This window comes from Scyliorhinus torazame, chromosome 12 (assembly GCF_047496885.1).
Source record: "Scyliorhinus torazame isolate Kashiwa2021f chromosome 12, sScyTor2.1, whole genome shotgun sequence".
Lineage (NCBI taxonomy): Eukaryota > Metazoa > Chordata > Chondrichthyes > Carcharhiniformes > Scyliorhinidae > Scyliorhinus > Scyliorhinus torazame.
The window spans coordinates 29,885,814-30,029,992 of record NC_092718.1 but is presented as its reverse complement, the minus strand read 5'-3'; the positions used below and the strand labels follow the sequence as shown (position 1 = coordinate 30,029,992).

Below are 144,179 nucleotides of genomic sequence, written 5' to 3'. Positions count from 1 at the left end.
CCCCCCCCAGGGTTGCTGCTGCTGCTGACCGAACTTCCTCTAACGCTCCACGAGGTAGTCTAGGAATGGTTGCCACCGCCTGTAGAACCCCTGCGCAGAACCCCTTAAGGCAAACTTAATCCTTTCCAACTTTATGAACCCCGCCATGTCATTTGTCCAGGCCTCCACGCTAGGGGGCTTCGCCTCCTTCCACATTAGCAAGATCCTTCACCGGGCTACCAGGAACGCAAAGGCCAGAATGCCGGCCTCTTTCGCCTCCTGCACTCCCGGCTCGTCCACTACTCCAAATATTGCTAGCCCCCAGCTTGGCTTGACCCGGACTTTCACCACCTGAGATATTGCTCCCGCCACTCCCCTCCAGAACCCCTCCAGTGCCGGGCATGACCAAAACATATGGACATGGTTCGCCGGGCTCCCGGAGCACCTTCCACATCGGTCCTCTACCCCAAAGAACTTACTCAACCTCGCCCCCGTCAAGTGCGCTCTGTGAACCACCTTAAATTGTATCAGGCTGAGCCTGGCACATGAGGAGGAGGAATTGACCCTACCCAGGGCATCAGCCCACAAATCTTCCTCGATCTCCTCCCCCAGCTCCTCCTCCCATTTACCCTTCAACTCTTCTGCTAGCGCTTCCCCCTCTTCTTTCATCTCTTGGTGTATTGCCGAAACCTTGCCCTCCCCGAGCCATACACCCGAGATCACCCTGTCTTGAAGTTCCTGTGCCGGGAGCAACGGGAATTCCCTGACCTGTCGCCTCACAAAAGCCCTCACCTGCATATATCTGAATGCATTTCCCAGGGGTAGCTCAAACTTCTCCTCCATTGCCCCTAGGCTCGCAAATGTCCCGTCGATGAACAGGTCCCCCATTCTACTAATCCCCGCCCGGTGCCAGCCCTGGAACCCACCGTCCATCTTCCCCGGGACAAACCGGTGGTTACCCCTGATCGGGGACCACACCGAGGCTCCCACTGCACCCCTATGCCGTCTCCACTGGCCCCAGATCCTTAACGTTGCCGCCACCACCGGGCTCGTGGTGTACTTTGATGGCGAGAGCGGCAACGGTGCCGTCACCAGCGCCCCCAAGCTCGTTCCTTTGCAGGACGCCATCTCCATCCTCTTCCATGCCGCCCCCTCTCCCTCCATAACCCACTTACGGATCATCGCCACGTTTGCTGCCCAGTAGTAGCTCCCTAGGTTTGGCAGCGCCAGCCCTCCTCGGTCCCTACTGCGCTCCAGGAACCCTCTCCATACCCTCGGGGTTTTGTTCGCCCACACAAACCCCATAATACTCCTACCTACTCTCTTGAAAAAGCCTTTGGTGATCACGATGGGGAGGCACTGGAACACAAACAAAAACCTCGGAAGGACCACCATTTTGACCGACTGCACTCTACCCGCCAACGAGAGCGGCACCATGTCCCATCTTTTGAAGTCCACCTCCATTTGGTCCACCAACCTCGTCAGATTCAGTTTGTGTAAGCCCCCCCAGCTCCTGGCTATCTGGATCCCTAGATACCGAAAACTCCCCTCCGCCCTCCTCAGCGGTAGGTCCCCTATCCCTCTTTCTTGGTCCCCTGCCTGTAATACAAAGAGCTCACTCTTCCCTACAAGCAGCTTATAGCGCGAGAACTCCCCAAACTCCCTCAAAGTCTGCATGACCTCCACCATCCCCTCCATTGGGTCCGCCACGTACAGCAGCAGGTCGTCCGCGTATAGAGACACCCGATGCTCTTCCCCCCGCGGACCACCCCCCTTCATTTATTAGACTCCCTCAGTGATATGGCCAAGGGTTTGATCGCCAATGCAAACAACAGGGGGGACAGAGGGCACCCCTGCCTCGTTCCTCGGTACAGCCGAAAGTACTCCGACCTCCGCCGGTTCATCACCACACTTGCCACCGGGGCGCTGTAAAGGAGCTTAACCCAGCTAATAAACCCTCCCCCGAACCCAAACCTACGCAACACCTCCCAGGAGGTACTCCCACTCAACTCGGTCAAAGGCCTTTTCCGCGTCCATGGCTGCCATTATCTCCGCCTCTCCCTCCTCCGATGGCATCATTATCACGTTTAAGAGCCGCCGCACATTCGTATTTAATTGCCTGCCCTTTACAAATCCCGTCTGGTCCTCATGTATCACCCCCAGGACACAGTCCTCAATCCTCGTGGCCAGCACTTTTGCCAATAGCTTAGCGTCCACATTAAGGAGCGAAATCGGCCTGTACGATCCACATTGCAGTGGGTCCTTGTCTCGCTTCAGAATCAAGGAAATTGTCGCCTCCGACATTGTCGGGGGCAGGGACTCCTCCTCTCTTACCTCGTTAAAGGTCCTCACTAGTAGCGGGGCCAACAAGTCCACATACTTTCTATAGAACTCCAGGGCCTTCCCCGCCTGCATGCTCCCCAAACCCTTACTCAGCTCCTCCAACCTGATTGGTGCCCCCAAACCAGCCACCTCTTGCTCCTCCACCCTCGGGAACCGCAGTTGGTCCAGGAATCTTCCCATCCCCTCTTCCCCCCCTGGGGGCTGGGATCTGTACAGCTCTTCATAGAAGGCCTTGAATACCTTGTTTATTTCCGTTGCACTCTGGGCCATGGCTCCCCCACCATCTTTGACTCCCCCTATTTCCCTCGCTGCCGCCCTCTTACGGAGCTGGTGTGCCAGCATCCGACTGGCCTTTGCCCCGTACTCGTAGGTTGCCCCCTGCGCCTTCCTCCACTGTGCCTCCGCCTTCCCCGTGGTCAACAGGTCAAACTCCGTCTGGAGCCGTCGCCTTTCCCCAAGTAATCTTTCCTCCGGGGCCTCTGCGTATCTCCTGTCCACTCTCAAAATCTCCCCCTTTCCATACCCTCTGTCTTCTCCCTATGAGCCCTGATGGAGATTAGCTCTCCCCTGATCACCGCCTTCAACGCCTCCCATACCACCCCCACTCGCACCTCCCCGTTGTCGTTGGCCTCCAAGTACCTTTCAATACACCCCCTTACCTTACCACATACCACCTCATCTGCCAACAGTCCTACATCCAACCGCCACAGCGGGCATTGGTCCCTCTCCTCTCCCAGCCCCACTTCCACCCAGTGCGGGGCATGGTCCGAAACGGCTATGGCCGAATACTCCGTCCCCTCCACCCTCGGGATGAGCGCCCTGCCCAGCCAAAAAAGAAGTCTATCCGGGAGTATGCCTTGTGCACGTGGGAGAAGAAAGAAAATTCCCTGGCCTGCGGTCTTGCAAACCTCCATGGGTCCACTCCCCCCATCTGGTCCATAAACCCCCTGAGCACCCTGGCCTCTTTCCCGTCCTTGATCTGGAGCGGTCCAGTGCTGGGTCCAGCACTGTGTTAAAGTCCCCTCCCATTATCAGTCCTCCTACCTCCAGGTCCGGGATGCGCCCCAACATGCGCTTCATAAACCCAGCATCATCTCAGTTCGGGGCAGATACATTTACCAACACCACCCACGTCCCTTGCAACCTACCACTCACCATCACGTATCTCCCTCCATTGTCCACTACGATAGTCTTGGCCTCAAATGACACATGATTTCCCACCAGAAATGCCACCCCTCTGTTTTTTGCGTCCAGTCCCAAGTGAAATACCTGTCCTACCCATCCTCTTCTTAACCTAACCTGGTCCGCCACCTTCAGGTGTGTCTCTTGGAGCATAGCCACGTCTGCCTTCAGTCCCTTCAAGTGCGCGAACACTCGAGCCCTCTTCACCGGTCCTTTCAGGCCCCTCACATTCCACGTTATCTGCCGGATTGGACGGGCTCTCACACCCCCACACACCCCCACACACCCCCACACACCCCCACACACCCCCACACACCCCCACACACCCCCACACACCCCCACACACCCCCACACCCCCACCCCGGCCGACTAGCCATCTCCTTTTCTGGTCCAGTCCCGTGTCCGCGTCTCCCTCACCTCCGTCCCGGCCACCTCTTCTGTGTCCCATTCCCTTTCGGCCAGTGCAGCAGCAACCCTGTTTCCCCCCCTCCCCTACCCCCGCTAGATCCGTCTAGCTTTTTTGCTCCCCCATATCACTCCCGTAAGTCAGCTGACGCCTGCTGACCCCGGCTTCCCCCGCCATCCCTTTGACCCCCCCCCCGTGTGGGAATCACCCCATCAGTAGACGTCCCTACGCTCCCCCTACCACCTTTCTTCCCGTGCGCGGGAGAAAAACCCCGCGCTTTCCAGAGCCTGCCCCGCCCCCCCCGACTTAGCTTCTGTTGCGGCCTTGTCTCTCGTCCCCAGCCCATATAACATTCCCTGCGCGTGCTTGCCCCCCTATATATAACTGCCATCATACTTCAACCCTCAAATACCCCCCACCCTCACAAAACCTCAATTAGAGTCCAACTTTTCAGTTAATATAAAGGTCCACGCCTCTTCGGGCGTTTTGAAGTAGTGGTGTTGGCCGTTATATGTGACCCACAGTCGCGCTGGCTGCAACATTCCAAATTTCGCTCCTTTCCGATGCAGCACCGCTTTGGCCCGGTTGAAACCCGCTCTCCGCCTAGCGACCTCCGTGCTCCAGTCCGGGTATATTCTAATCTCAGCATTGTCCCACTTGCTGCTCCGCTCCTTCTTGGCCCATTTCAGGACCCTCTCGCTGTCTGTGAACCGGTGAAATCTCACCACCATCGCCCTTGGCGACTCGTTCGCTTTGGGCTTCCTCGCCAGCACCCGGTGCACCCCTTCCAGCTCCAGCAACCCCAGGGGGGCCTCCGCGCCCATCAGCGCCCCGATCATTGTGCCCGCACGTGCCGCGGCGTCGGCCCCCTCCACTCCTTCTGGGAGACCCAGGATCCTCAAATTGTTTCTCCTCGACCTGTTCTCCAGGTCTTCGAGTCTTCCCGCCCACGTCTTGTGTAGCGCCACGTGCCACTCCACTTTCACCACCAGGCCCAAGAGCTCGTCCTCATTCTCACTCACTTTGTCCTGGATCTCCTGCTGGATCTTCACCTAGTGGGCTTTCTGGGTTGCCCCAAGTCCTTCAATTATTGCCAGCACGGCGCCACCATCTCATTGCGCAGCTCCTCGAAGCAGCGCTTGATGAATTCTTGCATCTCTTCTTTGTCCCCAGCCGCCGCCATTTTGCTTATTTTACCCTTCTTCTCCCGCTGCTCCAGTGCCGTTTTTTTGGCCGTTTCGCTGCAGGTCCGGTCCATACAGGTTAGCGGGGGACCTCTCTCCTCTCTTCCCCACGGGTTGGCTGTGTGAAAAGTCCCGTTGGGGTTCTTCTATCGAGCCTGAAAGTCAGTCTTCGCGGGAGCTGCCGATTCGTTCGGCTTAGCTCCGCATAGCCGCAACCGGAAGTCGAAATAATTATTCCTAATAATCAATTATATAATTATCAATTATTCCTCAATTTTGTGATTGTGCCTTTATTTATTTGTCCATCATTAGGAGGCAGATTTTGAAATGGCCCCAGATCATTAGACAGACTATTGTTTAAGTTGCTGCCAAACTTGCACACTGCTGATAGGAGTTATTATGTTTACCCTCTAACGTAGGGAGTGAGTCTTCAAGTCCTGCCCACATGTCTGCTGCAAATCGCACCTCAGCTAGATTGTGTTCCACAGGGTGTCGGTGTTCACGCTTTAAAAGACGGGAGCATTTTCCATTCCTCGCCACTGCATAAAACATGGACAGAAAATGAAGAAACTGGAAAGGAATAGTAAATGTAAAATCGTCAGCCAGGCGCAATTTGTGCTGGGGCATTTGTTTTAAGTAGAAAAGTGACATTAGCTGTCATGATATTCCGGTAAACATCATAGCACAAACATACATACATACTGATGGACAGATCAACGGACCAATTAACACACACACACAACACCACAGCCAATCACAGGCAAGAGTATACACAGTACAAAACAGGGAACACGACACTTCCTGGGCATTCCAGCAGGAGACAGCTCAGGGCACAGAGCTCATAGCAAGCCACTCAGACATCCACCATGTGCTGAGTGCCACTACAAGATAGTATTAGGAATAGGACCACAGATTTTAGGGTTATGATCAAACCTCAGTTACCAGTTTACCACTGTAAATATATGTTAATAATAAAACTGAGTTGCACCATTCGCAACCGTGTTGGTTCGGCTGTGTAGCAGAGTACCCAACACATCATTGGCCAAATGCCATCGCTTTTGGCTCCGGAGTGGCAAAACAAATGCCGCTTTCATCTCTGAATCATGAAGCTATTTCCACAACAACTTCTACTACATGTTCGATAACACAGATTGCACCTGTTTATGAATGAGGGGCTGGTTTAGCACACTGGGTTAAATCGCTGGCTTTTAAAGCAGACCAAAGCAGGCCAGCAGCACGGTTCAATTCCCATACCAGCCTCTCCGAACAGGTGCCGGAATGTGGCGACTAGGGGCTTTTCACAGTAACTTCATTTGAAGCCTACTTGTGACAATAAGCGATTTTCATTTCATTTCACACTCCATTCTCCATGCTATTTTTCCAAAAAAGAGACAGCTACAACAGACCATCTATAACTTCCCAAGAAACAATTTCAGTGCTGTACAGTTGTGTAAATATCTCTGATACATAGAATAGAAGATAGGATCTGGAGGAGGCCTTCGAGCCTGCTCCGCCATTCATCACGATCACAGCTGATCATCCAACTCGATAGCCTAATCTTGCTTTCCCCCCATAACCTTTGACCCCATTCGCCCCAAGTGCTATATCTAGCTGCCTCTTGAATATATTCAATGTTTTTGCATCAACTACTTCCTGTGGTAGTGAATTCCACAGGCTCACCACTCTTTGGGTAAAGAAATGTCTCCTTACGTCTGTCTGAAACGGTTTACCCTGAATCCTCAGACTGTGACCCCTGGTTCTGGACACACCCATCATTGGGAACATCTTCCCTGCATCTACCCTGTTAGAATTTTATATGCCCTATGAGATCCCCCTTCATTCTTCTGAACTCCACGAGAACAATTCTAACCTAGTCAATCTCTCCTCTTACGACAGTCCCGCCAACCCTGGAATCAGTCTGGTAAACCTTCGCTGCACTCCCTCGAGAGCAAGAACATCCTTCCTCAGAAAAGGAGATCAAAATTGCACACAATACTCCAGGTGTGGCCTCACCAAGGCCCTGCATAATTGCAACAACACTCAAAATAATTGCTCCTGTACTCGAAAACACATCCCTGCTCCTGTACTCGAAACCTCTCGCAATGATCACAATGCTTTGTCTAGCTTGGCATAAAACAAGCCAAATAGCAATACTTAAAATTAAATATTTATGTCATTTATTTTATTTTTATTTTTTAAACGGCCAATCGGCAACAATTATATCTGTATCAACTACATTCATCTTCTGATCTTATACTATCCACCCGCCCGGTTCAGCAATGCCTCCAGTTTAAAATTCTTATTGTGGTTTTCAAATCGCTACATGGTCAGGCCCTCTGTAATCCCAACATACACGGAAACATACTTAGAAAATAGCAGCAGGGGTGGCCATTCGGCCCTTCGAGCCAGCTCTGCCATTCATTATGATCATGGCTGATCATCAAGTTCAATACCCTGATCCCGCCTTCCCCCCCATAATCGCTCGATCCCTTTAGCCCCAAGAACTCGATCTAATTCCTTCTTGAAATTACACAATGTTTTGGCCTCATCTACTTTCTGTGGTAGTGAATTCCTCAGATTCACCTCTCCCTGGGTGAAGAAATTTCTCCTCACCTCAGTCCTATCCTCAAACTATGACCCCTAGTTCTTGGTTCCCTCACCATTGGTTGTATTCTTTCTGAATCTACCCTGTCTAATCCGTTTAGAATTTAATAAGTTTCTATGAGATCTCCTCTCACTCTTCTAAACTCCAATGAATATAATCCTAACCGACTTAGTCACCCGTCCCCCCACACCAACCTGGTAAACCTTCGTTGCACTCCCTCCATAGCAAGAATGCCTTTCCTCAGATAAGGACACCGAATCTGCACACACTACCCCAGGTGTGGCCTCACCAACACCCTATAGAATTGCAATAACACATTCCTAGACTCAAATCCTCTCACTATGAAGGCCTTCTTTACTGCCTGCTGTACCTGCGCGCTTACTATCAGTGACTGATGCAGGAGGGCACCAAGGTCTCGCTGAGTATCCACCTCTCTCAATTTACACCCATTCAAATAACAATCTGCCTTCCCATTTTTGCTACTGAAGCGGATAACCTCACATTCCACATTATACTGCATCTGCCATACATATGCCCACTCACTCAGCCTGTCCAAATCCCATGGGAACATCTCTACATCCTCCTCCTCACAGCTCACCCTCCCACCCAACTTTATATCATCCAGCCCAGTAACCCTCCGAGATTATTAGACAGGCACTTCCAGTGAGTGCCAACAGGGGACAGAAGGACATAGGAAATAGTAGAAGTGGGCAATTCAGCCCTTTGAGCCTGCTCTGCCATTCAATCAGATCATCGGTGGTCTCTTCCTCACCTCAAATCCACCTCCCTGCCAATTCCCAATTTCCCTATAACCTGTTTTTACCAGAAATATATCTATCTCCTTCTTGAAAGACTCTACCACACTATGGAGCAGCGACTTCCACAAATTCGCCACCCTCTACGAGAACTAGTTCCTCCTCATCTCAGTTTTAAATCTACCACCTCTCAAATCTCTATCTGTTATCTCTCATTCTATATTTCACCACAATTTGGAACATTTGGACTACGTTTACTTTGCCAATCCATCTTAATATTTTATATACCTCAAACAGATCCCCTCTCATTCTTCTAAACTGCAGTGAGTACAAGTCCAAACCATTTAATCTCTCCTCATGCGTCCACCCTTTCCTCCCTGGAATCAATCTGGTGAACCTCCTCTGAACTGCCTCCAATGCCACAGCATTCCTTTGTCAAATAAAGGAGACCAAAACTGGACCAAAAGCGGCACCCCGCTAGTCACGGTTCGCCAACCAGAGAAAGCCCCATTTATCCCGACACTCTGCTTTCTGTCGGTCAGCCAATCCTCAATCCAATCTAGTATTCCACCCCCCCCCCCCCCACAAATCCCCTGCGATCTCACCTTCTGTATCAGTGTTTTACGCAGCATCTTGTCAAAGTCTAGATATACCACATCCACAGGTTCCCCATTATCCACCTTACTGGCTACGTCTTCAAAGAACTCAAGCAAGTTTGTCAAGCATGACTTACCCCTTATAAAACCATGCAGACAATGGTGGATTGAGCTTTGTCTTTCCAAATGTTCAGTCATCTCCTCTTCAGTGATTGATTCCAGCAACTTCCCCACCACAGAGGTCAAGTTAACTGGTCTATAGTTTCCTACTTTTTGCCTCTCTCCCTTTTTGAATAGGGGAATCACATTAGCGTGTTTCCAATCCACCAGGATCCATCCAGAATCCAAAGAATGTTGAAATATAACCAATGCATCCATTATCTCTGCTGCCACCCCTTCAGTACCTTATGGTTCAGTTCAACAGCTCAGGAGCCTTTAATCCCATTATTTTATTCAATATATTCTCCCTAGTGATGATTATTGCACCACGTTCCTCTGCATTAACTGCACTTCTTTGAAAAAAAATATCCTCTACCCTGAAGACAGGAAAAATGTTGGTTCACCGCCTCGGCCATGTCAGTGTTCCCCATTATTACCTCACCAGTATCATCCACCAAAGGGCCAACATTTACTTTTCCTCTTTTATATACTTATAGAAGCTCTTGGTATCAGTGTTTATGCTTTCTGCTAGTTTCCTTTTGCAGTTCATCTTAGCTCTTTTGATTTGATTTTTAGTAGCCTTTTGCTGAACATTAAAGTTCTCCCAATCCAACAGCCAAGTGATATTGCGGCCCGGCGCACAGTGATTAGCATTGTTGCTTCACAAGGCCAGGGACCCGGTTTCGATTCCAGGCTTGGGTCCCTGTCTGTGTGGGTTACCTACGGGTGCTCACCGCGGTTTCCTCCCACGAATCCAGTGTTGTTGAAAACTCACCATTATTCTTAGACTTCCCCTATACCAAGGGCCGACATTCTAAATGGTGAACAGGGATTCTCACTCCGATGCAGGCTTCAGTGGGTGCTATTCAGGCAAACTATGTTTTCAAGTTATCCCCCGGTATAACCCATACCTTCACCGAAGATTTCATCTACTTACCACTTAGAAGTATCGATCCTGGGTCCCGCATTGCTAAGTAAGTAAAGTAGACTTTGGAATAACCACTATTTCAGGTTAAATTATTTTATTATTATATCCTTTTCTTTTAAAAGCTGCAATTACTTTCTTTACAGAAAGGAAAAAGATCTTGCCTCTGGATCCTTCTGGTTGGTTGAAGGGACTTTCAGGCCCAACTTGACAATCAATCTTCTTTTTAAAATCTGGTCTTCTTTAGATGTATAGCTCGGTTGCTGTGTCCTATCTTTCCCATGTACCGAGCTGTGAGAGCTGGCTGTCTCTGAGCTGACTCTGCCTCCTCTTTAAATTCTAGTCTTCCTTAGATGTATTAGCTATTTTAGCTCGGCTGCTTTGCCCTGTCCCTTTCCCATGGCCGAGCTGACTGTAATCTGACTCTGAGCTGCTTGTTCCGTCTCTGCTTCTCCGCCTCTCTCTGAGTTCTGGTTCTGCTGGGTTTCTTCGGGTTTATATATTTTTCGAACAGTTATTTAGTTTTTATGACTTTATTGTAAAGTATTTTTTATCACTTTGATTGTAAAAAGTATCTTTGATCTAAACATTCTAATACAACTAAGTATTCATTTTGACACAACCTCGCCTCTCGGGTCTCCGATTACATTGTTTCCTTTGTGATGTTCAAAGTTCCTTTGTGATATTCAAAAATGCTTTGGTTTCAAGAGGTGGGAATTTTGATTTGGTTCCTGTCATTTCTATCGTTTTATTTTCCAATTGAGTCCTCAGCTCATAATTTTGACTTTGATTTTAGCTTTAAATTATATTTCTCGTAGACAGATAGTCTCCAGTTTTCTTTAATTTACCTGGTATTAGTAAAATTCCACACCTAGAATTGTCACCAAATTCAACTGAACCTCATCCTTTCTTTTCCAGCTGCTTATTAAGATAGTTACTTTCAATGAATGTGTGAGCCATTGTTTTTGGCTTCATTCAAAATCCTGTGCGTTTGCTAAGCCTGCTTGACCAAGGATATCTGCATTTTACAATCCTGCTCTTTGCAGCTGCTGTTAACCCTTTGTGGGATCTTTCCCTGTATCCTCTCATGTTTCTCTCAGGCCAGATATTGCCAGACTTCCATGTTTCAAATGACACATCTTTCCATATTATCAATTACACCCAGTCTTGACATTTGAAACATAACTATATCATTGTCAATTATCCCCCCATCTAATTGTACTGACTAACATTTATCCCCGATCTTTCTCATTTGTATGTCCATGTTTTGTGATTTTAAATTGTGCACCGAAATCAAATCGTAAATGTATCCATATCACAGACCAGTGTCTTTTTTCATTCTTTCCTCAAGTCCAATTACCGTGAACCATAGTAGCAGCCACTCAGGAAATTAACACAATAGCTAGATCCGTGTGTTCCACTACCTCCAAAGCATTTGACTTCCTTGGGGTGGCAGCACCTTAGAAGCGTCCTCATGTCCCTTAGAAACAGCACACGACTCAGTCCATCAGTAACCAAAAAGGTCTTTTGTTCATCACTGGCTGTTTCCTGTCCCATTTTTCCGTCATCCAAATTGCTTTCATGTCTCATTGGAATAGTAAATTATGATATCATGTACCACCTACTGATTCCCTTGCTTCATTAATTTAAAAGGTTCAATTGATCCTGCTTCCATCCCTGACTTCCCCACATTAATGTCAAATATTGTCCTGAACCATGTATGTCTGCCAGCCCCTGGTGTACATGAGAGAATATCTTTCTGACAAATTTCCTTCAAATCCCTTTCATCTGTTATCATTTCCCTTACCAAGTGAAAGTGTATATTTTCCATTACAACATTTGCAATGTAATATGCCAACAGTATTCGCAAAACCAAATCGAACTGTCACTTTTCTCAAATAAATTCTCCCTATTGTTAAATACACAGTAAAAAAAAAATTAAGTCTTATCTTAATACATTATTCATTACCTAGCTACACAAATAGACTGTGTTACAACTGTACATATTTGCAACTGTTATCACAATTTCAATACTAAAAATAAAGTACAATATCGACACATCCCTTCATGGCTTTGGGACCAATAGTCATTACATACTAAATATGGCGTGTAAACAACATCAATATTATTTGTGATGTTCTATGCAGTTAAATCAAGAAAACACACTAAACTACCACTATTCTCCCTCTATTAAAACATTCACACATCTTAGAAATGCTGCTCAAGTTCTTGAACGGCACACATACCCCCATTATCATAACATAACAGTCCCTACCAATTTACATGACATTTCTTCCTTAATAATGTTTACAGCTCTTCAATGCAATATTGTTTGCTGCATTGGTAATAATTTTCCGGCCGTGGCATCAAGCTATAAAAATTCTTAAACTATTGTCATTTATCACGTTGGGGTTCCTCGTCAGTCACTGCTGTCTGCCGAGACCCTTAATAACTCCACTGTGTAGTACATACCCCGTGGAAACCGCAGATCATCCACCAGCTGATATCCAGTTAGAAATGACAAATCCCAAATTTCTTTACCCGTCAGTCTGGCCTCAATAAAAGTCGAGATGGATTTGCAGGTACAGCATTAGTTATTTTATTTGGCTTGCAAGCTTGACTCAGTTCACAGCGGTACAAAACACATCTTGCTTCGTACACCTCTGGAATCAAGTGAGTCTGTAGAACAAAGAAGTCTCTCCTGATACATTCAAATGGCATCAAGTTTCACATACATGATTCCCATAGGTCATCCTATACCCCTCCTGACCTGGCCATACATCCTAATTGGCTCACTTCCAATACCTTCCTCTGGCCCCCTATTACCCAGCATCCTTTTCTCCTGCTTTGGTGGACACACCTCTTCCTTTGCTTTGCCATGCGGTCTGAAATCCTTTGTCTGTGATCTCACCAGGATTAGACTGGCCTATCTCTACATTACATTAACTAATATCTCTAAAGTAACTATTTTATATCACATTCGTCAGAGATGTCCGACCGGAGGTTTCACTGTTCAGTAATAATTTGATATTTTGATTTGTTTCTAAACCGTAAACTTTTCCTCCGGGCTCTGTCATTCAATTCCCTCAAATATGTAGCAAATTGTATCATTAGTTTCCCCCCAATCCTGTCTAAAAGATTCCTCTCTGGAGTGCAGTTCTCTTCCTTCGTGTGAACTGGTTTGTCTGTTATTTCTTTTCTTCTTTTTTTTCCCATCTGAAAAATCAAATGAACAGGTCAAGGGTGGAGAGGGCCCTATTCTTTAATTTGTACTTTCGATCTTTGTTTGAACACTCCAGAAGTGCCCTCTCCAGGACTTCCGGATTTCTTTTGCTACCATTTCTTTCCTTTTTCTTTTTGAACTGGTTTATTTTCCTTATCATTGATCTACATCATACAATTAAGGCCTGTTAAGCCTCCTCCTTCTATCATTGCACCCCTGAATGAGATTCGAAGAATCTCAATCTCCTCCTCTTTTGCTCACTCAGTGATCCAATCTGGTCGAAACCTTACCCTGATACATTCCTGATATTGCTACTGCATTTACTTTAATTACTTATTTTGATTACGACCGGATTTTTATGAAGGTAAGTTCCGAACATGACATTTTAACTTGATCACCTGTCCAATCAATACTGCTAACAGGTTTCAATTCACTGTCTTCCCACCAATTGGGGCATGTGTTTCAATGTGATACAATTTATTTTGCTCCAGACACCATGCTTCTCTAATTCAACTGTATGTTTACCAAGATTCTGAACAATCTTGGCTTTACATTTTACAGCTTCACTGATTACTTTGCCTGCAGTCTTAGTTGGTAGCTTCACCCACACTTCCCTCTGTGTTATCAATTGGTTTTAATATCTTAATTTTACTACCTGCATCTATTTTCATCAAATCTTTTCCTGCCATCAGATTCTCATTTCCTTATACTGCAAGTAATTCTCTTAATTTAACTGTTGGTCCAATATCTTTATTCTCCAAAGCTCCTTCTTCAATGTATTTAACATTCTAAACACCATTATTTTTTTTGCTAGTGACATTCTTGTGAACGTCGGGCACGAGGACCCTGCGGAGCTATGCAGTGTCAATTTCAACTCAGCAGTTTCAAAGTGATTTCCTGCACACAGCTGATTGCTGCCCAGTACAAACTCTTTATACGTTTATTCTGAGACTAATTTAGTTCTGAACATACTGATCTACTACCTCATAATACTGATCACATTTCTGCCTGCCATTTATAACCTCTAATTAATGTGAAACTCGGTTTTGCAAAATACAACATTTTTTAAAATACAAACACCAAAGGAAATTCACAACTCCTTATTAAACATACACACACTCATTCATCCACTCAGATCTTGGATCTCTACTTTGTAGGGTTTCACAAATTCTTATTAAACACAGACACACATTTATCCACTGAGATCTTGGACCTCTATTCAGTCGGGTTTTAGTCACTCCTAACAAGATCGAGACCCCTCCGTGCTGATAAGTCTCACTTATGCAGGAGTTTTCTGCCTCTGTTAATCTTTTCCACTCTTGTTTCATTGCTTCAACTCTCTTGACCATGTTTTAGAGCAAGAGGATTATTCTAATTGCCATTTTTCAGAATTCTAAGTTCTGTTCCTGGTTGTCCCTTTCAGTTGCAATCTGAAATTAAGGATAAGTACCCTTTCTGGGCCCTATCCAAGGCTGGCGAAGGCACTATCTTCCTGTTTTAGTTAAGGGTCGATTGGTTATTGGTCTCTAAAGATTCTAGGCGTCCCTATTTCTCTAGGATGTCTCCTCACAATCTGCCTTACTTTTATTTATTTTTTGGCATCTTTTTACCAGTAATGGATGCAAGATTTTTAGTGCTGTCACCAAGATGTCTTGCAGACTTTTTCTCAGGGTCAGCATCTTCTAGTCTGCTGATTTAACACCCAACCTGAGTTTTAGTCCCCTCGATCCACAGAATATCCTTACAAAAGTCAATCACACATGACTTTCCTGACTAAACTCGGCAGGTAAAGTCTGACTCACTCATAGACTAGAGACTTCTAATATTCTGGCCTTTGTGCCGGTTAGAAACTTCTAATATTCGAACCGTTTCTTGGGAACTAGAAACTTCCCCATACCAAAAAGGGCCGCCATTCTAAATGGTGAACATGGATTCTCATTCCCTGACTCTTGATGCAGGCTTCAGTGGGTGCTATTCAGGTCAAACTATGTTTTCAAGTTATCCCCCGGTATAACCCATACCGTCACCGAAGATTTCATCTACCTACCACTTAGTAGCATCAATCCTGGGGCCCGCATTGCTAAGTAAATAAAGTAGACTTTGGAATAACCACTATTTCAGGTTAAATTATTTTATTATTATATCTTTTTCTTTTAAAAGCTGCAATTACTTTCTTTACAGAAAGGAAAAAGATCTCGCTTCTGGATCCTTCTGGTTGGTTGAAGGGACCTTCAGGCCCAACTTGACAATCAATCTTCTTTTTAAAATCTGGTCGTCTTTGGTTGTACCGAGCTGTGAGAGCTAGCTCTGCAGGCTGTCTCTGAGCTGACTCTGCCTCCTCTTTAAATTCTAGTCTTCCTTAGATGTATTAGCTATTTTAGCTCGGCTGCTTTGTCCTGTCCCTTTCCCATGGCCGAGCTGACTGTAATCTGACTCTTAGCTGCTTGTTCCTTCTCTGCTTCTCCGCCTCTCTCTGAGTTCTGGTTCTGCTGGCTGTCACCTTTCTTCGGGTTTACATATTTTTCTAACAGTCATTTAATTTTTATGACTTTATTGTAAAGTAACTTTTATCACTTGGATTGTAAAAAGTATCTTTGATCTAAACATTCTAATACAACTAAGTATTCATTTTGACATAACCTCACCTCTCAGGTCTCTGATTACATTGTTTCCTTTGTGATGTTCAAAAATGCTTTGGTTTCAAGAGGTGCGAATTTTGGTTTGGTTCCTGTCATTTCTATAGTTTTATTTTCCAATTGTGTCCAAAGCTCATAATTTTGACTTTGATTTTAGCTTTAAATTATATTTCTCGTAGACAGATAGTCTCCAGTTTTCTCCAGTTTTCTTTAATTTACCTGGTATTAGTAAAATTCCACACCTAGAATTGTCACCAAATTCAACTGAACCTCATCCTTTCTTTTCCAGCTGCTTACTAAGATAGTTACTTTCAATGAAGGTATGAGCCATTGTTTTTGGCATCATTCAAAATCCTGTGTGTTTGCTAAGCCTGCTTGACCAGGATATCTGCATTTTACAATCCTGCTGCTGTTAACCCTTTGTGGGATCTTTCCCCGTATCCTCTAATGTTTCTCTCAGACCAGATATTGCCAGACTTCCATGTTTCAAATTACACATCTTTCCATATTATCAATTACACCCAAAAGATGTGCTCGTTAGGTGATTTGGACATTCTGAATTCTACCTTAGTACCTGAACAGGTGCCGGAGTGTAACAACTAGAGGTTTTCTCAGTAACTTCATTGCAGTGTTAATGTAAGCCTACTTGTGACAATAATAAAAATTATTAGATTATTATTGTCATTGGCAAAAATGCAAAAGCTGACCCCATCGATTTTGATTTTGGGGGATTTACACTTGACATTGTCGTAGGTTCAGTAACATTGACCATTTCAACTGAAGCATACCTTGATCTGCCCCCAAGCGGGTCCCAGGATGTTATGGGACACCTTTAAGAGGAGTTCTACGTTACCAATGTACAGCAGTGTAAGGGATGTGATATAACATACCATGTGACTTCGGAATGCTGCCGGCCTAGTTGTTCAGGTCTGCCTGTTCATGGCTGAGTCATCCTTGAATAAAGAATCCAAGTTATTGTGATACTGATCCTGTTATGACTGGTCAGTATGCATAGTAAAGCTATCACAGAGGTTAACAGAACACAACAGAGGGGACCACCCTCACACTACATTCCCGTTTTCTCATTGGAAGTATATATGCTCCGTCACATCCTACCTTAGGCAACAAATCTGGAGACAAATTATTGAACATAAGCAAATAATAAATCTACAAATCACAACTTCACTAACACTCCCAAAATATCAAAAATAACAAAGAACACTTCTGCCCTAATGCTTAACATTGAGATGACATATGAAAACCAACTTATTTTATCGCGCTATGCACTCTACCTCTGTCCCTGTGCCTCTGCATTAATAAAAGGATTTATGTAATGCCATTCAAGATATAGATTCAAAATTGTTTTAAGCGTGTCCTCAGAAAAATAACTTAAAACAGTGCTACTCATAACTAGGGCAGCATGGTGGCACAGTGGTTATCACTGCTGCCTCACAGTGCCAGGGACCCAGATTTCAATTCCCTCGGATGACTGTCTGCGAGGAGTTTGTACGTTCAGTCTTTCTTCCCTCTTCCCCCCCCCCCCCCCCCCCCCCCCCAGTGTCTGTATGTGTTTCCTCCGGGTGCTCCAGTTTCCTCCCATAGTCCAAAGATGTGCGGGTTAGGTGGATTGGCCATGCTAAATTGCCCGAGGGTCCAAAGGTTAGGTGGGGTTATGGGGTCACAGGTTAGGGAAGTGAGCCTAGTTAGGGTGCTCTTTCAGAGGGTTGGTGTAGGCTGAATGGGTCAAATGGCCCCTTTCTGCACTGTAGGGAGTCCGTGATTCTATATTTAAGATGTGGCGATGCCAGCGTTGGACTGGAGTGGGCACAGTAAGAAGTCTTACAACATCGGTTAAAGTTCAACAGGTTTGTGACTCACCTGAGGAAGGAGCTATGCTCCGAAAGCTAGTGATTCCAAACAAACCTGTTGGACTTTAACGTGGTGTTGTAAGACTTCTATATTTAAGGATTCAGAGATTCACAAAACACTCGAAAATGTTTGTCAAGCAAATATACCATGGATGCTTACAATTGAATAGCTTGACTCCTTCTTGGAAAACTCATCGATCTGTAATTCACCTGGACTGTATCCAAGGATAATGGCCATCTTCATTACAGAGGTAATCCAACTGGTGTCCGTTACCTGACAATAGCCACAGTCAGCAAGTAAACAATATTGAAGAGGGCATAGCCAAAGATGTACCCTGAGTGATTAGAAGCCATTCGCAGCAAAGTAATTCCTGCATCAAGTGGAAACAGGAGAGATAGCAGTGCCCTGGAGTTGGACTAAAAGTAAATAGCTTTGCAGGGAGATAAAGCAACTTATTGCAAAGATAGTACAAGAAATGGAGGAACACGAGGGGGGGTAATAAGCCATGTTACATTCACACACAATGTAATTTATGACTTTGGCCAGTGCAGTTTCAGCAATGTAATTGGAGCAGAAGCCCAATTAGAGAGTGTTGAAGAAGAAATGAAGGGAGATAGAAGCACCATTGTGTTCCAGGATTGAGGAGTAAAGAAAGACTTGAGATAGTTAGCACATAGTTGCATAGGGGTGGAAGAGGTTTAAAGTGGGGCTCCTAAGAAAAGGGGTGATGGCAGCAGTTTTGAAGGAACTGTGGACAGTGTTAAACCAGAGACTGAATTATGATATCATCAAGATCGTAGAAATCAGGAAGGTGATGGCCCCAGGTGTTGAATAGCACACAGAAGTTCTCAGATGAACAAACTAATTGGAAGAGATATTGGGGAAATCTCAACATCTGTGGATTGATAACTGGAAAGCTGTATTCAGGAAAGGGGGAAGAGGAAACAAAAAACCTTTGCATTGTATAATTAAATGAAGTTACTAAATGGCACCAGTAAATGTTATTTGCCTATTCAGAAAAGCAGATTTACAACAACTTAAATCAACATTGAACATAAAGTATATCTGAAAATGCTTTAAGATTCATGCATAACCTTTCTTAACATAAAACATGACACTTTACATAAATAAGGTGTTAGTTTCAATCACCTCAGACCAAGCAGACGTTAACACCATGCTTGTAGTGTTCATATCAGAAGGATAGTGGGTAGCATGGTGGCATGGGGATTAACACTGCTGCCAGGGACCCGGGTTCGATTCCAGCCTCGGGTCACTGTCTATGTGGATTTTGCATTTTCTTCCCGTGTCTGCGTGGATTTCTTCCGGGTGCTTCGGTTTTCTCCCACAGTCCAAAGATGTGCAGGTTAGGTGGATTGGCCATGATAAATTGTCCCTTTGTGTCCAGAAAGGTTATGTGGGGGCAAGGATGGGGTGGCAGCATGTGTCTAGGTAAGGCGTCCCTTCAGAGGGTCGGTGCAGATTCGATGGGACAAATTGCCTCCTTCTGTACTGTAGGCATTCTTCTATGATTCTAATTTCATACACTGCTTCCAGGAAGTGCTGTAGGCCTCCAAGACAACCAAATGCTAGTTACCCATGTTTGTGGACATGGATGGCGCAGACAGAATGAAGGAAAATATGTAATCTACACTGCTGACATATAACCGTATTATTTTTTTGTAACATTTAATAGATTCGGCTGTTCAGAAATATGATGGAAGTAGAAGAAAATGTAACTATCCCATGGAAGTAGAGAGCACAAGATGTCCAATAGGAGTCATTGCTGATCGAAGAAGAGGGCTGAAAATCAGAATCCTAAAATAGTCTATAGCACGAGGGCACTGAAAGAACCACCCAAATGTCATTTGTTTGGAAGTAAGCTGTCACGTCTCAGTAACAACATAATCAGGTAGATATGCTGAAGTTTCATTTAATTACCATGGAAGGTCAGGCAAAGCTTTGATAGAAATGTCCCTCAGGAAATGATGTGAGTTGAATAGGAACTATAGCTGGTCACAGTGTATGTTCGCCTGAATTGTAGAGGGAGCGGTTTTGATGCCTTTCCATCGTTTAATCATATGTAAACCACAGAATCAAACAGCATCAATACTATCATGATTTTTTTAGTTAAAGCTCGATAGGAAAAGATCATACAAGATCCTTATTTTAATCTCAACTTCCTAAAAGTTTAATATGCAGAATATGTTTCTCACAGCACATGATGCTGAAAATCACTGGGAAGGTGATGTGAAATAAAACTTGCTGTTTTTGCCGAGGCTCACGGTCAAGTAATAACAGAAAGAATCAAAACAGTGAGCATTCATTTACTCATGACCTGATAAAAAATTAACTCTGAAGCTGCGATTAACGAGGGGTGGTTCCTTGGTGCTTTGAGGGAGATTTCTCATTGCTTATAAAGCCAGACCCAAGCCATGCAGATCAGGAAAGGCCTGGCAAGAAGAGGAGAAAAAATGTTCTTTAAAACCGGATACCCACGCTTCAGCTGAGGCCAGAAGACAGAAGCTAAAAATTGTTAGACAAATGACAATTTTACAAAAATCCAAAGGCATTTTGGCTTACGTCACACGTGTCTGCTGAAAGAGGTCTAAAGTTTGAAATGTTAGAGTAACTGCAGGCTGTTTATCGAATGTTAAAAGTGTGCATCATGGGCAGCACGGCGGCACAGTGGTTTGCACTGCTACGTCACTGCGCTGAGGACCCAGGTTCGATACCGGCCCTGGTTCACTGTGTTCGCGTGGAGTTCTCCCCATGTCTGCGTGGGTTTCACCCCCACAACCCAAAGGTGTGCAGTTAGGTGGATTGGTCACGCTAAATTGCCCCTTAATTGAAAAAAAAAAATTGGGTACTCTTAAATTTATTTTTTAAAAGTGTGTATCAGATGGAACTGTATTTACCTAGTACTTTTGATAATTACTTAAGTGTAAATACATTTAGTCAGAGGTTTTAGTCTATACCAATATAATTTTCTTCAAGAGTCAGGAAATATCAGGGGGGGGGGGGTTGGTGTTTTTTCCTGGGGTGTAGGATTATGCTCCTAGATACACTTTGACAAAATAAGACCCAATTTTAATTGATTTTACAGTTGCAATGACACCAAGCATTAACCGCAGTGTGGGCTTGGAGTCATAGTTAACATACAACAGTTAGGGGACGACAGACTCCCTTCTCTGAATATGGTTAGTGAGTCTGTTGGGCTTTTAAAACAATGATCTGGAAGATTTTTTTTTTTAATAAACTGGTACCAGTCATCAAACTGCCAGATTCATTCATTCCAATTTCACAACTTAAAAATCGCAATAGAATTTATATTCTAGGTTACTAGTTCACCTCAGTACACTAATGTGAATGCACCCCACATATTCTTGTGTACACTACCAAGGTAATTGTTAGCTCGGAACTACCCAAACTCAGGCAATCTACCAAATCACACGGGGCATGATTTACAGACGAGCTTTCTGACACTATGGCTAAAGAAATTTTTTTTCAAACGCCTTAAATATATCACAGGTTGTAAGCAGTATGAGCTTTTGACACAAGCATGCTGAGAGCTTTTAGTGTATGTCCGATGTATAAAAAAAAATATAGGGAGGGCATCACATACTGTAAAAGTCTTTATGCACAAATCATAGTCAAACATCTTAAATGATACATAAAAAGTTGAAGATTCTGCAATAAGTCTCCTACCTCAACCTCTTTTAAAAAAAAATCATTTGTCACAAGTAGGCATACATTGTCGCCACATTCCGGTGCCTGTTTGGGTACACAGAGGGAGAATTTGTCCAAATGACCTAATAGCACGTCTTTCAGGACTGTGGGAGGAAACCAGAGCACCGGAAACCCACGCAGACACGGGGAGAACGTGCAGACTCCGCATAGACAGTGGCCCAAGCCAGGAATTGAACCAGGGACCCTGGCGCTGTGAAGCAACAGTGCTAACCACTGTGCTACCGTGCTGCCCACCCCATTCATATTATTCAGTAATTAGCTGCAGGAAAATACAAATATTATATTCCCCTGTTGAAATATATTGTCTGGTGTTAAATCATCTATGTAGAAGCAACGAGGGATGCTAGAAATAGCAGGTTTCTATCACATACTACTGGCCATGGTCATTGTTGGAAGGGAAGATGTCTGAATACTGGATTCCTTTGTATTCTCTCGCTCACCCGTGACAGTCACTTTCCAGCCTGCAGTGAATAACAGTATCTTGGGCAAGGTGATGACCAACCAGTGTGCGTAGGACCACAGCCCAGGGAAAAGGTCAACCCCTCCAGAGTACAGTTGTTTCTTTCTACTTGAATTTGTGTCTCTCAAAGCCCCATTATCTCCACAGTCACGAGAAAATAGCTGTGATTCCAGAAAAACAGATGATCCCAGAAAAAAAATGATGAGACTAGAGGGCAATAAATGCAATCACTGAGGAAATAGGCGCAAAATCGTCTGTATACAAAATGTACTTACGCTGGTCTTTACACAAGTTCCAAACTTCCATTCTAATTGCAATCCTTCAATGCAAAAAAAACTACTTTTTTTTCCCCCCCTGTTTTGTTGAAAGTTGTAAGTACAATACACGACTAATAAAAATTGCAATGTCTCCCTCCCTTTAACAACCACTCCCATTCTGAGCTGAGGGCTTCTGTCCCTGATCAAGAAGTTAATTGGTCCTCCCGGGAAGGCTCTTTGATGATTAGTTAGCAAAACTCGTGATCCAAGTCATCTGAGCTGCCAGACAGTCGAATTAAAAGGGTATTTTTGTGATGAGCGTTTCAATCTCCCCTATGCAACTGCAGATCAAAACTGGACTACGCTGATGATCTCCCATCAAACTGCGGTGACACTTCGAGGTTTCCGAGCACGACTTGCTATCAGAAAGAGCAGCTTTAAGAAGAAACCGTGTGGGAGGCTTGCGATCAAGGATGAGTACGACAGTCAGAAAAGGACAAGTGACTTTTCTTGCGGTGGGGATAAGCCTGGTCCTGTACGGAATTGCTCATTCCATTCACAAAACTGCCTCCTCCAGCTTGACCAGCGCTGAGCGAGTTCGTCGAGATACAACGGGTTGGTTTTTCTTAACTACCGAGATCAACACGGGTTGTTTAAGGGCGTGCTCTGTGATATGACTGGTCGTTTAGCAAATTTTTGGTTGTGTCAATGTTTTAATTACCAGTAAATTTGCATGCCTGATGTGCAGACATTTATATTCTCATTCGAATGCAATTATTTCTCTCTCACCAGATAATGTAACCAAGTGTGTGGATTCTCCTTCATCTGAATTCCCTGAAGGATTTTTTACACTGGAAGAGAGAAAGGAGGGAGGGATAATTATTCACTTTATCATCATCCTCTACATGCTCCTGGCTATTGATATAGTTTGTGAAGATTATTTCTTGCCTTCCTTAGAAGTTATCAGTGAATGTAAGTATAAATGTTAACTAGCGTGTATTAATAATCTAGTGCATGTATGCACTAGATTACAAAGCTTCATTTGCTGTTATCACGTAAATGCTCACGTTTTCCTATTCTGTAAACATGGCCCTGTCTAACACCCGTTTGACCAGTACCTCTACCATTGCAACTCCAACGCCTACATTCTATCTCTTTCATGCTCCTTTAAATTTGTTACTTAGCCATATGAGATCAAAACTGGGAGATGTCCATCAAAGACGGGAGGGAAGGAAAAGGTGGTGGGATAGTACTGTTAATAAGCGATGAAATGAGGACAGTCTAGACTCTGATGATGTAGCCCATTTAGGTGGAGGTAAAAACAAAACAGCAAGGGAAAGAAGACCATTGGAGGAGTAGTATATAGACCCCCAAGCAGTAGCCACACTGTAGAAAATATATTGTAATAAGTTTAGAGGCAGTGCAGTCCCTTCACCAGAATTCCTTTTATTTACAAAACTAACAACCAGGCGCATTCAGCTTGCTGTCTACACTGGGAGTGCAGAGGATCTGACACTCTGTTATATACAGAGAAAGGGGTTCCCTGATTTGGCCACTAATCAGGGAATTCATATTCTAATTGGCCAATCTCAAAGCCCTGGCCTAAGTCATTACAGATATAAATCAATAAATAATAGGAGCACATAATAGAATAGAGCAATAATTATTGGTGACATTTTAATCTTCATGTTGATTGGGTTAATTAAGTTGGTTAGGTTAGCTATGACCTCAAATTCATAGAGTGCATTAGGGATAGTTTCCTGGAGCAATATGTCATGGAGCCAACCAGGGAACAGGCTATTTTGGATCTGGTAATGGGTAATAAATAGGTTTAATAAATGACTCGGAGTAAAAGATTCTCCAGGAAGTAGTGATCATAACATGACCAAATTTAATATTCAGTTTGATAGTGATAAACAGGAGACAGAAACAACGGTGTTTAACATAATAAAGGGAATTACAGTGAAATGAGGATAGAGTTAGCTAAAATGGAATAGGCAGATAGATGAGCAGAAAACTGCAAACAGAAGACATTTTAAGGAGGTCATTCATGACTTAGCCACGGTTAACCAAGGAATTTAAGGAGCGTATTAAGTTTTTTATAATATAAATTTAGAATACCCAATTTTCTTTTCCAATTATGGGGCAATTTAGCATAGCCAATCCAACTACTCTGCACATCTTTGGGTTGTGGGGGTGAGACCCACGCAGACACAGGGAGAATGTGCAAACTGCACAGTGACCCGGGGCCAGGATCGTACCTGGCTCTTAAAAGCCATAAAGTAGCAATCCTAACTACTGTGCCACCATGCCACCCCAGGAGAGTATTAAGTTGAAAGAAAAAGTATTATAAGGAGGCAAAAGTCAGTGATAGCTCCGAAGACTGAAATAAATTCTGAATCCAGCAAAGGAGGACTAAAAGAGAGAGAGAAAATAAACTACAAGGCCCGTGTCTGCGTGGATTTTACCCCCACAACCCAAAGATGTGCAGCTTAGGTGGATTGGCCACACTAAATTGCCCCTTAATTGGAAAAAAATAATTGGGCACTCTAAATTTATAAAAATAAATAAATAAACTACAAGGACAAACTAGCGAGGAATATTTAAAAACTGACAAGAGCTTCTTTAGATTTATAAAAAGGAAGAGAGCGGTCAAAGTGAAGCCCCTTAGAAAATGAATCTGCGGAGACAGATATGGAGGACAAGGAAATGGCAGAGGAGTTAAACAGATATTTTGCATCAGTCTTTACGTGAAAGATACTTTGAACATCCCATTAATACAAAAGAATACAGGGGAGGAATTAAACCCCATCACAAGAAAAGTAGTCTTCGACAAACTAATGGGGCTAAAGGTAGGTCCCCCTAGCCTTGATGGCTTGCATGCTAGGATCTTAAAAGAAGTAATTACAGAGATAGTGGATGCATTGGTTGTAATTTTCCAAAAATCCTTGGATTCTGAAGAGGTACGGGAGGATTGTAAAACTGCCGGTGTGACACCGCTACTCAAAAGGGGAGGGAGGCAAAAAGTGGCTAACTATAGGCCAATTAGCCTAATATCTACTGATGGAAAAATGTTGGAATCAGTTATTAAGGAAGTAATAGCAGCACATTTCAAAAATCATTATCTAATCAAGCTAAGTCAGCATAGGTTCATGAAAGGAAAATCGTGTCTGACTAATGTCTTCGAGTTTTTCGATGAAGTCTCAACCAGAGTGGATAGAGGGGTACCAGTAGATGTGTTGTATTTGGACTCCCAGGAGGCATTCAGTAAGGTACCTCACAAAAGGTTAACTCTTAAGATTAAGAGCTCATGGTGTTGGAGGCAGTATTTTGGCGTGGATAGAGAACTGGCTAATAGGCAGGAAACAGTGAGTGGGGTTGTTCTTTTTCAGGTTGGCAACCTGTAACCAGCAGGTTCCACAGGGGCTGGTGATGGGACCACAACTGTTTACAATATATACTAATGGAGGACGGAAGTGAATATACTGTAGCCACATTTGCAGATGACTCAAAACTAGTTGGACAGGTAAGTTGTGAGAGGGATACAAACAGTTTGAAAAGTGATATTGATAGGTTAAGAAAGTTGGCAAATGGATTATAATGTGGCAAAGTGTGAAGTTGTTCACTTTGGAAGGGAGAATAAAAAAACAGAGCTATCATTTAAATGGAGAAAATCTGCTGAAAGCTACAACACAAAGGGACTGGGGGGGGGGGGGGGGGGGGGGGGGTACTTGTGCACAAAACACAGAAAGCGAGCACACAGGTGCAGCAGGTAATCTGGAAGGCTAACAAAATGTTGGCCCTATTTCAAGGGGGTTGGAGTATAAGAGTAAGGAAATCTTGCTGCAACTGTACAAGGTACTGGTGAGACCATATCTGGAGTACTGAGAGGTTTTGCTCCCTTTTTATTAAATAAAATATATTATTTCATTGGAGGTGGTTCAGGAAAGGTTCACTAGGATGATCCCTGGTATGGAGGTTTTTTTTTCAATATTCATTTACGGGATATGGGCATCGCTGGTTAGGCCAGCATTTATTGCCCATCTCTAGTTGCCCTTCAGAAGGTGGTGGTGAGCTGCCTTGAATCACTGCAGTGCCTGAGGTGTAGGTATACCACTGTGCTGTTATGGAGGGAGTTCCAGGATTTTGACCTAGCGACAGTGCAGGAACGGCAATATATTTCCGAGTTGTGATGGTGAGTGACTTGGAGGGGAGCTTCTAGGTGGGTTTCCTACGCATCTCCTGCTCTTGTCCTTCTAGATGGTAGTAGTCGTGGGTTTGGAAGGTGCTGCTTAAGGAACCTTGGCAAGTTACTGCAGTGCATTTTGTAGATGGTACACAAGACTGCCACTGTTCATCGGTAGTGGAGGGTTAACTGTTTGTGGAAGGGGTAGCAATAAAGCGGGCTGCTTTGTCCTGGATGGTGTCCATCTTCTTGAGTGCTGTTGGAGCTGCACTCATCTAGGTATGTGGAGAGTATTCCATTACGCTCCTGACTTGTGCCTTGTAGATGGTGGACAGGCTTTGGAGGGGTCAGGATGTGAGTTACTTGCCATAGGATTCCTAGCATTTGACCTGCTCTGATAGACACAGTATTAATATGGCTAGTCCAGTTCAGTGTCTGATCAATGTCGATTGTGGGGGATTCAGCGATGGTAATGCCATTGAATGTCATGGGGCGATGGTTAGTTCCTCTCTTTTAGGAGATGGTCATTGCCTGGCACTGCTGTGGTGCAAAAGTAACTTGCCACTTGTCAGCCCAAGCCTGGCTATTGGCCAGGCCTTGCTTCATTTGGACACAAATTGCTTCATTATCTAAGGAGCCACGAATGGTGCTGAACATTATGCAGTCATCCACAAACATTCCCACTTCTGACATTATGATGGAAGGGAGGTTGTTGATGAAGCAGCTGAAGATGGTTGGGCCTAGGACACTACCCTGAGGAATTTCTGCAGTGATGTCCTGGAGCTGAAATGATTGACCTCCAACCACCACAACCATCTTCCTTTGTGCCAGGTATGGCTCCAACCAGCAGAGAGTTTTCCCTCTGATTGACTCCAATTTAGCTAGGACTCCTTGATGCCATGCTCGTCAAATCCTGCCCTGATGTCAAGGGCAGTCACTCTCACCTCACCTCTGGCATTCAGGTCATTTGTCCATGTTTGCATCAAAGCTGTAATGAGGTCAGGATATGAGTGACCCTGGCGGAACCCGAACCGAGCGTCTGTGAGCAGGTTATTATTGCTGAGTAAGCGCCACTTGATAGCATTGTTGATGACTCTTTCCATCACTTTATTGACGATGGAGACTAGACTGATAGGGCAGTAATTGGCCCGATTGGATTTGTCCTGTTTCTTGTGTACAGGACAAAGGTTAAACAAGTTGGGTCTCTACTTATTAGAATTTAGAAGGATTTTATGGGTGCCAATTTAAGACTGAAAATAGGAAGAATTTTGTCTCCCGGATGGTTGAGAGTCTTTTGAACTCCTTGCCACAAAGAGCTGTGGGGACAGTTTTATGAAGTCACGGATAGTCCACACCGAGTTATAACAACAAAAGGCTTATTTACAAGGCTATAATACACAGCTCCCGGTAGTTCCCCGACCGGGTCTTCACGGTCAGTGCCAAACTGCCCGACCTAGTATAAAATATAGATTGAGTTTCCCCTGTCCCCTTAACGGGGGAGCTTGTACTTTCAAGGGACATGGGGAAGACAATCATTTCCACCCCTTACACTCGTGCAGCGGATTATGACTGGCAGACTCCTTGTACATATTTAAGGCCGAGATAGATTCTTGATCATTAAGGGAATCAAGGGTTGACTTCCAGTTGCGGCCATGCCTGGCTAGGTCGCACGTTTGGCAGCTCCCGCCGGGAACGGACTTTTGGGCTCTCTAGAGGGGCCCCAACGGCACTTGTTTGATGGCTTCCAGTGTGGGAAGGTGACAGCAGGGTCCCCCTGACAGTATATGGGTTGGACCAGGAGTGGAGCGGTGAAAAAAGGGATCTTGGAGCAGCAAAAAGTGAGAGGGAGAAAAAGCAAGCTGGTGGCGGGTGGAGACCAAGCAGCGTGGTCGCAGGAGCAGCAGGGGTTCCTTAAACTCTGCTTTGAGGAGCTGAAAACCCAAATGCTGGCGCCAATGAAGGCGGCGATCGAGAAGCTAGTGGAGACCCAGAAGGCCCAAGGGGCGGCGATCCGAGAGGTGCGGCAAAAAGCCTCGGAGAACGAGGATGAGATCTTGGGCCTGGCGGTGAAGGTGGAGGCGCACAAGGCGCTGCACAAGAGGTGGGCGGAAAGATTTGAGGACCTGGAGAATAGGTCGAGGAGGAAGAATCTTCGGATTCTGGGTCTCCCTGAAGGAGTGGAGGGGCTCATGCCAGGGCATATGTGAGCACGATGCTCAATTCGCTGATGGGTGCGGGAGCCTTCCCGAGGCCCCTGGAGCTAGATGGGGCTCATCGGGTCCTGGCAAGGAGACCCAAAGCCAACGAGCCGCCAAGGGCTGTAGTGGTGAGGTTCCACTGCTTTTAGAGAATGTGTCTTGAGATGGGCCAAGAAAGAGCGGAGCAGCAGGTGGGAGAACACTGAGGTCCGAATCTACCAGGACTGAAGTGCAGAGGTGGCCAAGAAGAGAGCTGGCTTTAATCAGGCTAAGGCGGTGCTCCATCGGAAGGGGGTGAAGTTCGGTATGCTGCAGCCAGCGTGATTATGGGTCACATTCCAGGATCGGCACCACTATTTCGAAATTCCTGAGGAGGCTTGGAGTTTTATACAGACTGACTCAAATTGAGGGTTTGTTGTTGTGGGGTGGATATTTGCTGTATATATGGTTTTAACTAAGTGTAGGGAATGTTCCCTTGGTTGGGTGCTGGATGGGGATGGGTGAAGGGATTTGATGGGGAGAGTGTGGGCATCAGTGTTGGAGGGAGGGGAGGCCCGGAGAGGGGGAACTGAGATAAGGCCGCAAAAGGAGCTGCGCCAGAGTGGGCAGGGCCGGCGCAGGAAAGCGCGGGCATTTTCCCGCGCTAGGGAAGGACGGAGGAGGGGGTCGGGGGGGGGGTACTGGAGAGGAGCGTACACTGACTGCTGGGGAGGAGGGGGAGGGGGGTTTCCCACGCTGGGGGGGTCGATGGGAAGGCGGGAGAGGCCGGGGTCAGCAGGAGTCAGCTGACTTACGGGAGTGTTTTGGGGGGAGCAAAAGAGCTAGATATCGATCTGGGGGGGGGGGGGGGAGAGGGTGGGTATAGGGTTGCTGCTGCATTGGCCAAAGGGGAACTGGAAATAGGAGCGGGGGTCTGGGGGACTGGAGGGTGCGGGAGGCGCGGGCACGTGACTGGCCTAGAATAGGAGATGGCAGAGGAGGGGGGGGGATGGGTAGGACAGATATTCCATTCTGGGCTGGATGCGAAGAACAGGGGGGTTGCGATACTGGTGGGGAAGTGGGTGTCGTTTGAGGCCAAAAATATTGTGGTGGATAATGGAGGTCGATACGTGATGGTGAGCGGTGGGTTGCGGGTGGTGCTGGTAGACGTGTACGCCCCAAACTGGGATGATGCCGGATTTGTGGGGCGCATGCTGGGTCGGATTCTGGACCTGGAGGTGGGAGGCTTGGTGGTGGGGGGGGGGGGGGGGGGGGGGTGGTATTTCGGCACGGTGCTGGATCCAGCTTTGGATCGCTCTAGGTCCAGGACTGGGAGGAGGCCGGCTGCGGCCAGGGTGCTTGGGGGGGGTTTATGGACCAGATTGGGGAGTGGATCCATGGAGGTTTGCCTGGCCCCAGGCCAGGGAATTCTCATTCTTTTCCCATGTACATCGAACCTACTCCCGGATAGATTTTTTTTTTTTTTTTTGATTTGAGTAGGGCGCTAATCCCGAAAATGGAGGGAATGTAGTGTTCGGCCATAGCCATCTCGGACCGCGCCCCTCACTGGGTGGAGCTGGGGTTGGGGGAGGAGAGGGATCAGCGCCCGCTGTGGCATCTTGATGTGGGATTATTGGCGGATGAGGTGTGCGGGGGGGGGGTGCGGGGGTGTATTGAGAGACGCGTGGAGGCCAATGACAACTGAGAGGTGCAGGTGGGGGTAGTCTGGGAGGCGTTGAGGGCAGTGGTCAGGGGAGAGTTGGTCTCCATCAGGGCCCACAGGGAGAAGAGCGAGGGCAGGGAGGGGGAGAGGTTGGTGGGGAGATCTTGGGGGTGGTCGGGAGGTGTGCAGAGGCCCCCGAGGAGGGACTACTTAGGGAGCGGCGAAGTCTCCGGACGGAGTTTGACCTGTTGGCCACGGGGAGGGTGGGGGAGGGCACAGGGGGCGACGTACGAGTGTGGGGGGAGGGCGAGCCGGATGCTGGCGCATCGGCTTCGTAGGAGGGGGGCAGCGGGGGAGATGGGTGGAGATAAGGATAGCAGGGGGAATACGGTGCGGAGTGCCGTGAGAGTAAATGAGGTATTCAAGGACTTCAAGAGGAGCTGTGCGGATCTGAGCCCCCAGCGGGGGAAGAGGGGATGCGACGTTTTTTGATCAACTGGGGTCCCCGAGGGTGGAGGAGCAGGAGGTGGCTGGTTTGGGGGCGCCAATTGGGTTGGAGGAGTTGGTTAAAGGATTGGGGAACATGCGGGTGGGGAGGGCCCCGGGACCAGATGGGTTCCCGGTCGGGTTTTATGGGAAGTGTGTGGACCTGTGGGGCCCATTGTTGGTGGGGCAGGGGAGGGGGGGGGGGACCCTGCCCCCCGACGGTGTCCGGGGTGCTGATCTCTCTGGTCCTGAAGCGGGACAGGGACCCACTGCTGTGTGGGTCGTACAGACCGATCTCGCTCCTCAATGTGGATGCTAAGTTGCTGGCGGAGGTGCTGGCTACGAGAAATTGAGGACTGTGTCCCGGGAGTGATCCATGGGGACCAGACGGGATTTGTAGAGGGCAGGCGGCTGGGCGGTAATGTGCGGAGGCTCCTCAGCATGATTGTGGTGCCGTCGGTGGAGGGAGAGGCGGAGGTAGTGGCGGCTATGGACGCGGAGAGGGCCTTCGACTGGGTGGAGTGGGAGTATCTTTGGGAAGTGTTGCGGCGGTTTGGGTTCGGGGAGGGGTTTGTCAGCTGGGTTAGGCTGCTATGTAGAGCCCCAGTGGCGAGTGTGGCTACGAATCTGCGGAGGTCAGAGTGCTTTCGGCTGTACCGAGGGACGAGGCAGGGGTGCCCCCTGTCCCACTTGTTGTTTGCATTGGCAATTGAGCCTTTGGCCATGGCACTAAGGGAGTCCAGGAAATGGAGGGGATTGGTCAGAGGAGGAGAGGAACATCGAGTGTCGCTGTACGCAGACGACCTGTTGCTGTATGTGGCAGATCCAGTGGAGGGGATGGTGGAGGTCATGCGGATCCTAAGGGAGTTTGGGGACTTCTCGGGCTATAAGCTCAACGTAGGGAAAAGTGAGCTTTTTGTGGTGCATCCAGGGGACCAGATTAGGGAGATAGACGACCTACCATTGAAGAGGGCCCTGCACAAGCTCAATTTGACGCGGTTGGTGGAGCAGATGGAGGAGGATTTCAAAAGATGGGATGTGCTGCCACTTGCTAGCGGGCAGGGTGCAGTTGGTTAAAATGATGGTCCTCCCGAGGTTTCTCTGTGTTCCAGTGCCTTCCCATTATGATCACCAAGGCCTTTTTTAAACGGGTAGGTAGGAGCATCATGGGTTTCGTGTGGGCAAATAAGACCCCGAGGGTAAAGAGGGTGTTTCTGGAGCGTAGCAGGGACAGGGAGGGCTGGCGCTGCCGAATCTGTGCGGCTATTATTGGTCAGCCAATGTGGCGATGATCCGTAAGTGGGTAATAGAGGGAGAGGGGGCGGTGTGGAAGAGGTTGGAGATGGCGACCTGCAGGGGCACGAGCCTGAGGGCGCTGGTGACGGCACCACTGCCGCTCTCGCCGACAAGGTACACCACGAGTCCGGTGGTGGCGGCAACGTTGAAGATCTGGGGCAGTGGAGACGGCATAGGGGTGAGATGGGAGCCTCGGTTTGGTCCCCAATTCGGGGGAACCATCGGTTCGTCCCGGGAAGGATGGATGGGGGGTTTCGGAGCTGGCATCGGGCAGGGATCAGAAGAATGGGGGACCTGTTTATAGATGGGACGTTTGCGAGCCTAGGGGCGCTGGAGGAGAAGTTTGGGCTACCCCCAGGAAATGCATCAGGTATATGCATGTGAGGGCGTTTGTGAGGCGGCAGGTGGGGGAATTCCCGTTGCTCCCAGCACAGGGGATTCAGGACAGGGTGATTTCGGGTGTATGGGTCGGAGAAGGCAAGGTTTCGGCGATCTATCAGGAGATGAAAGAAGAGGAGGAGGCTTCGGTAGAGGAGTTAAAGGGCAAGTGGGAGGAGGAGCTTGGGGAGGAGATTGATGAGTGTCTGTGGGCTGATGCCCTGAGTAGGGTTAATTCCTCTTCCTCTTGCGCCAGGCTCAGCCTAATACAATTTAAGGTTACTCACTGAGCGCATATGACGGGGGCGAGGTTGAGTAGGTTCTTTGGGATGGAGGACAGGTGTGGGAGGTGCTCGGGAAGCCCGGCGAATCATGTCCACATGTTCTGGTCATGCCCGGCACTGGATGGGTTCTGGAGGGGTTTCGCGAGGACTATGTCCAAGGTGGTGACAGTCCAGGTCAAGCCGAGCTGGGGGTTGGCACTATTTGGGGTAACGGATGAGCCGGGCGTGCAGGAGGCGAAAGAGGCCGGTATCCTGGCCTTTGCGTCCCTGGTAGCCCGGCGGAGGATCTTGCTATTATGGAAGGACGCGAAGCCCCCCAGTGTGGAAGCCTGGATAAATGACATGGCAGGGTTCATTAAGCTGAAGAGGATAAAGTTTGCCTTGAGAGTGTCTGTGCAAGGGTTCTTCGGGTGGTGGCAACCGTTCCTAGACTATCTCGCGGAGCGTTAGGAGGAGGTCAGCAGCAGCAGCAACCCAAGGGTGGGGGGAGGGGCTTCCCCAAGGGTACCTTTGAATGTCATATGGGGGGGGTTACTATATACGGCGGAAACCCAATATATAAGTTTTGGATTGTTGTGTTTGTGTTCTTTTTTTTTCTTTTTTTCTTTATGGGGGGGACGTTTGATTGTTAAAAATTTTGTTGGAAAAATTTGAATAAACATATATATTTTTTAAACGGGAATCAAGGGTTACATGGCAAGGGCAGGAAGGAAAGTGGACTTAGGGAATGTCGGACCAACCATGATCCGATTGAATGGCGAAGCATGTTCGAGGGGCCGAATGACCTACTCCTGTTTCTATTTCTCATGGTCTTATTATAAGGTCAAATCAAAGTATTGTTTAAAAATAAAGAATGTATGACTTCACCAATGCCCCACTCCACACCCCTTTAGTTTGGGTGCACACCTCGTATACAATGCCACAGGGGATGAGTTAACTAACATGTGCTCATTTCAAATCAATATTTAAAGTACCATTGCAACAATTTTATGAATAAGACAACAATTGAGGGTGGCACGGTTGCACACTGGTTAGCACTGTTGACTCAGGGCACCCCGAGGACTGGGTTCGATCCCAGCCCCCGATCACTCTGCGTGTGGAGTTTGCATATTCTCCCTGTGACTCTGTGGGTCTCATCCCCACAACCCAAAAAGATGTGCAGGGTAGGTGAATTGGCTGCGCTAAATTGCCCCTTAATTGGGGAAAAAAAGAATTGGGTACTCTAAATTTATATTTAAAAAAAGAATACGGCAACAATTAAAAGTTTGGCAGATGTTACAGTTTCTACTAGTTCATGTGTTTAACAGAAAATTGGAGAATACGGGTAGTTCTCACTAAGTTTGGCATTAGGTATTTTTTCCACTGTAGGATAATGGATATCTGGAGCCGAAAGTTAAATATCGGGAAGACAATCCGTTCTATTGAGTTGCCACTTCAAACTCTGTTCCCAAGCGGCCACTCAATGTGTTGATTTTCAAATTTCTCCATGGCCTTGCCCCTCCCTATCTCTGGAATCTCCTCCAGCCCCACAACCTTCCAAGATATCTTATTCCTCTAATTCTGACCTCATCTGTACTCTCAATTTCAATTACTCCACCATTAATGGCTCTAAAAGTCTGGGCCCTAAATTCTAGAACATGTCGTTGCAGCTTTCGACCTCCGCACCTCAGTTTCCCCCTTTTTAAGACGCCCCTTAAAATTATTTCTTAATTAAAATTATTAACCAGTCATCTGACCTAACATCTCCATATGTGACTTGGAATCAAAAACAATGCTATTGTGAAGTGTCTTAGGACTCTCTCTCTCTCGCTCTCTCTTTTTCTCTCTCTCGCCCTAGGGTACCATACCCAAAGAGAGTATTGGTGACTATGGACCTGCACAGTTACGCTTGTCTTGGTACTGCAGCAGTTTGCCTTTGCTTTCTGCAGGCTCTGGCTGATCAGGAAACGTTCCTGCTCCTAACCTCTGACTTAATATATTGGAGTGAATCTGCGGGTTGATGCTCAACCAGCTTGGTTACGTTATGAAAGCCCTTCCTTAACCATCAAGTCCTGCGGTGGGACTTGAACCCAGAGCTTCCAGCTTAGCCGCAGGGGCACTATCCATTACTCCACAAAACCTTGGGCCATTGTACATTAAAGTCGCTATTAAAGTTGTTGTTGGATGAACCGTTCTCACTCCGGACTTTATGTTTTTGCGTCATGAAGATTGTGTACTTGGGATCTCTTTTATCAGCAGTTTAATTATTCGAGTAAAAGATCAGGCATCCCATTCAATTTGGTGTGTGCATTCTACTTTTTTTAATTCTCCGGCCCCACACCCGTGTGTTTCTCGGCAGCGCGCCGTTCGCTGGCAGCGGGATTTTCCACTCCCGCCGCTTGTCAGTGGGATTTCCCATCAAAACCACCCCGCACCGTCGGGATACCCGAGGATGGGGATGTACTGCCAGCGGGAAAGGTGAATCGCAACAGTCGGAGAATTCCGGCCACTTTTTCACATCATTAAATGGGGTTGAATAGGTGTGTTTGTTTTATCATGTAATGCATGTTGACTTCAGGAGCTGGGAAGCTTTGCTGGTACAGAAGAAATTCACCTGTACTGTGGACCAGTGCACTCAAATCTGCCGTGCAACATTCCCTTTTGGGCTGAATTTTCTTTAGGGTTTTTGATTTCTCTGTCTGAGCTCCTAAATGTTGCAACTGGAGATTCAGAAATTTAACTTGTGTATTTTCTATTTTGTAATTGCAATGTACCTTTTGGCAAGTATCTGTGGGGCCTGACTGAAGGGTTCGGCTGGACGGCCACAGTTATATTCCTGCACAGTGTAACTGCAGAGCTCTGTTGTCAGCTCACATGGAATGCATTGGAGTCAAGCCATGTGAGTCTCCTCAAGCTGACCATCTCCTGTTATTTGGACTTGGCATCCTGTGGAGCACGTAACTCCGCCACAGTCTGAAGTCCAAGTTTAAAACAAATTGAGGGTTTGATAAATTTCACAAATATTCTGTCAAGTTATTCCAGACAATTTTTTTTGTTGTTGTGGGGTTTTTTTGGTTTTTTTTGTTAGCTGCCTTCGTTTAAATGCATATTTAGTTACCCCATAGAATTTCAGCCGTGGAATAATCATATTTGTAATTGATTGTTAGGTCTTGGTCTAACCCCAGATGTTGCAGGAGCAACATTTATGGCAGCTGGAAGTTCTGCACCCGAGCTGGTCACAGCTTTCCTAGGTAACCTGTATTATATTTTAATAGGGTGGCGCAAGTGGATAGCACGTTGCCTCACAGCGCCGAGGTCCCAGGTTCGATCCCGGCTCTTTGTCACTGTCCGTATGGAGTTTGCACATTCTCCCCGTGTTTGCGTGGGTATCGCCCCCACAACCCAAAGATGTGCAGGGTAGGTGGATTGGCCATGCTAAATTGCGCCTTAATTGGAAAAAATGAATTGGATACTCTAAATTTATTTAAAAATATATATTATATTTTAATGTGAACACACACATAATATTATCGCACAGCACATTCCAACTAATGTTCAGTGATCACTTTCACTTGTGTAGCAGTTCAGCATTAACATCTTTCCTTAATTTATTACATTAATGTCAAGATTGTTTTTAATGTTTATCCATAAGGAATTTTGGGGAATACATTTAAAATGTTTTTCGATCGCATTGTTTAAAAGTGCCTGAGGAAAAGAGTTGGTCATTATTCATAAAAGCACTCCACAGTGTGTAACTGTACAAAATTCATGCATTTTAGAAGTTCCAATCGAAGTGTGATCTTTAAAGCAATCCAGGATACTCGCATTTGGCCATGTAAGAATATGAAAGCAAATCACTGCAGATGCAGAATCTGAAACAGAAAATGCTCGGCAATCTCAGCAGGTCTGACAGCATCTGTGGAGAGAGAACGGAGCTAATGTTTCAAGTCTGGATGACTCTTCATCAAAGCTTGACAAAGGGCGGGATTCTTCGGCCGCGCCCACCCGGCGACCGGAAACTCCTGCCCGAGGTCAATAGACCTTTACATGGTTCGCGTCGTGTCCATGGCAATCTTGTGGCGTCACGGCCGAAGAATCCAGCCCAAAGCTTTGACAAAGAGTCACCCAGACTCTCAACATTAGTTCCCTTCTCTCTCCACAGATGCTTGTCATTCCTGCTGAGATTGTCCAGTGTTTTCTGTTTTTGTTGTGGCCGTGTAAGAATTTGTATTAAACACACACACGAATAATTTTGGATATAGTTAATCAACGCATATTTGTAGGCGGCTAAATTCCAGAATTGCACTATCTGATCTTTCTTTTTGTACACAGGAGTCTTTGTGACAAAGGGAGATATTGGAGTCAGTACAATAGTTGGGTCAGCAGTTTACAATTTGCTTGCCATCTGTGCCGCGTGTGGATTATTAACTACCATGGTACGTAAACAGAATCTCCATACTGACACAATTTAAGGAGGTGAGTAAAGGTCCCACCAGTTTGGCGCATGGGAGGACAATTTGAAGATCATTGCACTAGTAGTGCAGGAAAAGCGAACTACCTCATTAAATTATGGATGAACGATCCCAAATCTCATAAATGATCCAAATCTAACCAGTTCAAGGTTGCTTTAAGCTCTTGCATTTGGAATTTATTGAAGTACAGCCCAGCCTCACGAGAGGCGCTGAAACAGATACTATTGTCATATGGTGTTTCGGGTATAAAATTTCTCTTTGAAGTCTTGGATTATTTTGATGAAGACCTTTCAAGGTTGGGCGGGCGTGCTGGGAATGGAGAAAATAGGTTAAATTGTTGTAATGAGGTGATTTTATCAACTTTTCCAGGCTTGCCAATTGACTTGCTGGCCACTGTTTAGAGATTGTGCCGCTTATGCGATCAGTGTTGCAGCCCTTGTTGTTATTATCTTCGACAATACGATTTACTGGTAAGAATTCTCTGTCTATTAATATGATACAGTTTTAAACATCTAGTTATTTTCCCCCACCAAATAATCCAGTCAGTAAGTGAACAAAGAAAAGTACAGACTTTGGCCCGCCAAGCCTGCACCGACCATGCTGCCCATCTAACCTAAACCCTTCTACAGTTCCGGGGTCCATATCCCTCTATTCCCATCCTACTCCTGTATTTGTCAAGATGCCCCTTAAAAGTCATTATGGTACCTGCTTCCACCACCTCCTCCAGCAATGAATTCCAGGTACCCACTACCCTCTGTGTAAAGAAAAAACACTTCCCTCGCACATCTCCTCTAAACGTTGCCCTTCGCGTTTTAAACCTATGTCCCCTAGTAATTGACTCTTCCACCTGAGGAAAAAGCTTCTGACTAACCATTCTGTCCATACCCCTCATAATTTTGTAGACATCTATCAGGTCGCCCCTCAACCTCCGGGGTTCCAGTGAGAACAAACAAGAGTTTATCCAACCTCTCCTCATAGCTATATAATGCCCTCAGGCAACATCCTGGCAAATCGCGTGTAACACATGGAAGTGATATGAACTGTATGATTTTTGGAATAATCAGTGATTTAGCTTACTCTTGCTTACTGACTTCCCAATTTCAGCCACCATACTATGAGGGCAATTTGCATCCCTGGGTTACCCGTGCATACATCACGTTAGCTAGCTTAGAATGTTAAAGACTTTTGGGTAGTTTCTTCTATTCAAAGCTATAGCTGTTGCCTCATCCGAGGAATCGAGGGCTTCCATACATCAAGATCCTCGGTGCATCTTTTTAGGGCTGCACTACGTTTCGAGATATTATACAAGTTTTAATTTAATTTAGAGTGCCCAATTCTTTTTTTTTTCCCCAATTAAGGCGCAATTCAGCGGGCCCAATCCACCTACCCTGCACACCTTTGGGTTGTGGGGGTGAGACCCAACACACAAACACAGAGAGCATGTGCAAACTCCACACGGACAGTGACCCGGGGCCGGAATCGAAACTGGGTCCTCAGCGCTGTGGGGCTGCAGTGCTAACCACTGCACCAGCGTGCTACCCCGACCTTATACAAATTGATGTTGGATGAAATGTATTTATAGAAACTTTGAAAGAATGACTGTTTGGATCAGGTGGTGCGGTGGGTCGGTAGACTAATCCTTCACCTCCCAGAACTTAGTTTCAAAATCTAGCTCGATTGGCAGTCGGATCTGTCTCAGGACTTTGTGAAATTAGATTACAACCGCTTCAATCATCTTGTAAGCTCAAAATCTATGTAAATTCCCTTGGCAGCCATAGCATGATTAATGTGGGGAAAATCGCAGTGGTGAAGTTTTAGAAACTCTTGGGGCTGTGTGGAAGGCGCATTAATCTGCATGGAGAAATGGGCTGCATTGGAAAGAATAGCAGTGTTCTGTTCCTCAACACTGATTTTCCTTGCCTTTTTCAAGTTCTAACAATGCATCTGTACCAAGAAAAAACTTTGGTTGTAATTAAGCAATTTCATATCTGCGTGACTAAATATTTTAATATGCAAACATTAATTGCCTCTCTTTCATCTTGTTTGTAAGCCCATCCATAAATTCTGTCCACATTGCTCTATTGAGTGGACTGATTTTAATAGTATACAAGATCATATTCTCGCACCCTCCCTCACAATCTAGCCAGGAATGGTGAAAACTATCCTTCTGGACAAAGTTGATAGCGAATCTGAATTGAGGCTGAGATTGAACGTTGAATCTCTTGGACTCTGGTCCATTACTGCATTATTACTGGAGCCCTCTAATCCATGATTAATACCTTTTTATCTTGTAATCCAAGGAAAGAAATGATACTTTGGTTTTAAGAAAACTTTTTTAAAAAATATACAAATGTTATCACACCACTGGTCCCTGTAGTAATAATATGTTACATACTCCGTATGTGGGTAGAATCAACATTTCATATTACAATGTTGAGTGCAACGTTTAATGACCACAATGCATGAATTAATTGATAGTTGTACAAAATTGGTATTTACATGAGTGGCCTGTTCTGACTTTTAGGTATGAGTCTGCTTTGATGTTACTGATCTACGCATTATACGTTGTGGTTCTGTGCTTTGACATTCGAATAAATCAATACCTAATGGAGAAATTTAGCCCATGCTGCACTTGTCTAACACGAGGAATGGAAGAAGGCAATGAGCAGCAACCACTCATTGATTGGCAAGAGAAAAATGGGCCATTGGTGCATCGACGTTCTCGATCAGACAGTGGGATCTTTCAAGAGGATTCTGATTATTCCCAACTCTCTCTTAGTTTACACGGGCTCTCTGACATTATTGAAGGTAACACACGGATTATCCATTTGCCTAACACAGAAACCCTTACATGTGTGTGCAAACATGAGGAAATTATCCATATAATCTTTTTATATGTCAATATAAAATCATTCCGGGATTGCCTGAATAAGTAATAATCCACTAAATGTGGATCAAGACATCGATTCAAAACAATTTGTTTTAACCCCTGCCTCCAATGTGATAATTTTCTTCATACCTTGGGTGGCATGTCTGCATGAAACATCACTTTGTATTGAATTTGTGCTGTGGACAAGACCATTAGAAACTATATTTGAGATTAGGAAAGCATTGTACTAATTTGCCACAGGCCACCTGCACACGTATCAACATATGAAGAAAGACTGGATTGACTGGGCTTGTACTCACTAGTGGTTTAGAAGCATGAGAGGGGATCTCATAGAAACATAAAATCCTGATGGGACTGGACAGGCTAGATGAGGGAAGAATGTTCCCGATGTTCGGGGCGTCCAGAACTGGGGGTCACAGCCTAAGCATAAGGGTGAGCCATTCAGGACTAAGATGAGGAAGAACTTCTTCTCGCAGAGAGTTGTGGAGTTCTCTACCACAGAAAGCTGTTAATAAGATGTGAGCATCGCTGGCCAACATTCATTGTTGTTGTTTCACTTCTCGCACCTAGTCATTCGCAAGGCAGACTTTCATCTGTTTCCATCGGAAGATTTCCCTGGAACAGGTGGCTACTCTGTCGCCAGGGGCTTATAGATTGAGGGGCATCACTCCGCATCCAGCATGGCTGACCAGGAGTCTCAATCGCTCGTGCCGGGTGCCAATAGCATTTGTTGGCAGGATTTTGCAGGTTGATACTGTTGGTTAACTGCATTATTTAGTTAACTGCGTTCTGAACACTCCTTCCATGGCTGCAAGTCCCGGAGTGGAGATTGAACCCAGAGCCTTTGGTTTGGAGGCAGGGCCGTTACCCACTGTGCCACAAGACATCCCCAGAATGTATTGCCCATCCCTCATTGCCCTTGAGAAGGTGGTGGTGGGTGAGCTGCCTTCCTGAACCACTGCAGCCATGTGTTGGAGCAACACCCACAAGAATGGAGTTCCAGGATTCGGACCCAGTGACCCTAAAGGAACGGCGATTATGGTTCCAAGTCAAGATGGTGAGGGGAACTTGCAGATTGTTGCCATGTATCTGTTGTCCTAGGTGGCAGAGGATTGAAGGGTGTTGTTGAAGGAGTTATGGAGAGTTGCTGTGGCAAGTCTTGCAGATGGCTGCCACTGTGCATCGGTTGTGATTTTTGGAAATCCATGAACACCACATCTACAGGTTCACCTTGATCCCCCATTCTTGTTATTCCTCAAGTAACTCTCAATCTTATCGACTGCCTGATCTTAGAAAGATTTTCTAAGTATTCTACCTCCTTAATAATGAATTCTAGCAATTTCCTTTTGGCAGATGTTAGATGGTTTCTAGTATCCTGCTTTGTCTACTTCCTTGTATAAATGTTTTATGAAATGAAAATCGCTTATTGTCACAAGTTGGCTTCAAATGAAGTTACTGTGAAAAGCCCCTAGACGCCACATTCCCGTGCCTGTTCGGGGAGGCTGGTACAGGAATTGAACCCATGCTGCTGGTCTTGGTCTGCTTTACAAGCCAGCTATTTAGCCCACTGTGCTAAACCAGCCCTTTATGTTTGGTATTTTCCAATCTGCTGGGATGCTTCCAGAATAATTTTCGAATACTTTAGTCAATGCCTCTATTTTTGCAGCCCTTGTAAGACTTCAAAATGAAGGCCATCTCGTTCCGATGTTGAATTTTTAAAAGTAAATTTAGAGTACCCAATTATTATTATTTTATTTTCCAATTAAGGGGCAATTTAGCATGGCCAATCCACCTAACCTGCCATCTTTGGGTTGTGGGGGTGAAACTCACACAGACATGGAGAGAATGTGCAAACTCCACACGGACAGTGACCCCGGATCGGGATTCGAACCGGGGTCCTCAGCGCCGCAGTGCCAGTGCTATCCACTGCGCCACATGCCGCCCCATGTTGCATTTTCAGCCATTGGGTCTAGTAATTTACCCTTTTCTCTGGTTGTTTTAAATTTCTCCCTCTCGCTTCTCAAAGCTTTCCAACTCTTCTGCAGTGAAGAGATATAAAATACCCATTCAATGTCTCCGCCATTTCCTGGGTTTCCATTATTAATTCCCCAGACTCACTTTTGAGGACCAACAATAGCTTTAGTCACTCTTTTCCTATTTTAAATACTGATCTGTTTTTATATGACTAGTTTGCTTTCTTTCATCCCCCTACTTTTCTCCCTCTTCATTTTTTATTCAATCAGTCTGTGTGGAGTTTGCACATTCTCCCTGTGTCTGCGTGGGTTTCCGCTGGGTACTCCGGTTTCTTCTCACAGACAAGGATGTCAGGTTAGGTGGATTGGCCATGCTAAATTGCCCCTTAGTGTCCCAAAGTTAGGTGGGGTTACAGGGAGAGGGTGGGGAATGGGTCTGGGTAAGGTACTCTTTTGGAAGGTCAGTGCAGACTCTTTTATGAGTTTAATGGCCTGCATTGTAGGGATTCTACTTTAAAATACTAGTCTTATACCACACCTTTCTCTCCTTCAAACTGAACAGAAAATTCTATCATGTTATGATCATTATTGCCTATAATCCTCTTTACCATGAGATTATTGATTAATTCTGGCGTGTTGCACATTGCCAGATTTAGAATAGCTTGCTCCCTTTTGGATCCAGCATTCACTATTCTTAAGAAATTGTCCCAAATACATCAATAAACTAATTTTACAGGCTACCTTTGCCATGTGTTTTACCCAATCTACATGTAGATTAAAGTCATCAATGATTTATTGTGGTATCTTTCTTACACACCCGATTTCTTCCTGTACACTCTGTCCTACAGTGTTGACTACTGTCAGGGGCCTACAAACCTTTGTATAGGTTTTGAAATGATGGTCACCATCTGTAGTTTAAAAATGTTGAGCTGTTACTTCTACAAGCTGCATCATTTCGAACAATTGATTTGGAAATGTTAGATAACGTTACTATTCTGCTGAAACAAACGTGAATAATGCTGAAAATTAAGCTATTGTTCACGATTTTTGTTTAAATTAGAGACCGCAAAAAGGCTAAACTAACTTGTCCTCATTCTTCAAAAATAAAAAAAAACAGAACTTTGCATTTCACAGGATGATTCTGGTGATCACTATTCATACATCCAGAGTCATCTTTTCAGCTTATCTTTGCCAATGACGGGTAGCAGAGTGGCGCAGTGGTTGGCACTGCTGCCTATGGCGCTGAGGACCCGGGTTCGATCCTGGCCCCGGGTCATTGTCCGTGTGGAGTTTGCACATTCTCCCAGTGTCTGCGTGGGTCTCACCCACACAACCCAAAGATGTGCAGGGTTAAGTGGATTGGCCATGCTAAATTACCAGTTAATTTGGAGGGAAAAAAAATAATTATTTTTAAAAATGTTTTTTAAACCTGTGTCCACTTGTCCTACTCTTTTCCAAATTTGCCTTTTTTTTTTGGATAAATTTAGAGTACCCAATTTTTTTTTTTCCCCTAATTATAGGGTCAATTTAGCGTTGCCAATCCACCTAACCTGCACATCTTTGGGTTGTGGGGTGAAACCTGCGCAGACACGGAGAGAATGAGCAAACTCCACACGGACAGTGACCCAGGGCCGGGATTGAGCCCGGGTCCTCAGCGCTGTAGGCAGCAGAGCTAACCACTGCGTCATGTGCCGCCCTTCCCAATTTGTCTTTTGGTATTCATCCTGAATTTATATTGAGGCTAACGACCCGAAATGGACCCTGACATCAGCCAAAATTCAGAGTTTTCAAGACTCTGAATACTTCAGATGGTGTCCTGATTTGAAAATGATTGGGGAAAGAAGCAGAAAGGACATGAAGGAAAAGCTTTTTTTAATGCAGCAAGTGGTTAAGAACTAGAATTCACTGCCTGAGTGTACGGCCGTGGCAGACGCAAACATGTGTTGGGATTTGCACCCCCCTCCGCTGACCCCGCAGCTGAGGTGGCACACCATTGGTCAGCGGCAGGTTCGTCTGGTCACACCACTGATAACAGGGTATCCTGTTGTATATGCCCTCGGCTGGGGAGGGGGGTGGGATGGGGGGCTGCCTTCAGCGGGAACGAAAGACCCTGCCGGCTGAACGGTTGGAATAATTATCTGGCTAAATATTTTTGCAGTGTTCGGGGAAAATGACGGAGTGGGACTAGCTGAGCTGCTCCTCGAGAGCCAACGGGGACCCAACAGACCAAATGCCTCCTCCTGTGCTCTAACCATCCTGATTCTAGGTCCAAGTCTTCCGTGTGCACTTTGGGGCTGGTTTAGCACAGGGCTAAAGAGCTGGCTTTTAAAGCAGACCAAGACAGGCCAGCAGCACGGTTCAATTCCCGTACCAGCCTCCCCGAACAGGCGCCGGAATGTGGCAACTAGAGGCTTTTCACAGTAACTTCATTTGAAGCCTTCTTGTGACAAGCGATATTTCATTTCATTTCTAAAGCATGTGACGCTGCACTAGAATGACATTCCACATAGTGTTTGTACTCTGCAGGGACTTTAATGCTTCCAACCAACCTATGACCAACCAACCAAGTCCAGGAGTCCAGCCAGACCTCCGAGTTGAATTATAGCCTAGTGCTGTTGCAGTAAAAAGAAAAACAATGAATTAAGTGGCATAATTGTAGAATTTGTGCTTCGAAAACATCGTCAATCACTGTTCAAATGAAAGTCAAAGATTTTGCTAATGCTGAAACATAAACCTGGATCAGTGGGCCTGGTATCTGTTGATGTTTTTGAGCTTGCTTTCCTTCAATTCTGAAACTGAGATAAACAAGTCTATTAATAGAATTGGGAAAGGGGAGGGGTAAAACAAAATTGCTGAAGCATTTGTAGAACATCTGCCCATCTTGGTGCCGGTAACCCTAAACTGGAAGGCTTGCTGGCTGAGTTGTGATAATAGATCTTCTCAGTCAAGTAATAGAACAAAGTATTTGAGAAATTTAAGCACTAAATTGATGTAAATAACCATGGAAGGGGGAGGCCTAATTTTTTTTTTAACGGTAGAAAAATGGGGAGGGGTGCAAAAAAACCCGCAAAATAATGTAGATGCTAGAAACCTGAAGCCAAAACGGAACATTCCGGAAACACTCAGCAGCTCAGACAGCATGGGCGGGATTCTCCGACGCCCCCCCCCCCCCCCCCCCCCCCCCCCCCAACCGGGTCGGAGAATACGCGAATCCTGCCCCGATGCCGGCTGCCGTATTCTCCGACGCCATTTTTCGGGCAGGGGCAGGATTCACGCCATGCCGATCGGGGCCGTTGGCAGCGCCACCCCCTCCGGCAATTCTCTGGGCCCTGATGGGCCAAGCGGCCGTCCGTCTTTGGCCAGTCCCGCCGGCGAGGGTTACGCATGGTCCCACACGGCGGGACCTGGCAGGTAATTCGTGGGGGGGGGGGATCCGAACCAGGGGGGCCCCCACGGTGGCCTGACCCGCAATCGGGGCCTACCGATCTGCGGGTGGGCCTGTGCCGTTGGGGCAGTTCTTCCTTCCGCGCCGGCCCCTGTAGGGCTCCGCCATGGCCGGCGGGGAGAAGAGAACCCCCCGCGCATGCGGCAAAATACGCTGGTCGGTCTGCACATGCGCGGAACCACGCCGGCGGTTCCGCGCATGCGCGAGATCATGCCGGCCCTTCGGCTGGAGCGGTGCCAACCCCTCCTGTTGACGCCGGAGTGGTTGGCGCGGGTTCTCCCGCCGGTGTGGGGGTCTTAATCCCCCAGAAGGGAGAATCCCGCTGCATGTGTGAACGGATGCAAGCTCTTTTTCAAAACCAAATGATCAGCAGGTTCAAAATCAAAGGACAAGATGCTGCCAGAGGACATATAGCATGTCCATAAAGATGGAGAGTAGCTTAGCAAAGAGAGCACAGCACCCGACCAGTGCCATACTTTCCCAGCACTTTGCTGTTTCAATTACGAACCTGGTCCCTGGAGCACCGTGACTTGGTGCCATTCTCCTGCCTTTTCCCCGTACCCCTGCGCATTGTTTCTAATCGAACAATCATCAAATGCCCTCTTGAATGCCTCAATTGAAACTGGTCCCACCACACTTCCGGCCAGTGCATTTCAGACCCGAACCACTCGCTGAATGACGAAGGTTTTCTCTCTCATTTGCGTCTTTTGCAAATCACTTTAAATCTGTGCCCTCTCCTTCTCGATCATTTTACGAGCAGGGAACAGTTTTTCCTGAGCCACTCTGTCCAACGCCCAAATGATTTTGAATGCCTCTATCTGATCTCGGCTTGGCTTTTTTCTCTCCGAGGAGAACAGTCCCAATCTATCCTCCGTTTCTCGTGGCCAGAACCATTCATCTCCCCTTTTACTCAGTTTTCCCATTACCCAAGTTATTCCCGTATCCACTGTTTCTTTCATCTGCTGAATTTCTTTTATTACCTTCCTGTTGCTTCGTCTGAGATGTTTTGCCAAACCATTAAACGAGTATTCCACTCCCATTTCTTGTTTCCTTCCCGCGATATGTTCTCATTTTTAACCATATTCAATTTAGATTTCTGCTCCATGTCAACTGTATACACTGGCCTACCCTGTCTTGTTTCCAGCATTTTTAGATCTGTTGCTAACTTTGCCTTAGTTTAATTGCTCTGTTTTATCACCTTTTGCTCTTGAGTCACCAGGTATCCTTATGATACTGCCACGTGGTTCAAGTCCGAGTAATGATCAATAATCCAATACGCCGCTTAGTAAGATTTAAATCAAAACACATTTATTATACACAGTAATCACTACTCATGTACAAATTCTATGTCTAAGCTACTTGTACAGCTAACAGACCAATACTTAACTTGGAACTGGCCCACCACGTCAGGGAAACGAATGGCCTTTCGTTCTGGTTCTGAGCCTGCGGGATTCAAAGTTGGTACAGATTGGTAGTAGGAGCGCCTATCTCGTAGCAAGTGTTGAAGTAAGACTTACAGTTTTGCGCGGCTGTTGAAGAGTGAAGAGAGAGTGCCTTGAACTTGGGGCTCAATTCTTATAGTCCCCAGGGGCTTCCTGCCTTTCGGGGCGGATCCTGTACCTGGTTCCAAGTGATTGGACTTTGTCCCAATCACTTGGTTCGATTTTCTCCAATGCTGGAGCGGTTCCCTGATCGATGGGCGATCTTGAGGTGGTCGTTCACCTCCCTTTGTGTAGGCTTCTGCTGGCGCCGAAGAGTCTGGTTTTGCTTTGTGTGTCTAAATGTTGCTCATTGTTCCCGGGGTTGCTCATTAGTATGCAGATGGCTGTTGTTTTGTTATGCTGATGGTTGCTGGCATGGATCTTGTCTGGCTTTTCCAGAGGTAAATACACAGCCAACCTGCAGCTGCTCGGTTTTGTCCTGTTGGCTGACTTTCCCATCAGCCTTTGCCGTTCGCTATTTTAAATCGGGAGTTGGCCATTTTAAGTGGTTACAGATCCTTGTCTTTTTGTGAAATAAATGTATCCTTTATGAGCCTGTTTACTATTTAATGATATCTTAACGTTTTTCATCCAAAATGTTTGATCTGTATCTTCTCTAAATAAACCAGTCACAACTGAATTGAATGGCAGGATGTGAAGCAACAGGCTGACCACTATGCTACTATGCTGCCCATCATGATCTGTATGTTCTTTTAATGTTTGAATTATTTGACCAGGTTATTTTTTAAACACATACAGATGAATCTCCTGTTTTCGTGATGCCTGAATCAGATACAAAGCGAATCATGTGGGTACTATCTCTTCCCATCGCTGTATTGCTGTACGTCACAATTCCGGATTGTCGCAGGCATCAATGGAGAAAGTGGTTCATTCTAACGTTTTTAATGAGTGCTGTGTGGATTTCTGGGTTTACGTATATTTTAGTTTGGATGGTATCCATAGTAGGTAAGTACAATCTCCGTTGTACCTAATTCAGTATGGTTCTCTTGGTGCAAAGAACATTTCAACGCTTTGCCTCTTGGTACTGTTTGTAAAAGGTTCATTTTCCCCACTATTTTTATTACCCCTATGTAAGCCTGGCTGACACTTATTCACTGGTCAAGTGTCCATTCCTGTTTCAAATTTTTCTGACCATTTCGGTTTTACAAAACCATTATGGAAACTAAAATTTGCAGTGATAGTTATCAGGCCCGGGATTCTCCCCTACCCGGTGAGGCAGGGGAATCCAGCGTAATGGAGTGGCGTGAACCACTCTGGCGTCGGGCCGTCCCAAAGGTGTGGAATTCTCCGCACCTTTAGGGGCCAAGCCCTCCCCTTGAGGGGCTAGGCCCGCGCCAGAGTGATTTCCGCCCCGCCGGCTGGCGGGAAAGGCCTTTGGCGCCACACCAGCTGGCGGCAAAAGGATTTCGCCGGGCGACGCATGCGCGGAGGCGTCAGCAGCCGCTCACTGCATCCCCGCGCATGCGCAGTGGAGGGTGTCTCTTCCGCTTCCGCCATAGTGAACACCATGATGAAGGCGGAAGAAAAAGAGTGCCCCCATGGCACAGGCCCGCCTGCCGATCGGTGGGCCCCGATCGTGGGCCAGGCCACCGTGGGGGCACCCCCCCGGGGCCAGATCGCCCGCGCCCCCCCCCCCCCCCCAACGATCCCGGAGCCCGCCCGCGCCGTCTGATCCCGCTGGTAAGGTAGGTGGTTCAATCCACGCCGGCTGGCGAGGGTTGACAGCGGTGGGACTTCTGCCCATCGTGGTCCAGAGAATCGCTGGGGGGAGCCCGCCGACCGGCGCGGCGCGATTCCCGCCCCCGCCGATTCTCTGGTAGCGGAATATTCGGGACACGGCGGGGGCGAGATTCACGCCAGGCCCCATTGATTCTCCGACCCGGCGGGGGGGGGGGGGGGGGGGGGGGTAGGAGAATCGCGCCCCCAGTTATTAACTTTGCCATTCATACCAATGATCTTAAACCCTATTCTAGAAAATTTTAGATAATGGAAAACGTGGCTGGGTTTCTTAACCACTAAGAGAAGGCACTAAACATCTGACCGTATCCAATTGCCTTTGAGTGCTATGGGGCGGCAGCAAGGAGATCTGGCTGTAAAACCGCTTGCCGAATTATGGGTGATAGGAAGGTGATCAACCAGTATTGTGACAACCCCATATAACAAAGAACAATACAGCACAGGAACAGGCCCTACGACCCTCTAAGCCTGCGCCAATCACGTGTCCTATCCAGACCAACCGCCTACATCCTTCCATACCCCGTCTGTTCATGTGCCTATCCAGATAAGTTTTAAAGGTCGCTAACGCATCTGCCTCAACCACCTCACTTGGCAGTGCATTCCAGGCCACCACCACCCTCTGTGTAAAAAAAAAAAAAAAAAAAAAAAAAAAAAAAAAAAAAACTTCCCACGCACATCTCCTCTGAAACTCCCCACCCCTCACCTTGAACTTGTGCCCCGTTGTAATTTTCAATTCCACCCTGGGAAAAAGCCTCCCAACTGTTCACCTTATCTATACCCCTAACAATTTTATAAACTTCTGTTAGGTTGCTCCTCAGCTTCCATCTCTCTCGGGAGAACAATCCCAGTTTATTTAATCTCCTCATAGCTGATACCCTCCATACCAGGCAACATCCTGGTAAACCTTTTCTGTACTTTCTCCAAAGCCTCCACATCCTTCTGGTAGTGCGGTGATCAGAATTGGACACAATATTCCAAATGTGGCCTAACCAAGTTCTATATAACTAACATAATTTTTGAGCAATTTATACTCGATACCCCGTCCGATGAAGGCAAGCATGTCATATGCTTTCTTTACCACCATTTCCACCTGTGCTGCCACTTTTGAGGATCTGTGGACCTGCACGCCCAGATCTCTGTGTCTCTATGCTCCTGATGGTTCTGCCACTTATTTTATAGCTCCCACCTAAATTGGATCTGCCAAAACGCATCACCTCTCATTTGTCCGGGTTAAATTCCATCTGCCATTTATCTGCCCAATTTTGCAGCCTATCTATATCCTGCTGTATTCTCTGACAATCTTCATCACTATCCGCAACTCCTGCAATCTTAATATCATCCACAAACTTGCTAATCAGACCCGCTACGTTTTCTTCCAAGTCATTTATATTTATACTTCAAACAGCAAAGGTCCCAGTACTGATCCCTGTGACACCACTAGTTACAGACCTCCATTCGGAAAAACACCCTTTCACTGCTACCCCCTGTCTTCTATGGCTAAGCAAGTTCAGAATCCATCCAGCTAGTTCACCCCTGACCCCATGTGATCTAAGCTTTTGCACCAGCCTGCCATGAGGGACCTTATCAAATGCTTTACTAAAGTCCATGTAGACAACATCCACAGCCCTTCCCTCGTCAATCACTTTTGTCACCTACTCAAAGAACTCAATTAAATTAGTGAGACATGACCTCCCTCGTACAAAGCCATGCTGTCTGTCGCTAATAAGACTATTCACTTCCAAATGTGCATAGATCCTATCTCTGAGAATCTTTTCCAACATTTTCACTATCACTGACGTCAAGCTCACTGGCTTATAATTAACCGGATTATCCTTGCAACCCTTTTTTTTTTTTGAGAAAATATTTTATTGAAGCATTTGTAATTTTCATAGTTTGACACATTAACATCTCTTAAACAACCGCGCGGGCCGACTCACTTAAGGAAAGAAAAAAAAACCTACAGAACAACGTCCCCTGTTCCCCGCACTCTATTCCTAGCTACCCGTAAACTATATTCTCTGTCCCATTGTAACATTGCCATGCCTCCTGTTTTCCTTTTTTTTTTCCCCCCCCTTACTGCTGACGTTCAATTCTCCTTGAAGTAGTCTATGAACGGCTGCTCAGGACGGACCCTTGAATTGATCCCCTCAAAGCGAATTTAATTTTCTCCAGACTGAGAAACCCTGCCATATCGCTGACCCACTGTCCTGACTTCGGGGGCTCAGAGTCCCTCCATCCCAGCAAAATCATGGACAGTTTTTATCATGGACATATTTAAGAACTCAGCGACCAACTTAAATGAGTATGCCACCATCAGCAAATGTGTGGACGACTGCGTGCCAAAGAAAGCAGTACGTATGTTCCCCAACTAGAAACCATGGCTCAATCGCGAGGCTGACTCCCGACTGAAGGACAGATCTGAGGCGTTCAAGTCAGACGACCCTGACCATGACCTATACAAGAAATCCAGGTACGACCTCCACAAAGCCATCCGAGATGCCAAGAGAGAATATCAAACCAAGCTGGAGTCACAGACAGACTCTCGGCGGTTGTGGCAAGGACTAAACAACATAACAGGCTACAAAGCAAAGCCGAGCAGTATCTCCGGCAGCAGCGCACCCCTCCCCAATGAACTCAATGAATTCTATGCTCGGTTCGAGCAGGTAACCAACAATCCGCTGTCGAGTGCCCCAGCAGCCCATACTCGTCCATACCCACCATCACAGCTTCCGAAGTCAGATCGGCCTTGCTGAATGTGAACCCTCGGAAGGCGATGGGCTGGACGGGATCCCTGGTCGTGCACTCGGAGCCTGCGCGGACCAGCTGGCAGAGGTGTTCGCGGACATCGTTGACCTGTCCCTTCTCCACTCAGAGGTCCCCACCTGCTTCAAGAGGACCACCGTCATACCGGTGCCAAAGAAGAACCAGGCAATGTACCGCAATGACTACTGTCCAGTGGCCCTGACTTCAGTCGTAATGAAGTGTTTTGAGAGGTTGATCATGACGCACATCACCTCCATACTCCCAGAACGCCTTGATCCACTGCAATTTGCATACCGTCGCAACCGGTCCACAGCAGACGCCATTTCCCTGGCCCTACACCCATCCCTGGAGCATCTCAACAACAAGGTCTCCTACATCAGACTCCTATTTATTGACTACAGTTCCGCCTTCAACACCATAATCCCAGCCAAGCTCCTATCAAAGCTCCAATTCCTAGGACTTGGCACCCCACTCTGCAACTGGATCCTTGATTTTCTGACCAACAGACCACAATCAGTAAGAATAAACAACAACACTGTCGTGTTGGGTGTCCTGGTTCACAAACAAGCCAACAATGCTGGAAGTGGTGTAACGCTATTTTATTAACTGTTCACCTGTGCTAACATACTGTAAACTTGGGTATAAGCAATACCAGCTTAACTGTGGACCATTTCCTATCACTAGCTATAGTGAGGCACTCAGCACATGGTGAATGTCTGTGATGCAGGCTGTGAGCTCTGTGCTCTGAGCTGGCTGCTGCTAGAATGAGCGGGAACTCTCCTGTCCCCTGTCTTTATAGTGCTTGTGCTCTCACTGGTGATTGGCTGCGGTGTTATGTATGCTGGTTGGTCCTACTGCATGTCCATCAGTGTGTGTATGTGATTGTACCATAATGTACTGATGTATATTATGACAAACACCTCCTCCACAATAGTCCTCAATACCGGGGCCCCGCAAGGCTGCATACTTAGCCCCCTACTCTACTCCCTGTACACACATGACTGCTTGGCAAAATTTGGTTCCAACTCCATCTACGTGTTTGCTGACGATGCGACCATAGTGGGCCGGATCTCAAATAACGACGAATCAGAATACAGGAGGGATATAGAGAACCTAGTGGAGTGGTGTAGCGACAACAATCTCTCCCTCAATGCCAGCAAAACTAAAGAGCTGGTCATTGACTTCAGGAAGCAAAGTACTGTACACAGCCCTGTCAGCATCAATGAAGCTGAGGTGGAGATGGTTAACATTTTCAAATTCCTAGGGGTGCACATCTCCAAAAACCTGTCCTGGTCCACCCACGTCGACGCTACCACCAAGAAAGCGCACAGCGCCTATACTTCCTCAGGAAACTAAGGAAATTCGGCATGTCCACATTAACCCGAACCAACTTTTACAGATGCACCATAGAAAGCATCCTGTCTGGCTGCATCACAACCTGGTATGGCAACTGCTCGGCCCAGAACCGCAAGAAACTTCAGAGAGTTGTGAACACAGCCCTGTCCGTCACACGAACCTGCCTCCCATCCATTGACTCCATCTACTCCACCCGCTGCCTGGGGAAAGCGGGCAGCATAATCAAAGACCACTCCCACCCGGCTTACTCACTCTTCCAACTTCTTCCATCGGACAGGAGAAACAGAAGTCTGAGAACACGCACGAACAGACTCAAAAAACGCTTTTTCCCCGATGTTACCAGACACTTACATGACCCTCTTGTGGACTGACCTCATTAACACTACACTCTGCATGCTTCATCCAATGCCGGTGCTTATGTAGTTACATTGTATACCTTGTGTTGCCCTATTATGTATTTTCTTTTATTCCCTTTTCTTCTCATGTACTTAATGATCTGTTGAGCTGCTCGCTGAAAAATACTTTTCACTGTACCTCGGTACACGTGACAATAAACAAATCCAATCCAAATCCATCGCTGGGCCACCAGGGAGGAGAAGGCCAGGACATCGGCCTCCCTCCACCCCTTGGCCCCCGGATCCTCCGATACCCCAAATATTGCCAATTCTGGACTCTGAGTTACCTGTCCTTCCAGGACCTCTGATATAACATCCGCAAATCCCTGCCAGAATCCCCTCAATTTCGGACATGCCCAAAACACATGTACATGGTTTGCCGGGCTACCCCCACACCGCCCACATCTGTCCTCCACCTCCTCAAAGAACCTGCTCATCCAGGCTATCGTTATGTGGGCCCGGTGGACCACCTTGAACTGGATCAAGCTAAGTCTTGCACACGACGAGGATGAATTGACTCTTCAGGGCTTTTTCTCACAGCTCTAATTATAACTCCCCATCCAGCTCTTCCCACTTCCTCTTCACCTCCCTGATAGGGGCCCCTTCCCACTCCCTCAACACCTTGTATATTTCCGAGACCTTCCTCTCTCCAACCGCTGTTTTTGACATCCCCTTATCTTGTAACCCCCTCAGGAGGAGGCGAGGGAAGCCTGGAACCTGCCTCCGGACAAAATCCCGTACCTAGAGGTACCGAAACTCGTTCCCACTTGGCAACTTAAACTCCTCCTCTAATGCCTCCACGGTAGGGAAACCCTCCTGAATGAATAGGTCCCCAAATCTCTCAATCCCGCCGCCATCCCCTATAGCTCCCAGCCAACACCCCCCCCCCCCCCCCCCCGGGGCAAACCGGTGATTGTTACAAATCGGTGACCACACTGACACCCCCTCCAATCTCATGTTTTGCCTCCATTGGCCCCCACACTGTAATGGCTGCCACCACCACAGGGCTCATAGAGTACCGAGCCGGCGAAAACGGCAGGGGCGCCGACAGTAACGTCTCCAAACTCGTACCCTTACAGGATGCCGCTTTCACTCGCTCCCACACCGACCCCTTCCCCACTACCCACTTCCTGACCATCGATATGTTGGCCGTCCTGTAATAGTTAATAAAGCTCAGGAGGGCCAAGCTCCCTCTCCGTGACCCTGTTCCAGGAGTGCCTTCTTTACTCTTGAGTTTTACTCGCGCAACCCTTCTTAAATAACAGTACAACATTGGTTATCCTCCAATCCTCTGGGATCTCACCTGTGGCCAATGAGGACACAAAGATTTCTGTCAGCGGCCCAGCGATTTCATCTCTTGTCTCCCTCAGTAATTTGGGAAAGATGCCATCTGGCCCTGGGGATTTGACTACCTTAATGCTTTTTCACACACCTAACACTTCCCCCCTCATAATAACGACCTGTTCTAAAATGTTTACACATCCCTCTGAGACACCACCAAATAACATGTCCATTTCCTTTGTGTGAATACCGATGCAAAATACTCATTAAGGACCTCACCTGCTTCCTTTGGTTCTACACATAATTTCCCTCCTTTTGTCCTTGAGTGGACCAATTTTTTCTCTAGCTGCCCTCTTGCACCTAATATACATATAAAATGCTTTGGGATTCTCCTTAATCCTGTCTGCCAAGGACATTTCATGACCCCTTTATGCTCTCCTAACTCCCTGCTTGATCTCTTTTCTACTTTCCTTGTATTCCTCAAGTGCTTCATCATCTGTTTTTAGTTGCTATATTTCACGTATGCATCTTTTTTTCTTTTTGACAAGATTTGCAGTTTCCCTGGTCATCGTTCTTCATCCTTTTTACTGGCACATGCCTGACCTGCACTCCCATCAACTGCTCCTCAAAAGACTCCCACATGCCAAATGTGGATTTACCCTCAAACAGCCTCTCCAAAAGAACAGCCTCCAAATCCTGCCTAATCTGGTTGTAGTTAGCCTTCCCCCAATTTAGCACCTTAACCCTAGGACAGCACTCTCCCTTTTCCATGAGTACCCGAAAGCTTAGGGAATTGCAGTCACTGCTCGCCACATGTTCCCCCACTGCAACTTTGATGACCTAGCCGGGCTCATTCCTTAGTACTCGGTCCAATATAGCCCCTTCTCTAGTTGGACTATCCACATTTGTTCCAAAAAACCTTCTTGGACACCCTTAACAAATTCCTCACAATCCAGACCCCTAGCCCTCAGGGAACATGGAATAAACTGCCAAGAGGAAGGGAAGGAGAGCTCACAGGACACTGGCACTTGCACAGTTTGGAAATCTACAGGCTTAAAATGTCAGTGATTGTATTTCACTGAATTACGCTTGCAAGTAAAAACCTATTGGAATATCTTTACTCTGGACCTTGTACAAATGGAAATACGTAACCTTTCCACAATTTGCTTTATTGTCCCCAATATTCATTGGCACAGCAAGAGGTGAATAAAAGGATAAGTGACTCTGTTGTAGTTGCTATTGTTGTGTTTGGTCCCTTGTACTTTTAAGATGAACTCATCAAACACTCCGATCTGTCCAACCAAGATCCTTTTATTATATCTCGCACAGTAGGATGGCAATCTGATACAGAGTATGTTATCATAAGAGTCTGCTACTCCTCTGGAACATACAATTCTGCTGACCTGTTTTATGTCTTATTACCCTCTATCTTGTGTTCTTCTCAAGATGGCCGGATGAACCTCTCTTTATATACAGGTCCCCGGTCACATGACCTTGGTCTTGAAACCGCATGGTGTGTCTGTACTGCCACCTGCTGGTTGGAGGTCTCACACAATCCAACTATGATATGGCCCGTAGGCATATCACCACATCCCCCTTCCTCACAATACATCAATTTAAATTCCCTTTACAGGAAACATTACATTTTACATATTATGCAGACAAGGCATATCACTGATAGAGTAAGCAAGTTTGACAAAGTTTTCATTTGCATTCTGTGCAGAAATCAATGTTTCAAATCGGTTTCCACTTCTGCAGAGTCGGGCACACATGCCGGCTTATTGCTTGCCTTGCGCTTCCCCCGGTGCTGTTGAAAGGCCTTTGTCCAAGACCGCCACATCTGCGTCAGCAGTCGCTTTCGCTTTCGTTTTCTGGCACGTTGTTGCTTGTAATCTGCAAGTGCATTCGATATTGGCTGGCTGGCGGGATTTGGTGGTTCTCCTAGCCTTTTCTTCTTCCTCTTTGTTTTCTGGACACGTTGAAGTGCTCTAGTGTGTCTCTTGGTTTCTTCTCTATCGCCGCCTCTTTTGTGGCGCTGGTCGTTTTTGTGTGGTGAGGTGTCCGAAGAAGTCTAGGCATCTGCTCGTCCCTGGACAGTGTGAGCGCGCCCATTTCTACGGCCTCATCAGCATGCTGGATCACCCTGGTTTCTGGTGCCAGCAGGGAGGATGGAAACATGCTTGGTGGTCTCACCTCATCTTGGCTTGGTCGTCATCACTAGAGATGGCTACGGCTTATGGTTGAGCTGATCCAAGCCCTGGGTCTTCCGGACAAAACTCATGGTGAGTGGAGCTGCATAATGATGTGGTCATTAGGTCGCCTTCAGGATCAGTGTCAGAGTCGCCTAATAATCCTACTTCCGCATCACCTCTCTCAGCCTCTTCATCAATGTCCTCCCATTCGTCTTCTATATCGCCGCCTGCTTGGGAGTGCGTCATTGGAACCGTTTCCAGAACTTGGGGTGGGACATGTATCTCCGAGGCCAGTTTCTCTAAAATAGGTACGATATCTTGTGCTTCTTGTTCCCTCAATGGCCGATCGTCAGTAGCATAGGCAGCCTTCAATTCTGTCTGCGCCATCTCTAAATTCCCACTCTCCACAGAATCCAGCATGTTCCGGGCGTCCCCCGTGACCACCTTGTCATTGCTTGCAGACCACCGGAGGCTTGTCTCTGGAGCCTCGTGTGCTGCTGGCGAAGAGATGGACAAGCAGTTCATTGTGTTTAGCATCTGTCTCACCTTCATCATCGTCAGTAACGTCAAACAGTTTCTCATGATATTCGGCCCCGGATTCGGCACGACCGTCCGTCTTTGCACCTGTAACTGTGCACACGGAATTACATGCTTTTGAAATGGGGCGCCAATTTCAAAACCAGCCTTTCGCTTGGCCGCCATTGCTGGGCTTAAGCTTTCACTTTGTGGAACGTGAGTGGGCCTGAAAAGGTTGTAAAAAGATTCCTTGGATGTGGTTCTTTTCACTGTTGTGTGTGATTGCTCGGGCCCCTGTGGTTTGGTTTTGTTCGACTTTCTTGGACTGTAACATTTTGCCGTCCCTCCAGTTGACTGTGGATCCGATGATCTGCGGCTCATCCATGCACGATTTCAGCGGCTGTGAATCCACCTGTTGCACTTTACTTATCACCTCATTTGTAAAGTACTCATTAGGCTGAATGCAAACTCCAGAGTGAAGCTCCATGGCTTTTTAGTCTCTGTCCATTTAACACTCCTATCACGCAGGTGCTCTAATACGGGTTCACCATCTCCTCGTATCATGCCATTGAGTCGAAGCACGTTCTTCAAGGCTGTTAGCCAGAATTGTGGAATGCTCGCCGGCAATTCTGTCCCTATGCCTGGTTTGTCGTCTCCCAATAGGATTTCTTCTAAATCCTCATACACCGTGCATACCTTAATGCCTTGCAGTGATTCACTGTGTACAGGCGACCAGCTATCTCCTTGGAGATTTAACCGCTCGACTAGATTTAATGATTTCCACGATTTTAAACCAATCACTGAGTCTACATCCAAACCAACGATATGAAAAAGTACTGTGTGCTTTACAGCTGCCACTGAGAGCTGTACACAAACATCAAAAGTCTCTAGCATTCTGTTGCCGAAGTCTATCATGATTCCTGGCCGATTCGCAAAGTCTCGCTTCACATTTAGCTGCTGCAAAATATGCTGATTTTACTAGGTTCATTAACGTTTTACGGTCAAAGTCACACTGAATGAAATTATCATTGAGCAATACCTTTTGATTTGAGTATGGACGTGAAATTGTTCAGAACCTTCTGGTTGGCTTCATGCTTTGTTCTGATTGCGCTTCCATCTTGTTTCTGTTCACCACATGGTTTCTCGGCGCGATGAAATCAATGTAAAATTACTCTTCTGTGTCAATTTCATCTACGGCATGCACGGCTCATGCATGATCAATGGTGGAATTTTGCAAAGTGCCCAACACAGCCACACCTGGAACAGGCTTTTCCATATGCCGGCCATTGCCGTGGGAGATGTTGAGTGCCACATTTTTGGCACAAGGTGGCGCAAACTCCTGACGGCCGCTTAAAATGGCCGCCTGCACTGGGACCACGTTTCTTTTTTTAAAAAAATATTTTATTGAAAATTTTTGGTCAACCAACACAGTACATTGTGCATCCTTTACACAATATTATAACAACACAAATAACTATGACCTATTTTATAAACAGAAAATTAATAAATAATAAATAACAAAAATGAAAACTAACCCTAATTGGCAACTGCCTTATCACAAGTAACACTCTCCAAAAATATACTTTAACAGTCCAATATATAATTATCTGTAGAAACGACCTATACATATTATACAGTATATATTAACAACCCTGAGAGTCCTTCTGGTTCCTCCTATCTTCCCCCTCCCCCCCCCCCCCCCCCCGATCCTGGGCTGCTGCTGCTGCCTTCTTTTTTCCATTCCATCTATCTTTCTGCGAGGTATTCGACGAACGGTTGCCACCGCCTGGTGAACCCTTGAGCCGACCCCCTTAGGACGAACTTAATCCGCTCTAGCTTTATAAACCCTGCCATGTCATTTATCCAGGTCTCCACCCCCGGGGGCTTGGCTTCTTTCCACATTAGCAATATCCTACGCCGGGCTACTAGGGACGCAAAGGCCAAAACATCGGCCTCTCTCGCCTCCTGCACTCCCGGCTCTTGTGCAACCCCAAATATAGCCAACCCCCAGCTTGGTTCGACCCGGACCCCCACTACTTTTGAAAGCACCTTTGTCACCCCCATCCAAAACCCCTTTAGTGCCGGGCATGACCAAAACATATGGGTATGATTCGCTGGGCTTCTCGAGCACCTCGCACAACTATCCTCCACCCCAAAAAATTTACTGAGCCGTGCTCCAGTCATATGCGCCCTGTGTAATACCTTAAACTGAATCAGGCTTAGCCTGGCACACGAGGATGACGAGTTTACCCTGCTTAGGGCATCTGCCCACAGCCCCTCCTCGATCTCCTCCCCCAGCTCTTCTTCCCATTTCCCTTTTAGTTCATCTACCATAGTCTCCCCTTCGTCCCTCATTTCCCTATATATATCTGACACCTTACCATCCCCCACCCATGTCTTTGAGATCACTCTGTCCTGCACCTCTTGTGTCGGGAGCTGCGGGAATTCCCTCACCTGTTGCCTCGCAAAAGCCCTCAGTTGCATATACCTGAATGCATTCCCTTGGGGCAACCCATATTTCTCGGCCAGCGCTCCCAGACTCGCGAACTTCCCATCCATAAACACATCTTTCAGTTGCGTTATTCCTGCTCTTCGCCACATTCCATATCCCCCATCCATTCCCCCCGGGGCAAACCTATGGTTGTTTCTTATCGGGGACCCCCCCAAGGCTCCAGTCTTTCCCCTATGCCGTCTCCACTGTCCCCAAATCTTCAGTGTAGCCACCACCACCGGGCTTGTGGTGTAGTTCCTCGGTGAGAACGGCAATGGGGCTGTCACCATAGCCTGTAGGCTAGTCCCCCTACAGGACGCCCTCTCTAATCTCTTCCACGCCGCTCCCTCCTCCTCTCCCATCCACTTACTCACCATTGAAATATTAGCGGCCCAATAATACTCACTTAGGCTCGGTAGTGCCAGCCCCCCCCCCTATCCCTGCTACGCTGTAAGAATCCCTTCCTCACTCTCGGGGTCTTCCCGGCCCACACAAAACCCATGATGCTCTTTTCGATCCTTTTAAAAAAATAAAAAAAAGCCTTCGTGATCACCACCGGGAGGCACTGAAACACAAAGAGGAATCTCGGGAGGACCACCATCTTAACCGCCTGCACCCTCCCTGCCAGTGACAGGGATACCATATCCCATCTCTTGAAATCCTCCTCCATTTGTTCCACCAACCGCGTTAAATTTAACCTATGCAATGTGCCCCAATTCTTGGCTATCTGGATCCCCAGGTAACGAAAGTCCCTTGTTACCTCCCTCAATGGTAGGTCCTCTATTTCTCTACTCTGCTCCCCTGGATGCACCACAAACAACTCACTTTTCCCCATGTTCAATTTATACCCTGAAAAATCCCCAAACTCCCCAAGTATCCGCATTATTTCTGGCATCCCCTCCGCCGGGTCTGCCACATATAGTAACAAATCGTCCGCATACAAAGATACCCGGTGTTCTTCTCCTCCTCTAAGTACTCCCCTCCACTTCTTGGAACCCCTCAACGCTATCGCCAGGGGCTCAATCGCCAGTGCAAACAATAATGGGGACAGAGGGCATCCCTGCCTTGTCCCTCTATGGAGCCGAAAATATGCAGATCCCCGTCCATTCGTGACCACGCTCGCCATCGGGGCCCTATACAACAGCTGCACCCATCTAACATAACCCCTCTCCAAAACCAAATCTCCTCAACACCTCCCACAAATAATCCCACTCCACTCTATCAAATGCTTTCTCGGCATCCATCGCCACTACTATCTCCGTTTCCCCCTCTGGTGGGGGCATCATCATTACCCCTAACAGCCTCCGTATATTCGTGTTCAGCTGTCTCCCCTTCACAAACCCAGTTTGGTCCTCGTGGACCACCCCCGGGACACATTCCTCTATTCTCATTGCCATTACCTTGGCCAGAATCTTGGCATCTACATTTAGGAGGGAAATAGGTCTATAGGACCCGCATTGTAGCGGGTCCTTTTCCTTCTTTAAGAGAAGCGATATCGTTGCTTCAGACATAGTCGGGGGCAGTTGTCCCCTTTCCTTTGCCTCATTAAAGGTCCTCGTCAATACCGGGGCGAGCAAGTCCACATATTTTCTATAGAATTCGACTGGGAATCCATCCGGTCCCGGGGCCTTTCCCGCCTGCATGCTCCTAATTCCTTTCACCACTTCTTCTACCTCGATCTGTGCTCCCAGTCCCATCCTTTCCTGCTCTTCCACCTTGGGAAATTCCAGCCGATCCAAAAAGCCCATCATTCTCTCCCTCCCATCCGGGGGTTGAGCTTCATATAATTTTTTATAAAATGTCTTGAACACTCCATTCACTCTCTCCGCTCCCCGCTCCATCTCTCCTTCCTCATCCCTCACTCCCCCTATTTCCCTCACTGCTCCCCTTTTCCTCAATTGGTGTGCCAGCAACCTGCTCGCCTTCTCCCCATATTCGTACTGTACACCCTGTGCCTTCCTCCATTGTGCCTCTGCAGTGCCCGTAGTCAGCAAGTCAAATTCTACATGTAGCCTTTGCCTTTCCCTGTACAGTCCCTCCTCCGGTGCTTCCGCATAGTGTCTGTCCACCCTCAAAAGTTCTTGCAGCAACCGCTCCCGTTCCTTACTCTCCTGCTTCCCTTTATGTGCCCTTATTGATATCAGCTCCCCTCTAACCACCGCCTTCAGCGCCTCCCAGACCACTCCCACCTGGACCTCCCCATTATCATTGAGTTCCAAGTACTTTTCAATGCACCCCCTCACCCTTAGACACACCCCCTCATCTGCCATTAGTCCCATGTCCATTCTCCAGGGTGGGCGCTCTCCTGTTTCCTCCCCTATCTCCAAGTCTACCCAGTGTGGGGCGTGATCCGAAATGGCTATAGCCGTATATTCCGTTCCCCTCACCTTCGGGATCAACGCCCTTCCCAGCACAAAAAAGTCTATTCACGAGTAGACTTTATGGACATAGGAGAAAAACGAGAACTCCTTACTCTTAGGTCTGCTAAATCTCCACGGGTCTACACCTCCCATCTGCTCCATAAAATCTTTAAGTACCTTGGCTGCTGCCGGCCTCCTTCCAGTCCTGGACTTCGACCTATCCAGCCCTGGTTCCAACACCGTATTAAAATCTCCCCCCATTATCAGCTTTCCCATCTCTAGGTCCGGAATGCGTCCTAGCAACCGCCTCATAAAATTGGCATCATCCCAGTTCGGGGCATATACGTTTACCAAAACCACCGTCTCCCCCTGTAGTTTGCCACTCACCATCACGTATCTGCCCCCGTTATCCGCCACTATAGTCTTTGCCTCGAACATTACCCGCTTCCCCACTAATATAGCCCCCCCCTGTTTTTCGCATCTAGCCCCGAATGGAACACCTGCCCCACCCATCCTTTGCGTAGCCTAACCTGGTCTATCGGTTTCAGGTGCGTTTCCTGTAACATAACCACATCTGCCTTAAGTTTCTTAAGGTGTGCGAGTACCCGTGCCCTCTTTATCGGCCCGTTCAGCCCTCTCACGTTCCACGTGATCAGCCGGGTTGGGGGGCTTCCTACCCCCCCCCCCCCCCCCCCCCCCCTTGTCGATTAGCCATCCCCTTTTTCCAGCTCCTCACCCGGTTCCCACGCAGCTGTATCTCCCCCAGGCGGTGCCCCCCCGCCCATCCTCTCCCATACCAGCTCCCCCCTCTCCCCAGCAGCAGCAACCCAGTAATTCCCCCCCTCCCACGCCCCCCCCGCTAGATCCCCCGCTAGCGTAATTACTCCCCCCATGTTGCTCCCAGAAGTCAGCAAACTCTGGCCGACCTCGGCTCGTACCGTGCGACGCCCCCTCCTTCCTGCTTCTCTATTCCCGCCATGATTATCATAGCGCGGGAACCAAGCCCGCGCTTCTCCCTTGGCCCCGCCCCCAATGGCCAACGCCCCATCTCCTCCACCTCCCCTCCTCCCCCCATCACCACCAGTGGAAGAGAGAAAAGTTACCACATCGCAGGATTAGTACATAAAACTCCTCTTTCCCCCCTTTTTAACCCCCCTCTTCGCCCCCCACATTCGCCCCACCACTTTGTTCAAACGTTCTTTTTAATAACCCGCTCATTCCAGTTTTTCTTCCACAATAAAAGTCCACGCTTCATCCGCCGTCTCAAAGTAGTGGTGCCTGCCTCGATATGTGACCCACAGTCTTGCCGGTTTCAGCATTCCAAATTTTATCATCTTTTTATGAAGCACCGCCTTGGCCCAATTAAAGCTCGCCCTCCTTCTCGCCACCTCCGCACTCCAGTCTTGATAAACGCGGATCACCGCGTTCTCCCATTTACTGCTCCGAGTTTTCTTTGCCCATCTAAGGACCATTTCTCTATCCTTAAAACGGAGGAATCTCACCACTATGGCTCTGGGAATTTCTCCTGCTCTCGGTCCTCGCGCCATCACTCGGTATGCTCCCTCCACCTCCAACGGACCTGCCGGGGCCTCCGCTCCCATTAACGAGTGCAGCATCGTGCTCACATATGCCCCGACGTCCGCTCCCTCCACACCTTCAGGAAGACCAAGAATCCTCAGGTTGTTCCTCCTTGCATTGTTCTCCAGTGCATCCAACCTTTCCACACATCGTTTCTGATGTGCCTCATGCATCTCCGTCTTCACCACCAGGCCCTGTATGTCGTCCTCATTCTCGGCTGCCTTTGCCTTCACGACCCGAAGCTCCCGCTCCTGGGTCTTTTGTTCCTCCTTTAGCCCTTCGATCGCCTGTAGTATCGGGGCCAACAGCTCTTTCTTCATTTCCTTTTTGAGCTCTTCCACACAGCATTTCAAGAACTCTTGTTGTTCAGGGCCCCATGTGAAACTGCCACCTTCCGACGCCATCTTGGATTTTGCTTGCCTTCCTTGCCGCTGTTCTAAAGGATCCACTGCAATCCGGCCACTTTCTCCTCCTTTTTTCATCCGTATCCAGGGGGGATTCCCTTCTGGTTTACCGCACAGTGTTTTTAGCCGTCAAAATTGCCGTTGCGGCTCCTATCAAGAGCCCAAAAGTCCGTTTCACCGGGAGCTGCCGAAACGTGCGACTCAGCTGGTCATCGCCGCACCCGGAAGCCGGGACCACGTTTCTTTATGACGTGAGTCACAGCACTAATGGCGCTGGCTTCTTCATCCACTGGCAAATCTTCACTTTTTTCCAGTACTAGATCTTCCTCCCGCAATAGTATCGCCTGAAGGTTATCATCAAGCACACCATATTCAATTTGGTCGTGAATTAACGAGGATTTTAAGTCACCGAAGTTATATGACTGGGCCTTCAGCCTCAGGTCTGTGACAAAATCATCAAATGATTCGCCAGGTCTCTGGATATACATATGAAACATATAACGCTCAAATGTTTCATTCTTCTTGGGGGAGCAGTGTTTATCTAAGCACTTTCAAAAGACAAATGAGTTATATATTTGAGTGCTTGTGAACCTGCGAGTGCTTGTGAACCTGCCAATGTTAGGAGCAACGCGATTCGCCTTTCATCAGGCTGGGCCTGCAGGCCCACGGCCAAAACATAAAGTTCAAACGGCCGTTTGAATAGCCGCCATTTCTCACCTACGTAGCCGGATGTCCGAAGCTGGGGTGGGGGCCCTCAGTCCGTCCATCTGAACTTCAACATTTTTACGTGTTGGGTCGCCTCAGGTTGCAGTTCACCAGGGCAATCTTCCAGCCGAATGCCTAACGTTGTCACTGCCGTTGCCAACCTCAAATCTTCATGCCTGGTACCATGTTGTGTTGGTCCCTTGTACTTTAAAGATGAACTCACCCAACACTTTGATCTGTCCAACCAAGTTCCTCTTATTGTGTCTTATTCAGTAGGATGGCAATCTGATGCAGAGCACGTTATCATGGAGTCTTGCTACTCCTCTGGAACTCACAACTTCTGCTGACTTGCCACATGTACATTTTATTACCCTCTCTCCTGTGTTCTTCTCGAGATGGCCGGATGAGCCCCTCTTTATATGCAGGTCCCCGGTCACATGGCCGTGATCTTGAAACCGCATGGTGTGTCTGTACTGCCACCTGCTGGTTGGAGGTCTCTCACCATCCAGCTATGATCTGGCCCATAGGCATATCGCCACAGCTGTGCAGAATGTCTATGGTTTCCGACATCCTGATGCATGAGGAACAGGCATTAAACAAACTGAAGTCTGAATTTGAGCATAATGGTGACAATGCTGCACTACTCTTTAGATTAGATGTTTTTGGTGGTGTTTGAAGGATCAGGTTGGCCTGGGTATAGGAAGAACACCCTTTCAAATAGCAGCATGCGATATTATCTAGCCACCTGAAAAGTCATTTATCTGACGGCGCCTCCTGAACTTCCAGCACTCATGCAGTGGAGCAGTACAATTAGAAAACCAGTGACCCATTTCATGAAGCCTTTTGTGCAGTTCGATTGTGTGGTGCATAAGGACTGCATCAATGCACCCAACTCTCTAACATATAGTTAAAAGCGGCAGTGCTGGATATACTGCAAGGATTGCCATACTGTGCAAGTAGATGGAGGAGGCCCTTCATTTGAAGATTTAAATGTAAAGTTAACCAGTCTTGTAAGATTTTAATCTGCGGTACATTGCCAGTGTTTTTGTTTTTCTTGCAAGTTACATAAACTGGCTATTCTGTTGTAAATTAGTTGGGAACAAACATTGATAAAAGTTTATACATTCAAGTAAGGGCCCAACGTGAAACATTAGCAAGTCTCGAATTCTGGCAATTGGTGATGCAGTTCCCAGCACGGAAAATCGTTATTGTAAAGCTTGAATGAGCACTCAATTGTGGACATTATTTCATGGTCTTCCTCTTGAGAAATATCAGAGGGAGTGTGGACCGCCGAAGCTGTGAAGGTTGGTATGCTGTATCAAAACATGTGACATCAACTGACTTGGAATCGGAAAATAAGGTTATTGTCCTGAGATTATAGTCATGTGACAGCCGATCAAAACTTGAAAAGATAACTTGTAAAGAACGTATTTACTTGATATAAGATCTGTATAAAATCCCCACAGCACAGAAGGAGGCCATTAGGCCCTTCCAGTCTGCACTAATCCTCTGAAAGGGTACCCTACTGAACAAAGAACAAAGAAGTACAGCACAGGAACAGGCCCTTCGGCCCTCCAAGCCTGCGCCGACCATTCTAAACTAAAATCGTCTGCACTTCCGGGGTCCGTATCCCTCTATTCCCATCCTATTCATTCATTTGTCAAGATGGCCCTTAAACGTCACTATCGTCCCTGCTTCCATCGCCTCCTCTGGCAGCGAGTTCCAGGCATCCACTATCCTCTGTGTGTAAAGAAAAAAAAACGTGCCTCATACATCTCCTCTAAACCTTGCCCCTCGCACCTTAAACCTATGACCCCTAGTAATTGACCCCTCTACCCTGGGAAAAAGTCTCTGACTATCCACGCTGTCTATGCCCCTCATAATTTTGTAGACCTCTATCAGGTTGCCCCTCAACCTCATTCGTTCCAGTGAGATCAAACCAAGTTTATTAAACCTCTCCTCATAGCTAATGCCCTCCATACCAGGCAACATCTTGGTAAATCTCATCTGCACCCTCTCTAAAGCCGCCACATCCTTCTGGTAGTGTGGCGACCAGAATTGAACACTATACTCCCAAGTGTGGCCTAACTAAGGTTCTATACAGCTGCAACATGACTTACCTATTTTTATACTCAATGCCCCGGCCAATGAAGGCAATCATGCTGTATGCCTTCTTGACTACTTTCTCCACCTATGTTGCCCCTTTCAGTGACCTGTGGACCTGTACTCCTAGATCTCTCTGACTGTCAATACTCTTGAGGATTCTACCATTCACTGTATATTCCCTTCCTGCATTAGACCTTCCAAAATGCATTACATCACATTTGTCCGGATTAAACTCCATCTGCCATCTATCCGCCCAAATCTCCAAACAATCTAAATCCTGCTGTATCCTCTGACAGTCCTCATCGCCATCCGCAATTCCACCAACCTTTGTGTCGTCCGCAAACTTACGAATCAGACCAGTTACATTTTCCCCCAAATCATTGGTATATACTATGAACAGCAAAGGTCCCAGCATTGATCCCTGCGGAACACCACTAGTCACAGCCCTCCAATTAGAAAAGCACCCTTCCATTGCTACTCTCTGCCTTCTGTGACCTACCCAATTCTGTATCCATTTTGCCAGCTCACCTCTGATTCCCTATGACTTCACCTTCTGTGCCAGTCTGCCATGAGGGACCTTGTCAAAGGCCTTACTGAAGTTCATATAGACAACATCCACTGCCCTACCTGCATCAATCATCTTTGTGACCTCCTCGAAAACTCTATCAAATTAGTGAGACACAACCTCCCCTTCACAAAACTGTACTGCCTCTCACTAATACGACCCCTTTCTTCCAAATGGGAGTAGATCCTGTCTCAAAGAATTCTCTCCAGTAATTTCCCTACCACTGACGTAAGGCTCACCAGCCAGTAGTTCCCTGGATTATCCTTGCTACCCTTCTTAAACAAAGGAACAACATTGGCTATTCTCCAGTCCTCCGGGACATCACCTGAAGACAGAGGATCCAAAGATTTCTGTCAAGGCCTCAGCAATTTCCTCTCTTGCCTCCTTCAGTATTCTGGGGTAGATCCCATCAGGCCCTGGGGACTTATCCACCTTAATATTTTTCAAGACGAGAATGGAGTTGTGGTTTGTACTATGCATTATTTGCTTTTCTTTTCTGTACAGTACTATACAATGACATTGTTTTATATGCCAAAAATACCTCAATAAAATTGTTTATTAAAAAATATATATATTTTTCAAGACGTCCAACACCCTTTTTGGATCTCAATGTGACCCAGGCTATCTACACACCCTTCTCCAGACTCAACATCCACCAATTCCTTCTCTTTGGTGAATACTGATGCAAAGTATTCATTTAGTACCTCGCCCATTTCCCCTGGCTCCACACATAGATTCCCTACCCTGTCCTTCAGTGGGCCAACCCTTTCCCTGGCTACCCTCTTGCTTTTTATGTACGTGTAAAAAGCCTTGGGATTTTCCTTAACCCTATTTGCCAATGACTTTTCATGACCCCTTTTAGTCCTCCTGACTCCTTGCTTAAGTTCCTTCCTACTTTCCTTATATTCCACACAGGCTTTGTCTGTTCCCAGCCTTCTAGCCCTGACAAATGCCTCCTTTTTCTTTTTGACATGTCCTACAATATCTCTCGTTATCCAAGGTTCCTGAAATTTGCCATATTTATCCTTCTTCCTCACAGGAACATGCCAGTCCTGAATTCCTATCAACTGATATTTGAAAGCCTCCCACATGTCAGATGTTGATTTACCCTCAAACATCCGCCCCCAATCTATGTTCTTCAGTTCCCACCTAATATTGTTATAATTAGCCTTCCCCTAATTTAGCACATTCACCCTAGGACCACTCTTATCCTTATCCACCAGCACTTTAAAACTGACTCAATTGTGGTCACTGGTCCCGAAATGCTCCCCTACTGAAACTTCTACCACCTGGCCGGGCTCATTCCCCAATACCAGGTCCAGTACAGCCCCTCCCCTAGTTGGACTATCCACATATTGTTTTAAGAAGCTCTCCTGGATGTTCCTTACAAACTCTGCCCCGTCCAAGCCCCTAGCACTAAGTGAGTCCCAGACAATATTGGCGAAGTTAAAGTCTCCCATCACAACAACCTTGTTGCTTTTACTCTTTTCCAAAATCTGTCTACCTATCTGCTCCTCTATCTCCCACTGACTGTTGGGAGGCCTGTAGTAAACCCCCAACATTGCGACTGCACCCTTCTTATTCCTAATCTCTATCCATATCGCCTCACTGCCCTCTAAGGTGTCCTCCCGCAGTACAGGTGTGATATTCTCCCTAACCAGTAGCACAACTCCTCCATCCCTTTTACCTCTTCCCGGCTGAAACATCTAAATCCTGGAATGTTTAGCTGCCAATCAACTGTGTCCAGTGCCGCCACCACGGACCGGGTTTCACATCTATTAGGGCACATATTTGTCCAGCGATGATTACTGCATAGGGTCCCTCCCATCAAACCCCTGGTCCCATTTTACCTATCATGAGTTTGACCATGACCCTACCCCCTGGTGTCGGCAGTTCTGGGGTATCCTTTCCAGTAAGTTTGGTCCAATCTCTATGTTGTTGCTGTGCAATTACTTGACCCTTAAGGGCATGCAGGCGGTTCACCAGATCTTGCATGCATTGGAGTACAGTGGCTTTGCTTATCTCAAGTTCCGCTCCTCCAGTTATCACCTCCTCCGGGAGGTGCATTGTTCTTCCTGGCATTAACTCAAAAGGGGTTAGACCCGTACCCCGGATGGGAATTGCTCTTTGTCGCAACAATATTGCATGCGGGGTCCGTACCCAATTATTCCCTTCCTGCAATATAGCTTTGGCTAGGCTATTTTCAAGGATTGGTTCATCCACTCTACCATTCCCAAGCTTGGAGGATGGTGTGGGATGTAGAATCTTTGCTGAATGCCAAAAACCCCACAAGCCTCCCTCATGATTTTCCCCGTGAAATGGATCCGTTGGTCAGAATCCAGTTGAAGTGGGACCCCTTGGTATTATTTCATTAGCCAATATCAAAGCCACGGTACTAGCAGTGGCATCCTTACACCCACCGGGTGAATTGATCTACAACCACCAAACAGTATGTTCTACCCTGTACCTGAGGCAAAGGCCCAGTAAAATCTAATTGCAAATTTCCCCCTGTTGCCCCTGACTTCCCATTTATCTTGCAGGGACGGCCTGGTTCCACCAGGGTGCACTGTATGCATCGCTAGCAGAATTTGGCCACATCCCTGTCCATTCCCTTCCACCACCAACATTCCTTTAATGGTTTGATCATATTGTCTCGCCCTGTGTGCGCTTGTCCATGGCATATGTCCCACAGGGATTGTTGCACAGCCTCGGAGGCTATTATCTTTCCCTCTCTCCTCCATATTCCATCATGGCCTATCTGTCTCCCGTTATTTCTCCACCCCCCCCTCCCCTTTTCCTCCACGAGTGCTTGTTCTTGTACCTGCCTTACATCAATATCAGCATTGCCTGCGGCCTTCACAGCTACTATTCCTGGAGTCTACATCCCCACCCGTTCCTGCTCTAATAGGTCTCTCGCAGCCTGATCGGATAAAACTGTTACCTTGCTGTGCATAATTCTCATTTCTCCGATGGGCCTAGACCTTAATCACGGCTACTTCTAAGGGCTGTCGGACGGCCAGGATCAAGTCCCTGATCAAATTCTCATGCCGTATGTGTCCTCCACCGGAGGTCACAAACCCTCGCCTACTCCAAGCTGTCATATAGGCATGAACTACGCCAGAAGTGTCCGACTGTCAGTGTATACATTGATTAGCTTTCCCTTGCCCCATTCCAGGGCCTTTGTTAGATCTATTAATCCAGCTATTCGTGCTGAGTGGTTCGCGGGGATCTGTTCTCCTGCAATCAACTCACCTTCAGTATCCACTGCGGTCCATGTCGTCCGGGGCTCCCCTCCTATATACTTCCTAGCTCCATCCACATATAATTTGCTCACTCCCTCTCCCACCAGTGGCTCTTCTGCCAAGCCTCCACTTGGCCTCATTCTTACATGTGTGAATTTATATCCGGATTAAAATTCCCACATGTGGTTCAGAATAATCCTGGAATCATGCCTCTGGCCAGAAAACATGACTTCAGGTTTCTGTCAACTGTTTGGACTTGAAGCACTTAAATGATTAAAGATCAAAAAAACGCAACTTCAGGGTCATTCCTCCGAAAGATAACTCTAAATAATAACATGACTCCACAAATCTCCTCCAAACAAACAAAACATGATACTGCTGCTTGTAAAGTTCACAGCAGCCTTTGTCTTGGCTGTGCTGCAAGCTCACACTCTTTGAACCTTCGTTCCCTCACAGGGGTGATGCATGCTTAGAATTTCTACTTTTAACTTGCGTTATTGAATTCCCATACATCCACAATTTAATCGTGTATCACGTAATTTACACACATGTTTCGGGGCAATTTAAAAACCAATCAACAGCATGCTAAAACAGTTAGCTTTTGTGCTCCAATTCATGTATCTTTGTCATTTCTTTGTACTTCCTCTTTTATCCACAGCTGCTCTAAGCAGTGGGGTTTCAAATCTGTGGTGGTATGTGTTAGGGGTAGTATGGTACCTGTGAAAGAAACAAGAACACAACAATCAAAAATTATACAAAAATTATACATTGGATTTCCCCCATATACAATAACCCCCCATATGACATTTAAAAACAACAATAGGGAAACCACCCCCACCCACCCAAACGCCCCCCCCAAAAGAACCCCCTCCCTCTACCCCCCCCCCCCCCCACCCCCTGCCCCTGCGCTGCTGCTGCCCACCTAACGCTCCGCGAGATAGTCTAGGAACGGTTGCCACCGCCTGAGGAACCCCTGCACAGACCCTCGCAAGGCAAACTTTATCCTCTCCAGCTTGATGAACCCTGCCATATCATTGATCCAAGCTTCCACACTAGGGGGCTTTGCATCTTTCCATAATAGCAAAATCCTCCGCCGGGCTACCAGGGACGCAAAGGCCAGAATACCAGCCTCTTTCGCCTCCTACACTCCCGGCTCGTCCATTACCCCAAATAATGCCAACCCCCAGCTTGGCTTGACCCAGGCTTTCACCACCTATTTTTAAAAATATATTTTATTGAAAATTTTTCGATCACAATTTTTTCCCCTTACACATCAAACATATGAAAAAAAATTTAACAGTACATGTAACATAATAACCACAGTCTAATAACAAGTAACTAACCAACATGGTAAACTAAGCAATTAACATAAAATAAAACGTTCTCCTCCCCCCCCCCCCTCCCCCCTGGGTTGCTGCTGCTGGTCATCTATCTTCCCTCTAACGTTCCCCTAGGTAGTCGAGGAATGGCTGCCACCGCCTGGTGAACCCTTGAGCCGATCCTCTCAGCGCAAACTTCATCTGCTCCAGTTTTATGAACTCCAAATAAAGCTAACCCCCAGCCTGGTTTGACCCGGACCTTCACCACCTTCGAAATCACTCCCGTCACTCCCCTCCAATACCCCTCCAGTGCCGGGCACAACCAAAACATATGTGTGTGGTTTGCCGGGCTTCCGCCGCACCTCCCACACTTGTCCTCCACTCCGAAGAACCTGCTCAACCTTTCTCCCGTTATGTGTGCTCTATGTAGCACCTTAAATTGAATCAGGCTAAGCCTGGCGCACGAGGAAGAGGAATTTACCCTGCTTAGGGCATCAGCCCACATACCCTCCTCTATCTCCTCCCCGAGCTCTTCTTGCCACTTTCTTTTTAGTTCGCCCACCAGCTCCTCCCCCTCTTCTCTCATCTCTCGGTATATCTCTGACACCTTGCCCTCCCCGACCCACACCCCCGAGAGCATTCTATCCTGGATCCCCTGTGTCGGGAGCAATGGAAATTCCCTCACCTGTTGTCTTGTGAACGCCCTCACCTGCATATACCTAAAAAAGTTTCCCCGGGGCAGCTTATACTTTTCCTCCAACGCTCCCAAGTTCGCAAACGTCCCGTCTATAAATAAATCTCCCACCCTCCTAATTCCCAACTGGTGCCAACTCCGGAATCCTCCATCCATTCTTCCTGGGGCAAACCTATGGTTGTTCCTGATTGGGGACCCCACCAGGGCTCCCAGCACACCTCTCTGTCGCCTCCATTGTCCCCAGATATGTAATGTTGCCGCCACCACTGGGTTCGTGGTAAATTGTTTTGGTGAGAGCGGTAGCGGCGCCATCACCAGCGCCTCTAGACTCGTCCCTTTACAGGACTTTCTCTCCAGTCTTTTCCACGCCGCTCCCTCTCCCTCTATCATCCATTTACGGATCATCGCCACATTGGCGGCCCACTAATAGTCGCCCAAATTCGGTAGCGCCAGTCCCCCTCTGTCTCTGCTACGTTGTAAGAACTCCCTCCTTACCCTCGGGACTTTCCCTGCCCACACAAAGCTCGTGATGCTCCTGTCTATTTTTTTAAAGAAGGCCTTAGTAATTAGTATAGGGAGACATTGGAATCCAAATAGGAACCTCGGGAGGACCATCATCTTAATTGCCTGCACTCTGCCCGCCAATGACAGTGGCTGCATGTCCCACCTCTTGAAGTCCTCTTCCTATGAGTTCTACCAATCGTGTCAGATTAAGTCTGTGCAAGGTTCCCCAGCTCTTGCCGATCTGAATCCCCAGGTATCGGAAGTTTCTTTCCACTTTCCTTAGAGGCAGGCCTTCTATCCCTCTACTCTGGTCCCCAGGGTGTATCACGAAAAGTTCACTCTTCCCCATGTTTAGCCTATATCCCGAGAAATCTCCGAACTCCCTCAATATCTGCATGACCTCTGTCATCCCCCCCACTGGGTCCGTCACATACAACAGTAGGTCATTCGCGTAGAGCGACACTCGGTGTTCTTCTCCCCCTCTAATCACCCCTCTCCATTTCCTGGAGTCTCTCAGCGCCATGGCCAGTGGTTCAATTGCCAACGCGAACAGTAATGGAGATAGCGGGCATCCCTGTCTTGTTCCCCTGTATAGTCGGAAATACTCCAATCTTTGCCGACCCGTGACCACACTTGCCGTTGGGGCCCCATAAAGGAGTTTGACCCAGCTAATAAACCCGTTCCCGAACCCGAACCTCCTTAGCACCTCCCATAGGTACTCCCACTCCACCCTGTCAAATGCCTTCTCCGCATCCATTGCCGCCACTATCTCTGCCTCCCCCTCTACTGGGGGCATCATTATCACCCCTAATAGCCGTCGCACGTTGACATTTAGTTGTCTCCCCTTTACGAACCCTGTCTGGTCTTCGTGCACCACCCCCAGGACACAGTCCTCTATCCTCGATGCCAGCACCTTTGCTAGCAATTTGGCGTCCACATTTAATAGTGAAATAGGCCTATAGGACCCGCACTGCAGCGGATCTTTATCCCGCTTCAAAATTAGCGATATCGTCGCCTCCGACATTGTCGGGGGTAGAGTCCCTCCTTCCCTGGCCTCGTTAAAAGTCCTCACCAACAGCGGGGCCAGCAGGTCCACATATTTTCTATAAAATTCCACCGGGAACCCATCTGGTCCCGGAGCCTTCCCTGCCTGCATGTTCCCCAGCCCCTTGGTAACCTCGTCAACCCCAATTGGTGCCCACAGGCCTTCCGCCTCCTGCTCCTCCACCCTCGGGAACCTTAATTGGTCCAGGAACTGCCGCATCTCCTCTTTTCCCTCCGGGGGTTGGGACCTATAAAGTCTTTCGTAAAAGGTCTTAAACACCCCGTTTATCTTCCCTGCTCTCCGCACCGTAGCTCCCTTTTTGTCTCTAATTCCCCCTATCTCCCTCGCCGCTGTCCTCTTTCGCAGCTGATGGGCCAACAGGCGACTAGCCTTTACCCCATACTCATACCTCACCCCCTGTGCCTTCCTCCACAGCACCTCCGCCCTCCTGGTGGTCAGAAGGACGACCTCCGTCGTCTCTCCCTGTACAGTCCCTCCTCCAGGGTCTCCGCAAATTCCCTGTCCACCCTTAAGATCTCCCCCAGTAGTCTTTCCCTTTCCTTGGCCTCTGTTTTCCCTTTGTGGGCCCTGATGGAGATCAGCTCTCCTTTGACCACCACCTTTAGTGCTTCCCATACCACTCCCACTCGGACCTCCCCGTCGTCATTGGCCTCCAGGTACCTCTCGATACATCCCCGCACTCTTCCACAGACTCCCTCATCCGCCAACAATCCCACATCTAATCGCCAGAGTGCTCGCTGCTCCCTCTCCTCTCCTAGTTCCAGGTCCACCCAATGTGGGGCATGATCCGAAATAGCTATGGCTGAATACTCAGCTTCTTCCACCCTCGAGATCAATGACCTTCCCAAAACAAAAAAATCTATCCGGGAGTACACTTTATGAACATGGGAGAAGAAGGAGAACTCCCTGGCCCTCGGTCTAAGAAATCGCCATGGATCCACTCCCCCCATTTGGTCCATAAACCCCTTAAGCACCTTGGCCGCTGCCGGCCTTCTTCCGGTCTTAGATCTGGATCTACCTAACCCTGGGTCCAGCACGGTGTTGAAGTCCCCTCCCAATATCAAGTTTCCTACCTCCAGGTCCGGTATACGTCCCAGCATCCGCCTCATAAATCCCGCATCGTCCCAATTCGGGGCATATACGTTAACCAACACAACCTCCATTCCCTCCAGCCTGCCACTCACCATTACATATCTGCCTCCACTATCTGCTACAATGCTCCTTGCTTCAAATGCTACCCGTTTCCCCACCAGTATGGCCACCCCTCTATTCTTTGCATCTAGCCCTGAATGGAACACCTGTCCCACGCATCCTTTCCTTAACCTAACTTGGTCCGCCACCTTCAGGTGCGTCTCCTGGAGCATAGCCACGTCTGCCCTCAGTCCTTTCAAGTGCGCGAGCACTCGGGCCCTTTTAATCGGTCCATTTAGGCCTCTCACGTTCCACGTGATCAGCCTCACTAGGGGGCTACCTGCCCCCTTCCCGTGTCGACTAGCCATCACCCTCTCTAGGCCAGTCCCACGTCCCGATTCCGCGCTCCCACTCGTTCCCCAGGTATCGCATTCCAGCCCCGACCACCCTTTCTTTAGCCAGTTCCTCTTTGATTTCTGCAGCAGCAACCCAGTTATCCTCCCACCCCCCCCACCCCCCCCGCTAGATCCCCCTCTAGCGTGATTGCTCCCCCCATGTTACTTCCGCAAGTCAGCTGACTTCAACTGACCCCGGCTTCTCCTGCTCACTCCTTGACCCCCCCGTGTGGGGAACTCCCATCTTGCGCCTATCTTCCCGCCATTATCTTTCTGGCGCGGGAACATCTCTGTAGCTGACCCGCCTCTTGTGGCGCAGCTCCCTCTGCCACCCCACTCCAATTCCTCATCCTCCGCCTATGTCTCTTCTTTCCCCCCCCACCGGCGCCCACATTTCTTAGTGTCTCCCCCCTTCCCAATTTACTTCTCTATGTACATCAACAGTAACATTTCCCTGTAATATCAGTCCCTCAGTTCCGATCCAATTTCTCATCTTTAATAAAGGTCCATGCTTCTTCCGCCGTTTCGAAGTAGTGATGTCTCTCCTGGTACGTGACCCATAGTCGTGCCGGCTGCAGCATCCCGAACTTCACCTTCTTGTGTAACACCTCCTTGGCTCGATTAAAACTCGCCCTCCTTCTCGCCACCTCCGCACTCCAATCCTGGTACACCCATACCACTGCATTCTCCCATCTACTACTCCGTACTTTTTTGGCCCATCTGAGAACCACTTCTCTATCATTAAAGCGGTGAAATCGCACGATTGTTGCCCTAGGTGGTTCTCCCGCGTTTGGTCTCCTCGCCGGGACCCAATGAGCCCCCTCCACCTCTAAGGGGCCCAAAGGGGCCTCAGCTCCCATCAGCGAGCTTAGCATCGTGCTCACGTAAGCCCCGCAGTCCGCTCCTTCCACTCCCTCAGGGAGACCCAGAATCCGAAGGTTCTTCCTTCGTACTCTGTTTTCTAGGGCCTCAATCCTTTCAATGCACTTTTTGTGGAGCGCCTCGTGCGTCTGTGTTTTGACCGCCAGGCCCAGGATCTCGTCTTCATTATCCGTCACCTTCTGCTCCACCACGCGGAGCTCTGTCTCCTGGGTCCTTTGTGCCTCCTTAAGCCCCTCAATTGCCTGTAGCATCGGAGTCAGCACCTCCTTTAGTAGCTCCACACACCGTCTTAAAAATTTGTCTTGATCGGGCCCCCATGTCGCCTGGGCTTTCTCCGCCACCATCTTGTTTCTTTTTCCTTTCTGTCCCTATCGTCGAGGATTCCTCGCGCTGCAGCCGCCGCCGCCGATATTTTCCTCTTTCGTTGGGGGGGACTCCCTATTAACTCACCCCACACCGGGTTTCGTCGCGCGAAAATTTCCCGTTGGGGCTCTTAAAAGAGCCCGAAGGTCCGTTGGAGCTGGAGCCGCCGAAACGTGCGGCTTAGCTGGTCATCGCCGCAACCGGAAGTCGGCTTTCACCGCCTTGGACATAGCTCTCGCGAAACCCCTCCAAAACCCCTCCAGTGCCGGGCACGACCAGAACATATGGACGTGATTTGCCGGGCTTCCCGAGCACCTCCCACATCTGTCCTCCACCCCAAAGAACCTACTCAACCTCGCCTCTGTCATATGCGCTCTGTGAGTAACTTTGAACTGTATTAGGCTGAGCCTGGCACAAGAGGAGTAAGAATTAACCCTACTCAGGGCATCAGCCCACAGACCCTCATCTATCTCCTCCCCCAGCTCCTCCTCCCACTTGCCCTTTAACTCCTCCACCGAGGCCTCCTCCTCTTCCTTCAGCTCCTGGTAAATCGCCAAAACTTTGCCTTCTCCAACCCATACACCCGAAATCACCCTGTGCTGGGAGCAGCGGAAATGCCCTCACCTGCCGCCTCACAAACGCCCTCACTTGCATGTATCTGAAAGTGTTTCCCGGGGGTAGCCCAAACTTCTCCTCCAGCGCCCCTAAGCTCGCAAACGTCCCATCCCCCATTCTTCTAATCCCTGCCCGATGCCAGCTCCGAAACCCCCCATCCATCCTTCCCGGGACGAACCGATGATTCTCCCAAATCGGGGACCAAACCTGTGTCGCCTCCACTGCCCCCAGATCTTCAGCATCGCCGCCACCACCGGACTCGTGGTGTACCTTGCCGGTGAGAGCGGCAACGGTGCCGTCGCCAATGCCCTCAGGCTCGTGCCCACACAGGACGCCATCTCTAGCCTCTTCCACGCCGCCCCTTCTCCCTCCATTACCCACTTACGGATCATCGCCACATTGGCTGCCCAATAATAGCCGCACAAATTCGGCAGCGCCAGCCCCCCCCCTGTCCCTGCTACGCTCGAGAATCCGACCCAGCATGCGTTTCATAAATCCGGCATCATCCCAAATCGGGCCATATATGTTCACCAGTACCACCCGCACCCCCTGCAACCTACCACTCACCATCACATACCGACCTCCATTATCCACTACAATATTTATTGCCTCAAACGACACCCGCTTTCCCACCAGTATTGCAACCCCTCTGTTCTTCGCATCCAGCCCTGAATGAAAGACCTGCCCTACCCATCCCTTTCTCAGCCTAACCTGATCTGCCACCTTCAGATGTCTCTCCTGGAGCATAACCACATCTGCCTTCAGTCACTTTAAGTGCGCGAACACCCGGGCCCTCTTGACCGGCCCGTTCAGGCCCCTCACATTTCACATTATCAGCCGGATTGGGGGGCTACTCACCTCCCCCCTCCACCCCCCCCCCCCCCCCCCCCCTGCCGACTAGCCATCTCCTTTTCTATCCCAGCCACGTGCCCACGCCTCCCGCATCCTCCAGTCCCCCAGGCGGTGGACCCCCGCCCCGACTACCTCTCCTACTTCCAGCTCCCCTTTAGCCAATGCAGCAGCAACCCTGTTCCCCCCCCAGCCTCTCCCCCCTCCCCCCCGCTAGATCCACATCTAGCCATTTTGCTCCCCCCATGACACTCCCGTAAGTGACCCCGGCCTCTTTCGCCATTCTATCGACCCCCCCAGTGTGAGAATCCCCCCACCCCTTGGCAGTCAGTGTGCGCTCCTCTCCAGCACTGCCCTTCCCCCCCTGGCCCCACCCCCATCCTTCCCTACCGCGGGAAAAAGCCCGCGCTTTCCCTAGCCGGCCCCGCCACCTCTGGCGCAGCTCCTTTTTGCTGCCCACCCCAACTCCCCATCCCCGCGCCTCCACTCCCCCTCTTCCTCCGTGGGGCCCTGCCCCTCCAACACCGATGCCCACACTCTCCCACAGCCCCCACATCAAATCCATTCACCCATCCCCACCCAGCACTCAAACCAAGAGAACATTCCCCAAACGCAATAAACACAGTAAACATCCCCCCACGACCAACCCTCAATTTGAGTCCAACTTTTCAGTTTGTATAAAGTTTGTATAAAGTTCCATGCCTTATCGGGCGTTTCAAAATAGTGGTGCCGATCCTGGAACGTGACCCACAATCGCACTGGCTGCAGCATCCCGAACTTCACCCCCTTTCGATGGAGCACCGCCTTAGCCCGGTTAAAACCAGCCCTCTTCTTAGCCACTTCCGCACTCCAGTCCTGGTAAATTCGGATCTCCGTGTTTTCCCACCTGCTGCTCCGCTCTTTTTTGGCCCATCTCAGGACACACTCTCTGTCCATAAAGCGGTGGAACCGCACCACTACAGCCCTTGGCGGCTCGTTAGCTTTGGGTCTCCTTGCCAGGACCCGATGAGCCCCATCCAGCTCCAGGGGCCTCGGGAAAGCTCCCGCGCCCATCAGCGAATTGAGCATCGTGCTCATATATGCCCCGGCATCGGGCCCCTCCACTCCTTCAGGGAGAGCCAGAATCCGAAGATTCTTCCTCCTCGACCTATCCTCCAGGTCCTCGAATTTTTCCGCACACCTCTTGTGCAGCGCCTCGTGCGCCTCCGCCTTCACCGCCAGGCCCACGATCTCATCCTCGTTCTCCGAGGCTTTTTGCCGCACCTCCCGGATCGCCGCCCCTTGGGCCTACTGGGTCTCCACAAGCTTCTCAATCGCCGCCTTCATTGACGCTAGCATTTCTGTCTTCAGATCCTCAAAGCAGCGTTTGAGGAACTCCTGCTGCTCCTGCGACCACTGCGCCCATGCTGCTTGGTCTCCACCCGCAGCCATCTTGCTTTTCCTCCCTCGCACTTTTCGCTGCCCCAGGATCACTTTCTTAACCGCTCCACTCCTGGTCCAATCCATATAATGTCGGGGGGACCTTGCTGTCACCTTTCCACACTGGAAGCCGTCGAACAATTGCCATTGGGGCCCCTCTAGAGAGCCCAAAAGTCCGTTCCCGGCGGGAGCTGCCGAACGTGCGACCAATCTCGGCATAGCCGCAACCGGAAGTCCTTTCCAATCTTTTTCATGCGCGCCGGTTTATTCTGCTCTGCTCATCGGCGTGGCACAACGGTCCATCTTTGCCCACCCAACATTACCGCGTTCTCAGTGTTGTGTGCGCCCACCGCTACCTACTCGCAACTTTCGCACAACTTATGGATCTGACCGCCTGATCCGTAACTCCCCTATCTACTGGGTGGTAAATTGAAATGTACTCACCAGTGTTTAGGAGGCGGATCATTCTGCCAGAATCCTGTGCACACCGTGCTCGCAGTGCGCCAAATAATGTAGGAGCGGTTTCAAGACCCGTGTATTGAGTTCTTCCACGTGGGGCTATTCCCTGTGGCTCAGCTCAGTACAGAGACAAACAAAAACACCACAACCTGGACAAGATGGCTATTTAATCAAGCTTGTTAAGTGTACACGGAGAACAGACAGGATATCGGCCAAGACCTGTTCTTCCGAACAAAGAGCCGAGCACAGTAATTATACAACGTTCAGACATCAATAGCCCACCCCAGTTGAACGCGATCCAATCCCTGAAGCTGTTTCTTTTAATCTTATCCAATAGAATTGCAAGCAATATTTAAACTTCACCCAATTGAGTCGCAAGCAGCGTATGATTGATCATCATCCTGACAGCTGCTTACAATTCCAGCAGCTTGCTGACTGTTTGTGAGAAACAGAACAACAGAAAGACAATGTAGTACCCTCAATAATGACACGAGAGTGTGGAATGGTAAGTGAAGGCTTTAATAAGCAGAGAACTAGCCAGTTACCGAGACGTGTGCTTACTGAGTGCCGCCTACAGGGCGCCACCTTATATACAGCTCCCTGGTGGGCGGAGCCGGAGGCAGAGACCCCCAGGGTTCCAAACACGTTCCAAACAAGCCTAGGTAGTGGCGGGCCACTTCCAAGAGATGGCAATTCTTAAAGGGGCATCACCTACATGGTGTTAAGGGTACAGTAACCATTCATCACATTCACCCCCTGTTTGAAGAAAAGCGCAAAGTCCATCAGGGGTGAAGTGGAATCACATGTCTATTCTTTTTGGCAGCCTGATCGTCCTCGACGACCTTCTCAGCTCGGGCGGTGGTGCGGCGGACACGGATGTCCTTGTTGAGGGTACATCCGGGACCATGGTGGTCGGAGTTTTCGTCCGGGTCGGGGTAGGGGGTCAGGGGGAATAGCTGGGGGTATTGCTGGGGCTGGGGCTAGCGGTGCCGGTGCTGGCGCGGAGTGTGGAGGGGGGGGGGGGGGGGGCTAGGGTGGGGCACGGTCGGTGTCTACCGACGGAGTGGGGGTCCCGGGGGGGCATCAGTGGGGGAACCAGCGGGTGCCAGATCCAATAGGGAAACCGCGAGGGGGGGTGGCGTCAGTAGTGGGGGGACCAGCGGGTGCCAGATCCCGGAAGGAAACCGTGTCTTGCCTGCCGTCGGGGTGCTCGACGTAGGCGTATCGGGGGTTGGCATGTAGCAGTTGGACCCTCTCGACCAGGGGGTCCATTTTATGGCTCCTCGCGTGCCTCCGGAGAAGCACACGTCCCGGAGTCGTCAGCCAAGGTGAAAGCGCGACCCTGCAGGTGGACTTCCTGGGAAGATGAACAAGCGGTTGTGAGGGGTCTCATTCGTGGCCGTGCAGAGGAGCGACCTAATGGGGTGTAGGGCATCGGGTAGGACCTCCTGCCAGCGGGTGGTTGGGAGACTTCTCGACCGTAGGGCCAGAAGGACAGCCTTCCAAATTGTCGCGTTCTCCCTCTCCACCTGCCTGTTTCCCCGTGGGTTATAACTGGTCATCTGCTCGAGGCGATGCCCTTGCTGCTGAGCAGATGCTGACGCAGCTCATCGCTCATAAACGATGTACCCCAGTCGTTGTGGATATAAGCGGGGAAACCAAACAGGGTGAAGATGCTGTGCAGTGCCTTTATCACGGTGGCCGAGGTCAGGTCGGGACAGGGAACGGCGAATGGGAAGCGGGAGAACTCGTCGATGACGGTTAGGAAGTAGGTATTGCGGTTGGTGGATGGGAGGGGAGTCTACGCTTAGTCGCTCAAAGGGCCCCGAGGCCTTTACAAGGCGAGCCTTGTCTGGCCGATAGAAGTGCGGTTTGCACTCCGCGCAGATCTGGAAAGCCCTGGTCATGGCCTTGACCTCCTTGGTGGAGTAAGGTAGGTTGCGGGACTTGATAAAGTGGGCGAGCCAGGTAACCCCCGGGTGACAGAGGTCATTGTGGATAGCCCGCAGGCGATCCTCCTGCGCGTTGGCGCACATGTCGCAGGACCGGGCCTCAGCCTTCAGGGGAAATGTTGTGGTCTTTATGAGTGGGCGGGCTTTGTCCGCATGTCTGGGGACCCACTGGGCGTAATAGGAGAAAAGCCCCAAGCACCGTTTGAGGGCCTTGAGGCTACGGGGAAGGGGAAGTTCCTTAAGGGGCCGCATGTGGTCGGGGTTGGGACCTAGGACCCCGTTTTCCATGACGTAGCCGAGGATGGCTAGTCGGGTTGTGTGGAAAATGCATTTTTCCTTGTTGTAGGTCAGGTTGAGGGCCCGGGCAGACTAGAGGAACTTGTCAAGATTCGCGTCATGGTCCTGCTGATCATGGCCGCAGATGGTGGCATTGTCCAAGTACGGGTAAGTAGCCCGTACTGGTCCACCATTTGGTCCATCGCTCTCTGGAAGACGGAGACCCCATTTGTGACACCGAAGGGGACGCTGAGGAAGTGGAAGAGCCGGCCGGCTGCTTCGAAAGCAGTATAGAGACGGTCTTTCGGATAGAGAGCTGGCGGTAGGCAGATTTGTGGTCGACCGTGGAGAATACACGGTATTGAGCGATCCGATTGACCATTTCTGCTATGCGGGGAAGGGGGTACGCATCGAGCTGCGTGAAGTGGTTTATGGTCTGGCTGTAGTCCACGACCATCCGTTTCTTTTCCCACCACTTGTGCTCTCCAGGGGCTGTTGCTAGCCTCGATGACCCCCTCTTCCAGTAAACGCTGGACCTCTGACTTGATAAAAGTCATATCTTGGGCACTGTACCGCCGGCTCCTGGTGGCGACAGGCTTACAGTCGGGAGTGAGATTCGCCAATAGTGAGGGGGATGCAACTTTCAGTGTTACAAGGCTGCATACCGTGAGGGGGGACAAAGGTCTGCCGAACTTCAGGGTCGGGCTTCGGAGGCTGAATTGGAAATCTAGACCGAGCAGCAGGGGGGGCGCAGAGGTGAGGGAGGATATAGAGCTTGAAACAAGCGTATTCGGTGCCCTGGATCACGAGATCCGCAATACAATACCCCTTGATTTGGACTGAGTGGGACCCGGAGGCGAGGGTTATGGTTTGGGAAGTGGGATAGGTGCGCAAGGAGCAGCACCTTACCATTTCTGGGTGGATAAAGCTCTACGTGCTCCCAGAGACGAAGAGTCAGGGAGTGTCGCGCCCATTGATCTGGACATGCATCATGGAATTCTGTAGGTGCTTTGGCCGCGATTGGTCGAGGGTGATCGCTCTCAGTTGCGGGTAGTCCAAGTCCTCAGCCGAGTCGGATTCACAAAATGGCCACCGCTGTCGGTCGCACGTGTCGGGTCTAGAAGATGGCCGCCGCCAAGGTGGCCACCCCCATGACTCGCACGGGGCCGATGACGCATCAGAAAAGGGCATGTCCGGCCGGTGCGCAGACACGTTGCCGGGCCTGTGAGCTCGATTTTTGGGCCTGGTGAGCTTTTTGTTTCTGGGCCTTGGGCCTGGCCAGGCAGACCCTCGCAAAATGCCCCTTTCCGCTGCAGATGGCAGAGCGGGCTGGGCAATGTTGATGCGGATGCTGGCCCTGCCCACAGAAATAGCACGGTGTGCACCCGGTCTGGGCGGGTCGCCGCGCAGTGCAGACCCGTAGCATAGCCGAGTCTGGGGAAGTCCGAGGCGGGCTCACACGGTCCGCGGGGTATGTGCCTAGGTTGTGGCGGGCCACTTCCAGGAGATGGCAAGCGTTACCATGTCCTGAAGGTCTTTAGCTCCATTTTTGAGGAGTCACTGCCTGATATAGGTCTAACGGATGCCGGACACGAATGCGTCTCGGATGTGCAGGTTCATGTGGACTTCCCCTGTCATATCCTGGTGGTTGCAGTTCCTGCCGGGTGCGGTGAGCCTTTCCACGTACTCGTCTAGCGTTTCCCCTGAGAGCTGCTGGCAGGTAGAGAGCAGGTGCCGTGCATGTACCTCATTTATGGGTTTGACGAAACGCTTCCGCAGGATCTCGATTGCCTCGTCGTAAGTGTTCACCTTCTCGATCATGGCGGAGATTCTATGGCTCACCCGGATGTGGAGTAAGCGGAGCTTGCGAGGCCCTAGGACAGGAGTTTCTGAGGATTCCAGGTAGGCTTCGAAGCAGCGGAGCCAGTACTTAAAAATGTCTTTGGCGTCTGGTGTCCGTGCTTCCAGGTTGAGCTTTTCTGGCTCGAGACCGGCGTCCATCCTAACGTAGTCTGCTTATTAAATTGTAGTACCCTCAATAACGACACGCATGTGTGGAATGATAAATGAAGGCTTTAATAAGCAGAGAACTAGCCAGTTACCGAGACGTGTGCTTACTGAGTGCCACCTACAGGGCACCACCTTATATACAGCTCCCTGGTGGGCGGAGCTGGAGGCGGAATCCCCAAGGGTTCCAAACCCGGTCTTAAAGGGGCATCACCTACATGGTGTTAAGGGTACAGTAACTATTCATCACAGACAAGATGTCAGAAGTAATGTCCTTTTTGGTCAAGTGAGCTATCCTAAATCCCATTTGAGTACTTATTACTGCTCTGTCCTAAAAATACATGTTTAATGGTTAATAATGATTACTCAGTCCTATAATTCATCTCAATCCTTAATAAAACAACTTATGTAAAACTACTCATGCTAACAATTCAGTTTTAAGATATATCATCGCTGAACCCCCCCCCCCCTTCACCTTGAATGTTTCATTTTCAAATAATGTGACTTTATACAGCTGTTACGAAGTGCAGGCTGTGTGTCGGGGTGGGGGACAGTGGGATGTGAATTCTCTTGGACAACGAGAACACTAAACTCAAACTCTTACAATTCAGGAGAAACGCTGGAAATACCTGAGACAGTAATGGGTCTCACGCTGTTGGCAGCAGGCACCAGTATTCCGGACACAGTGGCCAGTGTACTTGTTGCCAGAGAAGGTATGAATACATTTTTATTCTGAAACAAAGTAACTGACTTTTATGAATGGGCGGAAAGGCAACTACACAAAAAAGGAGGTAATCGATACTGTTAATCAGCAGCATATTGAAAGTAACTAACCTAATAATTCTGTTACAGTATGAAATTATCTTAAGATGTTTTTGGTGTGAAACTGAAACAAAAGATTTTCAAGAATGTAAAACCTTAAAAGCTATGGTGCAAGAGATATGAAGGGTCTCATGGCTAACTGGGTTTTATTAATGAAACTCTTCAGTTATAGGGCAGCTTTTGATGCCGCCATTCTTCGGTCCTCATTTGGGGAAGCAATTGCGCAGTGGTATTGTCACTGGACTAGGAATCCAGAGACCCAGGGTTAGATCCTACAAGAGAAGATCTAACCATCGTCCCAGCTCATTCAATGGCATTACCATCGCTGAATCCCCCACAATCAACATCCTGGGGGTTACATTGGTCAGAAACTGAACTGGACTAGCGAGATGGTCTAGGAACGGTTGCCACCACCTGTAGAACCCCTGCGCAGACCCTCTCAAGGCAAACTTTATCCTTTCCAACTTTATAAACCCAGCCATGTCATTTATCCAGGCCTCCACGCTGGGGGGGCTTCGCCTCCTTCCACATTAGCAAGATCCTTCGTCGGGCTACTAGGGACGCAAAGGCCAGAATGCTGGCCTCTTTCGCCTCCTGCATTCCCGGCTCGTCTACTACTCCAAATAGTACGAGCCCCCAGCTTGGCTTGACCCGAACTTTCACCACCTTAGATATTGTTCCCGCCACTTCCCTCCAGAACCCCTCCAGTGCCGTGCATGACCAAAACATATGGACATGGTTCGCCGGACTTCCTGAGCACCTCCCACATCTGTCCTCCACCCCAAAGAACCTACGCAGCCTCGCCCCCGTCATATGCGCTCTATGAACCACCTTAAATTGTATCAGGCTAAGCCTGGCACACGAGGAAGAGGAATTAACCCTACTTAGGGCATCAGCCCATAGCCCCTCCTCAATCTCCTCCCCCAACTCCTCCTCCCATTTACCCTTCAGCTCCTCTACCAAAGCCTCCCCCTCTTTCATCTCCTGGTATATCGCCGACACCTTGCCCTCTCCGACTCATATACCTGAAATCACCCGGTCTTGAATCCCCTGTGCCGGGAGTAGCAGAAATTCCCTCACCTTCCACCTCACAAACGCCCTCACTTGCATGTACCTGAAAGCGTTTCCCGGGGGTAGCCCAAACTTCTCCTCTAGCGCCCCTAAGCTTGCAAATGTCCCGTCAATGAACAGGTCCCCCATTCTTCTAATCCCTACCCGATGCCAGCTCTGAAACCCCCCGTCCATCCTTCCTGGGACAAACCGATGGTTGTCTCTGATTGGGGACAACACCGAGGCTCCCGTCGCACCCCTGTGCCGTCTCCACTGCCCCCAGATCTTTAGCGTTGCCACCACCACTGGGCTCGTGGTGTACCTTGTCGGCGAGAGCGGCAGCGGTGCTGTCACCAGCGCCCCCAGGCTCGTACCCTTGCAGGACGCCATCTCCAACCTCTTCCACGCCGCCCCCTCTCCCTCCATCACCCACTTACGGATCATTGCCACGTTGGCTGCCCAATAGTAACCAGCCAAATTCAGCAACGCCAACCCTCCTCTATCTCTGCTACGCTCCAGGAACCCCCTCCTTACCCGCGGGGTCTTGCTCGCCCACACAAATCCCATAATGCTCCTGCTTACCCTCTTAAAGAAGGCCTTAGTAATCACCATTGGGAGGCATTGGAATACAAAAAGAAATCTCGGGAGGACCACCATTTTAACCAACTGTACCCTACCCGCCAATGAGAGTGGCAACATGTCCCACCTTTTAAAATCCTCCTCCATCTGTTCCACCAACCGCGTCAAATTAAGTTTGTGCAGTGCCCCCCAGCTCCTAGCTACCTGAATCCCCAAGTATCAAAAGCTCCTTTCCGCCCTCCTCAACGGTAGGTCGTCTATCCCTCTTCCCTGGTCCCCCGGATGGATCACAAAGAGCTCACTCTTTCCCACATTGAGCTTATAGCCCGAAAAATCGCCAAACTCCCGTAGGATCTGCATTACCTCCACCATCCCCTCCACTGGACCCGTCACATACAGCAACAGGTCGTCTGCGTACAGCGACACTCGATGTTCCTCTCCCCCTCGAACCACCCCCTTCCGTTTCCCCGACTCCCTTAACGCCATGGCCAAAGGTTCAATTGCTAATGCAAACAGCAGAGGGGACAGGGGGCACCCCTGCCTCGTCCCTCGATACAGCCGGAAATACTCCGACCTCCGCCGGTTCGTGACCACACTCGCACCGGGGCTTTATACAGGAGCTTAACCCAACTAATAAACCCTCCCCCAAACCCAAACCTCCTCAACGCTTCCCAGAGATACTACCCGATCAAAGGCCTTCTCCGCGTCCATGGCTGTCACTATCTCCGCTTCTCCCTCCACCGATGGCATCATTTTCACATTTAGGAGCCTTCGCACATTAGTATTTCACTGCCTACCCTTTACGAATCCCGTCTGGTCCTCGTGAATCACCCCCGGGACACAGTCCTCAATCTTCGTGGCCAACATTTTTGCCAGCAACTTAGCATCCACATTGAGGAGCGAGATCGGTCTATACGACCCACATTGCAGTGGGTCCTTATCCCGCTTCAAGATCAAAGAGATCGTCGCCTCTGACATTGTCGGGGGCAGGGTCCCCCCCTCCCTTGCTTCATTGAAGGTCCTTACCAGCAACGGGGCTAACAGGTCTACATACTTCCTATAAAACTCCACCGGGAATCCATCCAGCCCCGGGGCCTTCCCTGCCTGCATGCTCCCCAGTCCTTTAACCAGTTCCTCCACCTCAATTGGCACCCCAAACCAGCCACCTCCTGCTCCTCCATCCTTGGGAACCTCAATTGGTCCAAGAATCGCCGCATCCCCTCTTCTTCCCCTGGGGGCTGGGACCTATACAGTTCCTCGTAAAAGGCCTTAAAAGCCTCATTTACTTTCCCCGCACTCCGCACCGTAGTTCCCCTGCCATCTTTGACTCCGCCTATTTCCCTCGCTGCCATCCTCTTACGGAGCTGATGTGCCAGCATCCGGCTCGCCTTCTCCCCATATTCATATATCGCCCCCTGTGCCTTCCTCCACTGTGCCTCTGCCTTCCCTGTGGTCAACAGGTCGAACTCCGTCTGGAGACTTTGTCTCTCCCTGAGTAGTCCCTCATCAGGAGCCTCTGCATAGCTCCGGTCCACCATTAAAATCTCCCCCACTAACCTCTCCCTTTCCCTGCCCTCTCTCTTCACCCTTTGAGCCCTGATGGAGATTAACTCTCCCCTGATCACCGCCTTCAGCGCCTCCCATACTACTCCCACCTGCATCTCCCCGTTGTCGTTGGCCTCCAGATACCTTTCAATACACCCCCGCACCCTCCCGCACACTTCCTCGTCTGCCAGCAGTCCCACATCCAACCTCCACAACGGGCGTTGGTCCCTCTCCTCCCCCAGCTCTAACTCCACCCAATGCGGGGCATGGTCTGAAATGGCTATGGCCGAATACTCCGTTCCCTCCACTTTCGGGATCAATGCCCTGCCCAGAACAAAAAAATCTATCCGGGAGTAGGCCTTATGTAATTTAGCTCTTTTGCTCCCCCCATATTACTTCCGAGAGTCAGCTGACTTCTGCTGACCCAAGCTTCCCCCGCTTCCCCGCTGATCTCCCCGTGTGGGAGTCTCTCCTCCTCCTTGCCTTCCTCCATCCCCCCCCTTTTGGCGCGGGAAAAAGCCCGCGCTTTCCTGAACCAGCCCCGCCCCCTGTGGCGCAGCTCCTGTTGCAGCCATTATCCCAGCTCCCTTATCCCCGAGTCTCACTTCCCTCCAGCACCAACGCCCACATTCCCCATCATCATCATCTCATCTACAGAAAAGAAAAAAAAGGGACATTTTAGGAATTTGAACCAGAACGCTACCCACATCCCCATCCATCATCCCACCCATGAATTATTCTTTACCCATATTTACAACCCCATATACAACCAACATCTCCCCCCACAACCACATCCCCTCAGTTCGAGTCCAGTTTTTCCATCTGAATAAAGGTCCAAGCCTCTTCTGGCGTTTCAAAATAATGGTGTCGGTCCTGATAAGTGACCCACAGTCGTGCAGGCTGCAGCATGCCGAACCTGACTTTTTTTATGCAGCACTGCCTTGGCCCGATTGAAGCCAGCTCTCCTCCTTGCCACCTCCGCTCTCCAATCCTGGTAAACTCAGATCACCTCGTTCTCCCATCTACTGCTCCGCACCTTCTTGGCCCATCTCAGCACACTTTCTTTGTCCGCGAAGCGATGGAACCTTGCCACTATTGCCCTTGGCGGCTCATCAGCCTTGGGTCTCCTCGCCAGGACCCGGTGAGCCCTTCCAGCTCCAGGGGGGTCGGAGAGGCCTCCACTCCCATCAGCGCTTGGAGCATCGTACTCACATACGCCCCGGCATCAGCTCCCTCCACTCCTTCAGGAAGACCAAGAATCCGGAGGTTCTTCCTCCTCGACCTGTTCTCCAGGACCTCAATTCTCTCGGCCCACCTCCTGTGCACCGCCTCGTGTGCCTCCATTTTTACTGCCAGGCCCAGGATCTTGTCCTCGTTGTCATTAATTTTATCTTTCACCTCACGAAGCTCCACCGCCTGGGTCTTCTGGGTCTCCTTCAGCCCCTCGATCGCCAACAGCATTGGCGCCAGCACCTCCTTTTTCAGCTCCTCCACACAGCGCTTAAGGAACTCCTGCTGGTCCGGCCCCCATGCTGCTCGCTCTCCGCCCTCCGCCATCTTGCTTTTTCCCCCTTGATTTTGCCGCTGCTCCAGAGCCTCTTTTTTCGCCGCTCCACCGCTGATCTCGGCCATATATCGTAAGGGGGGACCTTATTGCACCTTCCCACACGGGATCAATTCAAAAAAGTTCCGTTGGGGCTCCTCTGGAGAGCCCGAAAGTCCGTTGTCGCGGGAGCTGCCGAAACGTGCGGCTTAGCTCCGCATCGCCGCAACCGGAGGTCTTACCACCACCTTCTGAAGGGAAACTAGGGATGGGCAATAAATGCTGGCCTAACCAGCGATGCCCATATCCCGTAAATAAATTTAAAAATATATATATTCTGGGAACCTAGGTTCGAATCCCGTGAGCGCAGATGGTGGAATTTTATTGATGACCATGAAACCATTGTTGATTGTCGTAAAAACCCATCTGGTTCACTAATATCCTTTTAGGGAAGAAAATCTGACAGCCTTACCCAGTCTGGCCTACATGTGACTCCAGACCCGCAGCAGTGTGGTTGACTCTTCAATGGCCGATAAATGCTGACCCAGCCAGCGACACCCGCATCCCATGAACGAATAAAGAAAATAAATTGTTTACCACTTACCCTGCTGCAAATGACATGTATAAAAAATGAAACTGGCTGCTAGCTAAATGTGTCCTCCACCAGCTCATGTGTGCTGAAACCTGGCTGAAATCCGTTACCTCAGATAAAAGATCATTAAAATTCTGAATCACTTGCTGCAGTTTGAAGAGGTAGGATAGGGGAAACATTTTAAGTGCAACATTTTTAAAATTACTTGATCTTAAAAAGTTTAGGAGAGTGAATGGTAGAACCCTCAAGAGTATTGAAAGTCAGAGAGATCTAGGTGTACAGGTCCACAGGTCACTGAAAGGGGCAACACAGGTGGAGAAGGTAGTCAAGAAGGCAGACAGCATGCTTGCCTTCATTGGCCGGGGCATTGAGTATAAGAATTGGCAAGTCATGTTGCAGCTGTATAGAACCTTAGTTAGGCCACACTTGGAGTATAGTGTTCAATTCTGGTCGCCACACTACCAGAAGGATGTGGAGGCTTTAGAGAGGGTGCAGAAGAGATTTACCAGGATGTTGCCTGGTATGGAGGGCATTAGCTATGAGGAGTGGTTGAATAAACTCGGTTTGTTTTCACTGGAACGACTGAGGTTGAGGGGCGACCTGATAGAGGTCTACAAAATTATGAGGGGCATAGACAGAGTGGATAGTCAGAGACTTTTCCCCAGGGTAGAGGGGTCAATTAGTAGGGGGCATAGGTTTAAGGTGCAAGGGGCAAGGTTTAAAGGAGATGTACGAGGCAAGTTTTTTACACAGAGGGTAGTGGGTGCCTGGAACTTGCTGCCGGAGGAGGTGGTGGAAGCAGGGATGATAGTGACATTTAAGGGGCATCTTGACAAATACATGAATAGGATGGGAATAGAGGGATATGGACCCAGGAAGTGTGGAAGATTGTAGTTTAGACGGGCAGCATGGTCGGCACGGGCTTGGAGGGCCGAAGGGCCTGTTCCTGTGCTGTACTTTTCTTTGTTCTTTGTTCTAATATATTATTCACACATTTTAAACAACATTACTTTTTCCTGCAAAGATTTTTCCTTCTGGCTAGCTCAGAAGTAAGCAACACCGTACCTGCGAACGGTTCAACCCATCCAAAGCATACGCCCTGGCAGAAGGATGGAGAGGTTCTCTCCTCACCTAAGGAATTCAAGTAGAAAACAAATAACAAAATAACTCCAAGTTGCTATTAATGCGCATCCCAGACAGGAGCATCCCATTGTTTTGACTGTCTGGAATTGGAGGATTCTATCCCTGTCCTGTATCTCTTCCTGAGAGCTGTTTTTTTTTAAAAGCATTTTGCAGCAGACAGGGTTTGCAGCAGGCAGGGCATATCTTGAGTGCAAGGAAAATCTCGCAAAAGGCACCATGCAGAAAAATATTAAATGATATAGTCGCAATTTGAATACCTTGAGTGTCGGTGAACCTGATGCCCCAACAGCCCTTTCAAACCTCCAGATTTGTGCAGGATAATTGAGGCTGTCACTCCAGTGGAGTACTGGGGGCGTGCTGCACTGTCAGAGCTGCTGTTGTTCAGATGAGATGCCTGCCTTCCCAGGTGAACATAAAATATTTCACGGCACAAAGAGTTGTGGCATTTCCCCCAGTGGTTTGGCCAATATTTATCCCTCATTCTACATCATAATGCCTGGATAACCCGTTGGTTTTTATCAGATTGCTGTGTGTAGGAGTCTGCTTTGCGCTGCCACTATTCCTACACAACAACCATGACTAGGCGTCAAGAGCACTTCATTTCTCCCCACCCTCTTATTCTTTCAATGCATTGGATGTGGGTGTTAACGGCAAGATGAGCATTTGTTGCCCATTCCGAATTGCCCCCAGAACTGAAGAGTTTGCGAGGTCATTCCTAAAGAATGTGAGTAAAGCAGGTGGTTTTTTTATGCTAATCAGTAGTTTCATGGCCACAATTATTGAGAGTAGCTTTCAATTCCAGAAATCCCAAATGTAATTCCACCAGCTGCCATGGTGTGATTTGAACCCGTGCCCCGGAGCCAGGGTCCCGAGGTTATTCGTCCTGTGATATTACCATTACACCAGTCTCCCACTTCAAGTCAAATAAAACATATTGCCTGGTTAAAAGGTCAGTGGTTACACTGCAGTTCTGACACCCTTGATTTAAATTCGGTAACAAACAGACATTTCCTGTAAAATTAGCAGCAAGGAATACCCGATTTTCAAAGGAGTTTGGTAAACTGGTATAGTCATTTCCTGATTTATTTGGTAAGGTTTTTTTGAGAAATAGAAGCACCATACTCCAATCGCTGCTCTCCCCACCATGACCTCTGTGCTGACGGATATGTGGGGCGGGATTCTCCCGAATCCCCGCGATGGCCCGACGCTGGCATAAAAAAAGACGTGAATCACTCCGCACTTCCGGGGGGCTGCGGCCAATGGCCCCCTACCGGCGCGGCATGATCCCCGCACAACCATATGATTATTTATCGCCATAAATTTAAGCTCATCCAAAACTTTTGTCTATCCTGCACCACTCAACTACCACCAGTATAGATTGGCCACGGTACCTTGGTCTCCAAGGTACGGCAATACCTCAAGATCCTTTAGTCTCTTAAATGCCCTGCCGCCTCATCTTGAAGCTTCTCCACTCCTACAATCTGTGTCTTGCCCCGGCTTGAGGGCGGCACAATAACACAGTGTTTAGCATTGTTGCTTCCCAGCACCAGGGTCCCAGGTTTGATTCCCGGCTTGGGTCATTGTCTGTGCGGAGTCTGCACATTCTCCCCATGCCTGTGTAGGTTTCCTCTGGGTGCTTCCTCCCACAAGCCCCGAAAGGCATGCTTGTTAGGTGTTGCTCTTTTTAGCCTTAGTCTATTTTCTCTGTTTACGTCACCTTTGCTCATGAGTCGCCAGGTATCTTTATGATACCGCCACGAGGTTCAAGTTCAGGTTATGATTAATAATACAGCACATCGTTAAAACAACGGTCATTTATTATATACAACAAGCAATATTAATACCCTAATACTACTATTCATATAATAAACCTATCACTACTGGCCAATACTTAACTTAGGAAGAGCCCACCAGGTCAGGGAAACGAATGGCTTGTCCAATCAAATCTGGCCCACGGGATTCAAAAGGCTGCTACAGGTCGGTGGCTAGATGTCTCTACCGGATAGCGATCGCTGGATTCAAACTTACTGTTGCCGGTGGCTGGTCTTGCGAAGGTCTCGAGCCGGCGAAGAGGAGAGAGAGCGAGATCTGAACTTGGACCCTCACTTTTATAGGGCCCAGGGGTTCCTGCCTCCCGGGGCGGCCCTTGACCCTGAGTCCCAAGTGATTGGATCTGTCCCCAATCTCTGGGGTCGATGTGTCCAATGGTGAGGCGATTCCTCGATCGGGGGGTGGTCGCTCACCTGTCTTTGTTTCGGCCACTGCAGGCGCTGACAGGTCTGGCCCGGTATTCAATTGCTAATATGTTGCAATTGTTCCCGGGGATAGCCGATTTAACTGTGGATGTCTGAACAGATGGGCTGCAAACAGTCCTGAATGCAACTGCAAATACCTGGGTTGATGGGCTGTTGATAGCCCTGAGTATCGATCTGGGCTAACTTCCCAGAGCCGAATATGCAATACTGTCTGCAGCTGCCTGCTTGTGTCTTCTTAGCTGCTTTTCCCAGCAGTCTTTCGGGTTAGCCATTTTAAACTGGGTTTTGGCCAGATTAATCGGAACGCAGCCATTTTACATGGCTACATTCCCGCCTTGTGATCCTAACGCGAAGCGTGAAGGATCACATAAATGTTGTCCTCTTCGTTTCCCAACTGGGGGGGGGGGGGGGGGGGGGGGCACCTCCCACATGGCCACTACTCTGACCCTAGCTATGCACAAAAATTTACCTAAACAATTCTTGAGGGCGCTATGTCAGGCAGGGGCATGTGTCTGGAAAAAAATAAACTGGGAACCTCTAATTTTACCTAAACAATTCTTCAAGTATTATACAATCTTATCTCTCTAAACATACAATAACAATTACAACATTTAATATATTCTTTCCTGGCTTGGCAGTCAAGCTCAGGATCATACATTTCCATACATTCTCTTTTTATTTACAGGAAAAACCGCTAGTGCATGTTTTATTATTCATATATCGCGGGGGTCTGGGGTCTGGTCATTGCCGAATATCGGGGATCGGATCCGATAGACCGGGGTTCGAGCGCGGTACGCTCTCCTTTTCCACTTGCGGAGGCGCATGGTCTGTACTGCACAACTGAGTATAGCCAATGCCAACAGTGCCTCAATGATGTACGATAGGGAGTACCAAGTTATGAACTTGGCACACCAGGATAATGCAGCGTGGTTGGTGACTGGGCCCTCGGTACTACTGGGCAGTGAAGTGTTAACAGTAAAGGGGTTTGGAGTGATGGGGTCCACGTTCCCGCGCAACCAAAGGTCCATAACAAACATGTTGAGCACGAAGAAGGGAGTCCTCATGGCTGTCTTCTTTCTTTCCTTTTCCTGTTTACTGGTTTTCTCCGGACTTGGAGCTTCTGGAGTTCTGTAAGACAAGCGTAGTGTGTGTAAATACTTTGGTTTAATATCTGGTGTGTTGGTGTGTCTGTCCTTCTTGGGGCCAATTAAACCCTTATAATTGGTCACAGTATGTGACTCTCCCCCCATTTTTTTTTTTTTCAAAACAAATGTTTGGACACGGCACACTTCCCAATGGTGGACCAGTGCTAGGTTTATCATCCAAATGTTCCAGGATGTAAATAGTATGTGGCAGCAACCCAAAGGTTGCCTAAATAAAATAAAACTGTTTTTGAAAGAAAAGTTCGAATCAGGTGCGTGTGGGCCGCGACGGGTAAGATTTGGGTGGAGTCCCCGGGTAGGACGGCTACCAATACCGTATCTTCCCTACCCAAGCGTTTTTGACCAACGGGGGGGTCCCCAGGCAGGGCGGGTCTCACACCGTTTCTCCACTGCCTGAGCGACCAAAGAACGGAAAAAAATGTAGTCATCATGGTGGGGTTACTGTTCTGATTCTACCATCAAATCAGAAGAGTAGCTACGGTCGGGCGTCTGGTCTGGTGACCAGGTATCAGCTGAAAAGCTAGTTCCTCTGAATGGGCGTCTGGTCTGGTGACCAGTTATCTGTGGACAAGTTGGTACCGCTGAACAAGCGTCAGGTTTGTCCAATTGGAAAAGTTCAGGTGAATGGGTGTGGGGCGGTGAGAAAATTTTCCTGTAGGACGAACAATATTTAACAAACAGACAGACAACATAAAACATTCTGCAGGTTCCATCAGGAAGGACAACACTTTTCACCAAATATCTCCTTTAAATCATCATGTGGACACCTCAGTTCTCGGTTGCGAACAGGGTCGCAAAAGGGTTGGCGGAATCAGGCCCGAGGTCGTCATCGTCTCCCGGGTGCCAAACTCTGGAGTGGATCAGGGCGGAAAGGGCTGCGTGGTGTGAGTTGGGATCGTCCTCGTCGTTGCGGACGAGTCTGCAGGAGTTGTCGCGGTGCCAATGAGTGGTGTCGAGTTGGGTGGGGACAAAGTCGGGGTCGTCCGTGTAGTTCGGTGGTCGGTGGTGGGGTTTATTTAAGTAGGTGATGAGGAAGGGGTCACTGGAGTCGAGGTCGGAGTTGCTGGGTGTGGGACCAGGATGGTAGGGAGGCGTGCTGTGGCTGTCGTCAGAGTCACAGTCGCTGTCTGTGCTGCTGCAGTCTGTGGGCGTTCTGGGGCGGAGCGTAAAGTTCGTGGGTGGAGTCGGTGGAGAGTCCGTGTCTGGGCTGGACGTGGAAGGGGTGGGAGTGGTCACGTTGGATGTGGGCGGGGTTTGGTCGGCTGCGTCAAGCATGACGTGGTGGGAGTGGTTTGACTGTGCTCCATAAACCTTGAGCTGGTTTATGTGAAACCATGCAGTCTTACCATTTTGGTATTTAATTTTATATACCGACGGGGTTATTTTGTCCGTAATTGAATAGGGACCCGAGTATTTTGGAGACAGAAACGCGCTGGGGTTGTACACGGACAATATTACTTGCTGCCCTATGTTGTACTCCGTGGCATGTACTGCCTTAGTAAAACAGGCCTTGCTCTGTTTTCTTTTAGTGCCCAGTTTAACAGCGGCTGCTAGCTGAGCTGTTTTTATATTTGCAAGTAGTTGTTCCACGGCCTTCTCGTGGGTGAGGGCCGTGACTTCGGGGCTGGTTAGGTCTAAACCTAGCAAGTATTCTGTCCCTTTCATGGGGCATCCGGTCATGAGGGTGTGCGGGGTAAAACCTGTGGAGGTGGAAACAGTGTTACGCAAAAACATCAGCGCAAAGGGGAGGACCAAATCTCAAGTGGTGTTGTTTTGCTGGACCATTTTTTGAAGGGTGGTTTTTAGGGTCCGATTCATGCATTCCACTATACCACTCGACTGAGGGTGGTACGCAATGTGAAATTTTTGGGTTATGGCAAATATCGTGAGGACGTTCTGCATGACCCGTCCCGTAAAGTGAGAACCTTGGTCCGATTCAATACTGCGGGGGAGTCCCCATCTTGTGGAGATGTGGCGGGTTAGGATTTTGGCAGTGGTTTTCGCGGTGTTGGTGCGCAGGCTGGAAATGCTTCCACCCACTTTGTAAAAGTGTCAATGACCACCCGAACATATTTATAACCATTCCTGCAAGGGGGCAATGGACCTATAAAATCGATCTGGAGGTTAGTCCAGGGGCCGTTAACGGGTCGGGTGTGGCTGAGATGTGCCTTTTTGGCATACCTATCTGGGTTGTTTTGCGCGCAGATGAGGCAATTTTCGATGTAATGTGATACATCCTCTTTAAGATTTGGCCACCAACAAAGCTGCTTGAGGTGGGCTGCGGTGGGTTCTATTCCCTGGTGTCCATGGCCATCATGGAATAGACAGATCATCTGATTCCTATCTTGTACAGGAACCACGTAAAGGCTGTCTTTTAGCACCACACCATCGTGTGTGGTTATGGTATTCCGGAACCTCTCGTATGAGGCTGGAAACTTCCCTTTCACGATCTCAGTGAGAGCGCTATCCTGCTTCTGGGCCGCTACTAGATCCTCGATCCTAGTCTGCGCGACCTGAACTGCACTCACTGGGGCGCTCCCGGGGGGCTTTCAAAAGTACCCATGTCTGGATCCTGCCTTAGCCAGCTCGTCGGCTTTTACATTTCCAGGGGGGGAAGAACGATGGTGGCTGCGGGCTTTTATAATGCCAAAAGTCCTGTTCTTGATCTTTTCCAGAATATGGCGGAGTAATGGGGCTGAGGGGAGGAGTTTTCCATCCACGGAAACAAATCCTCTTGTTTCCCAGAGGGGCAGAAATTCAGTGAGGCTGTTGCAGGCGTACAGACTGTCTGAATATATGTCTGCTGGGCTGGGGAAGGAATCTGGGTGCTCCACAATGTAGGCGATGGCTGCAAGTTCTGCAGCCTGCGCGCCTAAGTGCCCGGGCAATTTTAATGCGATTTCTTCGAGGGCGCGTCCCTGCGCGTCCTCCACATAAATCCCACAACCTGTTATGCGTTGCCCATCCAGGATTGTGGAAGATCCATCCACATAAATCCTGATGGGGTCACACATGTCCGGGTGAGGGGGGTTCTGAGATGGAGTGGCTAGTTTTCTGGGGGGTGTTCTGGCTATAAAGGGGCCTGTATTATGGTGGGGCGAGATGATTTCACACTCATGGGGGGTTCCGGGGTATTGTAGATTGTCCGCTAAGTATGTGTGAGTCTTTGTCCGTTTTACTGTGATGTCCCGTCCTTGTAAGAGAAGGGTCCACCTAGCAGCCAGGATTTGGCTGACGGTACCGTCTTTAAGTCGTCCGTCCAGTAAAAGTTGGGTGGGGGTGTGTTCGGTCAAGATGGTGATGGGGTTCAGTCCGGTAATGTAGGAAAAGTACTGGACTGCCCAGAAAACTGCGAGCAGATGCCTCTCACAGGCTGAAAATCCCTGCTCCATAGCATCTAAAATTCGGGAGGCATAAGCTACGGGTCTTAGCTGGTCGTGCCGTTCCTGCAGGAGCATGGCTGAAAGGATGCGGTCTGTGGTCGCTACCTCTATGGCAAAAGGGGAAAGCGGGTCGGGAACTTGTAGTGCGGGGGCGGCTATGAGTGCCTGTTTTAGTGATTTCACAGCCTCCGTATGCTGTGGAAGCCATTCCCAGGGGGTTCCTTTCTTTAGGAGGTCTGAGAGGGGCGCTGCCTTGCTGGCGAAACCGTCAATGTGGTTTCGGCAGTAGCCAACCAATCCTAAAAACGACCGGAGGGCTGACACGTGTTGGGGAAGGTGCAATTTAGCGATCGAGTCAATTCTTTTGTGCTCGATCTCGCGTTTGCCGTGTGTGATGTTAGTACCCAAATATATCACCTTTTCTTCCAATATTTGGGCCTTTTTGGGGTTTACTTTACAGCTAATGGAGTGTAGTAACTCTAGGAGTTTGGACAGAAGCTCAATGTGCTCTTCCTTTGTGTCTGTCTGCAGTAGTAGATCGTCTACATACTGTACCAGACATTCGGATGCGAGAAAATTTTGCTAGTCCATTTGCCAGCTGTCGGTGGAAAATGGAGGGGGAGTTGTGGAAGCCTTGTGGCAGGCATGTCCACGTGTACTGCTGAGCTCGGAAAGTGAAGGCAAATTTGTACTGGCAAGCCTTTGCCAATGGAATGGACCAGAACCCATTACTGACGTCCAAAATCGTGAAATATCGGGCACGGAGTCCCTGTTTGAGCATGGTCTCGGGACTTGTTGCAACGGTGGGGGCTGCTGCGGGGGTGACTTTATTGAGTTCCCGATAATCAATGGTTAAACGCCATGATCCGTCGGGTTTCCTTACTGGCCAAATTGGGGCATTGTTAGTCGAGGCTACCGGTCTTAGGACGCCCTGTTCTAACAAGCTTTCTATGACCTTTAGGATTTCTCCCTCTGCTTCTAGGGGAAATCCGTACTGTTTCTGGGGTCTTGGGTCCGGTCCGGTTATCTGTACGGAGCCGGTCATCCGTCCACAGTCGTGTTTATGGGTTGCAAATGCTGCCCTGTTTTCCTGCAGGACTGCCCTAACTTGTCTGTCCGTGCTGAGTGTGCTGGGGTTGAACCAAAACTCGCCTACGGCGCTGATTTTGTTCATGTAGTCCCCTATATTGAGTGTTGCGGGGGCTCTAGCGGATTTCGCCATCTTCCAGACACACTGGTTGACTGGATCGAAGGAGAGGTGGTGTGAGTTCATAAAATCGATCCCTAAAATGTGCTCTGCTGTTGGGGGCAGGTCGACTAACACTACGGGGTGCTTTGTATTAATATTTCCGATCTGGATGGGTACAGGGGTCGTGATATGTCCCTGTTGTGAGTGGCCTGTGAAGCCGCTGAGGGTGATAGTGGATGTGGTGGGCCACGTGTCCTTACCAAGGGTGGAGGAATTTAAGGTTGTGCTGGACCCTCCTGTGTCCCAGAGAAGCTCGATCGGCTGTCCCCTAACCTTTGCTGCGACTACGGGTCGTCCTGACCTATCCCAAAGGGTATCGCAGACCCAGCTGGGGGAGCCTATACACCGTCATGCCGTTCCGGTCGCATCTGTCTGATCGGGCTGGGCGCTAACGCTATGTATGGGCTCTGCCTTTTTCTTATTGGGAGTGCCGATCTGATGGGTTCTCTGTGGTTTTTTTAAGGCCATTGCATTCTTTAGCAAAATGTCCCAACTGTCCGCAATTGTAGCATTCTTGTGGTTTGGCTGGGGGGGCTGTTCTTTTCCTCGTTTACCCAGGCGGGGTTGTGGAGAGTGGTTCTTACTGCCTGCACGTCTGCGGCGGCTTGGTTTTCCTCGGGGGTTCTAGTTGCTGATTTGCGTGAGCCGCTTGTTCCCAAACGTGGGACAATCTTTTGACCACCCACTTCTCATTATGAGCCTCCTCCGAGGGGTCATAATTGCTACAGGCATTCTGTCCTGCTTCCGTGGCATGGGAGATAAGGGTGCAGGTCCACTTGGCCACATTGTCGGGGGACAAATGGGCACGGTCTACGTTGCCGAAAACGGCTTCAAAATGAATCCACAAGCGTCCTGCGAACGCGGTGGGGTGTTCAGACTTTTTCTGTCTGCATTTATTCAGACCGTCTACGGGGTCGCCCCGGTTGTGACCGATCGCATCCAGGATGGCGGCATGCATTTCTGCAAGGGTGCCTCCTCCTACATTCTGTGGGTCGGGAAGCGCTGCTGCGACCGATGGGTCTAAGCTGAGGACCGTGAGCTTTACCTGCTTTTTCTCATCCAGGCTGTACATGGTCGCCTGGTGTTTGACGGTGGCAAAGAAATGGTGTGGGTCTGAAGCGGGGAGGAACGGTGTGATTTTGGCACACGCGTCCCGTAATTGGGTCACTGTGAGGGGGGTGGAATATAAGACTTCCGCCTCGTCTGCTGTGGCGGTGCGGTGGGTTGTTACAGGGTTCATGGGAGCCTGTATTATCTGTTGTGTGGGGGGTGGGGGTGCTTTCCTCCTTTGGGGTTTTCCCTGCGCACATGCTCCCTGAACATATCTCTGCGCTGTCTCTTGCAATTCTTCCCAATCAGGGCCGTCTTCCTGGTCTAAACTTTCCCCAAAGGTTTCTTGAAATCCCTTTTGGACAGAAAGCAGTGCTTTCAAGTCTGCAATCTGCTTTCGGCACTTTGCATGGTCCAAAGTACTCTGCCTTTGTTCCGTGGTTGTGGCGTGGAGCGCTCTCAAGGCTGCCTTGAGATCACTGCATTGTTTCTGGAGCGTCTCTAACTTGTTTTCTGTTTCTTTCTTTACCAGGACTGCACGCTGCAGGTCCTGATAAGCCTTTTCATATTGTGACTGGAAACTACTCAAGTGCGCCAGACAAGATTGGTGATCCCGTTTGGTGTCAGCCACCTCTTCATCTTTTGCTGCTAATTTCCCTTTTAACTCCAGGTTCTCTTTCTCAATTTTGCATACATCGATTTTACTCATCCGATGTATGCCTTCTATTTCCTTGCGGAGCGTCCGGACGACCTCCTCTGTGCCTCGCAATTGTGCCAGACAGGACACAATTGCCATCAGCTTGCACGCTTTTGCTAAACTCTTTTTGTGGATCTCACTCAGGTTCTCCCACCAAGTATGCCCTATACTTCCAGGACCCGAGTCGTCGTTATTGCAGTAATCCTTCCAGATGGGCCATCCTTTGCCTTGCAGAAATTTGCGGATTTCCACTTCCCAAACGGGACACTGTCCCGCTCCTACGCTGCTGACTGGCGCGACAGCAAAATCTTCGGGGTTCATGAGGCGCTGCATCGCTTGCATGGCTCTCTCTTATCTGCTCGTTACGTTCGAATTTGGAACAGGGGGCTAAGGTGGTGTGGTAGATGCGGGTACGGCTTGCGCTAATTTCCGAAATACCAACTGCCGATAGTTTTGACGCAACAAAAAATCTCAGTTTTGCCTTATAACCCTGTTAGTTACGCATGCATACACACACTTCCGAATTGTTAATTATTAACCAGAACCGCTTGAACACTTGTGGTTTTTTTTTTTGTTTTGTTTCCGATTGGATTCTAATTCAAAATGTTGGGGTTCTCCCGGAGTGGTTTTCCACTTTTAAGTCGGGTCCCGTCAGGATGTCGCCAATTATGTTGCTCTTTTTAGCCTTAGTCTATTTGCTCTGTTTACGTCACCTTTGCTCATGAGTCGCCAGGTATCTTTATACCGCCACGTGGTTCAAGTTCAGGTTATGATTAATAATACAGCACACCGCTTAGTAAGGATTAAAACAACGGTCATTTATTATGTACAAGCAATATTAATACCCTAATACTACTATTTATATAATAAACCTATCACTACTGGCCAATACTTAACTTAGGAAGAGCCCACCAGGTCAGGGAAACGAATGGCTTGTCCAATCAAACCTGGCCCACGGGATTCAAAAGGCTGCTACAGGTCGGTGGCTAGATGTCTCTACCGGATAGCGATCGCTGGATTCAAACTTACTGTTGCCGGTGGCTGGTCTTGCGAAGGTCTCGAGCCGGCGAAGAGAGAGAGATCTGAACTTGGACCCTCACTTTTATAGGGCCCAGGGGCTTCCCGCCTCCCGGGGCGGCCCTTGACCCTGAGTCCCAAGTGATTGGATCTGTCCCCAATCTCTGGGGTCGATGTGTCCAATGGTGAGGCGATTCCTCGATCGGGGGGTGGTCGCTCACCTGTCTGTTTCGGCCACTGCAGGCGCTGACAGGTCTGGTCCGGTATTCAATTGCTAATATGTTGCAATTGTTCCCGGGGATAGCCGATTTAACTGTGGATGTCTGAACAGATGGGCTGCAAACAGTCCTGAATGCATCTGCAAATACCTGGGTTGATGGGCTGTTGATAGCCCTGAGTATCGATCTGGGCTAACTTCCCAGAGCCGAATATGCAATACTGTCTGCAGCTGCCTGCTTGTGTCTTCTTAGCTGCTTTCCCCAGCAGTCTTTCGGGTTAGCCATTTTAAACTGGGTTTTGGCCAGATTAATCGGAACACAGCCATTTTACATGGCTACATAGGTGAATTGGACATTCTGAATTCTCCCTCAGTGGACCCAAAGTGTGACGACTAGATTTTCGCAGTAACTTTATTGCAGTGTTAATGTAAGCCTACATGCAACACTAGTAAAGATTATTTGTCTTCGTAAACTCTGCCCCTCTATTTAAAAGGCCTTCACCTTTTACCAAACTTTGTCACTGTTCCATTTTTAATCACCATTCCGTACACTGTCTGTTTGTCAGATTACACTTGTGATACTCAAAGGTACAATCTGAAAGTGGAATATTGGAATGCGATTGCTTTAATATTATGATAAAACAATTTTTTTCTCCTTCAACTCACAGGCAAAGGCGATATGGCAATGTCAAACATTGTAGGTTCCAACGTATTTGATATGCTGTGTCTTGGCATACCCTGGTTTATTAAAACTGCATTTGTTGACGCAGCACCTGTAAAAGTGAACAGCAATGGCATGACCTACACAACAGCTTCCCTCCTCCTTTCGATTATCTTCATATTTGTGGCGATTAAAGTTAATGGATGGAAATTAGACAAGAAACTTGGGGCAACATGTTTGTTTGCTTATGTGGTTTTTCTCACCATCTCCATCCTAAATGAACTGGGAATCCTGGGCAACAGTCTCATAAGGACATGTGACTAATGGTGCAATTATGACAAATTTATAACCAGATGTTTTAAAATGTTTGTTTCCCCTTTTAAAATAATTTAACTGAGGTTGAGGATGACAAGTGCTATCAACTCCATCATCTGTAACCTCCCTTTCCACTCAGGTCACTTAACACAGTCATTATCTATCAAATCTGTGACCACCTTTTCCAGAACTCCCATTTCAACCATGTCTCCACCCAATGACAGCCATAATCAGTCACAAATGACTTGCTCTCATTTTTATCCCTGTCTGCACCCTTTCAGCTAACCACACCATCCATTTCCAATACCTCCCCATCATCCAGAGAGCAGGACTGACCTGGTTTAGTTTCATTCTTGCTTGTCCAATCACAGCTAGGTTAGGTGGGGTTATGGGGATAGGGCGTTGAGTGGGCCGTCGGGTGCTCTTTCTGCACTGGCTCATCTTCCCATCGCTCTATTCTCAACTACTTGCTGCCACTTTGTGACATTATCCAAAAGATGTTAGGTTCAAATTCTAATCACATTGGTATCGGACTGCTTTGCTGACATGCAGGCCTAGATGTGCCAAATTAATCACCAAGGCCGACACTATTGTTCTTAAAAATTAGCACTGTGCTACCATGCCATCCATATCCTCGCCATCCGACTGCCTCAGCCAGACTCGACTGTTCCAATGACCACCCATCCCACGTGAACTTGTTCATTTAGAACTCCTTGCTGCCAATTCGCATCAAGTGATGTTCACCTGTTCTTACAGACCTACATATGCTTTCAGGCCACCAGCATGTTTTAAAACTCCCAGCCTGGTTTACAAATCTCTAATCTCCTCCAACTGTAACCTCTTGTGCAATAATGTCCTTTACCCCAAACCACCTTGCCTTCATCCCAAAGTTGTATCTTTCCCTCCCTAAATATCTCAAAGACACTTCTTAAAATCTACCTCATTGACCAAGTGACCCTTTCGAACATGTCCATCTTTAGTTCCGTCAATTTTTGTTTCAACTCCTATGAAGCACTGTGGGATGTTTTGCAGCAAAGGTGCTATTAAAATGCAAGTTGCAATTGATTTAAACAGCTTGCTCTGGACTATTTTGAATGCAGAATTTGGATGCAAGAATCTGATTTAACAAGAGTGTGTTCCTAATAGAAATGATTCCGGAAATGCCTGGACAAGTGTGAATCGATCAATTTTTCTTCCGTTGAAATAGTTTGTTAGAGGTACCAGTAGTTTCTATTAGTGCTAGACTGCGATTTCAGGGCCACTTCAAAATAAGGGGTCACCCATTTAGGAGAGATGAGGAAAATATGTTCCCCTGAGGGTTGAGACACTTTGGAATTTTCTTCCTCAAAAAGGTGGTTGAGGTAGTAGAGTCCTTGAATAACTTTAAGGCACAGGTAGATAGATTCTTGATAAGGAAAGGTTCCTACTCTCCTTAATCCACATGTTCAGACAAAATTTAGCCAAGCATAAAGACCTTTGTTATTCAGAGGGGAAATAACACACCATTCATTGGAATGAAATAATATTCAGGGGTCAGGAAGGTCACTTTCAAAAGAGCAGTTGGCGAACAAATATTGCTGAAAATGAACACCACCGAATTCATAATATTTTGCAAGCTTCAAATGCAACAGAATTTAGCTTGAGTTTACAATAAACAAAATGCAAGTATTCTGTATGATCTTTTCTAGATACGAATGCAAAAATCTTTAAAATGAGTTTAAAATGAAATAATGCTTGCAGTTACCTAACCAAAGTAAAAGCTCTGAATAGGTTGAGTTGTGATTTTCTTTTTCCCTCATTCTTTCATCCATGTTTTTCAGTCTTGCTAATGTTTACATGACCTTCTTAAAACTGAACAAAATAACCTGGTTTTATCCTGTAACTGACTGGACATGTAGCTTTGAAGCTACAAGATCTAAAGGGATTTTCTGTGAAGAGTACAAAAAAAATGAAAGTACTAAACAAAGTACGTATTTTAGACTAAGAGGAGCTACTTTCATACCAAGAGTTGTGCATAGAGTTCACCAACTTTGGCCAAAATGGAAGCAATCAAGGTTAACATCTACAGATGAAAAGATCATCACTAACAATTAATTCAAAGTAACCCATATCCAAAGCTTGTGGAGTTTCAAATTGACACCAACAGAGAGAAGTTATTCTAATGGGGGCTGGGCAAGAACCGAGTAGTAGGAACACGTTGCAAGAGAGCTGTTGCAAGAGAGCAACACCATACTCAGTTAATAATTTAACAGAGGCCTGGTACTTCCCCAATAAAGACGAGACAATTCTTTGGGGGGGGGGGGAAGGAGAGAAAGAGGAATAGTGGCATGAAATTGTACAATTAAATGTTAATTGGCTGTATGAATTAGAAGTGCTAATTATGTAATGTCATAATGACACTATAAATAAATTTAAGTGACAGATTTTAGTAACAATTTAAGTCAGACAACATTTTATTAAAAACAGTTTACCATTCAAACAGAAGTGACCAGCGATATGTTGTCTATTATATATATAAAAAAATCAGACATTGATAACAGAAATTACGTAAACATACAACAGTCTCAATATTCAATTACAAAGGTTGGCAATCTTTAAAATTACAGTATAGCTCACACAACATGTAAGCTTCCACTAAGCTGTTGGAAATCATTTTGGTACAAAACAAAAAGCAGAACAATAAAGCTAATCAGACATGCCGTGTTTTTCTGTACATCACATGGTTTTCATTCATGCGTTACGATCCATGCGCACATCTATCTCTCTCCCACTGATCTTTGTGCCATTCATCATTCTGCAGGCTTTCTCTGCTGCTTCTGGGGAATCAAAACGCACGGTCCCACAACCCTTGGACTTGCCATTTTCCATTTTTATTTCAGCAAACATCACGTGACCTAAAAGACAACACCTAGAAAATCAATCTTCCCATATCACTAGCGGGAACATTAGGATAAAATAACAGGACTGGATAAACACTCACCACACTGACTGAACTTTTCCTTTAGCTTCTGCCATGTTAGATCATATGGAAGCTGAAAACGTATTTACAATTGTTATACGTGCACGTGACTCTTTTCATATAAAAGGGAAAAGTTTTAAAAATAAGTTGCTGCTTACATTTCTTGCAAAAATCTGGCAGCCTCGAAACCCACTTCCACGGTCTCTCAATCCACTTCCCATTGATCCAGTGTTCAAGCTTCCAAATCCACGATCCATGTCCATACTCCTGTCAAGTCCTACTCCCATTCCAGTTCCCATTCGGTCAAGGCTGGAACCCATGCGATCCATACCCATTGCCATGCCTCCTGCCATACTGTTCATAGCAGGCATTCCACCACCTATGATGCAAATTGGAACAAAAAGAAGGCCTTTTTAGTAGCAGAATTCAATATTTTGAGTGATATCCCAAATGATCTTACATTCTGCCTTAGCTCAGTGATAGCACTCTTGCTTCAGAGTCAGAAGGTTTAGGCCCTCCTGAGTCTAGAGTACATAATCTGGACTGACTATGTCAGAATGCTTTCAGTTGAGATGTTAAGCCAAGACACCAGCTGCCCTCTCAGGTAGGCATAAAAGATCCTCTGGCACTACTCAAAAAGAGCAGGAGTTCACCCATGTCCTGGCCAATATTTATCTCTCAACCATCTGGTTGTCATCTCGTCACAGTTGTTGTACTTTGTTGTACACAAATTAGCTGCAGAGTTTCCTACATTACAACAGTGACTGCACTAAATACTTCCAATGACTGTAAAGCACCTGGGGTGTTCAAGGTTGTGAAAGACGTGATATGATTACAAGTCAAAGAGTAAGGGGTCACCCATTTAAGATAAGAGATGAGGGGGCAGCACGGTGGCGCAGTGGTAGCACTGGGTCACTGTCAGTGTGGAGTTCGCACATTTTCCACGTGTTTGTGTGGGTTTCGCCCCCACAACCCAAAGATGTGTAGGGTAGGTGGATTGACCACACTAAATTGCTCCTTAATTGGAAAAACAATTGGGTACTTTAAATTTCTAAAAATAAACAAAAAGGATAGAGATGAGGAGGATTTAGTGAATCTGTGGAATTCTTCACTGCTGTAGAGGTTGGGTCGTTAAGTATGTTCAAGGCAGATACAGTAATTGACATTTTTGTAAAGGCAAACCTTTTCCAAAGCCACCAGAGAAAGCTAGAATGGACTACATTCTCATCCAGATTTTACCCTGTCCCCAACAATTTCAATGCAAAATATATTCAATAGTAATTGTATTGTTTGTGCTAACAGACCAAGCTATCCATAGCTTAATTATCACAAAGGTACCTCAATTCTCAAGTCTTTCCCCTCCATCCCAAACAATCTCCAATTTGGAACATATTACTGTGTTTATTGGTCAATACACCTAAGCAAAGACATCACATCAAAAAGTGGAAATCTCCCAGTGCAGTTTGAAAAAACAAATGGTTTGACACACTGTCTTCCACATACTTTGCGCTAATTCCAGATTGGAAGGCCATTCAAAATGTTAAACACCCCCACAATTAAGAATCAAAACTTACCCAATCCAGATGCCATGGGGCCCATGCCAGTGGTGCCCATTCCACCTCCCATGCTTCCTCCAAGACCTCCACCCATTCCACCTCCTAAAGAGAACAAAACCAATTAAAAACATTTATACAACTAATTAGTGAAAGTAGAATTTTCACACTTCGCAAAAGCAATTAGACCAATTTGTAGTCACACAAAAAAAAAAGCAAATTATTAAAATACCGGGTTGTATTTCTCAATTCTTAAACTTGAATCACGATTGCCAAATAAGGTGAAACCTCAAGAGTGCCAAATAAGGTGGAAACCTCTTCAAATACATTACCAATAGTTCATGCATCTCTTCTCACTTTACATGAGAAAAAGGCATACAAGTGTTAAGTTGCTGAAGAAAACAAAAAAGAAAATACTTGGAAAATTATTTCATTTTTCAGCTCCACGGAAGTAATATCTTTGATTTCTTCAGAGACAGTACATAAAAAGGAATTAGATTAAGGTGCAAATGATTTTACTGACAGGAGATATCAACACCAAACATATTTTGACTGTCAACAACTAATTGTGACTGTCAACAGTTATAATTTTTCAAATGACTGGAGGTAATTTCTGCACTCCGTAAAATGAGATTAGGGCCAGGGAATGGAACAAACCATTTTGGGCACCCAATGTGATATCACATATTTGCCAACGATGTCCCTCAGCAGTGCTGTGAAAAGGAACTCTGTTGCACCAGTGTGACTCTTCACCATCCAATCTTTCAAGAGTAACAAAGCCAATTTCAGAAAGCCTTTTATTAGCAACACTTCTCCGTGTTTTACTTTTACTTACGAAATCAGAACCAATGCAAATTACACATGAATTTATGGACAAATTATACCAATAAAGCCAAATTTGACTTTTTAAACAAAGATATTCCTTGCACAACCAACAGCATCACTTCCTGAACACATGTAGCACTACGTAACGCTATGCAATATGCTGTTCTTTATTCACGCAGGTCAGAGTTGTAAGGGTTGTTTGGTGTATTAAGATGTCTGGAGGCATTTTTCCAATCAAGGGGCAATTTAGCATGGCCAATCCACCTACCCTGCACATTTGGGTTGTGGGGTGAAACCCACGCAAACACGGAGAATGTGCAAACACCACATGGACAGTGACAGAGAGCCGGGATCGAACCAGAGACCTCGACGCCGTGAGGCAGCAGTACTAACCACTGCGCCACCATGCTGCCCGATCATCAGTAAGTTGCACTTCTAGGAACCCTCTCTCCCTTGGGTTGCAAGTTCCTTTTCCACCATCCAACCATTAACACCCCTGTTTACGGTTTGACCACTTTCTGAGAAAGACACCCAGCTCTTGAGCATCTTTAAGCTATTCACTCAGCTTTCCAGATTATGGACTTTTTAAATAGAGCTCCAAAGCCTTCCATCTCATTTTCTGCCAAACATGTCTCCTGAGAGCTATTTGCTTCTTCACCTCACAAAAATATTGTGTTTCACTTTCTATGTCTGCTTTCTCTCTGCATTTATGCACTGATCGCCTAGCTCCTCTGCTTGTGGCTCTCTTTTTCATCTTCCAGCAATATGGCCTGTTTTGGGTTTTTTTTTTCAAAACTTCCTTCCTGTTAGACCTGCTTCCAGGTCAAAAGAACTCTGATGTTATTCAAGAAAATTACAATCGACTCCTTTATAACTCATGCAAATTTTTAAGCGGATTGGTCTTGTAAGTTCTCATTCTTGGATCATTCAAAGACTCGCACTGAACCCTCAAAAATAATGCAATCAAAACAATGCAATAACTTGCAAGACAGAAAATGGAGTTTGAAAGATTTTGTTCTTCAAATGAATCACAAGAACATTTTAAATGGCACATCTTTTCCTTAGTCTTAATTTTGGCAAGCAATGTACACAGCATGCAACTACATGGGCAGCACGGTGGCTAGGATTGCTGCCTCACAACACTAGGGACCCAGGTTCGATTCCAAACGTGGGTGACGGACTGCGTGGAGGTTGCACATTCTCCCGTATCGGTGTGGATTTCTTCCGAGGGCTCTGGTTTCCTCCCACCGTCCAAAGCTGTGTAGCTTAGGTGGGAGGAAACCAGATTTACCATGGTAAATTGCTCTTTCGTGTCTAAAAGGTTCGGACAGGGAGAGGGGGCCTAGGTAAGGTGCTCCTTTGGAGAGTTGGTGCAGACTTGATGGGCTAAGTGGCCTCCTTCTGCATAGTAGGAATCTATATATCATACACACAGTAAAAGTGTCTTTGGTTTCTTACCCATTCCTCCAAATGAGTCACCAAAGCCACGGTTCATGCCCATGTCACTTCTTCCAAAGTCTCGATCAAAACTACCTCCCATGCCAGTTGACCCCATTCCGGCACGGTACATATCTGGAAAGGATATAGAAAATTTGAAATGCAATGCAGTTAAAAAAAAAATACTTTAAGTTGAGTTTGTGCAGAAAACAGAAATCTTCTGGACGTTTTCCCCCACTTGTAGATATTTATGTTATGTTTACAGAACAGTTTCCATACTTATGAAAATCTTGATGTGGTGAGAGTTATATATCCAATTTAAGTAGCCGAGAGGTTAAGCTTGCTCTTCATAGTAGTTAGTCCCATGGAATCATACAGTATGACATTAGGTCCTGCTGTTCAGAAGCTAATCATATACAACATAACCCAGTCTGATTCAGTGTTGCTCCAACATTCACATGGGAATGTCCAGAAAGGGGTTGCTGGAAAGTGATGAGAAACAGGTAAAGACCCATTTTTCTCTCGAAAAAAACCTCACAGGCACCAAAACCACTTGGTACACTACCTTTAATTAACTTTACACAAAACATTAAATCAACCTGGGTTTACGTTTCAGATATTCAGTGCATACACTCAAACATTTGGGGAATTGCATATTGTGATTTAGTTTTGATATTCATTCATGAGTACACCAACAGTAAGTTGAAGTGACAACTGTAAAATTTTAAACACATACATTGAAATACAGCAAATAGTAAAAGAAAACCTTTACCTCCTATATTGCTTCCCATTCCACCTACGCTGCTGCCCATGCCTCCAACGGCACTCATGTTGCTGCCCATTCCTCCCATATTTCCACCCATTCCTCCCATGTTTCCCATTCCTGCGGCCATATTTCCTCTGAAGTCATCCATCGTACCCATACCTGTGGCAAAGAAATAAAAGATCACGAAACTTACCAAAGATAGTAAAAGCCTCAAGACAAGTAAAAGCCTCAAGACAAGCAGAGAGAAAAAGAATTACCTGCCATTCGACCCATATTTCCCATGCCACCACCACCATATCCTCCCATGTTGTTCATTACGTCCATTCCACTGCTGAAACCACTGGGACCAGTCATTCCTTAAGGTTGGAGGGGGGGAAAAAAAGACTTGTAATAAAAGATAATTTAACTGACACGTAAAAAGTTTTGGGTTCTTAAGACAGAAAGCTCACCTCCGCCCATTCTGTTCATTCCCCCATAGGATGGCCCATCCATTCCAACTCCTAAGACAAGAAGTTTAGTAATAATTATATGCTTATTTTCAAAAACAAATTTCTGAGTACCCAATTCTCTTTCCCCCCCCCCCCCCTCAATTAAGGGGCAATTTAGCGTCACCATTCACTTACCCTGCACATATTTTTAGGTTGTTGGGATGAGACCCAAACAGACACGGGGAGAACGTGCAAACTCCTCACGGACAGTGACCCGGGTCTGGGATCGAACCCGGGCCTTGGCACCGTGAGGCAGCAGTGCTAACCACTGCGCCACCATGCTGAATTATATCCTTCTATTTAACTATGTTTATTGAGGGTCAGTTTTCAGTACCATGTCTGAGGTTCTGCACATGGAACTGGAGCCAGGTCCCCTGGAAGCCATATTCAGGGTGCCGGACCAGGCAGAGTTGCAGACCGGAGTAGGGACAGATATTTTGCCTTCACCTCATGGCTCGTAGTCAGGTCCTGTTTGGGTGGAGGTCAGCCTCTCCTCCCAGTGCCTCGGTGTGGCTGGGGGACCTGTGGAGTTTTTGGCCTTGGGGAAAAAGTAAAATTTGCACAGAGGGTGGCAGAGGGTTCGGTCAGAGATTGGGGTGGGGGTTGCTTACTTTATATTTTGGACACCTTGTTGCTGCCAAGGGGTGGTGGAGGTGGAGAGAGAGAGAGAGAAAGAGGTGCATTGTTTTTTTTTTAATGTTAAGATGTTAAAATGTAAATAAAAATATTTAACTATGTTACACAGTATGGTATACAACCTCCCATTCTCATTCAGGTTTCATACCTCCAGATCCCATATTTCCCATTGCACTGTTCATATTCATTCGATTTGAAGCTATAGGCTGGCCACCAGGTCCGAGTCCCATTCCAATACCTCCAAGTCCACCTGAAATTAAACAGCAGGCATAAAATCAGTATATTAGAGGTACTATGCAAATCTATTTGTGTACTAATGCACTATTGTGGTACATATCCAAACTTTCTTCTATAGTTATTACAGTATCTTGTATTAGACTTACGAGGCAATTGTGGAGTCTTGTTATCCATGGAACGAAAGTCATCATGTGGAACAGATCTATCATCCTGTATTTTTAAAAAAAGTAGTTGTAATTGAAGAACTATTTCCAAGCTCCTTCACATCATCGTTATAACAATGTAATTAAATCTTACCATTTTCACATGCATTGGTCTGTCAAACAGAAGCTGTCCATTGAACATTGCTGTAAACAAGTTAAGGACGAGTAACAAACTGATGGTGCCCAATTCTGTAAAAGGATCTTGACTATTTATGAGAAACATAAATTGCAAGGGACGTATCTATTACAAACTCCAATAAATGTACATTACTTGTACATAACACAGGTTTATTATATGGCAGATATACCCATAGAAAGTTACTTTACATGTCAAAACCAATTATTTCACATCAATTGTATTTGGTCATGCAGTCCTAACCAGACTACTGCCTAATTATATAAAGTACCACCTATGATCCAAGGTAAACAGCAATGGGCAATAAAAAGGCCATCAATATCAGACTAGATTGTTTTATTCTTGCCCTTTGGTCAGTTTCCCTTTTGCCAGTATGTTCATTAGTATGCAAGCTGGTAGTTTTCACCATTTTATGTCATGAGGGACACGCAATATGCTGATTTTCTTCACTCATGACACATTTTGTAATACAAAACAAAGGAATATACATCTGGAAAAGGTTCAAATGACAAACTGCAAGAGCATAACACAACTTACTATTCCACCCAAATGCAGAAATTTCCGATGTGTGCACTTGCTTCTTCAGAATAAAAATTGAGGCTCCTTTTCAGATAATAAATTCAATAATTTTCAGCTACTGACCAGAGAGCTGACGAGCAGCTAAAGCATAAAAATCAGCATTTCAAAACTCACAATGAGGAATAGCAATGCCTTTGGACAACTAATGAAGCACACACTTGCAGAAGAAATCTTGTAGGCAAAATAATTGAGCCGAATTATCTGCCCAGCAGTGAACATCGATGCCCCACTTTAGAAAATTCTTAGAGCTTGATCCAATTGCCACGCTGCGCCTGAAAATCAGCACAGCGTGACCGATAAAAGCCGGGAGACCCCGCTTCTGGGATCTACCCGGCTCACAAGATCTAACGTGATCTTGCGAGACGTTCCGATGTAATTCGCGCTCATTGTGGGCGGGATCACTTTTTGGAAAATCTGCATATTTATGCGAGACAGCTAGTCTCACTTTAATGTGCAGATTCCCGAGGTACCGGAGGCTTTGGGATCTATCCACTTATGGGGACCAGACAGCACTGCACTCATGGGGGTCGCCCAGGGAATCGGAGGCCACCAGCTGCATGCCCTTGGAGCAGGGTGGTGCCCTGGTACCTTGAAGTGCCACCTGGTGCCAGCGCCAAGGTGCACTGCCAGGGTGCCACACTAGCAATTTTTGCACACACACACACACACACAAACAATCGGGCTGGGGGTGTCCACAAGTCCCGAAAGACGTGCTGTTAGGTAAATTGGACATTCTGAATTCTCCTTCAGTGTACCCGGACAGGCACCGCAGTGTGGCGACTCGGGGATTTTCACAGCAACTTCATTGCAGTGTTAATGTAAACCTACTTGTGACAATAATTATTACAAGGGAGCCAGGGACATCAGAGATCGGGATGCCATTTAAAAAATGGTATCCCAATCGCTCGCTATACTGGGGAGTTCCGGCGAGCAGAGCTCCCAAGTGTACAAAATGGGGCTGAGCGCGGCCTCGGTCGCGTTCCCCCCCTGGAGGCCCCTAATACAACGCGGGTTGTGTTTTGTATAGTCATGTTTCTCAGCACTGCAAGCACTAGGAAACACTCGGTTAAACGCATTTGTTACGGGACTTGGTTACCAATTAGTTGAATCATGCCCTAAGCCTCTTGGCTTGGATATCTATTTGAATTCCACCATAACATCTAAAAACAATCAAAACAATCAAGGCTTCGCCATTAAAGTAGTGCAGATTCAGAGATTTTGAACATTATCTCCAAAAATATTTGCAAAGCATGTTATCTGACTTAATGATCAGATGTGGGGAAAAGATACAGATAGCTTGAACGGCTTCAAGGGACTGTTCAAAAATCACAGTTCCTATTCCACGACTCTTGCCGTCCTTATCTTCTTTGATATCGGCACGTTTTACTGTCCCAGCCATGGAAAATACTTCTTTCAGCTTCTTCCAACCCACTTTAAAGTCAAGCTAAATACAAAAAGAGGTAGTTAAACAGAAGTTCAAAACAGCACAATAGTGTTCCAATTTAAGGAAAATTAGAAAAATTATATACTCACATTAGCAACAAATACAGTTGGTAAAAGTCTTCCAGCCTGCAGAGCAGTGAGAACCTCGGGGGGGATATTTGGGTTGTTGACAAGATTTGGTGGCAAATTAACAATTGGCGTACCCATATCTGGTCCAGGTCCACCAGGGTACGAACCACCACCAACGCGTTGCATAGCCCTCCGGGCATGTTCTCCCTCAGCATCCTATAAGATATAAGACATTAAAAATCAATAAAATTGCATGTCCCAAAAAAAATATATATACACCAAATTATCATTCCTAAATCAGGTTCATTTGAAGCAGAGGCCACTTGGGTTACGTTTATTTTTGTGGCACCTAAACTGGTGTATATTTTTCAATTAAAATGGGAATTTGTATTAAAAGATGATCTGATTAGGATGTATTTCTGCACATTAGGGGATATAGCAAGACAGTGGGTAGCAACATTCCTTCTAACTTCCCTTTGCAGCGCTGACCCCGTTAAAACTGCAGCACACCCTTGCACATAGGGCTGCTTCTTGTGCGTGGCGGTTTGTCCCCTGCCAGGTGTGCAACTTAAAAGGGAGGTGGTGAAATTGTTCAAAGATAGAAAACTGATTTACTTATGGAGTGGAACATTATCACAGGGTTATCTAAATTCAGTCATAATGCTGAAATTCAGTGATTCTGCTGCTTTGAAAGCTTAACTACAACCCACTAAAATGTAGTTCCAAATCTTTTTAATTGGCGGATCAAACCTCGACATTACAAAACATCAATCGCAAGCTACTTAACCAATTAAATAAGTTAAAGCTCTGAAATTGTCAAAAGCAGAAATAAAACCAGCAAATGTTATAAACACTTGGGCTATGCCAGCATCTGTGGAGAAAAAGCATACAAATAATGTTTCAGGTTTAAATATTCATCAGAACAGTTCTGTTAATTTATCTGCTCACCCCACACGCTGACTACGCTGTTGTTTTTAGCATTTAACTTTGTCTTACATTATTCACAGTACGAAGTCTTACAACACCAGGTTAAAGTCCAACAGGTTTGTTTCGATGTCACTAGCTTTCGGAGCGCTGCTCCTTCCTCAGGTGAATGAAGAGGTCTGTTCCAGAAACACGTATATAGACAAATTCAAAGATGCCAAACAATGCTAGGAATGCGAGCATTAGCAGGTGATTAAATCTTTACAGATCCAGAGATGGGGTAACCCCAGGTTAAAGAGGTGTGAATTGTCTCAAGCCAGGACAGTTGGTAGGATTTCGCAGGCCAGATGGTGGGGGATGAATGTAATGTGACATGAATCCCAGGTCCCGGTTGAGGCCGCACTCATGTGTGCGGAACTTGGCTATAAGTTTCTGCTCGGCGATTCTGCGTTGTCGCGGGTCCTGAAGGCCGCCTTGGAGAACGCTTACCCGGAGATCAGAGGCTGAATGCCCTTGACTGCTGAAGTGTTCCCCGACTGGAAGGGAACATTCCTGCCTGGTGATTGTTGCGCGATGTCCGTTCATTCGTTGTCGCAGCGTCTGCATGGCCTCGCCAATGTACCACGCTTCGGGACATCCTTTCCTGCAGCATATGAGGTAGACAACGTTGGCCGAGTCGCACGAGTATGTACCGCATACCTGGTGGGTGGTGTTCTCACGTGTAATAGTGGTATCCATGTCGATGATCTGGCACGTCTTGCAGAGATTGCCATGACAGGGTTGTGTGGTGTCGTGGTCACTGTTCTGAAGACTGGGTAGTTTGCTGCACACAATGGTTCGTTTGAGGTTGCGCGGTTGTTTGAAGGCAAGTAGTGGGGGTGTGGGGATGACCTTGGCAAGATGTTCATCGTCATCAATGACGTGTTGAAGGCTGTGAAGAAGATGACGTAGTTTCTCCGCTCCGGGGAAGTACTGGACGACGAAGGGTATTCTGTCGGTTGTGTCCCATGTTTGTCTTCTGAGGAGGTCTGTCCGGTTTTTCGCTGTGGCGCGTTGGAACTGTCGATCGATGAGTCGAGTGCCATATCCCGTTCGTACGAGGGCATCTTTCAACGTCTGTAGATGTCTGTTACGCTCCTCCTCGTCTGAGCAGATCCTGTGTATACGGAGCGCTAGTCCATAGGGGATGGCTTCTTTAATGTGTTTAGGGTGGAAGCTGGAGAAGTGGAGCATCATGAGGTTATCCGTGGGTTTGCGGAAAAGCTAAGTGCTGAGGTGACCGTCCTTGATGGAAACGAGTGTGTCCAAGAATGCAACTGATTTTGGAGAGTAGTCCATGGTGAGTCTGATGGTTGGATGGAACTTATTAATGTCATCGTGTAGTCGTTTCAGCGATTCTTCGCCGTGGGTCCAAAGGAAAAAAATGTCATCGATGTATCTGGTGTATAACATCGGTTGAAGGTCCTGTGCGGTGAGTAGGTCCTGTTCAAACTTGTGCATGAAGATGTTGGCGTATTGGGGTGCGAATTTGGTCCCCATGGCTGTTCCGTGCGTCTGGATGAAGAACTTGTTGTCGAAGGTGAAGACGTTGTGATCCAGAATGAAGCGGATGAGTTGCAGAATTGCGTCTGGAGATTGGCAGTTGTCGGTGTTGAGTACTGAGGCTGTTGCAGCAATGCCGTCGTCATGGGGGATGCTGGTGTAGAGTGCCGAGACGTCCATTGTGACGAGGAATGTTCCTGGTTCAACTGGTCCATGGGTGCTGAGTTTCTGTAGGAAGTCCGTCGTGTCGCGACAGAAGCTGGGTGTACCTTGTACGATGGGTTTCAAGATGCCCTCGATGTAGCCAGAGAGGTTCTCACACAGGGTCCCATTGCCTGAAACGATAGGGCGGCCTGGTGTGTTGGCCTTATGTATTTTTGGGAGGCAGTAGAGATCTCCAATGCGGGGAGTACGTGGGATGAGAGCACGTAGGGTGCTCTGAAGATCTGGATCCAAGGTCTTGATCAGTCTGTTAAGTTGGCGGATGTGTTCCTTGGTCGGATCTGCGGGTAACTGTCTGTATTGTTCTTGGTTGTTCAGTTGTCGGTATACTTCTTTGCAGTAGTCCGTTCTGTTCAGTACGACAGTGGCCCCCCCTTTGTCTGCTGGTTTGATGACGATGCTGTAGTTGGTCTTGAGAGCGCGGATGGCATTGCGTTGTGCTTGGGTGACGTTCGGGGCTATCTTGTGAATGCGACTGATGAATCTGGCATTGACGCGACTCCTGACGGCTTGAGCATACATGTCGAGTCTAAGGCAGCGGCCTTCCGTTGGGGTCCAATTCGACTCTTTCCTCTTCGGTTGCCGCAACGCAGATCTCTCGGTCTGCTGTTCCGGTTCATTGGTAGTCTGCTTGGGTTCGCTGTTGGCCTCTTGGGGTCTGTGGAAGAATTCCCGGAGCCTCATTCGCCTGATGAATTCCTCCGTGTCTGCCGCGAGACTGATGGGGTCCATTTTGGTGGTGGTGCAGAAATTAAGCCCTCTGCGGAGGACTTCGATTTCGTCTGGTTGAAGGGTGTAGTCTGACAAGTTGACAATAGATTTCCCTGTATTGTTTTCTACTGTGACACCGGGGGTGGCTTGGTTGCTGCCGGTGGTGATGCCAAGTTTCTCAAGCTTTCTGTTCTTGGTATGCATAGAGGTGGCATAGTATTGTTGTCTCATCTGTTTGGCGGTGTTCCGCAGCTGGTCTGCTGCATCCTGAGCGCAAGTTGAGAATATGGCCTCTATCTTGGTTTCCAGGTTGCGTCGTCTGCTGTAGAGCTGGCGGACGAGGTGGTTGAGGAGTGTGAGAGAGGTGCGACGGCAGAGTCTCTCAGCGAAGTCGGTGTTGTAGGTCGACTTGAGTGGGTTTGTGATCTGTAGCCCTTTCGGGATCTTGTCTGCTTTCTTGCATCTTTGTAGAAACTTAATGTCAGTGTCTATATGCGCGATCTTCCTGGAGATCCTCTCCACTTTGAGCCGGCAGTTTGCGGTGTCGATGGTAGCCATGATGTGGAGATGCCGGCGTTGGACTGGGGTGAGCACAGTACGAAGTCTTACAACACCAGGTTAAAGTCCAGCAGGTTTGTTTCGATGTCACTTGTGTATCCTGTGTAAAGATTTAATCACCTGCTAATGCTCGCATTCCTAGCATTGTTTGGCATCTTTGAATTTGTCTATATATGTGTTTCTGGAACAGATCTCTTCATTCACCTGAGGAAGGAGCAGCGCTCCGAAAGCTAGTGACATCGAAACAAACCTGTTGGACTTTAACCTGGTGTTGTAAGACTTCGTACTGTGCTCACCCCAGTCCAACGCCGGCATCTCCACATCATTACATTATTCACAGCATTGGACAAAAATATCCCATCAGTCAATCACAGACCAGTTTAAGCCATGTAAAACTGCCTCTCTACATCATTACTCAGTTGCATTTCTCAATATTAGACCACTGTGCCAGTCATGTGAATTATTTAAAATATTTTGCTCCATAAATTACAACAAGCACTGCCAGCAAACTATCATGGACATCTCTTGTCTGCGAGCAAATGTCAACGTCCAATACATAGAACAGGAAAGAATTAGTTGTTAAATGTTTCTTAGGAACAATGTATCTGAAGGCACTCACATTTCAAAGGATCTAGGCACCAACTCTCCTCATCAGAGTCATTATGCTCTTTGATGCAACATTCCCTGTTGATAATGTTCATGCACCCCTGTGTTACGAATGTCTAAATTCATGACAGTTTCCAGTAATGAAGGATCCAAATCAAAAATGTAATGTAGAAAGATATATTTATTGCCGGACCATTCCTGGTTCCTAAAAATTCCTGCACCCTTGCTTTGGAGAAAAAGTTTTCAATAATTGCAATCAAATTTAAAAGTAAAATAGGAATTTGTGTGAACAAATGTGACCAAAAATTTAATATGCTAGCACCTCTGAAAACTAGCCACAGGGGGAGGGGGAGAAGAGAGAAGAGAAGAAAAGAAAAAGGATGGGATGGATGAGCTCCAACAGGATTCCATTCACTTCCTTCAGCAGAAGCACTTCAAAAATGCTATGTGGGTCATATATGTAAATTTATTTTCTCTAGTACCGCAATTTGTGAAAATGGATTTGTTGCCACAAGAGCATTCTCGATTTAGGAGGGTGTATTGCTTAGGAGCCCCCCCCCCCCCAAGAATGAGCATAACTAATCTAGTCAACCTCTGTACAATTCAGTCTAGAAAAGATAATTCCCTGATTTCACTAAACCAATTTTCTTTTTGCTCTTTAACATTACCATTAAATTGAGGGGAAAGTAGCTAGGATTGGTACTTCAGAAGGACTGCAGTCGGGGGGCTTGGCATTTCCATATCATTATTGGGCGACGGACACCGAGAAGGTACGGAGATCCTGAGGCTGTATGAGGATGGAGTCATGGTCATGAAGGGGGTCAGGGTTAAGGGCAGCTTCACTACCCTTCACTCTGTGGAAGCACAGGGAATCCATTGGTGGCCTCCACACTGAAGATATGCTTCAGCAGCACTTCAAATTGGGGGCGGTATGGAAGTTGGTGCCAGTCTGTGCGAATCACATGTTCGAGCCAGCGAGGCTGGATGTTAGGTTCCGGGGATGGGAGAAGGGGGCTGTGATGATGAAGGATTTGTTTTTGGAGGGCCAGTTTGCGAGCTCGGAGGAGCGGGCAGAAAAATTTGGACTTTCACAGGCAGGTGCACAACTTCGCGAGGAAGAGCTTTCCAACATTCCCGGTGGTTTTGCCTTCCTTGTTGCTGGAGGGGGTTTGGTCATTGGCAGGGGGGGGGGGGGGGGGAGGCAGTATCCTTGAAGGGGGTTAAGGCCAAGTGGGAGGAGTTGGATTGTGAGCTGGAGCAAGGGGTGTGGCGAGATTCTGCGTAGGGTGAACGCAACATCATGTGCGAGGTTAGGGCCAATGCAGTTGAAGGAAGTGCACATGGCCCATTTGGCCAAATCCAGGATGAGCAGGTTATTTGTGGGTGTGGAGGATGAGTGTGAGTGCTGTGGGAGTGCCCCAGCCAACCATGTACACATGTTCTGGTCGTGTCCTACTCTTGTGGGGTTCTGGGTCTCCTTCTTTGGCACCATGTTGGCAATCCTACAAACTGAACTGAAGCCTTGTCCCCCTCGGAGCAATATTTGAGTTTGGGGTATCGGACTTGCCCGAACTGCAGACTGGGGCAGGGGTTGATGTTTTGGCCTTCACCTTGGTGATTGCTCGAAGGTGGGTGCTGATTGGCTGGAGATCAGCTTCTCCATCCAGTGCCTCGGTATGGCTGGGGGATCTCAATCTCGAGAAAGTATACCGTGAGGGAAGCAATTGAAGGGTTTTACAGAAAATGGCAGCCATTTATTTTGTACATAAAGTGCTGGTTATTGTTAGTTGCGATGAGCCAAAAAAAAAAGTCTGTTTGCTTTTCTTGGAGGGTGGGTTGTTACTGCCCGTTATTGTTACATATAAAATTGAAAAAAGTTGAATATTCATTACCATTAAGTTTACAGGACAACTGCAATTAAAATGAATGACCTCAAACCATGTGCAGACTTTGTTTTGTATGTTAGGAATGATGTAAACCTAATCTATCCAACATCTGGACGTTGACCTTCAAAATGAAAGGAGTAATGGTTGGATCACAGTGCCTCATTTGTTTTTCGCTGTGGCCTAACTTGCTGAAAGTATGGTGTTATAACGTGTGGAGATAACAACAGGGTATCTGGGACCCTAGTGAAAAGCAGAACTAATCAGTGTATTTCCCTAACCAGTGAGATCAAGGATGAAGAGAAATAGGACTACTCAGAAAAAGGACAGATTAGAATCCAATCAGGCACAGAAGAGGAATAGAGGAAAATAAAGATTTGATTAAGACAGAAGCAGATAGGAAAAGCAAGATTTTTTTTTAAGTGTTTTTAATCTAACAATTTACATGCCACAAATAAAACTCCACGATCTGCATTGTTCAATTTCTGAATTGATAACTCAGTTGATAGTATTATTAAGGATACTCAAGCTCTTAATTACCTTGTGATCTTAATAGCTAATTAACTTGTCAACTCAGCAAACTCTTGGAAAGGCGGCGAGAGACGAAGGGCAAAATGTTGTTTCGACAAAGCAAATGAGTTGCAAATGAAGCCTTGGTCATGTTAAAGGTAAATAGCAAGAACATGGTGTATATTATCATGATTCTTTTCATTCGTTTTTTGCTTTTGCAAATTCTTAACACAGGTTCCCTGATCACTTATCTGGTGTTTGTGGAATGCTAAACTGTGAAAATGGTTGACTACACCAATGATTACACTTAAAATTTCATGTTACTGACTGTGACAGAGATTCAGAGTTTTCCAGTACAGAAAAGAGGCCCTTCAGTCCATTGTGTCTGCGCCAGCTATCAAGCTTCTATTTATTCTAATCCATTTTCTACCACTTGCTCTGTAGCCTGGTATGCTATGGTGTTTTAAAGCTCATCATGAAATAAGAGTTATTTGATACTACTGCATGACACATACAAAACAAGAGTTGAGCTTACATTTTGCCTCCCCCAACATTGTTACAGGAATTGAAATGCCATTTATACAGCAAAACTAAACTGAAAGGTAAGAAAATCTGTCCGGGCCAATTCCAAATATTGAGGTAGTGCCAAGTAAACAAACGAAAGTTGCCCACTCCACACAATTATATTTATTTGAGACATTAAAGGCCATTTTGCTATACTTTGTCCAAAGACCCATTCATGTGAGCATAAGAGATGCATACGTAGAACTGTACAAATGATAAATATTTAGTTCAAATACAAATTGCTAGAACCTGTCCATCAAGGACGAGAGCAATGGCTTACTACTCACCTCTTTTATATTAAGTGGTCTTCCACCAAGATCATATTTGTTCATAACATCTAAAGCTTTTGAAACTAAATCTTCAGTTTTGAATTCCACAACACTGTAGATTTGAATGAAAAATGTTTTTTTTTTAAAAAAGCAGTAATTTATTTCAATCCATTATAAAAGGTACAACAGTGAGTCTCAATTAAATGAGAATCAGTCAATGCATCTTGCTCTGACTGCCATCTATGTAACCTGTCCATTGGTTTTGGCTATAATGCCCTACACTATCTCCTCAATCAGAAATTAAGCTAGTTCCTTTTAAAATTCCAGATTACAAGTTTAATATATGTGATGGGAGTTCTGTTCATACAGTTGCAGTACCAAATCAGCAATATGCTGTTGAAAGATATATTCTGGGTATCAGTGCCCAAATATGCAAGCAACTATATCTCTCCCATTACTTTCCAAATATCAATGGACTTTAAATAGGATGCGCAAGATCATCCAGCTCAGCAAAATATTAGAATTCTTCACAGGATTCTATTTGCATAATACAAAATGTAACATTTGTTCTTAAATATCAAAGCAATGAAGCATCAATTGCAAAAGGCCGATTTTGTTCTTGGGGGCAGGAATCCTATATTCTTGTAACATACTAAATACTTGCACATTGGCCAATTCCTAACACTTGGCCAATTCAAAACACTTGGGGATTGCTGCTGGATATGAAAGTTCCGTGTAAATTTGCCTGATCTTCCTGGTGGCCGATTTTAGCAAATCAAATCCAGCAAGTTTTAAATGAGACAGTTGACCAATTGCATGTAGTCTGTACCTTTGGAAGTGACAGCAAGCACATGCACCCTTCTGAACCCAAGATAAAAGCTGCCACTCAAAACACCTACAGACCAAATATGGCATCTGGAATTTTCACTGGAGGGTCAATGTAATCGAATGTGTTGTTCGGGTGATGCACCCTTAATCTAAAATGGATTATTCCAGGATACAGTAAGACTATTTAAAAACAGACTTTGTTTCTCTTTTAACTACTGAACATTAATATGGATAAAGAGTTACTTACCCACAACCCTAAAGTCAGATGACAAGCAATGCAAAGGGGGAAGAAGAAAAAATAGTTTAGCACATGAAGTTACATAACTTTCTTCAATGTCTTATTTTAATTATTACAATATGCAGGAAAAGGATTCACAAAAGAACTACTGTAATTATATATAACAGGCCCTTACTGCAACTACCTCCTACATTTTAGGATTACTTTTCTGTAAAAGCAAGCAATACATTACAACTTGTTTAGAGTAACACCAGTCCAATCAATTAAACATGAAAATATCCACTGCAGGCCTGCAGATTATCCCTTTCTTAATGCCAGACAACACAATCAAACTCCAGCATAAAGCAGAGTTGGCAAGTAAATACAAAGGCATCCCAGCGAACAAACACCTTAAATTGAGCTACCTGTACTAAACAATAAATTTAAAAAATAAAACTGCTGAGGACCTTATGAACCCCCGAGCAGATTTTCCCACTTACCCTTGACTTTCCTTCAGCATCCTTAAAGAGTTCCACGTATATAACATCACCAACTACATGAGATATACAGAGGGGAAATACCAAAAACAATGCATTTAAAAGACCACACACTTACTTCACTGTTGCCGCTTACACAACACTACAGAGGAACAACCCATTATTCACCAACAATCAACACCAGACCAGCACACCTCCTCGTAATTACAATATATAACAATTTTTTTAAATGAAAAAAAAATCAACATTTTACCCAAAGATTTGTCACCTGCATCATCCGAATCAGATTCAAACAACATTTACTATCATATAGCAACTATTTAAACAGATTTGGCCTGTATGATATAGTTGGTGAACAAATAACAAATGTTACTACCATTTAAAAAACAATCCAACATTGCTAAAACAAGATACATTTTCCTATCAAAGCCAACTTTGTGGCAGTCAAAATACACTGTTTTAAGGTGACAAAGCTTACAACCCTGGATGTGTAAAGTCACAAATACATAACACAATACTGCAATGAAAATGCTTATTGCACAACACACAAAAGCAATAATTCAGCCATATCATGGCATAAAAAATCTAAATCCAAATCCAAGACATTGAGCTTCACAATTAAACTTTGTGTCACCTTACAACAGATGCAGAAATCAAAAGTTACAGACATTGTACTTAGCACAAAATCATTTTAAGCTCCAGTAATTGGCTCAATAGTAAAGGCATTATAAATAACGATACTTGGAACCAATGTCCATCTTACTTAGTAAGAACGAACGATAAAGGAAGTAAAACAACTTCCAAATTTCTCCTATGACTTAAAGGCAAGCATCAGTAATTTTCTAAATTTTCTCTTCCAGGTGCAATTTCCTTTCACCATACAACCTACATTGCCATGTTCACAATAAGGAATTTTCACTTTCTATGTATTTAGAGGTTACAATGCTCAACCATCAATTATAGGACTTCAATAATCCATCCCGAGGCCGAACAAAGCCAGAATTATACAAATGGCTGCAAAACAGAACAAATCCTTATTAGGAAGGCCTTTACACTGTTTGATGCTTTGTCTCAAATGCCTACACGGCTGTGCTAGATAGTCTCTAATTGCTCTTGGTCATTCATCTACTCGTAAATCAGTTTGTACAAAATTATGCACTATTTTTCATCATAAAAAAGTTTTGAAAATTTGTGAAATTTAAATTGTATTCATCCATAATAATCGAACTATTTGATAATTTACCAGCACCCAAAATCAAAACAATTGCAGTAACTGCAATAACACCAGATCTTCACAGAATGTTAATTACCTACCGTAGGTGCAATTTCCTACATATTCGTTCACAGTTCAGCCCCCCAAAAAAACTATAATACTAAGAGAAAATGCCAGAAATACTGTCCCTCAAGAGGTTCGTTCCATGCTTTCATCAGGTGCTCTACCAAAACATCTACCCATTTATTCAATGTGGTGACATCTTATGGTCTTGAAAAATTCTTAAGTAACGAATAAAGGTTTGTAGTTTTAATGACAGTGGGATAAGGTAAAGGAACTTTGCACGTGGAGCTGAATAATACACAAAAAATGAGAAAGACGACACCTGTATCAGGCAATCAAATATTGATCCTCACGTCCGATTCCAGAAATAGGGAATGCAAAGGTTGTTGAAAATCTGAACTGACCCTTGTAAAAATAACCACCAAACAAAGGAATTTAACAAAGTTACTTGAAGGACCTGCCAACAGAAAGGTGGAACTGCATGGCAATTGTCACACCTGTCTGGGCACCAGCTGTCTCCAGTTCTTGAACAGCCAGGTTTCAGGCTAAGGCTTGCCAACAGCCAATTTACCAATGCTTTATCACAAGATTGCCAAGGATGCCATTAAGGAAAACACTGCACAGAAAAAGTAACCGCAATGCTACATATCCTATTTTCTTTCAATGTACAAACATCAACTTTTCACTGTAAGACTGAAATTTAGAAACACAATTTCCCAAGACAAAAATAAAACATGCCAGGTGCAATTTTATCAGTTTGAATCAGATAAGGCAGTTTAGTGAAACTCAAAAATCTAGATCTGGAATATTAATAAATTGACAGCACTAACTGAGAAACCAAATTCCAAAGACAGACGGATATGGAGTATAGATTTGCAGACTGCAACAGTTCCAAGAAGGCCGCTCACAACCACCTTCTCAAGGGCAATTAGGGATGGACAATAAATGCCATATCCAGTGAAAGAATATATTTTTTTAAAAACCAAAGTCTTCCATCAGAAGTAGGCAATGGACAAAGTAACTGCAAGATAACTGCTAAGTAAACACTTTACTTCCATTATGCAGCAACTAGATGAATGCTTTATCATGTGGCAAATTATGGCACGCTACAGCTTTAAAGAAAAGTCAATTTCTGCTTTCAACAGCCTAAGTAGTGCACATTATGGTGTTGTAATTAAGACATGATCAGAAAAACAATTAAATTCAATTTGCGGCATAGATCCTTAGAATCTAAGTACATAATTCCAAGAGTTTCCACTACTGGAGGAGAGTATGAATTATACCCAATCTCTATGCGGCTGGACAAAATATGCGCTCTTTAGTTTAGCTGTAATTTCTTTGAGTTAACTTACAAACTGTTCTTAAATACACTTGTTTATACAACAATACTAAATGTACTTGAATGTTGGCTGCGTAGCATTTTGGGAGAAGTTTGATACTATAAAATTACTGTTTTTTCTCATCAGCACATCCGACAGGAGGCGGGTATACATCCAGGTTCATATACTTTGCTACTTCTACATGTCCCATTTTATGAAGGTCAAACCGTTTTAATGACAGCGAGAACTGGAAAAAAAGCTTGTCCAAACTATTGGGTGCATTATCCAACCTGTAATGGTTTTACTACCTTGAACCTTATTTTCATAGGGTCCAGAATCTTTAAATCCAAGTTGCACAAGCAATTCCTTTTGGGGGTAACCACTGAATCATACCCAAATTTCCATATCCTGGACTGAATATAGACTCTCTTTAATTCAGCAGTGTTGGGACTCCAAAGTATCTGATGAGGGCCATGCTCCAAGGCACATTCAGCAAATTCTTACTGTCCTAAGAGATTGGCTAATGGGAGATTCTAGGAGAGGGAGGATATGGGATATCCCAAATGATTCAGAAGTAACCCACTAGAATCTAAACAGTAATGGGATGGTGAGGACTGCAAAGAAACTTTGAAAGGCTCATAATTCCCTTGCTGTCATCAACTCTTTCTGGCCAAAATAAAAATGTTGTCTTTTGGAAAATAAACAGCATAAGTTTATTCCAGATACATTTTAGAAGCCTTTAGCAGAATTTCCATGCTTTTTCAAGGTTTTCAGAATAGCCTGCATCACAAGAGGTATCTCAACAACAAACAATTTTCATTTACATAATGTCCCCAAAGAGAAGCTCTCCAGGTGGCAGCTTTTCAATCCCACAGAGAATATTTTTGCGCTACAAATATCCTGAGCTGCAGCTCTTCGGGTATCATGAGGACACAATTTTTTTTCTGGCATGTGTTTTTGCAAGGCAGAATGCACTAGAAAATACTTCTCTGTACATCATTAAAAGACAATTGGATGGGTTAATCAGGCATTATCCATAAAGGCTTCAATGTATTCCCACTTGCAAAGTATAGGCTATTGGAACAATTAAAGCACATGAAGTAAGCATGATGCGGAGCTCTTAAAACACTTTTATTATCGTTGTTCCACCCCACTATAAGAGAACAATTTTCATTTTTATTCATGGTTGACTTATTAAAAATTGGGCAAAACAAATAAAATATTGCACCTGTTTGTTTCAAAGCAAAAGATAAGCTTTAAGATCTGTCCTGCATACTATTTCACATAAGCCAATTTCAAAGCACAAAGGGTATGGTGCCGTGAGTAGCTTACAAAACAAAGGTTTTGCTTCAATTTTATTTATGTTTGCACTTGGGTTCTCATTTACTATGTCATCAGTAAAGTTAAACAGAAACCCGAAAGTATTAAAAGATGGTAAAATGTGGATTTATTTTGGAAAGCATGGTTATTCATGAATGAAAACTGCTTCCATAAGTTACCTTTTTCTCGCATAAGGTCTTTAATCACTTGCCACTTTGTATCATATGGAATGTTGCTAATAAACACTCGGTTACGGTTATAACCCTTCTTGTCTCCATTTGTTGTCTTCTCTTTTAAATATGGATGAAATCTATTAGACTTCTTGATTCCTATGGATTTTTCCTTCAAACTCGAAGTCTCTTCTTTTGAAGGTTCATCCTCTTCACTAGGTATTAAAGAAAAATACATTAACTTCACACAAAAGCAATCAAATCTTCTACAAGGAGACATTTGTCTCAAAATTCCAACACAATATCAGCACCTTTCAACCTAATAACCAGATCTTTTAGTAGGATTTATTGTTGAAGTTACACAATATTAAACAAACTCCACTTCAACACGTTATATGCATAATGCAATTCCTTCCCCAAAAAGCAAGGTCTACTCAAAATCATGAACCATTTGAGATTGAGTTAGCTGCCTGACCCAGCCCCTGCTTGCGCCTCCATCATCCTCCCTTGAAATGTCTAAACGTCATAACACAAGAGGTGGTAAGAATAGACAAGTTATACTCCAAGCCTGTTCCATCATTCTAAGATCATGGTTTACATCAACTCCACCTTCCCCTGTGTTCCCTTGATTTTGTTTCCAAAAATCTACCAACCTGTTTTAAATAGACAAAGACTGAGCATCCACAGCTCTGAGGTAAAAATTTCCGACAACCCTCTAAACGCTCATTTCAGCCCTAAATGGCCAATTCCTTAATTGGAGTGTGACCTAGTTCAAAATTTGTAAACAAGGAAAACATGCTTCCAGCATCAGCCTCATGAAGCATTTTATATTTCAATCAGATTGCCAAATCTTCCGAACTGCAGGTAACATACCTACTCAGTCACTCCTCACGGGCAAACCTTCTCATACCACGTATCAATCTAATCAACTTACATTGCACTCTAAAGCAAGTGTTCCTTTCCCAATAGATGCTGCCAGACCCGCTGAGGTTTTCCAGCATGTTCTGTTTATTTCAAATTCCCAGCATTCACAATATTTTGCTTTTATACAAGTATATGTTCCTTGAGAAAGGTTTCCAAAACTGTACATAGTGCTCCAGTTGTGGTTTCACCAATACCTTATATAACTGCAGTGGTACTCTTATAGTGTAGTCCCTTAGTAATAAAACCTACCATGATGAAACTGAACTCACTGAGAGTTAACACAGGCAACAGAATTTTGGATTACCTCAATTTTACAAAGGGTAAAATGTGGGAAATCACTCGAGTGTATTTGAATCTTGAATCATGAACCATGTGCTTTGATTTTATCCAATTAAATATTTGCAAGATGGAAACCATGGTTTTTGATCAGATTCAAATTCTAGTTCAATTACCAACCCCATCCCACTCCCTGGCAACAGCCTGAGATTAAGGCGGTCTGCTTGCAACCTGGGGGGTCACATTTGATCCAGAGATGAACGTCCAACCTCATTGGTGCTATCAGAACCACATTTTCCCTACCTCTAAATCTTCTGTTGAAATCCGCATCCATGTCACTGTAGCCGCTAGACTTCACGATTCAAATACACTAGAGTGGTCTCCCACATTATACGCTTTGTAAAATTGAGGTAATCCAAAATTCTGTTGCCTGTGTTAACTCTCATGTGAGTTCAGTTTCATCCTTGTGCTTGCTGACATTGGGTCACAGACAATCAAAATGTTTTTAAAATTCTCATCCTCGTTTTCAAATGCTTCCATGGCCATGTCCTTCCCTCTCTATACTCCTCCAACCTCCGAGATAACCGGCACTTCCCAAATTCTAGCCTTGCGCATTCACAATCATAATTACTCCACTATTTCAACGTCTTGTTTTTAAAATTCTCATCCTCGTTCTCAAATCCTTCCATAGCCATGCCCCTCCCTCTCCATAATCCCCTCCACCCTTCAAGATAACCTGCACTCCCCAAATTCTAGCCTTGTCCACTATAGATGGCCAAGTCTAGGTTCCAAGCTCTTTACATGGTTTTCCTCCTTTAAAAGTCCTTAAACCCACCTCTTTGACCAGGTTTTTGGTTTTATGATCCATCTCCTTATGTGATTGTAATAAATTATTTTATAATGCTCCTTTGAAGCTTCTTGGGGAATTTCATATTGAAGATGCTTGTATAAATAAGTTATTAATTGCATGTTGTACCTGCAGTGAGACGTGTCCATTTGATTTTCTAATTGCTTGCTACGGCTGCATGCGTCTACCATGCACAAACAGAAGAGCCAAGGTGAACTAAGGATTTATTTTAAAATATTTAGAAAGACCATTTAACAAACCCAATATACCAGAATGCCTTTATTTATGAATAAAACTTATTTTGTAGATTCTCTGTCTCAGATGGATTGCACATCACTGGTAGTGCAGCAGGCAGGCGTTTGTAATGGAAGGAAAGGGAATATGAAAAGTAGTGATAGGGAAGATCCGGACACGAGTGACCCTCTCCTATGTTTCTTCTGTACAGTGCAGTCAGTCCCCTATTGAAATGACAAACATATTTACACAGGTCTTTATTCTCACAATTATATTAAAAGCAGTGGCTAGCACTGCTGTCTCAGGGATCCAGGTTCAATTTGTGGAGTTTGCACTTTCCCCGCAAGTCTGCATGAATTTCCTCCCACAGTCCAAAGATGTGCTGGTTAAGTGGGGTTATGGAGATAGGCCAGGGAGTGGGCCTAGGTACAGTGCCCTTTTGGAGGTTCGGTGCAGACTCGATGGGCCATATGGCTTCCTTCTGCACTGTAGGAATTCTATGGTTCTATTCCAATTGCACACGGAAATTGGAGGGTGCAGGGCAGCATGGTGGCACATGCTGTGTGAAAAATAAATTGGGTACTCTAAATTTTAAAAAAAAAGAAATTGGCGGGTACGATGTTGTGGGCATCACAGAGACGTGGCTGCAAGGTGATTAGGGTTAGGATCTAAATATACAAGGAAATGTGTCCTATCGAAAAGACAGGCAGATGGGGAGAGGTGGCTGGGTTGCATCGTTAGTAAGAAATGAACTAAATTGGTAGCAACAAGTGATATAGGGTCAGAAGGCCTGGAATTATGTAGGTAGAGTTCAGGAATCGCAAAGGAAAAAAGACCCTGATGGGAGTTATGTACAGGTCCCTAGCAGTAGTCAGGATGTGGGGCAGAAAATAAATCAGGAGATAGAAAGGGAATGCAAGAAAGGCAATTTTACAATAATCATGGGAGGTTTCAATATGTAGGTGAACTGGGGGAATTCAGGTTGGTAGCGGATCACAAGAAAAAGAATTTGTGGAATGTCTACGAGATGTTTTTGAGCAGCTTGTGGTGGAGCCGACTAGGAAACAGGCAATTCTGGATTTGGTGATGTGCAATGAGGCAAACGATGAGGGAACTTAAGGTGAAGGAACTCTTAGGTGGCAGTGACCACAATATGATGGAATGCACCTTCAACCTGCAGTTTAAGGGAGAGTAGCTGGAATCAGATTTAACACTTTTATAATTAAATAAGGGTTACTGGGGGGGGGGGGGGGGGGAAAGAGAAAACATACCAGCCATGATTAAATGGCGGAACAAATTCAAGGAATTCAGCTCCTTGAGAGAAAATAGAGAACTCCACATAATGCTATAGGATTTCCAATATGCACCTGACAGACCCTTATTTCTCGGCCCAAGGACAGAATATATAGAAAGTCTGCAGCCTAGATTATGTATTAATCCTGGAACTGAGCTAAAATCCTCAACCTTCTGACTCAAAATAATGCTGATACCCGAATGAAACATTCATCTTATACTTTGAGCTGCAGGGGTGCCAAAAGGATGGACACCTCTTAACAGCAGCTCTTGGAATTTCTGAAAATATGGGTCCTGAACACCACAGATCAGCGCTATAAATATCACATGCAAACTACGAGTGTTATCAATTCAAAATCAAGTGGTGCTCATCCAATTGGTTTGCCATCAGTCCCAGACAGTGAAACAAATTGAGGAAACAGGATGGAGCTTAGTCTCTCAGCCCATCATACCAAATGGGTTAGTCTGGCAGGATCGGAATTTGATATAGGTGGCACGGTAGCACAGTGGTTAGCACGGATACTTCACAGCACCAGGAACCTGGTTTCGATTCCCAGCTTGGGTCACTGTCTGTGCAGAGTCTGCACGTTCCCCCCCGTGTCTGCATGTGTTTCCTTCGGGTGCTCCAGTTTCTTCACACAAGTCCCGACAGACGTGCTTGTTAGGTGAATTGGACATTCCGAATTCTCCCTCAACGTACCCGAACAGGTGCCAGAGTGTGGCGGCTAGGTGATTATCACCAAATTCACTGTGGTGTTTAAACATTTAAAAAAAAAATTTTTTTTTTTTAAAAAAAAAAGAGTACCCAATTAATGGGCAATTTAGCGTGGCCAATCCGCCTACCATGCACATCTTTGGGTTGTGGGGGCGAACCCCATGTAAACACGGGGAGAACGTGTAAGCTCCACAAGAACAGTGACCCTGGGGCGGGATCGAACATGGGGCCTTGGCACCGTGCTAATCACTGTGCTGGTCCTTCATTGTGGTGTTACTGTAAGCCTACTTGTGACACTAATAAAGATTATTATATCAGAGTAAAATCTGGAAGCAATGGAATGTAAAACATAATTAATTAGCAGCTTGTTGTTACAGGATCTCATTATTAAATAACTTGTTAATTATCAATAAAAACGATATTGGGGGGGGGGGGGGGGAGAAAGAGAGAAAACACATGCCATCCTTGAAAGGCAGAGGAATTGTTGGCGGATCCAGGTTACTCTTGCAGCTACTGAACGAGGCAAGTAGCATTCGCAACGGGATATTTTCTACATTCAACCGCGGAGAACGTTCTCTCCGTGAGTCACGTTACTGTGAAAGGGCTTTACAGACGGGGGGGATGGGGATGTTTGATTTCCGACGGGGCGGTCCTGTTGTTCTGCCACGATTGCATTCGCAGATGTAAAACCGAGCACCACGTGGGCACCTCCTCTTTGTTAAGAGGCACAATTACAGCAATTTGCCAACCACACGGTTTAGAGAGAGAGAGGGGGAGAAAAAGGGGAGGGGGGCTCGCGGGAATGGAGAGAGCAAAGCGTGCAGACGGCGAACGGGTCAGACACCGCACATTTCCCCAAGTACCGGAAATCTTCCCTACCGACACCGAGGGCTGTTTGAGAGCCGTTATCTGGATTGTTGGGACCTCTCCCCTCCCCCAAAAGAGAGAAAACTCTCCCATCCCCCCTCTCTCCATCCCAGCCACGAACGAGCCGGAAACACATTTCAATTCGCTAATTGGGGGGGGGGGGGGGCAACATTTTTTTTTAAAAAAAGACGAATTCGCATCGCGCGCCTCAAAATTTAAAACCCGCCGGCAAAATTCAATCCGTTCTTCGGCTGAAAGCCCGCCGATGGCGGGACAGAAAGGCGGACCACGGTGCACAACAAAGCGAGCCGCCCGTTTGGGCTCTCGGACGACGGGGAAATTTGGGAGGACGCGGAAAAAAAGGCGGGGAGGCGGTGGGAGAAAGGGCGCTAAGTTGGTGAGGCGAAGTTTAAAGCGGCGGCGCAGAGAGAGGCCCGAGGCCCGCGAGAGAGGCTGAGGGCGGCGCGGGGGGGGGAGCGGCTCATTACGTTTTATCCAGTGTCTCGTTTTCTTCGTGCTGAGTATTTTCCACGTCCTGCATGGGCTGCGGCTCCTCTTTGATCTCCTCCATCGCGGTTCTCGCCTTCGAATCGCGCCTCGGTCACAACGGCCGCTCTCAACAAGACCGGGGCCTTTCAGTCAGCGCGCAGACTCGGCCCTGCCCACTGCCGCATCTCGCGAGATTGCCCCTCCCCCTCACCAAGACAATGTGCCTCCCCCTTTACCAAGCCGCTTGGCTTGGCCCCCCCCCCCCCGGCTTCCCAACACAAATGTGCCTGGCCCCTTACCAAGACAATGAGCCTGGTCCCTCCCCCTTTACCAAGATACTGAGTCTGGCCCCTCCCCCTTACCAAGACAATGAGCCTGGCCCCTCCCCTTTACCAAGACAATGAGCCTGGCCCCTCCCCCTTACCAAGACAATGAGCCTGGCCTCTCCCCCCTTTACCAAGACAATGAGCCTGGCCTCTCCCCCCTTTACCAAGACAATGAGCCTGGCCTCTCCCCCCTTTACCAAGACAATGAGCCTGGCCTCTCCCCCCTTTACCAAGACAATGAGCCTGGCCCCTCCCCCTTACCAAGACAATGAGCCTGGCCCCTCCCCTTACCAAGACAATGAGCCTGGCCCCTCCCCCTTACCAAGACAATGAGCCTGGTCCCTCCCCCTTTACCAAGATACTGAGTCTGGCCTCTCCCCCCTTTACCAAGACAATGAGCCTGGCCCCTCCCCCTTACCAAGACAATGAGCCTGGCCCCTCCCCCCTTTACCAAGACAATGAGCCTGGCCTCTCCCCCCTTTACCAAGACAATGAGCCTGGCCTCTCCCCCCTTTACCAAGACAATGAGCCTGGCCTCTTCCCCCCCCTTTACCAAGACAATGAGCCTGGCCCCTCCCCCTTACCAAGACAATGAGCCTGGTCCCTCCCCCTTTACCAAGATACTGAGTCTGGCCTCTCCCCCCTTTACCAAGACAATGAGCCTGGCCCCTCCCCCTAACCAAGACAATGAGCCTGGCCCCTCCCCCCTTTACCAAGACAATGAGCCTGGCCTCTCCCCCCTTTACCAAGACAATGAGCCTGGCCTCTCCCCCCTTTACCAAGACAATGAGCCTGGCCTCTCCCCCCTTTACCAAGACAATGAGCCTGGCCCCTACCCCCTTTACCAAGACAATGAGCCTGGCCCCTCCCCCTTACCAAGACAATGAGCCTGGCCCCTCCCCCCTTTACCAAGACAATGAGCCTGGCCTCTCCCCCCTTTACCAAGACAATGAGCCTGGCCTCTCCCCCTTTTACCAAGACAATGAGCCTGGCCTCTCCGCCCTTTACCAAGACAATGACCCTGGCCTCTCCCCCCTTTACCAGGACAATGAGCCTGGCCTCTCCCCCCTTTACCAAGACAATGAGCCTGGCCTCTCCCCCCTTTACCAAGACAATAAGCCTGGCCCTTCCCCTCCCCCTTACCAAGACACTGAGCCTGGCCCCTCCCATCCCCCTTACAAAGACAATGAGCCTGGCCCCTTCCCTTCACCAAGACACTGAGCCTGGCCCCTCCCATCTCCCTTACCAAGACAATGAGTCTGGCCCCTTCACCAAGACATTAAGCCTGGCCCCTTCACCAAGACATTAAGCCTGGCCCCTCCCCCTTACCAAGACAATGAACCTGGCCCCTCCCCTTACCAAGACAATGAGCCTGCCCCCCCCCTTACCAACACAATGAGCCTGCCTCCTCCCCTCCCGCTTACCAAGACAATGAGCCTGGCCCCTCCCCTTACCAAGACAATGAGCCTGGACCCTCGTCCTCCCTTTACCAAGACAATGAAACTGGCCCCTCCCTCCTTACCAATACAGAGCCTAGCCCCTCCCCCTTACCAAGACAATGAGACTGCCCCCCCCCCCTTTACCAAGACAATGAGCCTGGCCTCTCCCCCCTTTACCAAGACAATGAACCTGGCCTCTCCCCCCTTTACCAAGACAATAAGCCTGGCCCTTCCCCTCCCCCTTACCAAGACAATGAGCCTGGCTCCTCCCCCTTACCAAGACAATGCGCCTGGCCCCGCCCCTTCACCAAGATACTGAGACTGGCCCCTCCCCCTTCACCAAGACACTGAGCCAGGCCCCTCCCCTTTAACAAGACAATGAGCCTGGCCCCTCCCCCTTACCAAGACAATGAGCCTGGCCCCTCCTCTCCCCTTACCAAGACAATGAGCCTGGCCCCCCTTATCAAAACATTAAGCCTGGGCCCTCCCCCTTAGCAAGACATTAAGCCTGGCCCCTCCCCTTACCATGACAATGAGCCTGGCCCCTCCCCCCTTACCAACACAATGAGCCTGCCCCCTCCCGCTTACCAAGACAATGAGCCTGGCCCCTCCCCCTTACCAAGACAATGAGCCTGGACCCTCCCCCTCCCAAGACAATGAGACTGGCCCCTCCCTCCTTACCAATACAGAGCCTGGCCCCTCCCCCTTACCAAGACAATGAGACTGCCCTTCCCTTTACCAAGACAATGAGCCTGGCCCTTACCCTCCCCCTTACCAAGACAATGAGCCTGGCCCCTCCCCCTTACCAAGACAATGAGCCTGGCCCCTCCCATCCCCCTGACCAAGAAAATGAGCCTGGCCCCTCCCCTTCATCAAGACACTGAGCCTGGCCCCTCCCCCTTACCAAGACAATGAGACTGGCCCCTCCTGCTCCCACTTACCAAGACAATGAGCCTGGCCCCTCCCCTCCCTTTACCACAACAATGAGCCTGGCCCCACCCCCCTTACCAGGACAATGAGCTTGGCCCCTCCCCTCTTACCAACACAATGAGCCTGGCCCCTCCCCCCCATACCAGCACAATGAGCCTGGCCCCTCCCCCTTACCCAGCCAATGAGCATAACCCCTCCACCTTATAACAAAATGAGCCTGGCCCCGCCTCCTTACCAAGACAATGAGCCTGGCCGCTCCCCCTTACCAAGACAATGAGCCTTGCTGCTCCCCCATCTTACCAAGACAATGAGGCTGGCCCCTCCCCCCACCAAGACAATGAGCCTGGCCCCTCCCCCTTACCAGGACAATGAATCTGGCCCCTCCCCTTTACCAAGACAATGAGTCTGGCCCCTCCCATCCCCCTGACCAAGAAAATGAGCCTGGCCCCTCCCCCTTCACCAAGACAGAGCCTGGCCCCTCCCCCTTACCAAGACAATGAGACTGGCCCCTCCTGCTCCCACTTACCAAGATAATGAGCCTGGCCCCTCCCCTCCCTTTACCACAACAATGAGCCTGGCCCCACCCCCCTTACCAGGACAATGAGCTTGGCCCCTCCCCTCTTACCAACACAATGAGCCTGGCCTCTCCCCCCCCATACCAGCACAATGAGCCTGGCCCCTCCCCCTTACTCAGCCAATGAGCATAACCCCTCCCCCTTATAACAAAATGAGCCTGGCCCCGCCTCCTTACCAAGACAATGAGCCTGGCCGCTCCCCCTTACCAAGACAATGAGCCTGGCCCCTCCCCCTTACCAGGACAATGAACCTGGCCCCTCCCCTTTACCAAGACAATGAGTCTGGCCCCTCCCCCACCCCAAGACAATGCGCCTGGCCCTTTTCCCCCCAATCTAGCTGAGTGTGACAAAGATATATTGCATTATGAACATTTGGCAATTTAAGGGTTAAAATCCTGAGTATGTTTGACTGCAATAGGCATGTGTTTTTTTTATTTGGAGTACCCAATACAATTTTTCAATTAAGGGGCAATTTAGTGTGGCCAATCCATAGAAGGTCTTCTGTGCCCGGTGGGCACCGCAGGGGTTGGGGTGCTTTATTGACCCCTTTATTCGCACTCTTATTTGATGTTTTTATGTTTCCGTTGATCTTTGTTATGTTCGGGCAGTGCCCCTAACAGGAGCGGCCCTTTATTGCTTTGGCCCACCGTTTGTTTCCTTTCTTCTGTTTTGTTGGTGGACCTCAAAAGAGTGGCCAATCCATCTACCCTGCACATCTTTGGATTGTGGGGACGAAACCCACGCAAACACGGGGATGTTTTTTTTAAAAGAATGTTGTTTTGCAACACCAGAAAGCTTTTAGAGCCAGAGGTAAAATTGACCAGTGTAAAAAGCCTGGGCTAATGCACTATTGTTTGAGGGGGGGGGGAGTCCCTGGGGAGTTAATGTGTTTTCAGCCTGAAGAGTTAATTTTTCAGTTAATAATAATAATAATAATAATCGCTTATTGTCACAAGTAGGCTTCAATGAAGTTACTGTGAAAAGCCCCTAGTCACCACATTCCGGCGCCTGTTCGGGGAGGCTGGTACGGGAATTGAACCCGCACTGCTGCCTTGTTCTGCATTACAAGCCAACTGTTTAGCCCGCTGTGCTAAACCAGCCCCTCCAGTTTCCAGTTTGGGGAAATGCTGTCGTTGCTTAGTGGCGCTGAGGTAGTCAGACATTTTGAGAAAGCTTTGTAGTTGAGCTCCGATTTGGCTACCCTTTAACACAATTAAAGACTTTTGCTCTCACAGTAGGATAGCTTCAAACAGTAATCGAAGCAGTGCACACTTATAACGGGAAAGCTAGAACAGCTTTTTGAAGACATCCAGCCAGAGTCTGCAGGGGTTCCAACAAACCTAGCCAAATCTGTTCTGAAAAGCAAGTATTACTCTGTGTCATTGGGATGTAGGATGCTTTGAGAGCTGTATGTTTTTTTCCCTTTCTGGTTGTTTAATTGGGAATAGAGATAGTAATTAAACATATTTACTGTATTTAGTATTGTTTATGGGGTAATTGTAAGCTATTTCCAGGTGTTAAAGTGTTTAATATTGTGTTAATAATAAAGTTTTGTAAAGTGGGTGGTGGGGGAGGGGTCGGTGTGGGAGCGGATGGAGGCGGCGTCATGTAAAGACACAAGTTTGGGAGCACTGATAACGGCACCTCTTCCGTTCTCGCCGGTCCGATACTCCACAAGTCAAGTGGCGGCTCTGAGAATCAGGGGGCAGTGGAGGAGATATAAGAGAGTGGAGGGAGCATCGGTTTGGACCCCGATTTATAATAACCATCGGTTTGTACCGGGTAGGCGGGATGGTGGGTTCCAGAGATGGCAAAGGGCAGGAATTAGAAGGATGGGGGATCTATTTATAGGCGGGAGCTTCCCCAGGTTGAAAGCCTTGGAGGATACATTTGAACTGCCAGCAGGGTATTTGCAGGTGTGAGACTTCTTGAGAAGGCAGGTTCCGACCTTCCCGCTGCTGCCGCCAAGGGGGATACAGGACAGAGCAGTCTCCAGTACCTGGGTGGGAGAGGGGTAGGTATCAAATATTTACCAGGAACTTTAGGATGCGGAGGAAACTCCGGTGGAGGAGCTTAAGAACAACAAAACAAAGAACAAAGAAATGTACAGCACAGGAACAGGCCCTTCGGCCCTCCAAGCCCGTGCCGACCATACTGCCCGACTAAACTACAATCTTCTACACTTCCTGGCTAAAAAAAAAAAAGGTCAAGTGGGAAGACGAGCTAGGAGGAGAGATAGAGCGGGTCTGTGGGCGGATGCCCTAAGCAGGGTTAATACATCCTCATCATGTGCCAGGCTTAGCCTGATACAATTCAAGGTAGTCCACTGGGCACACATGACCGTGGCCTGGATGAGCAAGTTTTTTGGGGTAGAGGACAGGTGTGCGAGGTGCGCGGGAAGCCCAGCAAATCGTGTCCACAAGTTTTAGGCATGCCCGAAGCTTAGAGGGTTTTGGCAGGGTTTCGCTAAGGCAATGTCCACGGTACACAAAGCAAGGGTGGTGGCGATCTTTAGAGTGTCGAAAGAGCCAGGAGTTCAGGGGGCGAAAGAGGCCAAAGTATTGGCCTTTGCCTCCCTGGTAGCCCGGAGACAAATTGTGATGGGGGTGGAAATGTTTATTGTATCATGTTTATGTCGCTGTTATTGTTATTATTATAAAAACTTGCAAATACCCTAACAATTTAAAAAAAAAAGAATTAAGTTTTATTTCAAAATGCGAAATCCCTATTTCTTCGTGCAATGACTCCTGGAGTGAAGTATTCTTACCACACAGTCTTACAAAATAAACTATTGGGTTTTGATTTGATTTGATTGATTTATTGACACATGTGCCAAAATATAGTGAAAAGTATTTTTCTGCGGTCAAGGAAACATACACAGTAGATTAAAAAAAAGTAGATGGATACAGTGAATGCAAAAAAGTACACAGTACATCGACAAATAAGTAATTAGTTATAGTATGGAACAAGGGCAAAATAACAAAGCAAATACGACATAAGCAAGAGCAGCGTAGAGCGTCGTGAATAGTGTCTTATAGGGAACAAATCAGTCCAAGGGAGAGTCATTGAGGAGTCTGGTAACTGTGGGGAAGAAGCTGTTCCTAAGTCTGGGTGTACAGGTCTTCAGACTTCTGCATCTTCTGCCTGATGGAAGGGTCTGGAAGAGGGCAAAGCCTGGGTGGGAGGGGTCTCTGACAATGCTGTCTGCTTTCCTGAGGCAGCTGGAGGTGTATACAGAATCAATGTGAGGGTGGCTAGCTTGTGTAATGCGTTGGGCTGAGTTCACCACACTTTGCAGTTTCTTGCGATCGTGGACTGAGCAGTTGCCATACCAGGCTGTGATGCAGCCGGATAAGATGCTCTCTATGGCTCATCTGTAGAAGTTTGTGAGAGTCGATTCAGACATGCCGAATTTCTTTACTTTCCATAGGAATTAGAGATGTTCTTGGACTTTCTTAACTGTTGCATCAACCTGAGTGGACCAGGACAGTCTGTTGGTGATGGTGACCCCCAGGAACTTAAAGCTATCGACCATCTCCACTTCGGGGCCATTGATATGGACAGGGGCGTGAGTCATACTACGTTTCCTGAAGTCGCTGATCAGTTCTTTGGTTTTGCTGACATTGAGAGAGGGGTTGTTTTCGGTACACCATGCAACCAAGTGATCCATCTCCCTTCTGTAGTTTGACTTGGCGTAGTTTGAGATACGATGCATCAGCTGTATCATCCACAAACGTATAGATAGAATTGGAGTCAAATCTTGCCACACAGTCGTGTTTGTATATGGAGTACAGTAGAGGACTGAGCACACAATCTTGTGGGGATCTGATGTTGAGGACTATTGTGGAGGAGGTGCTGTTAGCTATCCTTACAGATTGCGGTCTGCTGGTGAGGAAGTCAAGGATCCAGCTTGTAATTGATAATATGGAAAGATGTGTCATTTGAAACATGGAAGTCTGGCAATACCTGATCTAAGAAACATGAGAGGATACAGGGAAAGATCCCACAAAGGGTTAATAGCAGCTGCAAAGAGTAGGATTATAAAATGCAGATTCCTTCTCCCAAACAAACAGGATTTTTGTATGAAGCTAAAAACAATGGTTCACACCTTCATTGAAATTAACCATTTTAGTAAGCATCTGGAAAAGCATGGATGAGGGTTTAAGTTGAGTTAGGTGATAAATGTAAACCTTTCAAGTTATAACCAAGTGGATTTTTAGCATTACGCTAAAAGCAATGATTCACACCTTTATTGAAGTAAAATTAGCAGATAGAAAAGAATGAATTTGGTGACAATTCTAGGTGTGAAGCTCTGCTGACATCAGGTAAATGAAAGAAAATTGGAGACTATCAGTCTACGAGAAACATAATTTAAAGCCAAAATCAAAGTCAAAATTATGAGCTGGGGACACAATTGGAAAATAAAACTATAGAAATGACAGAAATCAAAAGTAACACCCCTATTGAAATCAAAGCATTTTGAACATCGCAAAGGAACAATATAATCAGAGATCTATGAGCTGAGGTCATGTCAAAATGAATACTTAGTCGTGTAAGAAAAATTTAGATTAAAGGTACCTTTTACAATCAAAGTGAAATAAAAGTTACTTTACAATAAAGTCATAAAAACTTAATAACCGTTAGAAAGAGAATATAAACCCAGAGACCAGAGCAGTAACTACCAGAACTTAGAGAGAAGCAGAGAAGGTACAAGAGAAGCAAGCAGAGTCAGCTTACTGTCAGCCCGGTCATGGGACAGAGCCAAGCAGCCGAGCTAAAACAGCTAAGGAAGACCAAAATTTAAAGAGGAGGCAGAGTCAGCTCAGAGTCAGCCAGCAGAGCCATCTCTCACAGCTCGGTACATGGGAAAGATAGGACATAGCAACCGAGCAGAACAGCGAATACATCTGAAGACCAAAATAATTTAAAGAAGATTGATTGTCAAGTTGGGCCTGAAGGTCCCTTCAACCAACCAGAAGGATCCAGAGGCAAGATCCTTTTACCTTTCTGTAAAGACAGTGATTGCAGTTTTTAAAAGAAAAAAATTAATAATAAAATAACTTAAAAGTTTAACCTGAAACAGTGGTTATTCCAAAGTCTACTTTACTTACTTAGCAATGCAGGACCCAGGATCGACGCTACAAATTGGTAAGTAGATGAAATGGGTTGGGTTATACCGGGGGATAACTTGAAAACATAGTTTGACCTGAATAGCACCCACCGAAGCCTGCATCGGAGTCAGGGAGTGAGAATCCCTGTTCACCATTTAGAATGTCGGCCCTTTTTGGTATAGGACTTCTAAGAATAGTGGTGGGTTTTCAACAACAAGCTGCGCAGGGAGGTGTCAAGGCCAAAATTGCAGAGTTTGGTTATTAGTTTTGTCGGGATAATGGTGTTGAAGGCGTTCTGCAGTCGATGAATAGCAGTCTGTTTCGGTCCAGTATCCTAACCATTGATGCGGTCTGGTCTGGGATTGTAATACTGGTACCCCAGGGACAATCTAGCAGCTCCTGAATGTTGTGAGGTTGGCCCCACTTTACCCTGACCTGCCCTCTCCTCTCAGCCTAACCAATGGTTTGGAAACTGAGTGAAGCTCCTCGGGCTGCATGTATCGCATATAATGGGTATTGTAAATAGTAACTGCATTTCTAAAGGTAACGTGTAGCATATGGTATTGAAGAAACTGATTTGGTTTCGCACCTCATGTAATGTCAATTGCAAGCGGCCAAGTTGTGGTGGTATGTATTAGGGGTCATGTGGGACCTGTGAAGCCGAGATGCTATTGGCTGACAGATCCCGGGTCCTGGTTGGATCTGCCGACTTCTGGCTCCGCCCTGAAGGCGGAGTATAAGAACCCGAGCTTCTCTCCGCAGCTTCATTCTGTTGCTGAGCTGCTGGGGACAAGCATCGCTAAATAAAGCCTGGATCGACTTCATCGCTTCTCGTCTCTCGTAAGTCATTGTGCGCTACAATTTATTAAGCGAGCTTAAAAGACTATGGAGCTCCGGATCGCCCCGGAATGCCTGCGGATCAGCCCCCACGCAGCGAACTCGGCAGCTGTATTCAAACACTGGCAAGCATGCTTTGAAGGCTGCCTCCGAACGGCCTCCGGCCGGATCACAGAAGACCAGAAAATGCAGGTCCTGCATTCGAGGGTAAGCCCGGAAATTTACCCTCTCATAGAAGACGCAGAGGATTTCCCGACGGCGCTCGCATTGCTGAAGGGCATCTACGTTCGGCCCGTTAACCAGGTCTACGCGCGCCACCAACTCGCGACGAGACGGCAAAGTCCCGGAGAATCGCTAGAGGAATTCTACGCCGCGCCAATTTTGGGACGGGGCTGCAGCTGCCCGCCGGTGAACGCGATCGAACACACGGACATGCTAATTCGTTATGCATTTGTGGCAGGTATGAACTCTCCCCAAATTCGCCAAAGACTTTTAGAAAGAGAGTCGCCAAGACTCTCAGAGGCACGGGCCCTCGCAGCCTCCCTTGATGTGGCCTCACAAAACGCCCACGCCTACGGCCCCGACCGCGCGGCAGCCCCTTGGGCTCCG

The 144,179-nt window shown here is 47.2% G+C and overlaps 2 protein-coding genes across 2 annotated transcripts; one reads left to right on the top strand and one right to left on the bottom strand.

Moving 5' to 3' along the window:
- The first annotated feature begins 22,585 nt into the window (after positions 1-22,585).
- On the top strand, positions 22,586-106,244 carry slc24a5 (solute carrier family 24 member 5). The gene is made up of 9 exons (XM_072470602.1): positions 22,586-22,941; positions 23,119-23,298; positions 35,943-36,026; positions 37,108-37,211; positions 37,617-37,717; positions 39,772-40,055; positions 47,796-48,002; positions 85,291-85,392; positions 103,653-106,244. Exons 1-9 carry the CDS (start codon positions 22,800-22,802, stop codon positions 103,967-103,969), a joined length of 1,521 nt encoding a protein of 506 aa, XP_072326703.1. The 5' UTR covers positions 22,586-22,799; the 3' UTR covers positions 103,970-106,244.
- Positions 106,245-106,395: 151 nt separating this feature from the next.
- On the bottom strand, positions 106,396-134,530 carry LOC140387475 (myelin expression factor 2-like). Its single transcript, XM_072470601.1, has 18 exons — positions 134,352-134,530; positions 128,717-128,922; positions 124,626-124,678; positions 124,156-124,163; positions 123,099-123,192; positions 115,313-115,507; positions 115,070-115,223; positions 113,159-113,208; positions 113,008-113,071; positions 112,773-112,874; positions 111,950-112,000; positions 111,758-111,856; positions 111,507-111,659; positions 110,756-110,869; positions 108,494-108,577; positions 107,078-107,298; positions 106,941-106,992; positions 106,396-106,854 (listed from the first exon to the last, which is right to left on the bottom strand). The coding sequence occupies exons 1-18, from the start codon at positions 134,432-134,434 to the stop codon at positions 106,691-106,693; spliced, it is 1,947 nt and encodes a 648-aa protein (XP_072326702.1). The 5' UTR covers positions 134,435-134,530; the 3' UTR covers positions 106,396-106,690.
- Between the last annotated feature and the right edge of the window lie 9,649 nt (positions 134,531-144,179).

What these genes read in the sequence shown, in the direction of transcription:
- slc24a5 (XM_072470602.1), top strand. Translation starts at nt 22,800, where the DNA reads ATGAGTACGACAGTCAGAAAAGGACAAGTGACTTTTCTTGCGGTGGGG. An exon ending in AGTTCGTCGAGATACAACGG is followed by an intron (nt 22,942 to 23,118) that starts GTTGGTTTTTCT and finishes CTCTCTCACCAG; the next exon opens with ATAATGTAACCAAGTGTGTG. An exon ending in TTGGATGGTATCCATAGTAG is followed by an intron (nt 48,003 to 85,290) that starts GTAAGTACAATC and finishes CTTACAATTCAG; the next exon opens with GAGAAACGCTGGAAATACCT.
- LOC140387475 (XM_072470601.1), bottom strand. Translation starts at nt 134,434, where the DNA reads ATGGAGGAGATCAAAGAGGAGCCGCAGCCCATGCAGGACGTGGAAAAT. An exon ending in TGAAGCCGTTCAAGCTATCT is followed by an intron (nt 113,209 to 115,069) that starts GTATCTTTTCCC and finishes ACTTGTTTACAG; the next exon opens with CAATGTTCAATGGACAGCTT. An exon ending in CCCCATGGCATCTGGATTGG is followed by an intron (nt 107,299 to 108,493) that starts GTAAGTTTTGAT and finishes TTTGCATCATAG; the next exon opens with GTGGTGGAATGCCTGCTATG.